General features: G+C 42.1%; 1 protein-coding gene across 2 annotated transcripts; it reads left to right on the top strand.

The window, feature by feature from the left end:
* The first annotated feature begins 35,857 nt into the window (after positions 1-35,857).
* On the top strand, positions 35,858-87,079 carry LOC147901978 (cytochrome b-c1 complex subunit 6-1, mitochondrial-like). Of its 2 annotated transcripts, none has more exons than XM_087375201.1 (4): positions 35,858-35,990; positions 62,413-62,503; positions 86,456-86,545; positions 86,644-87,079. In XM_087375201.1, coding segments are annotated over exons 1-4 (216 nt in total). In that variant the 5' UTR covers positions 35,858-35,988; the 3' UTR covers positions 86,677-87,079. The 2 variants fall into 2 exon arrangements, with proteins under 2 accessions (XP_087231327.1, XP_087231326.1); XM_087375200.1 differs by lacking the exon at positions 35,858-35,990 and adding an exon at positions 36,177-36,244.
* The last annotated feature ends 57,100 nt before the right edge of the window (positions 87,080-144,179 follow it).

Raw genomic sequence — 144,179 nt, 5'->3', positions numbered from 1 at the left:
CCACAATGATTACTGTAATAGAAGACAAATTTGTGTGTGGTCTTGCTAGGCTTGGGCTAAAGAAAGAGTAGGCCTTCACATATGGTTTACAACATGTACATTACATAGTACATTATGGCTATATTATGCAGAGCTAGACTTGATGTTTCTCTCTAGATGTTATTTAATCAAATAGAATATCATTATGGGATTCCTCCTCATCACCTTTAATGTGGGTTCTATATTTCTATTCTTACTTTTTAAAATAATGAAGCTATTTAGAAGATGTTAATGATTCTTAAATATGTATCACATGCACCTACAGAGAAGAGGAAGTGGAAGAGTAGAAATGATTCAGTGTAGTGACATTTGAGATATGCAAAACATCTACTTGTATGCAAAAAATAAACTAAAGATTAAGCAGGATTTGGGACTTCTATATGCTAGATATCCTCTTTAAAAAAGGTGAAGGATTCAAGAAAAGGAAAATGTACGTACCTTTTGTAAGCTTTGCTATAATGAAATTCCATTATCTTCCCTTTCCAAATTAGTGTGGAAAAGCTGGTGTGAATTTTTCAATGCCTATTTCTCAAACTTTCTAAGGGAATTTTGAAATTTCAAAACTATGTAATCATTTTTTTTTAAACAAAAGTACATTAAAGCCCCCAATTTTAATATATATATCTACCTTGGGCATGTATAGAATGCCTAATATAGTTAAGGGATAAATCCCATAGATTACAAATGCACTTATTGGTAAGTGTAAAAAGAGTCACACATAATAGGAGTGAACATCAAACCATGAATGGTCCTATGGAATTCTTCATTTAGTGTACATCATTGTTCTTTCCTCTACTCGATCCAACCATGTCAATATAGGTGATTTTCGCACAACTATTTGCATCTAATTTTAATAGTCAGAGCTTGTCATACCATCCAATCCCCCTCCATCTGTTGGGCCCTTTAGATCTACCTTGCTCTAGAAAGTGCTTAATCATTTTCACCCAAGGTGATTGCCTAACAAAAGATGTGCCAACCATTTACCACTAGGGCCATATTCCTCAATTTGATATCTAGTAGGTTGACCCCTCCTTTCAATTTGGAAGCTTTTAGAGGCTCCCATGGAATATGGTGCATACTTCTTCTCCTTGATTCTTCAGCCCACAAAAAACCACAAATCATGGCTTCTCTTTCCTGCCAATGTGTTTCTTGAAATGCCAGATGTACGCTAAGTAAGTTACTAAAGTAGAGAGCAGTAGTACTAGATCATTAGGCAGTGTGCATTCTATCCTAAATAAATTCCATGCCACACTCTTGATTTTTCCTTAATCCTAGTCTTGAACCACTCGAAGTGTTGGTGGGTCATGACCTCCAGCCCCAATGGTGCCCCAAGGTATCTAATTATTTCCCCTCTCCGTATGATTTCTACTCCTATATCCTAGACCCAAACTGGAGGTGTTTCAGCATGCAACCTTAGCATGTATGACTTCATCTAGCTACATTTGGAGCCAGAGACATTACAAAAGCTATCGACTACTTCAAGTAGGTGTTTTATGCTATTCTCATCCTCCTATATGGTGGCCATGGTGTCATTCACGAATAGGTGGCAATAGAATTGGTTTTTGAATGGGAGAGATATCCCTTTGATCTCGCCTATTGCCCCTTTGTCCTTAAGTAAAGCAAATAGTAGGGGGGCCAATGGGCAACCCTGCTTGACTGACTTGCGTAGGACAAATCTTCCCATGGCTCCTCCATTGAGGCACAACACCACCCCTACATTCCCAAATAGAGTATCTACCTTTTGGATGAACTCCATCCCAAAGAGCAACCGATCTAATATTGTGATTAGCTAATCCCATTGGACACTGTCATAGGCCTCGTTAAGATCTACTCCCAGATAAGAATCCTTTGCTCAGTCATACTAGCATGATCTAGAGCCAAGGAACATTCAAGATAATCTCAAATATATCCATGTCCTTCACAAAGACATTTTGTTATTCATCTACTACATTGCTGCAACACAAGTCTCTAATGTATTGAGCGGGGGCTTTTGCATGGTTATTAGCCTCCAGTCCCTAACCCTCAGCCTATTTTGCCTCTTTAAAAAAAGTTTCATGAGGCCAGAGTTAACATCTTCAAACAACGTGCCCTTCATAACTACATCATTGTCCATATCCACCAAAAATTGGCCCATCACATCCCAAGAGGCACAGTAGAACTCCGTTGTCAGGCCATCAGGTCTGGGGTTCATATATACGAGTGCATTAAATGCAAATTCTAGATCGTCTTTATTGAATAGCCTTGCCAGTTGGTCCCTCTAGTATTGGGACACTCTTTATGAATTCTCATGAGTACTTTCTTCATATTGGTGGCCACTTAGTGTCCCAATCCGCCTGTTCTCCCACAACTACACTTAACACCTTCTAGAAGACCATTATAATGTGCCAAAACTCAGTTTGACATATCCCCATGAATGTCTTACACACGATCAATTAAGTCCCTCTTCTAGTTCCTCTTCCACTGGTCCCAGGAAAGCCTTCTTGGCGAAATCTCCCACGACTAGCCATTACTGGAAACTCTTAATATTGCCCAATTTTGCCTCTACAAGTTCACAATCCTATACCACCAAATCTGTCTCGACCAATAGAGATGCAAGGAATGAATTCTCAGGCATATCCACTATGGTTGCATGCAAGGATTCTCTCACCACCACCACTGTCCCTTGGCACACTCTTAACTCAAAGCACCAACTCTTATCAGCTTCCTTAACAATATGGAGCACTCTTTGCACCATAGCATCCCATCTTTGACTTGAGTCATTAACCTATGACCCAGCTTCCCTCCATCCTTTCCTGATTACCCTACACAACTCCTTACTGCCAAATAATCTCTTGTCAAATTTGTAAGGGACATCCCTCAACCACTCAGTCTTTTGTGGCACACTGAACTTCCACATAATGGGAACATGATCCGATAGGGCCGTCGATGCAACAATCCCTCTCTGGAATGTGGGTCCCTCATCCACGAGCCTCCTTCCATGTTGTAGAAATGATCTAACCTTCCAACCCAAAATTTATGGCCCCACCTGTGATAATTCTAGGTGAACTCTGAGAAGCCATAAGGGTCCAGCTCGCCTAAATTGCATTAATTCTCCTATTTTTTTAAATTTAAAAAAAATGCTCAAATTTTTGTTTTTTGCAATTTAAAATGCATAAACCAATTTTTCCCATTTTATTCGTATGAATAACATAGTATTTGTGTGAATAACTTTATTTGTACAAATAACTACAGTGTATTCGTACAAATAAACGGAGTATAAAAATAGGACCCACTCCCATTTTTTGTATTTGTATGAATAATGCCACCTGCCTTCCTTGCCACCTCAGCTACCTACTTGCTAACCTTACCTACCTCCTACTTGCTTACATTACCTGCCAAATTACCTTACCCACCAACTCACCCACCCTTCATAGTTAACTTCTTCTCTTTTGTCTGAGACTGGCACTCATCTCTCTTGTAAGATTTTTGTGTTGCAGTCTTTTTTTATTAATTAATGTTTGTTTTGTTTTGCGTTTTACATGGCACTCATCTCTCTATTATTTTGTGTTTTAGGCATTGGCACTCATCTCTCTTGCGAGAGTTGTGTGTTGCAGTCTTTTTTTATTTATTAATGTTTGCTTTGTTTTGTGTTTGAGACTGACACTCATCTCTCCTGCGAGAGTTGTGTGTTGCAATTTTAGTTTCTATATAAAGATTTGTTTTTTATATGAGGCTGGCACTCATCTCTCTAGAGAGAGTTGTGTGTTTTTGTATCAATTTGGATGTTATCTCTTAGTCTGGCACTCATCTCTTTTATGAGAGATGTGTGATGCACTCTAAGCTTAGCGACGTTTTCATAGATTCTTATTCTCGCACTCATCTCTCTCTTGAGAGTTGTGTGTTGTAGTCTAAGTTTAGAGATGTTTTCATAGACACTTATTCTAGCACTCATCTCTCTCTTGAGAGTTGTGTGATGCAATCTAAGTTTGATATCATGTGATGTGCTCACAAACACTTAGTCTAGCACTTAACTAACCCTTGATAGTTGTGTGTTGTACTTGAAGCCTAGTGTTAGATGTGAAGAAATGGTTAGTTAGAGCTACACACTCAGTGTCACACAATAACTAGATTTTTTGTGATTTAATTTACTGTAGTCTGGTACATGAGTTGAGTTTAAGTTGAGAGGTTATACCTAGGTCATTTTTGGAATTTCTTGCATTGTTAATTTTCATTTCTTGCTCAGGTTTTTATCATACCTAGTACTGAATTCTTTTTCGAATTTTATGTTACAGCTTGTTGCATACTAGATGGCTCATGTGGGTGAGAAGACAAAGTCTCAACATCTTGATCTCAGTTGAGCTCAGAAGAAGGTGCTAAAAACTAATAATGTGCACTTCTTAATGAATGTCAATCAGGAATGTGCACAAGTGGCAGCACCCATGCGATCCACACTGCTTCAATGACATGACATTCGATTCACACCCAATGCAGTTGTGGACATAGATGCACGTGGAACTATCAACATGTGCAATATTCTCATCTCACCATTTGATCCCCGTACAATTTATGCCTGAAAGGTGCTGAAGCACTCTGTGTCTACCAATGAGTTAAAGGCAAAAGCCTTGGAGGAAGCCACATGCCTAGGTGACATCATACATCCGAGCTATAGGTCTAGTACATGATAATAATCCATGATAATATTTCCATTTTGGAATGGAAATCATTTGGAAAGATGGCTGACCTACCTCGAACATGATGAAAATCGACCATCTCCTATGGGACATAGAGATGATGTGGAAATGCCTGCTAGAGCTCCATGGGTCCATCAGCATGTTTTTTATATTTTAAGTGCACTTGTATGCACTATTCATTACACGCACCAACACAATGTCCTACATAATGATTTGCATGCACAAAACATTATGCTACATTTCTCTCAGTCATCCAAGGAAGTGTATCTGGGCATTTGTGATTGGGAAATGATGACATCGATAAGAACTAGCAACAAGCATTATCCACAACATTACTCAGTAACAATCCCACCATTGTGCGGGCTTCCTATCAAAGATTTTGTCATGTTGCTTTGGAGTGCTTGTACACCAACCCCCCACCTTTTGAAGTTGCACAAGATGTGTATGCAATGTCCCACCACATTTTGAAGATCATGGACATTTGTGGACCATCTACTAGTTTTGGACCCACAAAAGCTTTAATCGGGTGGCTACAATGACTTGCAGTTCAAGGAAAGTCTGCATAACCAAACAGTCGCCCAAGCACTACTGAATTTTGTGGTGTTTTTGATATTGCTGTCAGATGCGACATACAACAACTCAGTCCCCACCAAGGACTTAAACCAACAAATGACTGGGTCTCTCCTGAACAATTTGTAATAGTTATTTTGGAACATTATTACTTGTAACATTACTATTTCTGTATATCATTGAGTCTTCAGCCCATGATTCAATGCGTATAATTCAATTATTGTTTGTATATTTGAAATTCAAGTTGGTAATATTTAAGGTGATAAGTGTCATGTTGGTACGATTTAATGAGATATTGTTTAAATATTGTTTGTATAAGAATTGATGCGATAAGTGTCATGTTGAATTTAATTATTTAATTTGGTATACATGATATAAAACAATTCTATCTACATCTTATTTTTTAGGTTAAATATGAGTAGGGCGGGAGAGAACATTCTCCCCACAGGATCCTCCCCAACCACAAGTACATCTAGAGGCTCCTCCAATTCATGAGGATCCAGAAGCACATTTGTGCCTCAAGAGGCCCATTTAGTGGACCAACTAAATCACATTGAGGCTCAAGCTATCTTTTGGGGACTTGGATGCCACTAAGGATATTGGCACATTTGATTTTGAGGACCTCACCAATCTAGATTCTCAGGCTGCAGAACCAAGCACTCTAGTAACGGCAGATGTGGAACCTAGTACATTTGGCCCTACTGAGGACTTTATGCACCAATTGTAATACAAACCGATTGTACTTCATACATAACTCTGTAAAGTTCATCTTAAAATACATTGATCCATATTAAGTGCATAATGTGGATTAAGAGGATTATGTGGATTAAGATGGATTAAGTGGATTGTGTGGACTAAGTGGATTATGTGGATTATGTGGATCAAGTGGATACTAAGTGCATAATGTGGATTAAGCGGATTAAGTGGATTAAGTGGCTTAATTGGATTAAGTGGTTTAAGTGGATCAAATGGATTAAGTGGATTAAGATGGATTAAGTGGATTAAGTGGACTACATGGATTATGTGGATTATGTGGATTATGTGGATTAAGTAGATTATGTGGATTATGTGGCCTTTGTAAAGTTAATGTTGAAATGTTGAAATATATTAAAGTGGATAAGTGCACATGATAACTAGATCAACCCTTGTGACTTGAAAATATTTGTGCATGTATGACTATTCTCCAATTTTTCTCGATGTTGCCTTTGATGTTGCCTTGTAACTGAAAAATGGTTAGAACTGCCTCCAAGAACACTCCCTTCGACTTTTGTCTCTAGAATGATTCTTGCAGCTGACTATTATTGGACTACAGCCTTACTGATGTACTAGTCTATTTTGGCTCAAGCAGGTCTCAGTTGTTGTTCATAGTAATAGCAAGAAGAGAGAGTTTTGTGTTCAACTCTCCTATACATTTCGATGTCTTGAATTATATTTGCAGTCCCTCTTTTAGTGATCCAGTCTGTTTTCGACTATGTGTTGATCCCCGAGATTTCATTGCTTCCACTTAATGTTATTCAAGTGTTCTGCATTGTGAATGAACTTGGAACACATTTGGCGATCCTACTCCATGTTTAAACTCAAAAAAAAAAAGAAGACTGGTGCTAGAAGGTGGCGGACAACATTTTGATTCACCAAGAGTAAGGCGACAAGAAGACCACTTTGCCACAAAACAAGAAACAAGAACGACAACTACAGACTGCAAGTGAAGAGAAGTAGCAAAAGAACAAGACAACTGGTACTACAACAACAACAACTCAAGTCCAAGAAAGAGCAAAAAAGAAATACAACTTCATTTCACCTCAAATAGTCACAAAGATGCCAAAGAGCTACACAATGTGAGAAGAGGATGAGGAGGTAATCAACAAGCCAAAAAGAATAAAAAAGAGCAATCCGACTACTCTGACAAGCAATCCGATAGTAGTCTACACTAATAGAAGATGAGCAAAAACTCTAAGCCACTAGAAGAAGCAAGAATGAAGTGGAAGAATTTTGCTACAACATATCCAAAGCATGATGGACAAGCTAAAATAGCTATGAAGTTGTTATGAAATGTATTGAGCAACTAGCTCAAGCAACAAGCTACAACAAGGCGGAACAAAGTCTGACTACACAATAGTCACTATAACGACATAGCACAAGCTCTAAACAAGAACCAAAACATGAATTCAGCAAGATTGGTGAACAATAGATCTCTTCCACCATGTTGTTGAAATCATTTAGCAATAGCAGGAAGAGATCAGTTGGGAGGAGCAAATGAATTCAATAACATGGTGGAAGCAGCTCAAAGAGCAGAGAGAAGACTTGGTTGTAAAACAAAATTAAAGAAAGGAAAGAAGAAAAGAGCATTTGATTCTAACACAGATTTAGACACAGAAGATGATTCCAATGCAGAGGAGGATGGTAGTGAGATGAATCAAACTCCGACAGCTCGGAGGAGGAATCTAATGTTGAGAGTTCACACTCAACATCATGTGATCATGTGTGCATAGCACCATCACGTGATCATATGTGCATAGCACTAACCCAATAGAGTGCTATAAAGGAAAGGGTTAGATCCCCTAACCCTAATCCAAAATGGGTTTGTATATATTCTATTTTTTTAACTAAATCTAGTGTACAGTTAGTCATTTGTGGTGTGCTCTCTAGCTATTCCAAATCTCCTCATCTCCACTCTTCTCCTCCGAGTCCCGTCTTCATATTTTGTCATAGTATCAGAGCATGGTTCTACCCTCCATTGAGGCAGCATGGTTCTACCCTCCATTGAGGCACCATCCTTCTTGTGAGAACAAGAGAGTGATTGAGAGATTAAGAGTTTGTGTTCATTCTTTCACTTCCGTTGAGTGATAGAATTTCTATCCATTTGAGCAAATTTTCCTCATCACTTTCTTGAGTGTTTGTGAGGGATTTCCATTCATCTTCTTGAGATATCTTGAAGAATTTTCATTTGTATTTCTTGAAAGGTTCATGAGTGATTCCTTTGTGAAAGAAAGTGAGTTGTTCTTCTCTTTCGAAGAGAGAGATAGATAGAGGTCTTGTTCCTTAGAGAGAGTTTGAGAGAAGTTCTTTGTAAGGTTTATTCTAAGGTTCATTTCGAGTGAATGAGAGAGATACATTCTCTTTGATTAATAGAAAGAGAGGGAGAGAGAGAGTTTTAAGAGACTCTATAGGCCGACTTCATCCTTCATCCTTCAAAGCTCCTTCAACATAACCTCTGCAACAGTGAGCCCATCTACTCGACAAGACGACCTCTTCTTTAGTGCGTCAAAGACCTCTAGCTCAAGGCTCCCATCGCAACGGTTGAAGAAGCCCCAACTACTTGCATCACAGATCGCAGGTCCTCCAATGAGCTCCTAACCTCCTCCACTTCCCGCATTGTGGATCAAAAGATTGCCAATCCGACTGCCCGCTCACAACCATGCACACCCATTGAAGGCACCCAGTGGTTGTTGAAGCTCCTTCACGGCGACCTGTAGCAGCACACTAAAGGACCTCCAAGACGGCTCCTTGTCACCAAAAGCTCTTGCAGCAATGCTCATAGAGGCTGCATTACCTTCATCTACTGGACTGCTCACCAGCCAGCAAACCTCTCGACGAATCACACCTATATGAGCTCTTCCATCTCTTGTCAACACAGTTGACTACCAAAGCAGCTAGCCTCAGCCATCTTCAGCCAAAACGTCAATGGGACCTCTCCAAAATGGTCGCTTCATCAATGCCTCCCAACTCGCTGCATCTCCAAAGCCAACTACAATGCTCAGGCAATGCTCCTCAATGAGTGGATCTGCTTCAAAGACCTCACCATAGTCACTCACAACGGGTAACACCAGCTATCATAACCTGACGACAATGAGCCAGCGCTCAGCCTCTCCTCCACAAGCACTAAACAATGCCATCTACAACAGTGCACCCTACGACTCACTCTACAACAATCCAATAGTGCTACAATGCTAGCCGCCTCCATCGATGCCACACAATCAATGAAGGCTAAGTGACAGAATCCTGAAGATTCCGTCCGGCACATAGATTTCGTCATAGATTCCGACAGCCCACATCTAGCCACGTGTCTTCCTATGGCACCTTAGCCACAACTGCCATGTCATCTGCAGTAAAGTGACATGTGGCCCATGTGCCATGTCATCTTATCTACCACGTGGCAGATAAGACTCTCAAATCTTGACACATGGCACGATTCCCACATCAGCTCACCACCAACTACCACATCATCTAATCTACCATGTCATCAGGATTGACCACTCAATTGCCACATCATTTTTCAACAGTCCATGTCATTTGGCCACGTCATCTTGCCAGCTCATCAGCCAAATCATCACTACCACATCAGCATAGCCATGTCATCAGTGCCACATCACCAATGCCACATCATCAATGCCATGTCATCATTGCCACATCACCTTTGCTGAAATCATTAACTACCACATCATATGTGCCACGTGGCACACTGAACCTTCACAAGCACACACAGTGCTCCACAGTCACTGCATGTGACCACTCCTGCCACCTCAGCACAGGGCTCCATTGGCACACCTCTTGCTAGGCACAGTGCCACATCATCCCACTGCATGTGACCCACAGTGACACATCATCATTAAGCACCATTTGCACTCCTTTTGCCCCTCCACCTAGATCAAGTCGTATCTCTTGATTTAGGAAGAATTTGAGGGCCCTCCAAAAAGGAAAATCACTCGTTTTTTCTTGCTCTATGTGCTCATCACATTACGCACACATTTAGGCACAAGTTACACTCACATTTGAGCCTCGCCGCCACAATAAAACCACTTCCTTCACACACATTCGCATCTACATCGACACATCTGACCTAGCACTTAAAAAGAACAAAAGAAAAGGAATTATTTGGTTGTTCTTTCATCGACCGATGATTGGTATAGATCTACATTAGAGTAGACTAGATCACCATAGAGGGGATGCTTTAAATTTCCCCAAGTTGCCAATCTAAGCCATGCCCGAAATTCTCGACTAGTACCTATTCGGAGTCAGCAGTCCATATGCTCACATACAGTTTCACATCATTACATTACGTAAAACCTTACGTTCATCAGTTCAGTGAGCAGACTTCATAGTTCAGAGGCATTATAGATTGTTCAGTGGGCAAATATCACTTGATTTCACACACACATGCCACCATTATAAAGCCTATACAGCTATCTCACGGCATTGTGCACATCATTTCAACCTTGTAAAGCCTCTTGGCTATTCCCAGCATCATTTGCCACAAGCCTTGTAATACAAATTAGACTTTATATATTGCAGTTCTATCTTTACTGACAGTTCAGAGAATTCACTTGGCATAGTCAATGTATTTGCAGTTGATTCATATAGAGATTTTCACGACACTGTTGAGTACATTTCTTGCACCATGTCTACGACTAGCAACCTCAATCTAGAGGCATCTACTAATTTAGACAACTCCAATTATGGTACATGGAAATACCAAATGGAGACCATTCTTGTACTTCAAGACAAATGGGAGTATGTCGATGGGTTTACACCTAGACCATTGGACAATCCAGCCACCAGTAGCTCTACTCCATCTATTGTCACAACACTAGCAACGAGATCTACAGCTACACAAATAGTTTCCACACCAGTAGTAGATCCTGCCATTTCCCGAGCTCAGGCATAATGGGATAAAAAAGACAAGTACGCCTGACATCTGATCAAGTATAATGTGCAAGATGTCATGTGAGGACAGCTCAACAAAGTCAAGACATCGAAAGAAGCATGGGATATGTTTGCAGCTCTCTACGAGTCCAAGAGCACATCCAGGATTCTCACCCTGAGAAACTAGATCAACCAGAGTTTCCGCAATAGCAGCGAAACCGGTCATGCTTATGTATTCCAGATAAAAGACTACAACAATCAACTCGCAGTAGCAGGAGAGACTATGAACCCCGTAGAAATGGTTCAAGTCATTCTAAATGGACTAGGAGAGGGATACGATAATCTAGTCCAGAGTATTGCCATCCAATGACAAATTTCGACACTAGAAGAAGTTCAGTCAGTTCTACTTGGTGAAGAACTCAGGACTCAGGCAATTCAAGCACGAAAAGGTTGTTCTAATGATCAAGCATTCACAGCTTCAGACAGATGCAAAGGCAGAGGCAGAGGCAAAGGTAGATCATACTAGAAAAGTGGTCATCATCAACAAAGCTAGAATCAGAATCAACATGCGCATCAGCATCAGCATCATCCTCAACAACATCAGAATCAGCAAAGAGGAATCATTCCAACCGAGGAAGATTTCAAGGACGAGGGAATGCATCCACCAATGTGTCAAACGTCCAATGCAACTACAATCACAAGTTTGGATACTATGAAAGAGATTGCCGCAAGAAGCAATACGACCAAGGCGATCAATCCAATAGCAATCGAGGGAATTTCCACGACAGAGGAAATCATCATGGTGGACATTCTAGTCACACTCATTTTGCAAATAAACATGGTAATATGTTTCTTGCAAGCGAGGAAATGCATCAAATTGATATAGTGTACCCAGACACTGATTACAATCTCAAAGAGAATTTTAGCTATCAAGTCGACTAAGTGGAACAGGATCCTTGGTACATCAACATCGGTGCATCATCTCACATGACAAATCATCAGGAATGGTTCACAGAAATGAAGCCATTAGAAGGTCAGAAAAATGTCATCTACACAGTAGACAATACACCGAATCTAGTTCAAGGGACAAGTGTTATCCCTATGAACAATTTCACTGGTATGAAAGGATTGGTGAAAGATGTGCTCTATGTTCCGAAGCTCAGCAAGAACCTTTTGTCAGTAGGTCAAATGATAGAACACAATTACCGAGTTATCTTCAATGGTGATGAATGCACTATCAAAGACAAATCCAAAAGATGTCAGCTACTAGTAGCAAAAGGTGTCAAGGAAGGACGCTTTACAGAATGTTAGCTACAGTACCAAATAAGCATGTCATGTCAGCTCAACTACAACAGATGCCACTATCTACAAAATAGCACAAGAGATATGGTCATGTCAACTTCAAGTACTTGTTAGATCTCAGGAATCAGAATATGGCAATTGGGATTCTGAAGCTACAGTTTCTTGAAAAATTTGTGAAGCATGCTACTTCGGCAAACAAAAGCGAACCAACTTTGGCAGAAGTACCTCTTGTGCACGAGGTATTCTTGATTTAATTCATACATATGTATGGGATTATGCCCAGACCCGTAGCATCAATGGTTCACTTTACTACTTGACTTTCATCAATGACTACAGCAGATATTGTTGGGTCTACTTTCTGAAAGAGAAATCGAAAGTGTTTTCCAGATTTCAAGAATTCAAAGCCATGGTAGAAAACTAGACAAGCAGACAGATCAAGGTCATGAGATCAGATAGAGGAGGTGAATACATGTCTTTAGTATTCGTGAACTTTTGCAGAAGTCACAGCATACGAAGACAATTCACATGTGCAGATACTCCTCAGCAGAATGCAAGAGCTGAAAGGAAGAATGGGACTTTAGCAGACAGTGCTAGAGCAATGCTTAGTGAAAAACATCTTTCAAATCAGTATTGGGTAGAAGCAATAGCTACAGCAAACTACTTGCTTAATCGGCTTCCTACCGAACCGATACAGGGTATGACTCCTTATGAAGCATTCACTGGACATAAGCCACACATTGGGCATCTCCGCATATTTGGTTGCATAGCATATGCCCACATACATGATGATCATCGCAAGAAATTAGATGCAAAGTCATGCAAATGCATCATGGTTGGCTATAGTGAAGAAAGCAAAGCATACAAGTTGTATGATCCCATCAACCACAAAGTCATTATCTCCAGAGATGTAATCTTTGATGAGGAATCACAATTGGAAACCTCACCTACATAGGAAATAGAAGCATTGACTTCACAGTCATCTATAGAATAGGTTGATGAAGAAGAGCAAGAATTGCTAGCGACACCCCAAGCAGAGCCATAGCAGCTCAGACGGTCTACTAGGGAAAGCAGACCACTAGCTAGATTGACATATGCTCAGAAAGGCAAAGCAATTCATGTGGAAACCACCAACTATGCTCTTATGACTACCATCATGGCTACAGAAGAGCCAGTGTACTTCGAAGATGCAATAGACAAGCCAAAATGGCAAACTTCTATGAATAAAGAAATGGATGCTTTGTATAACAATAATACTTGGGAATTATGTGACCTTCCACCAAGAAAGAAGGCCATAGCAAACAAATGGGTATACAAAAGTACAATGCAGATGGCAATATGCAAAGATACAAAACCAGACTAGTTGCAAAAGGATTTGCACAACAATATGGTCAGGACTATGATGAGACTTATGCTTCAGTAGCAAAGATGGATTTCATATGGTTCTTGAGATCACTAGCAACACTCGGTAGATGGAATGTGTACCAGCTCGATGTCAAGAATGCATTTCTCAATGGTTATCTAGACGAGGAAGTCTACATGCAACAACCAATAGGTTAGGAAAGGAGAATAAGGTTTGACATCTCAAGAAAAGTCTCTACGGCTTAAAGCAAGCACCTAGAAGTTGGTACAATAGAATTGACAAGTATTTTGCTAATCTAGGATACATGAAGTTCAATGCAAATCATACTCTCTACTACAAAGTTCAAGGGGAAGACATTACTATTGCACTTTTGTACGTAGATGATCTGATTGTGACAGGAAGCAAGGATAGCTTCATCAAAAGATTGAAACAAGACTTATTTGCAGAGTTCAACATGAAAGATCTTGGACTTATGCACTATTGTCTTGGAATTGAGTTTTGAAGAGATTTAGATAGCACATTCATGAGTCAACTCAAGTATGTTAAAAGTCTCTTCAAGAAGTTTCATATGGCAGATTGCAAGATTGCAGCCACTCCATAGGCCCAAGCATTGGTCAAGAATCCAGTATATCACTCCAAGACAAAGCGCATTGATGTTAGAGAGCACTTCATTAGAGAAAGAGTGTTACTTAGTGACATCACATTGTAGCATTGTGATAGCAAAGAGAATGTTGCAAACATCTTTACCAAACCATCGGTAAAGAGGCAATCAATAGAGCGAGCGAGAAAAAGTGAACGAGCCCAAAAAAGCGAGCGACAATTAGTTGAAGTGGTTGGAAAATCAAGCAAGCAAAGAAAGAATCTAAGTTTTTTATAAAATAATTGCTTGAAGTACAAAGTATTCAAAAAGGTGGTAATGTGTCACAAAATTTATATTCTGATGCACACAAGGCTTTTAGATGGTGCAAAAAGGCATGATATTCATCTAAACCATGCCGTGTCATTTGATTTGATATGTAACACTATGCCATTTATATTTGATAATCAAAAGATGCAAGGATGTTAAAAACTCATCTATTGGGCCAAAACAATCAAATGTTGACATCTTGCCAAAATATAAGGATGTGAAAATGTCCTCTTTTGGGCCAAAATAGGGAGCGCGTTAACTCTTTTGGGCTTTTGGCCCAAAAGAGGACATTTTCACATCCTTGTATCTTTTGATTTACAAGTCCAAACGGGGTCATGTTACATATCAAATCAAATGGCAAGGCGTACTTTAGATGATTATCATGTCTTTGTGCACCATCTAGTAAAATTTAATGCACCAAAAAATGAATTTGTGGCAAATTTGCTGCATTGGTAAGATTAGTGGGAGGTAAGAATAAATCATTAGGGAAGGATATTTTTATAGTAACAAAGAAACATGGGTTTTGTTCCAAGAGTGAACAGAGTTTAAAAACCTAAGCATTTACATATGCATGGAATCTAGACTAATCCATGCAAGGAGTCCTTGGAAAGATGATCTCAATTAATCTAGTGGAAAGAGAGAACTTGATTGCAGTAGGGTTTGTCTTTGATACAAACAATGACTTGGAAGTTAAACATACAAACTGTCTCATGGATGATGTGAAATTAGTGTTAATGGCTTTAAAGTTATATGCATGTTTAACCTTCTGGCATTGAGGGAACATATGCACTTTTGAATAAGTTATTATTTTTTGCTACTAAAATGGGGGATTTATAGATCTTTTATTGTTTTTTATCGCTCGCTTTTTTTGGCTTGCTCACTTTTTGGTAATCCTCCTCGGTAAAGAGCTATTCGAGAAACACCGACTAGCTCTTAGTTTGATGCAGAGGAAGGACATTCCCATTAAAGGGGTGTGATGTAATGTAATGCTCAGTCCTTCTTCGATTCCCCGAAATCATCATCTTGAGGGAAGGCCTACTTCATGATGTTGATCTTGAGGGAAGGGTTTGAGAGTTCATGCTCAACATCATGTGATCATGTGTGTGCATAGCACCATCACGTGATGACATGTGCATAGCACTAACCCAATAGAGTGCTATAAAGAAAAGGGTTAGATCCCCTAACCCTAATCCTACAACATGAATCAAGCATGCAATTACTATGGTGAGGATGGCCATAGACAAGGTCCACAATGTGAGCTATGATGTAAACACAAAGAGGAAAGAGGTATGCCAATTGTCTTATACAATGGAAGAGGAAACCCAAATCCTCCACAATAACCACCAGCAAGTATGAACATGGTGAGTCTACAAACAATCATTGAAGAGTCCAGTGAGAGTCTACATTAGCAAATTGTTCAAACTAAGAAAACAGTCCATGTTGACAAAATCTTGGGTCTACACTCTTCATGTCTATATAGTGCCATGCAAACACATCTTTGCATTCTACCAGAAATTTCTTGAGTTGTTTTTCGAATGAATTGTTGAGGCCATTGCTTATGAGCACTGTTTTTGGATTATCATAGTCTCTAAGATTCATTTCTTCTAGATCATCTTCTTTCACTTTTGCACTCCTTTTCATATGCTCTTCAAACTATGTTTCTACTTCAATGATGGCCTGCATACTTGTTTTGTTGTTGTCCTCTGATGTACCTTTCTCATTATCTAATTCTTTTGCTCTATTGTCATTTTTATTGTCTGATTGTGCATCTGACTTCTGTCCGAATCTGTTTTCCTATGTTGTTTTTACAGTTGGATCAGTAACTTTTTGTTTCCTATCTTTAGTGATGTATTGTTTGACTATTTTTGTGACTTCTACCTCAAATATAGGTATTACAGATGGATTTCTTCTCAGGAAGCTTTCCTCCTTATCCTCTTCAAGTTTAGCTACCATGTTTACACCTTCTACCTCCAATGTGGCTGCATATGTCGAGGGAAACTTCTTTTAGATGTTAGGAAAAACTTTTTCTTACCTTTCGTGTCCAATCATTGACCAAACCTCATTAACCAAGTTGGTCTTCTTAACCTAACCTGAGTGGGATGATATCTTGCCGCATGTCAAGATAAGAAACAACCATAATGAGAAGTGATGGAATTCTCCATGGTCTCCATGAAGCAAGCTTTAGGGTATTATATTAAGCATTCATGCTCCTATTAAGGATATCTCATCTACAACTATTGCTTGTACTTTGGAGTATGCTTTTATGAGTGTGTCTAGTCATTCATTTGGTATTTGTGTCTTTTCTTTTTGGTTTATAGGGATACATAGAGTAGAGTGCATTGTCATCCCGCCTATATAAAATGTAGCTCTATCAGTGTATGCTAGTTTCATGACTTTTAGTTTTAAGGGATCGGCATGTTTATTAGAACTCAATTTTCTTGTTAAGAGCTCAACAAGCACCCTCAAGATAGTTGTTTTGCCAGTACCAGCTCCTCCTATAATGAATGCACATATTTGTTGTTCTTCTTGATACATTAACTTGAATGCAATGTCATCAAAAATTTGACATTGTTCTAGATTTAGCTATCATATTTGTCTGTAGTATTTGTATGAGGATAAGGCGACTCCTTTTGGTGTTTGTAAGTGGTATGATTGAGTGTTTTGTTTACAATTTTTGTTATTTTCTTCATAAGTCAAGTTGTATCTTTCAACATTTGTAGTGTCGGTTATCTGGATGCTATCTTCATGGAGTCTCCTTGTTGTTGTGCTTATAAATTCGTCGCTATCTTTTGATAATTTCTCAGCAGTTTCTTCGAAGTTAGCCCAGTTAGGTTTGTTGTTGTTGTAATAAGCATATAAGTATTTTTTTCCTGTGTTAATTATATCATCAATGTGGAGATTGCATGCCTCTTCCCATGTTTCGCATGAAGTTTTTAAGTTTTCTTCATTTTCTTGAAAATGTATGTGTAGTAAGAGCATCTCTCTACAATGGTTTTCAGGGTCACGGTGTTTATTGTATTTTATTGATCTTATAATTCTATGTTCCTTCCTTTTTCAAAAGTTTTCATTGTAGTTGTAAGATGGTGCAATCTCGGATAGGCTATAATCTTCGAGTGCAGAAGGATGCATTTTGTATTTTTCTATTATGGATGTACACATTATATCTATGGATTCATAGTATGAAAGCTCGGCCTTGTGGGGGCGGTGTTGATAAACTAAAATGTTCTAGAAGCATGATGCAATGGTAATGAAAATATTAAGAAAATTGCTTATTGTGCAAACATTTGTTGCATGTTTAGTAATGCTGATCCAAGTTATTTGATACATGAACCGGCATCACTGTGCTTGCGCTTACATTTTTCTATAATATTTTTGAATGTTTTTGTTATTGTATTATCACATTTTGTGAGGTATAATGTACAATATGATACAACTGCATATGGCTCTAAAATATATTGAGTGTCCATGTTTGATTTGCACCGGTTTATAAGTTGCGATGTGAAAGGATTAGTGCGTATATTTTCCAAACTATGTTTTGAAAACACTCTTGGATGTTTTAATGTTGTGAAAATTGATTTTTTTATGTATCTTCATCCAAGTGTAAAGCGGCTAAAAAATCTTCAAAGGTCTTGATTTTACTGTCTGCAACGTATAGTTTTAGTAGGAATTGATGTATTTCTTATGCTTTCTCAATATGTTTCGGATCTATATTTTCATTGGGTACTAGAATTATGGTTTCTTTCATTGGTGGTTGAGGAAAACCGAATCTACATTTTTTTTCCCCCTACATGTATGTGTATGATAGTGGGTTTGTATGTTCCTTATTTCCTCATCATCAATAAGTTCTTTATCACATGAGATGTACTTATCTACAAACTTAATGATTTCATCATTGTTTGTTTGGTTGTATGTAGATGCATTGTTTATCCATAGCAAACCATGTTCATCTCCCATGTGATTGGAATTATGTCATGAAGAAGAAATGTTTGACTTTGCCATATATGTGCATTGAGTGTTTCAAGGGACCTCTAACTGCAGCAGTACTATGTGAGTAATAACGTGCACATGTAACAATTATCTTCTCTGATCAATTGTTGCAAATTAGCATTGCTAGTATCTTGAGTGCCATTGTCTTCTGCTAGTATCTGTAAAGCTTGTTTTAGCAGTTCCCAATGGCATTCTCTACTAGAAAAAATTTCCACAGTTGTTCAAGGTAATCTGGTGATGTATGCAAGCTTTGCAAGTCATGGTAACCTATGTCTAAACGTAATATTTGATTGAGGTTTGCTTTAGTTTTAACGTCACATGCACGAAGGGTTCTATTTCCAAGTTTTCCTTTTCAAAGCTGTACCCAAGATGATGATGTAATTTTTTGGATCGTGACTTTGACTACTTTGAAAAATATGTTGGTAATGTGTGTAGCAAATCGTCGGTCTTTGTTTGTTAAATCCCACTATGCTATTTTTCGGTAGCTAAGTTTTTCTTTTGATATAGTTGCTCTTTCATTGCCAAAGAATAGTTTAGGAAAGTTTAATTCTTCACAGTCTTTATCTTTAAAAAATCCAAGTGGACAGCGTCCTTGTGAAGGTACTATTGTTATAACGTTGGTTGCAGCACATCAAAAATTTTGCTAGAGTGTGTGAAAGTATTTACAAGTGTATCTGTATAAGTATCAACAGCTTCTTCAAGAAAGCTTTCAATAGTATCGTTTTCTTGTTGGGGGTCGCATTCTTGAGTTGCTTGGTCCTTCTCATTGTGTAGGCAAAATTATGACATCCATATACTGGAAACTTTGACTGCGTACTTTTTATATAGTGGTGTTTGTGCAAGTATATGTAAAGCTTTTATTACATTATATGGTTGAATATATCCACTCGTATAAATTGATTTGTATTCTAGTTTACACTTTATTGCTATAACTATTGTCATCTTATCATCTAGTATCCGTGGAAGTACGGTTTGTATGGTATTGGTATTTGCAGGTACATTGATAATACTTCCTTTAATAAGTATTGTCCATAGTTTAAAATTTGATGTATTTGGGCAAATGTATTTTGAGGAGAAACTAGTCATTCTTCTAGCTCGGTTAACATTGAAGTTTCTGGCACTTTGAATGAAATGTGGTGATGTAAATTTTGGTATATTTTTATTTTTTATATGCTTGTAGCATTCATTGCAAACTCTTGCATTCTGTTTTTCATTACAAGTTAATTCCATTTCTAATTCTTGCTCAAGGAAGCTTATTTCTTTTGAACAATGCACTTTTAATTGGAAAGTGAAGAACAATAGTTTACAACAAAAGCAAGTGTGTATAGGAGTGTCTGCAATTTTCTTTAGATAGATTACAATAGCGTGTCCATCAACATCACAACAAGCATCAAGAGAAGGCTCAATTTGCTCAAGAGACTATTGGGGCATGTTGCTTTGTTCTAGAGTTTGGGTTTTTGCTTTTCTAAGTATGTAGTGTAAGTGTTGAACTATAGAATAGGGTGATGTATTTAAGTGTAGGTGTTTATTTAAGAACAATGAGCATACTTGCAACTTATATAATTGTTGATTTTGTTCCATTGAAGAGGTTAATTCATTGTCAAGGTCATTGGTCCATGGTACAGATGTATGTTTATGCTTTGTTTGTTTTCCTCTATTGTTTGAAGCAGTAGAGGTAGCTTGCTTTTTTCCTCTAGAATTGCAAGATCGAGCAAAGAACAATATTTATATCAAGTGCTTGTGCAATCCAACATAATATTATAGAGTCACCCCCCATAGTCCACCTTCAGTTGCATTTTTAGCCATGCCAAACAAATATTGGTTAATAGTATCAATGTTGTGTACTATTCTCAAGTAATCATGTGTCAAGTACTTGCATAGTTTGTAATGCAAGGAGTGTTTTTTGAATGAGATCTTCCTTTAATCTTGAAGTAGCTTTGTTTTTTATTTCGAGGCTTGTGTACTAGAATTTGAACATGTAAGAGATGCTATCAAAACAATCTCCTATGTTGTACTTGTAATTTGGTACTCTAATTAATTTTGTTTCATATAATATGCTATCTAATTTTGAAATATTTGTATCTATATTCTGGAATGATGTTATATTGTCATAGTTTTGTGGAGCTTTGTTTTAAGATTGCGGTTTTTACTCTTTCCAAGGTCTAAACTATCTATTGCTCTCCTTATTGGTTCATAGTATCTATTATTGTATTGTATGTCATAGTAAGCTAAATGCATTTTCTCCAAGTCATTTCCTATATTGGTTTCAAGAAATGGTTGGCTTTCTTACGTGACCAAAGTATTATGTTTTTTTAAACCCAAATAGCTATCCAATGTAATATAAGAAATCAGCTTTCAAAACACCATCTGCATTGCTTTTATGTATTAACACAGTATTCTTCTATGGTATTGATGTTATGTAGCTTAAAGATAAGTTCTTTTTCAAAAAAGGATTGTGTGATTTGTAACATTGTTGCATGCAAAGATTGGCTCGCATGTTGTAGCTTTTCTACGACTTTGAGATGTACTTCTTGAGAAGTAATATGTTCTCCTAGCAAATAAGAAATACTATTAGAAAGATAATCTCCGTGTGTGTAATCACGGCCTTGCATTCTTTGTAGATTGTGTTTGGTTAATTCTATGTCTAGTTGTGTTGTGCCTTGATGTTCAATTGTTGCTTGTATAGGATATTGCAAGCTTGTTAGTAATGGTTCAAAATGCCCTACATGTCTTGGTTGGTCATCATATAAAATATGGAAAGAAGGTGTATGGGATTTGTCAACATATGTGATGTATGGTATTATACAAGTTAAAGACCAAAGTGTAATTGAACAATTAAAGCATCTTGCTGACCAATAAATGCAGAAATGGTCACCCCATAGCCCATTTGTTGAAGTTGGTAATCGCATACGATGGAAATATTCTTGTCTTGTATATATTCCATGTAAAGTTGGGAGTATCTCCGGTGCTAAAAAAATGCGGTTGCAATTTTCTACATCATGGTTTTTTTTTTTAAGGCACTCAAAAAACTATCAATTATGATCTCGCGGATATTTATTGAGAGTACTTAAACTCCATGAGAAGCTTAAACTGTTGAATAAACAATCACCAGGAACATATTTGAAGTGGGGGGATCGTTGAGAACCATGCACTTTTATGGATTTGTCTATTATATCCATGGCTTGTATGTGTACTTTCACTTAGAACTTGTAAACAATGCAAAAGCAACAAAAAGTACAAAGCCATTAAAATCCCTTTCATGCATGTTTTTTTTGCTTCTAAATATAAAATAACAAGTAAATGTAGCCACTTTTGTTAAAATTACATGGCATGGATGATTAGCAAAGAGTACTTAAAACCAAGTCACAATTATCTTAAATGTAAGATGCTACATTAAGTGTAATTAAGCAATGTGTTCAAACAGGAAAAAACACTTGAAATATTGGATGCTCTTACAGACTCAATTCTAGTTAAATTTGTAGGGCACTAGAGGTGCCTTAAAGGAATAAAAGTTTCTCATATATAGTTCAAATAAAAAAGTTACTCGACATCTCTAAATTGATTGTTCTTCTCAAAGTTGGCTTTAGTCACTCTTTGCTTTTAATTCTTTGCGTTCTATATCATCTCCAGTATTTATCTTCTTTTTTTTTACTTTGCATGCCGTTGTAGTCAACAACTAAGTTTGAGCTAGTCAACTTGAATTGTCCATGTATTCTTTTTGCATTAACTTGCTTGTGAAACCTCGCTCACTCTCATTGTAGAAGGATTCAATTTCCTTTTCTATCCCTAAAAAATATGGGAGGCATTCATTTCCAATGGCAACATTAATTTTGTTTGTATTTGTAGTAATGGTGCCTGTCATCAATGGTATTACTTTTGCCTCGACATCCTTTTGGCATTTTGAGCAGTGTAAAGCATCATTCTCCAAGCTTTGGCTCTTTTGAACTTTTGAGCCACATTCTAAACAAACATTGTAGAAAGGCTTGCTCGTAGGATTGAACTTGAATTCTCCTTCGACCTACATAAAAAAAAGAAGGACTTTAATAAAATTTATCTTTTATATTTAAATATAATTATGTATGTAACATGGAGAAAAACGTACTTCGTTGTAAGAAGACTTTTGTTTTTTCTAGTATCTTGCTACCTCCACATCAATTCTTCTCGCAGTTTAGCACATTTACTAGAGCAAGGATATTGGATGTTCCAAACTGATGGTCCTTTTTGTACTATATGTACTTACATATACATTTTTAAGAATGCACATAGGGAACTCCTTTGAATGCAACTAATCAACCATCCAATTTTTCTCAGCTTCTATTTCAGAGAAGAAGGTAATCTAGTATTTAAATAAATAAAATAAAATAAAACAAGAGTTAGTATAATGTAGATACTAGTTATAGAGCTAATTTATGTATATTTGGAATGAGCGAGTAGTTACCAATTCATTATCTGCATTGTCCATGCCATCTGCAACTTGTAAATAGTACATGGTGGTCTTTTCAATATCACAGCAATGGTGCCTTCAGTTTCTTTGATGAAGACTCCTATTAATTCTTTGAAAGAAGTTGATTCTCGAATTCTTTAGGCTATATGTTGGATATTTTTGAATGGTATGTAAGTCGGAGGGTTACCTCCATATCCCCTTTGTCATATGTTGTTTTCTTATTTGAGATAATAAAATTTTTTATCCTTATATAATGATTCTTATGTATATGTTGTTCAAATTTTTTGATTAGCTCTTTGTCAAGTTGCAGGGTGACTGTTACTAGTCCTCTTCATCTACCAAATATGTGAATACATTTAAGTACGAACTATTTTTATTGAAGTCAAATGTGCCATAGCGATTTAGCACCAATCCTTCAAAAGCAACTTCTTGCATTCATTCTACAAGGTCTCCAACTTTGACCACTTTGAGCCTGCTGTTATAAAGTTGATCAGTTGCCATCCTACAAAAATAATTAGATGTAAATTAATAAAAACTAATATCACATTGTTATAAGTAACTTATTTATGGTTAGGTTCAAAGGGAAAACTATTAAAAAATATTAATAAAAAGTGAGATGATAAGGATTAATATTCAAGTATGCAAAACATGTTAGGAATAGTATGAACATTCTATCACTTTGATTCGTATGTACCTTTTACTAGTTCTCAAACCACAATTATAAAGGAGTACTAGTGAGATCATTACTATCTAACACTATTATAAATATTCACTTCATGCATTATATAAGCTCCTTTATTAGTGTGAGCTTATTTTATTATCTCAATTTCAAACCTTGTGAAGATTCTAAGTGATATTAATATATAAATGTTTATGAAAATATTAATGAGAGTTAATGTATATTTTAAATGAAGTAGTCTAACAAAAAGTAGGGGTATTAGTTAAATGTATATCTACGTGATAATATAGTTTGCAAATCGAAGACAAGATTTTTAGATATATTAAAACTTTGTTCTATACCATTATCTTCACAAAGGATAAGGTTGAGCATATACTTAGCAGTAGGCTTTTCTAATTGCAATTTGCTCAATGCTAATTATACAAACTATTTAAAGAGCTTATGAATTAGTAATGGTACGGCATTATGCTCTGGTCTTTGGAATTTGTTGCAAATAAAGCATTTCTTGTCATGTAATCATCTGATGTTTTGTTGTGGATTTACAATTAAACTTTGGAAGTATGGAAGCATAGTACAACAGATTAGTCCTATACAAGATACCCGCATGTGTTTTAATATCCTTTTTACTTATATGTTTAGTGCATTTTCTCTAATTGTATCATTATACCTTCATATTAAAGAAGTTGCTTAAATTGTTGTAGTCTTTTAATCTAAGAATATTCAATCCATCTATGTATTCTACTGCGATGCTTATCAAGAAAACCATGTGCTTGTAGGGAGTAAGAAGGGAGCATAGGTAGCTACCAATATTATGTAATTATAGAAATAGTATTCAATATTATTTGAAATACACTGAGGTATCTTAACATTGAGTTAACATTAAGGAACAAAATGTACATACTAAACATATCAGCTCTTGGACTATAGAATAAACTTTAGATCACTCGCATAGCATTACATTCTAGAATAGAAGGAACACACTCAGGTGTAACTAGAATGTATATTATCAACGCTTGGAATGCACAATAAAATTTAGATAATTCATGTAGTATTCCATTTTAGAAAGAATGAACACAGTAAAGCATATCATGCATACCACGCAAAACAAAACAATAATGATCATACTACAATAGCATGTCCACATTATATATCATATTGATTAAAAAATTAGTTCAAAGATCATGTCATGCAAAATGAATCAATAACAAAATGTAAATTTTGTAAAATATATTTTAAAAATACATAGTTTGCACATAGATATAATTCTCTTTCTCTCTCCCTCCCTCCCTCTTTCTCTCTCTCTCCCTCCCTCCCTCTTTCTCTCTCTCTCCCTCCTCTCTCCTCCCCTGGCATAAAGTTAAAGTACTTTTTCCATCTATACTTTTGTAAGAGTACTCTAGGTAATGCGTTATAAATTTCAAGCAAAAAAGTTAATAATGGGGTTCTTTCTTCAGTGAGTTCAAATAGATAAATAAAGTTAATTGCATTCTAAATCTCTAGCAAAAAATTCAATAATGAGGTCTTTTCTTCAGTGAGTCTAAAGAGAAAAATTAAGTTAAATGCTTTTTAGAAAGAAATAGGAAAATATACCATTTAAAATAAAATAAATCTCAAGGAACAAGTACAATAATGGGGCTTTTTCTTAGGTAAGGGCAAAATCATAAAGTAGAGTTTAAATACTTTTTAATTTAAAAATGGTAAAGTATGCTTCACAAAATAAAATAATTGTAAACTTAATACTTCATGTTCTTTGTGTTCAAAGAGACTTAATTTGCAAATAGCATAGGAACATATATGCACTCTTCCAAAAACAAAAAGTAGCAAATGCAAAATAAATGGAATAGAGAAATTATTTAGATACCTAGTAAGAGAAGCGAGCTTAAAGGGGTAAAACGGTCTCACTAAAAGTACTCAAGCTCAGATTACACCTAATTCAAACATGTTCATGTAATTCCATTATGAGAATAAACCTAATTCAAACATGTCCATGTAATTGCATCATGAGAATTGGAGTTAGAAAAACCCTCTCTCATGCAAACCATATTAATATTCATTAAGTCCATAGCATATCTAGGGTGGAGACTTGTCTATCTATAAAATAGTTAAAAGGCAATTAACTTTTAAATTCATCAAAATCAAGTGATCTGCCCTGCAAGTTAATAATCATAAGAGCTAGAGAGTAATTTCAATACATGCAACACTAGCTAGAGATCAGCTGATTCATGAGAACCAAGGAGTACTCCTCATCACTTCTCAATAGAGGAGTACGTCACTTGTTCAAGTAGCTGCGACTTGGGAAGCTGCAGGAGCTGTTTGAATAATTTTCCTACAATAATGGAGGATGAACATCAGCAGCTACTTGCATATATCCGTCTCTGATTCAAACAAGTGAATTACATTCATAAGGCTTGCAAAGAAGAGAACAATTTTTTGAATTTGTTTAATCTATGGTAGTGTAAATTAGTGAGTGATCTGACCAATAAATGAAGTTTGTTGCAAAGATATAATCGTTATTGTAATTGTTTGTCCATATGTGGTCTATAGTTATTCCATCAATAGTAGTTGGTCGATTTATCAATTGAGTGAAGTTTCTTTGTTTCATGAAATGGAAGAGTTGATTTATTGGCATAGAACAAGCTGCTCTAAAACTCTCCTCAACCTAGATTTTAAAGGCAATCCTAAACCCTATTGAAGATTTGGCTCAACTTCTCCTTAGGAATGTCAGCTCCCTAAGACCCCTCAGAGTCCTCAAGTGGAAGAACTACCCCATGATGTCAGCTATTTGTAACCCAGAACCTTGCAAACCTAAAGGCAGCCAGCTTTGGGTCTCTCTTTGGATAGCTTTTGAAGGGATTAAAAGCCAAATTGTCTTTTCAGGTAGAGGAGCTTTTATAACCTTGGACTCAATTTGGATTTCTGTTATTTTCAAAGAAGCTGTGCTTTCTGATAAAGAGATAGTTAAGGCAGCTCTTCTCTTTAAAAAGGGTTTGCAAAGCTGGGGGCAGCTGTGGAACAGAGATGAACTAAGGTGGAAAACTTGGGTAGAGATTAGGACAAAGTTTACTCTAAACAATGAAAGCTAGTCACTTGTTCAAAGTAGAATACAACTTTGGAGTGGGAGCCAATAGTGGAAGGGGGGATCTTTCCTTGTTTATAGTAGAGAGTTCAGCTGGGTGGAGAGTACCTCTTTCTTCCCTATACCCACACCAAGCAAGGACATGGTTGATCTCTGCAGGGTTCTTAATGACAGGTGGAAACTTCATGACTCCAAAGAGAAATGAAAATTCAGGTTCTGTGCCATTTGGTCTCCTTCAATTCGAGACAAAATATCTGCCCTGAGGTAGCTCATATTGCATAAAGCTGTGTGGACCGATGTCAAAGGACTCAGGATTGGGAAGGGTAATGGTAAATGTATGAATTGCCCCTCTGCCAATGAAGATATCTTCCGTCTCTTTGTGGCTTGTCCTGTGGCTAGACATGTATGGAAAATAGTCCCCAACTGGAGACAGGGAGCCAGTGGTTTAGAAGGCCATCTTACTTGGAGACTCTGCAAGGACAAAATAGGACACCTGGTCACCCCTGAGAGCACATGCACTTTGGTTTATATGGGTAACTAGGAATAATCTTCATTTTAATCAAGTTATTTTGCAAGTTGACTTACTGTTTGTGAACTGGTTGAGCAGGACTAGAAGAAAATCATAGAATTGATTCACAGTTTCAAAGCAAAGGCTGCCCTCTTCAATGCTGACTTACAAGAACACACTCAAAGCTGCTTTGGGATTGATAATTCCACACCCTTTGAAGTCCCTACTGAGATCACTGAGTTTCTTAATCAGGTACCCTCCACAAAGGTTAAAAAGGAACCAGACTCACCTTGTGAAGCCCAGGCAGATGAGACTGATAGCTTTGGAGACTCAGAGAGTTTCAATTACTCTGATTACTTCAATGATGACAATACAGATGATACTGAGGAATCCTATGTCCCTCTCTTTTGATTCTATTGCTAGTGTTTTTGTTTTACTTCAAAAATGTTTTGATGAAACTCTCCCCATGGGGGCTGGTTGTTCTTTACCAAAGAACATGTAAATATTTATGATGATGATGATGATATTCTAAAAATATGTCTGTGTATGCTGCAAGAGAGGGAAACTTAAAAATATGTGTCCCTTTTCTGTCAAAAAGATGGTTGACCACCACAACTGAGACGAAACATCAAAAATCCGTGTCAAAGAGGATTCACGGCAGCCAAGAGGATTCACAACAGCATGCTCTTTGATGCAGGGTCCCCGCACAACCCATAAACCACCTCCAGAGTAGAAATTGAAGCTCTCTAGAGTACAAAATGGATGCAACAAAATGGAAGAGAACAATAATAAAATCAGCTTATGAAGCAATGAAGCTTATGGGATCATCAACCAAGAGCAAAAAGACTATTAGCTCATGACATCTAAGGAGAAAATGAATTATGGTGCATAATGGATTGTGCTAGCTACTCTTGTGAAGACTTTCTTTTCTGCAGATAGTACTTTGTTGATCCATAGGCCAATGGACACCGACGCTCACCCAAAAACCTGCTGGTATTCCACCAATCTAGTGTCAACTAAACTATACCCCTGTAGTCCGGCATTGAGATGAATATGACCAGACACATAGTACTTGTATTCCGGGCACACAAAGAGAATGGCATCTACTTTGTGTGAAACTCAAGGGGAAGTTGAGCGATCTCCATGACCACGCCTATCTGAGATTGCTGCTGCAAGGTTTTTCCCCAGCCTCCAACCTTCCTCACTTTTTTCTTAAAAGTAAGAGAATTCAGATTTCAGAACAATAATATCAACAATGACTAGAAGCCAAAGCTCGCCTGAAATTTCTAATAATTCTACGCTTCATGAATATATTGAAGGGTCAACGTTTGCTTGGGTGTAGCCAATTGCATAACTATTTTTGAGGCCATTTTGGGGCCGCAATGCGATGCGCTTCTGGGTGAATATTTGAATTTTGCACAAACCCGCGCTCTCGCTAGAAATTTTCTCGATTGCATGAAGATGCACTGGTGTAATAATGAGACACAATCTATTAGTTCAGATAACCACATAGCTCGACATGCAGCATCTCTACACTGCTTCGTGCAACATAGTCTCTAGCCTACGCCGCCTAATCACTTATCATCGCACAACCTTTTGTTGTAGCTTTGCCACCTATCACTGGGCACGCACCCATGCAGTTCATTAAAATTAAAGGTTGGCTTGGAGAGACCACTGCATTGGTTCTTAGCGTAATAAGTAGACACAATCTATCATTTTGAACATTGCCACATTGTAGTCTCTAGCTTGACCACCTGTCATCGTGCAACCTTTTGCCGCATCTTTGCCCATAGCCCATGCAGATCATAGGTTGGCTTGGAGAGACCACCGCGCTAGTTTTTGGCATAATAATGAGACGCAATCTATCATTTTGAGCATCGCCTCAATGCAGTCTTTGGCCTGACAACCTGTCATCACCCAGAATTCAAGGTTGTCTTGGAGAGGCCACTGCACTGGTTCTTGGAATTATAGCTTCGTTACCTATTTTTACGTATTACAGGAGGAGGTCTATGACGACCAGCATGCTAGCAAACAAAAGGAGATCTATGAAAGCCACCGCACTGGTTCTTTGAGTTATATATTTGTGTACCAAGGAAAATGTATTCCGTTGTGCAACGTTTAATTGTATTTTTCTAGATGTATCTCCATGCAACCACAATGATGGGGTTGCTGGAGTTATTTATCACGCTTTCATTGATGGTAATCTTCTAACCTTGACAGACTAGTTGCCCCTCCTTCACGTTCACCTCCTGTACCAATGTGGTGAAGTTTTGGAGAGCATCCAAATTGGGCTTTTGAAGAGCAAGAGAGGAGCTCCCATATGTCATGATTTCAAGATCAGGGGAGGAGGGGCTCTCACACTGTGCTGCAGAGGGGAAGGCAAGATTGTGTGAGTGGGTCCATTACAAGAGGGGATAGAAGTTGCAGGAAGAGTGCAAGGGAGATAGAAATGGTCGAGAGGGATATAAGATAAAACAATGAAGGAAATGGAATAGTGGAGGCTTGACTTTGCAATCCAATTGTAAGGGAGAAAGAAATGGTCGAGAGGGATAGAAGATGAAGCAGTGAAGGAAATGGAAGATGAAGCAGTGAAGGAAATGGAATAGTGGAGGCTTGAGATTGCAAGGGAGAATGAAATGGTCGAGAGGGATAGAAGACAAAATGGTTAAGGGAATGAAATAGCGGTTTGTAGCCCAACTACACTGTCAAGGTGAGAGCCACCGTGGTAGTTGTAGCCCGACTATTGTCAAGGTGAGAGCCACCATGGTGGTTGGCTTTGAATAATTCAAGGCGGCAGTACTGACTTGCATGGTAATGAATGATAAGAGGTGGTGGCATCTAAGATTCCCAGCCATGTCTGTGGTGGTGGCTAAGACCCACCGGGCTGGCAGTTAATTACCAGCCACCACAATGGCCCACAATTGCTCAGCATCCAGTTACCACCACCGGGCTTGCATGCTTGATTACTACAAGTGCAGTAAATTATTAGTCACCGAGCTTGCATGCTCAAGAGAGTACTATAGTGCATGGTAATGAGGGATTAGAGGTGATTAGGCTTCATGATTTATTTTTGTGGGAATTACTGCCTAATGGTGGTGGCTGTCATCAGCCACGTGTGTCATGGCTATTCAACCGTGCCACCGCTCACCCACCACTGCACTTAAGCATGCATGATCACTATGAGTGCAATAAAAATTACCAGTCACCAGGCTCGCATGCTCAGTAGAGAACTAGAGTGCATAGTAATGAGTGATTAGAGCTTCATGATTTACCTTTGTGGGAATTACTGCCCGGTGGTGGTGGCTCTCATCAGCCACGTCTGTCGTGGCTAAGATTCCACCGGGCTAGCAGTTAATTACTAGCCATCGGAGTGTCACCACATGGCATCTTCTTCATGATTAGCAGCTCGTCTGGGGTGGCGCCTAAGATTCCACCGCGGTGGCCTGCAATCAAAGCTTGCTAGGGGGGCCGTAATCTAAGTCCTGGCAATGTGCATGGTCTTCAGCCTCTCCATCGTATCCTCCTTTGGCTCCCTAAAATTTTTTAATGCAACAAGCTAGACTCGCGAAAAACTGAGTTGTACAAATTCCCTCTTGCTCAGACGAGGTTCTCGCTGGATGTAATCTTTTGGGCTCTCAACGATCTTTTGGCTCCCTGGATGTAATGTTTTGGTCTCTCAGGCATTTATGTGATCTCTTTTTGTTCAATTTGAGGCTCTCAGTATGCACAATTGGTAGCTTTTACATTTGAATGGTTATGGCCACTACCTGTATCGTTTGGTCTTTAACGCTCTCAACAATTGCCAAGTTTTTATAAATGTAAGATCCTCTATTTAAATTTTGCTTGATATAAGTTGATAATTTTTATATAACCTATTATTGGACGTAGATGTACATTGTAATCTCTTTTGCTCGATTTTCACTCGATAAATTGTACATTTTTCCTCATTTATATTTACTACAACAAGCAGGCACAAGAGCAAGATGAGGCCACTACAAAATTGGTCGACATGGAAAGGCATAGAAGAGAAGAAATAGAGAAGCACATGAAGGAGCTCCGAGATAGGCTCGAAGAAGTGACAAATGATGGGGACATGGTGGATAAGGAGCTAGAAAAGATGTGAAAGGATCTTGAAGATCAGAGAGCCAAAAAGGAGGGTCTTTACAAAACGGCTCTACAACATACAAAATGCATTGAATATTGAAAAATACCAAATGATGGAGAAGCTAAAAAGGGAGAATGCAAAAACCGAAAAGGTGATGCAGGAACTGCGAGAGCTTCAAGGCCAAGAAGGATGGGGCAGAGATCAGTTCGGCATGCAAAAGCCAATGAGATAGTACCCTAGGCCAAGAAGGATGCAGAGAGCAGCCACGGTGGAGGGCGTATAAGTCGGAAGAGTCAAGCAAGCAGTGTGTAATCCGAATGCGTGAAGAGGTCTGCAATTATGCAGCAGACTAGCCTCAAGAGCTAGGAGATGCTTGCCATAGAGAGGTTGATATAATAGTTGGGAGTATGGAATTTCCTTGAAAAAGCAAAATGTCGTTGTGTTTTGAAATAATAAAAATCTTGTAGACATTTCTTGAACTTGTGGCTATTCTCATGGTGCTCATAATATGTGATTTTGTATTGACCTGATTCCATGTTAGTACTTAAGTGTTTTAAGTAGTCCGGTGGTTAACAATAACCAGTCTAAAGGGCACTGGTACTATGCAACAAATTTTAGGGTAGCACGACAGTAGTGTAGGGATAGCACGGTAGTAGTGCAGGATAAGTTATCGCTAAAGCGGTGGTTGGTTGCACTAGGATACGAACAGCCACTAGCGTGGTGGTTTGCTTCTATTATTACAAGATGAATGGATTTGTAGGATGTGTGGATTCGTTATGGGAAACCAGCGTGGTGGTTGTTGGGATAAACTAAAAGCAAGCATGGGATGAAATCTGATGGCTAACAAAATGATAAACAATCTAAAGGGCACTGTTTTAGTATGGCACTGTGCAACAAATTTTAGGATAGCACGATAGTAGTGTAAGGATAGCACAGTAGTAGTGCAAGATTAGTGCAGGATAAGTTATCGCCAGCATGGTGGTTGGTTTGCACTAGGATATTAACAGCCACCAGCGCAGTGGTTTGCTTCTATTATTACAAGATGGATGGATTTGTAGGATGTGTGGATTCATTAGGGGAAACCAGCGTGGTGGTTGTTGGGATATACAAAAAACAAGCATGGGATTTATTGTTTGGGATTTACAAAAACAATTTAATAAAACCAGCACAGTGGTTGTTTGGGATATACTAAAAAGAAGCAGTCTCAAATACAAATTCCATTTTGTAGGACAAGTGGACATATTGTTTCCCTGTAATGAGACTACATACATTTTCTTAGTACTATCTCAATCGTCCTCGTCCACCACTCCAAGACACCCCAAGATGTGCTCATGTGTGTCTAAATCCAATTTGAAGAGACTCTTGCCCTTCTTTTGTTGTGGCACAGGTTGCATCTGGAACTTAATAGCTCTTACTAAATGAGAGTACACGTTTGTGGACTCTTATGTAGCAATTCGTAATTGCGGCCTCTCTTGGATGTTTTTTTGTACCAAAAAGCTCCGACTACTAGATCCCACTTCTCATAGGTTGTTTCCCAATTATCCTTAAATGTTTCCTTAACCTTGTACTTAGGTTTTGTGCACTGCAACAGAAAGTATGGGTCATCTTCCTCGTTCTCCCCAAAATCTGTGACAACTACAAAGTTATCCCTCTTCCAAACAGTCAATGAGGCCATTGAAACTCTCCCCAAACTGTGGCGAGTTGTTTGTCTCTCCATTGTTTGTCACTCCATCTGAACGTAGAGGGAAAACTTAAACTTGCTCCCATGTCTTCACAGTTGCAATGTTCTCATAATCATCATGATCCCCTATGATGCACGCACTGCAAAAACAAGAAAGTTTTCTCGTTTTAATCAGTTGGTTGTTGGAAAAGCCCCATATGCTATGCAGACCATGAACTCCTTTAATTTTCTCGCAATCGTGTCGGCTTCTCCTTTGCACTTCATCCACTTTCACTTCATGGAACACTCTGCGTACTATAGTATTCTCTCAGTATTCTTAAAGCTTTGTTTACTGTATGTTGACTGCGCGCTTGTGGAGAGGTTGGCTATAAGCCATGTTACAGCATCATGGGCATCATTGACTTTTTCTTGAGGGCATGCTAATTGGTGTTTAAACAGAGCTAATTGGCATCCATCATGTTCACCCTTGCCATGGCTAGACCGGTTAGGGATTTGAACCTGAGACGAAGTAGAATCCACGTGTTGATTTAAATTGAGAGGCAACACCATCTGACCATACCCAATGTTGTTTTATATTTTCTGCATGGGGATTTTTTTTTTCAGCCATTCCCAATGCAGTAGAAAAGCATGCTGCACAAATAGGGTGTCATGTTCCCTATCATCTGAAATGTAGAAATGGTAAATGCGTTGCACTGACCTAGACTCCTGTGAGTCAGCAAGTAGATTGGCATCAGGCGTAGAAGAATCAAGCAAATGACTGTATGTGATATGCACAAGAATTGTTATGTACCAGTGAGCACCTTGTATCTCATCTTGTTCTTGACGAGAATAATTTTCTGCAAAATCTATGATAGATACAATATGAGATATCCATGCTACTTGCTGATTTGGTGCTCATCTCATAGGTGAAATATCTCAAACACAGAGAATCTAAACCTTCAAAAACTCGCATGGATGGTTGCAAGCTGATAGCTTGTAAAGCTTACCCTTACTGAATGCTACCCCATATAGGCAACTTGTGGCCAGCCTAATTTAATTGACCAATGCAAGGCTTTCCATAGCATATGCAATGCACAAAGTGAGTCAAATTACGGATCAACCACAGGGATCACGTTGGAGAGCAGCCAAGATCATCTTGTGGTATTAAGGTACCTTGCAGTATGGGTTGGTTTCTGGACATGTATTCATGTGTTCTCACTTGGATCAAGTGCAATCACTTGGGAGTAGTAAATAGACAAACATTTGCATTGTTTTCCATTGAAGTAAAATAAAGCAGCTAGCATGTTAGTATGTGTTTTTGTGATAACAAAAGCTATATATTTGGCAAAGAATCATGTGTACCATGCAAGGACCGAGAACATTCAAGTGCAATTTCACTTCATCACGGCAAAGGTTGCATCTCAGGAAGTTGATTTGTATTTTTCTTTACAAATCAGCAACAAATAGCATGGATATCTTCAACAAGCCAAGAATTTTGAGTGTGCAAGGCTGTGCAAGGACTGCATGATAAAAAATGGATCAAATTTAAGGCATTCAAATAACTACTTGTGAGCCACTCAAAAAGATAGCATTCATTTCATGGTATGATAGAAGACAGAGCCTTTTGGCAATACTCATGTGCCAATTCGAGAGTTACTTTAAGTGGTGTACGCAGAATTATTTGTTAGCTACAACTTGGTGGGTCAAGTAGCAAAATATTCATCCAGTTTTATCTTCAAGTGCTTAAGTAGAGGTTCCCCTCAAATGGGTATGCATCACTTTAGCACAACATTGGAGGCTCGTTAACCCATGCATAATGATCTCATTTAGGTGTGTCCTTGGGTTGAGGAGAAGCTCACGTAGTGTACTTTAGAATGATTACTTGGTTGCATGTATGTATAGAACAAAAATTTGATGTTTTTGAATAAATTGCAATATCCTATAGTCTTCAGGATGCATGCTTCACATGCAACATAGCAATTGTAATGCTTTAACGATCTCGTTCCAAATACTTATTCCATAATTTTTTGCTCTCATGTTCAAGTTTGGAATGTCTACTACAACTTGAAGACAAAGTTTGTCGAATTCCTTTGAGCAATGCATATTTTATGGGTCATGCAAGATACCTATATACAGAAAAGTCCCTGAACCTCACAAAAAATGGCTACACCCAAGCAAACAATGACCCTGAATGAATCGGTTACATATTCTATGAAACACGACTCGCAATTGCTTCAACCTTGAAATTTCAATCACTTGTTTTTCAAAACAATATAGATGCAGAGAATAACGATAGCTAAGTCCTAGATTTGGATAAAACACGAAGCCATCAGAAAGATTTCATCTCAGAAAATTTTTAAGTTGGCGCGTTCTGTTACGAAATTCAACACACGTGACAATCCTAGGACAACCATCTTGAGAAACTATCCCTTAAGCTAGAGAGTGCCTTTCAGAGAGGGCTGGTGGTTGCAGAAATGGAACACAGAGGCTATCAGTTCGATCTGGCTGTGTATCATTGTTTTTTTCACTGCAGCCAAAGAATACACGCTGTCATAAAGTCTGTGAGTGAGCAGTTGGCGAGCTATTGTCGGACGTGAGAGTCAAAGAAGAAGAGAAGGAAGTGGATGGGATTCCTGAGAGGCAGAAGCTTTGCAGAGGTGATCGCAAGGCGTACTGGAGAAGACAAAAGCAGGCAAAAGCAAAAGGGAACCTTGTAAGCTGTGGAAGGATAAAAGCGTTCTCCATGAAACGACTCCGCATGCACATCTCTCACATGGGTACCAACTAACTTCAAGACTAAGTAGACTAAAAGAACGCATCGCTGCCACGTGGCTAGCAAACCGAATTCAAAGGGCCATTGTAGGCCGTCCTTAAAGGGGCAGGCCATAGCATTGATTAATGAAGCGGACGTGAAAGTGAGATTTGAAGAAGGGAGTTAATTTTTTTCAAATCCGTTCTGGAGTTTTTCTCGATCCTTCTTCTTCACCATTGTTGATCGTAAACGTGTCCAGCCATTCCTTTTCTCAGCGTCGTCTGCCACAATGTAAGTGATCCAACAGCTCCCTTTCTTGCCATCTACATAATCTTCGAGTTCGAATTGCATGCCTTTATCTTTCAATTGGTTCTTTTCTCTCTTTCTCGTGCTCTTTTGTGGTTTCCCCCGCATGGATTTCTGTATTACATGGAAGATATTTGTAATTCCAATAGGTAATTGAACACCTTGCCAGCTTCTTAGCGCTGACGGCCTGCTTACGTACGAACTTTTAAGGAGAGTAATTGCTGCGCATACATGCTTTGGTGTGCTCCTCTTCTCAAAGCTTGCGCCAGTCAAGCTAATTGCTGATTGCAAGGTTTTTAATTTAACTAATAAAGCTGATTTGTCCACGTGGAGTAACCGGTTTATATAAGCATCGAGTTACTTTCCTTGTTTATTGCATTATGCAGTTTACGGACAGCTATGTGCTCTTGCTCAATGCATTTGGCAATTTTAATAGGAACATTTGCACAGAAGTAATCAGGAGCGCACAAGGGAAAAAATCGTTGGAAGTTTTCTTTTCTCCATTGTTTTTAAAATCAACCGGAATGCTGTGCCATACATATCCCCTCCTCACCCCCGCCCCCGCCTTCTTTGTCTCCTTGCGTGGTGTGAACTAGCTCTTTCCTGAGTTTCGCTAGGTCCTTTGGGCCTCTGTTCATTATCTTAGAATATTGTGCAAAATCAATGGCTTTATCTTACGATTTGGGCTGGTAACTCCTTATATACCTAGATGTCAACGCCTCAAAGCTTGCGAGAAGTGCGTAAGCTTGCTCTTCTTCAAGTGTTGCAATAAAATGGCAATGTCGATGAGTTAATTTACATAGTGTCCAACCATCTTTGTGTTGCCTTGAGATATTGATCCTTTGATTACCTAAGATAGTGGTGTGGGAGGAACCTCTACTTAAGCTCTTGGCAATGTTTCAAAGATAAAACTGGATGAATATTTTGCTATTTGACCCACCAAGTTGAGCTAACAAATATTTCTGTGTACACCGCTTAAAGTAACTCTCGAATTGGCACATGAGTATTGCCAAAAGGCTCTGTCTTCTATCATACCATGAAATGAATGCTATCTTTTTGAGTGGCTCACAAGTAGTTATTTGAATGCCTTAAATTTGATCCACTTTTTATCATGCAGTCCTTGCACAGCCTTGCACACTCGAAATTCTTGGCTTGTTGAAGATATCCATGCTACTTGCTGATTTGTAGAGAAAAATACAGATCAACTTCCTGAGATGCAACCTTTGCCGTGATGAAGTGAAATCGCACTTGAATGTTCTTGGTCCTTGCATGGTACACATGATTCTTTGCCAAATATACAGCTTTTGTTATCACCAAAACACAGTAATGCATTTGTGGCCTATCAATTTCTCTAAGAAGAAGCCTCAACCTTGCTGCTTCACATACTAACATGCTAGCTGCTTTATTTTACTTCAATGGAAAACAATGCAAATGTTTGTCTATTTACTACTCCCAAGTGATTGCACTTGATCCAAGTGAGAACACATGAATACATGTCCAGAAACCAACCCATACTGCAAGGTACCTTAATACCACAAGATGATCTTGGCTGCTCTCCAACGTGATCCCCGTGGTTGATCCGTAATTTGACTCACTTTGTGCATTGCATATGCTATGGAAAGCCTTGCACTGGTCAATTAAATTAGGCTGGCCACAAGCTGCCTATACGGGGTGGCATTCAGTAAGGGTAAGCTTTATAAGCTGTCAGCTTGCAACCATCCATGCGAGTTTTCGAAGCTTTAGATTCTCTGTGTTTGAGATATTTCACCTATGAGAGGATCTTTCTGCCTTGAAGCTGCCAGATTTATATACCCAAACAATAGTCCCAAAGCTGTCATTTCAAAAGATTTGGATAAATCGGCCATTGTAGCTGTCACTAGTGCATTATTGTTTCTAGTTATGAGTATATCAGCAACATAAAAAAACACAAGCACCAAATCTGTTTTTAGATATGCAAAACTGTTTCTTAACCTTTTCAGAAGCAAGTGCTGGTCTGTTCTTGCATGCCATGTTCTTGGTGCCTATTTCAACCTATATAGAGCTTTCTCTAGTCTGCATGTAAGCTATTCTTGTACTCTTTCTACAATATAAACCTCTTTCTCCAAAAAGCCATTCAAAAAATGCGGATTTAACATCCATCTGGAAGATTGGTGAACTCTTCTCCTATAATACAACACAATGTCCTAATAGTGTTCAGTTTGCCACAGGAGCAAAGGTTTTAGGGAAGTCAATGCCCTCAACTTGGCTATATCCTTTTGCCACCACTGTTGCCTTGAATTTCTAAATATTGCCTTCAAAATCCTTCTTGACCCTATGGATCTAGGTAGTGGCAAGGACATTCTCTCTCTCTAGTGACTTACACAATTTCCTAGTGTTGTTGTTAATCATAGAATTATGCTTAGACCCATGGTAACCTGCCCTTCTTTGCTTTTGATAGGTTTTAAGAATGATCAAGATTCTTGCCTGTCATCCTGCATCTCAATGACAAAATGCTGCCTTTGATAAAGGGAATACTTCTCATTCAGCTTTTTCACCTTTTGTGATCTCTCGTGTCCTTTTCTGTTTATTTAAGGGAGTTGTATAATGTTAGAATTCTTCATGTGACCCAGATCCCATATAGCGAGTTCCTTCGCAGGAGGAAAGGGGGGGATTCTCTTCAACCAATTTCTGTTTTCCTTTTCAACCTGTTTGTCTTTATTATCCACATGTCTGGGTTATTCAAGCTTTGCTTTCGGCTGTCCATCCTCGTCTTCAAGAGAGAGAGTGGCATCTGTTTTTCCTATTTTCCAGCCTGAAAGTCATCAGCTTGATAAGACATTTCTGCTGAATAGCAGTTTCCTTTTTGCATACCATACAGCCTTTATGGCTTTCGTTCCTTTACATGACACACACAGATATATTTAGTAGAGTTTGCATCTAAAATTTTCCTCGTCTAATCTGGTCCATGCACATATGTTTTATAATTGGATTGATACATGTGGAAGCCTCAAGTGTTATGCCATCGATAGCCTTGGTAGATGCTTTGTTTAGGAAATACATAGTTGAAGTAATAGCTTCATCCCAAAACTTTTTTGGCACATTCTTCTCTCTCAACATTGTGTTGGTGCATTTTAGAGTAGGCTTGCTCTGTCTCTCAGGTACCCATTTTAGTGGAGGGTATATGTTGCTGTATATTCTCTTACTCCCACATTTTTGTGAAAATCAATGAAGGCTTGGAATTTGCAGTGTTGCACTCTCCACCATTATTAACTTGAGAGCTTCGATTCTCTATTTTGTTTGATTCTTTACCTGTGCCTTGAAGATTTGAAAATAGAGCACTTGTTCCATCATGTACACTCAAGTTTTTACGGAGTAATCATCATTGAATGTGACGAAGTAGATAGCTCCACCCAAAGACCTAGTGTCAAAGGGTCCCACGAAATCTGAATGCATCATTGCCAAGCTATCCTATGCTTTGTGTGCCTATCCTTTTGGAAAAGGATCTCTATCTTGTTTTTCAAACTGGGTGGTAGCTCATAGTTTGTTGTCCATGCAACTTGCCAAACTTTTGAAATCAAAGGCCATAAAATGTCTTCTTATCCTTGGCAGATGTCAATTTCTTGTTGGAATATTAGTGTACAAGCTGCAAAGATTCGTTACTTTTCCCTTTAGTTGTCACTTTATTGTCTTTGAGCATCAAGTGCAATGGTGAGGCGTGCCTTGGATTGGGAACGCAACACAGTCGAAGGCGAGCCACGAGCAAGCCTAGAACGGGTCGGCAAGTCCTAGAACAAAGACTAGAAGCAAGACCTACATGAGCAAGGGAGGTGGTGTAGGAGCCAAGCCATGAGCACACACAGAATGGCAACCATCATGTTGCTCATGTGACCATCTCTCAGATCCTAGGTCCAACCCCCCCGTGCTCTCCTCATATGGGGGCTTACAGACGGGGAGGTGACCTTTCCAACAACTGTTTGTTGCCGACGATCGGAGACATCCTGGACCCAGACGGAAGTAAAAACGCTTTTGTTGGAGCAACTGTCATAGCATTCTTCAAAGAAAACGTTGTGGTCACTTACTGCATAAGTCATGAGTAAAGCTTCGGCGACGGGAGCATTCCAAGAGTCTGCCCATGGCAACCCTCGAAGCATTGGAGTCCATTGCGCTTTATCATGGGTGGGGTTAACAGCGTCATCTTGATTGGGTGAGGAGCGAGACTGAGTGGCTAACTACTTCCGTACAAGACTACTCAACACTCTGGATCAATCTCCCGTATTTCAACATTGCGCTTGAGTAGCTTAATGTGCTCCAACCACAACTTGCATTTCGTCTTAGTATGACCATCCTCTTCACACAAAAAGCATCTGAACCTAGGTGGCCCTCAATCTTGGCACTGACCTTCTCACCGTTTCCTCTTCCTTTTCCTTAGTCTTGCTTGAGCCTTGGAGGGCGCTCGTCTTTTGTTTGGTTTCCTGAGCCACCTGGTTGACACCCGCAATGCATTTCTTGGCATACCAACACTAATCATGTCCACACTTGGAAGACGCGTCATAATGCTTGGTTTTGCACTCATCCTCAGTGAGCCCATGTAGAAAGCACTTGTTACATGATTTCTCGCATACCTAGCTCTTGCAACGCCTTTGGACTTGAAGTTGTCTCTTTTTGTTGATGTCAATATGTCTTGGTCCTCACTTTCCTCGCCTTTCTTTTTCAGCTTGGCCTTGGTTGTACCACTCTTTTCCAAGGCAATGGCTCAATTCAAGAACTCGTCATGTCTTGATTTGATTCACAATCTTGGGTGAACGCAAATCCATGCGCAAACCATTAAGCATCCAGGTACACAAGGATTAATCATCTAGTGGTATACTCAGTTGATTGATGAGGGCCCACATTGCAGCACAAATATTCTATGGGTTCGCCTTTTCTTTGTTTCAAGTCATTCAGCTTGGTCTGGATATTTTTTCATTGATTCTCTACCTGAACCTCCTGACAAAAGCTTCGGAGGACATGGTGGATAGACATGGGAATATACTCATGGTAGTAGATGGAGAGGAGCTCGAAGCTTGGGAAGACAGAGTTGCCCATGCCCTGTCTTTGATCATAGGGACTACGGCAGACTCTGTGCTTCCTCACATCCAGATGGCCGAGACGTCAGTAGAGGCATGGGTCATTTTGAAGGATCCGTACGTGACAGACAACACATCTCGAATCTTGCTTCTTCAGCATCAACTCTACAACCTTGATATGGATGAGGGAGATTTGGTGCTTAATGAAGGTCAAGGTGGTGAGGGATCAACTGGCATGAGTTGGTTAAAAGTGGACTCGTGCCATTTGGCCTTGATGGTACTGAGGAGGCTACCTCGGAGTTTCAAAAGCTTTGTTACGACTTTGACAGCAGGACGGAGTTTCAAACCTCTGACTTTTGAGGAGTTGGGTCTATTACTGCTACAGGAAGAAGCTAGGGGGAAGCGCTACAATAACGATAAAGACGACAAGGTGTTGCTGGCGAAGGATTATGCTGGCAAAGGGAAGGGCAATCCTAACGGTGGCAAGTCCAAGAAAGACGACTCTGATGACGAGGACACTTCCAAGAGGAAGCAGAAGAAGTGCTTCTATTGCGACATGCCATGACATTTTGTGAAGGACTGCAAAAAGAAGAAAAAACAAAAGGAAGGAGTCCGACTCAGATTCAGAGGGTGACACAAAAGCCAAAGCAAATGTGGTAATCGAAGAGTTGTTCTTGGTGACATCTCCGTGTGTTACTGAGGTCAAATATGCCGACCTAGAAACCACACTGATGATGTCTGACATTGAGATGTGGGTTGAGGAGTCGTCAGATACCTTTGTGAAGGTGAAGGCAGCACGGAGTGCTTGGTATCTTCCAGGTGCGTGGTTGCTGATACCCACACGAGGGTGGATTCCATGGAGTACCCTAGGGTTTCATGTTCATATAAATGCTGTACTTCAGAAGGGGACAATACATGATTACATAGGCTATTGGTATGTGCCTCGATGAGGTTTATGGTTTGCTTTCAGAGCAAGCACACAGGCAGTACAACGATCTGGTATGTACTTGATGTTCTAAATTTGAGCCTTTATAGCATGCTGTGGAGAGAGACTACTCTTCATTTGTCTCAGGTAATGTGAGATTGGAAGGAATTAGCATTCTTCGAAGGCAGAAGGGGAAGTGTGGGTGCTTCCTCAAATATCGGACGCAGAGTGTACTGAAGCTAGAAGAGTACCTACTTGAGAGCTCAGTGAGAGTTCGTGGTCCAGGTTATCTAGAGATATTCATTTGTTGCAGACCTTGCCAAAGGAAGGACGGGTTGAAACAGATCCTTAGAGCATGGTGCTTGGAAGACTCTAGGTTGTTCACTCATTATGAGGGGACAACTGGAAGATCGTGACGGCTGGATTGCTCGAGTTTGAAGGCAGGAATGTGACGGAAGGTGGTGCTAGGAGGTGCTACCAAAGATGGACTTGTGTACCAGGATGGTGTGCGGAAGTGGAACCAGACCTGGTGGACCAAGAGCCACTGGATGAAAAGCCAGGAAAAGATTCGACATCGAAGTGTTCCAGAGAACTACGACTCGGGAGTCAGTAGAGCATCGTCATCGACGTGCTGGCATTGGGCCAAGATGTGTCGGTGAGAGGGGGTGTTGGAGAGGACACCTCCTCATTTGTAAGCCCCCATATGAGGAGAGCATGGGGGGTTGGACCTAGGATCTATGAGATGGTCACATGGGCAACATGATGGTTGCCATGAGGGCAGGGATTAGACAACAAAAGAGAGAGGGAGGGGGCTGCCTCATGGGCAGCACAACAGCCTGGCAGAGGCGCAGCAAGTGTGCATGTACGGGCTGGAACAGGCCCCTAAAAAGAGGCGCACAGGTGGCGGGACAAAGGGCCTGCACAAGGTGCATTAATGGCGAGGGGAACCAGCATATCAGGTCGGCCTGGTGGAGCAGCAAAGGAGGCTGCTAGTAGGCAAGGACCTGCCTTTATATAGGGCTGGGCCCTTGCCTTGATTGAAGGGCAAAGGGCCCTAGAAGTATGGGCCAAAGGCCCTGGAAAAGAGAGCCCCAAAAAGGGGCATTTATGGCAGACTTGGTTGGCCAGATTAGGTCTGCCTGGTCAGTTTTTGCCAGCCCCTTGGGGGCCTATAAAAGGAGGGCCTCCAGGCCCTCATTCAGATCATCTAGAGCAGCCAGTCCACCAGCAGAAGGAGCAGCAGCAGGGCTACCTTTGGGCCTAGAGTCAGGAAGAGAAAGAAGTACCTTGTGCTGTAGACCTAGCTTGCAGGAGGCTGCCCACCTAGGCTGGTTTCCAGACAGCAAGGTGGAGAGGATCATTCTGGACGGAAAGTCTACAGACGCTCGAGGTGGAGCACGTGGGCTCGAGTCTAGAGATATCACTAGCCCCATCAACCATGGCTCCACAGTACTTCTCCCTCGTATCCCCTCTACCTCTCACTCAGCCACCCTTCATCGCCTCGTTCGGCCTTGCTACTCCTACACACGACTCCCCTACCCAGATCACATTGTCCCCACCCTCAGTACAACCTCAGCAGCCCACCTTCATTCCAACCCTCTCGAGATCCAATTCCCACCCGGACCAGGATATCTTAGGCCCCCACTAGATGCTTGGGACTCCCTATTGGCTGAGATACACAGCATCCGGGCCCGTCAGGGAGATCTGACACATTACACTTAGGAGCAGGCCCGCTACACCCAGGAGCAGGCCCGCTATACAAGACTCCAATCATATTCTTTCCCAAAGTCGAGCAAAAAAAATCCCAGGGGCTGGTGGATTTCCTTCGCCCATGCCAAATGAGAAGATATTATGAAGATGCTCTTGCCCTGTACGAAGCCAGCTTGATGGTCATGTATGAGATTGGGTAGGTGTGGCTGAAGTCTATGGTTTACAACCTGTGCCAAGATTTTATAGGCAATGCCAAGGAGGGTATCAGGCCCATTGAGAGCTGAGGGACCTATCCCTCCCTTTATGGACGAGATGGATGAGCCTCTGTGAGACAAAGGGAGGCATGATACCGTTCTCCATATACTTTGTTTGATGGCAAGGTGCAAATTGCAATCGCGAACTTCCATGTAGCAAAATGGGCATCTAAGTAGGCCCTTATCTCTGCTGTCACCATGCTAGGCATATGCTCCTTGACTCTACATTGGGCTCTGTGTCTAGTTAGGGTGTGGGTCTCGGCTAACCCTCAACATCCGGATACGAGGGATCACACGAGACAGCACCAGCACCACGACGACGCCCATGGAGCAGGCGATCGCCTTTGTGACCACCACCATGGGGGTCCCCGACCACGGCATAGAGGGAGCATGGCGTGTTGGGAGAGACCCCAACCGAGAGCAGCCCCTAGTCGTTCGCTTTAGAGATTCACATGCTCGACTAGCGATACTTCGACGTCGAGCCACTCTACAAGAGCATCCCACCTTGTCCATGGATGAGGATTTGACACCACTACAGATTGAGGAGCGATGAGTTCTTCTCTAGCAGTGGGATGTTGCCCGCAAGGAGGGGAAATGGGCCGTGGTCCGAGATGGTAGGTTGTTGACCGGCACCTGTCGGGCTCCCACCCGTGCCTCCTAGAGGGACATGGCCTATGAGACTCAGGTTTTCGAGACCCTAGCCTGCACCATTTGGAACTGTAATGGTTACCTTATGGTCAGACCCAAGGAACTTCTCGGAATCTTACACAGGACGAGACATAGTCTTTTACACAGAGACACACCAGAGCCCAGAGCGTCCACTACTGATAGTCAGTGGCTACACATGGGAGTCAGCCTTCAGGGATGAGACGAGGGATACAAGAGGAGTTCGAGGATCAGGCGAGGTCGCAGTATTGTACAGATCTTCCCTCGCTGGAGCCATCTCCGTTGAGAGGAAGGACGCACACTCTCGATTCATGTGGATCCGAATCCGACGCACGGCCACTCGTGACCTTTTCATAGCAATATGCTACTTCCCGCCAGACACATCCCACTTCGCCAGAGTTGTGCGAGAGGAGGGTGAGACATTGCCATATGCACCCTTACATCCGGATATCCTAGACCTTTCAGCTTGCGGGGAAGTTCTCCTTGTTGGGGACTTCAACGCTAGGACGAGTGCGCGCCAGGCACCCTTACATCCAGATATCCTAGACCTTTCAGCTTGCGGGGAAGTTCTCCTTGTTGGGGACTTCAACGCTAGGACGAGCGCGCGCCAGGCACCACTCCTGGACTTCCGAGACGACTCTATCATGCTACCAGACATGGATCTAGATGGAGTAGGTATGACCAAGATCTCATTGGATAGACACGGGCCTGTTACACCATATGGACATGCACTCCTTGACCTGGGTAGGATGCATGATCTCATCATCTACAACAGGCTTGACCTATGGCCCTCAGGTGGTTTTACTTGCTTCCCACATGGAGGGGGCACTAGTGTAGTAGATTACATCATGGGATCCCCTACCTTCACCTCACGTATCACCGACTTCACCGTAGCACCACTACTCCCTCCAGGAGCTGATCACACATACCTATTCTTCACTATCGCCACCTCACGCTTAGCCACACCACACACACCACATATGACGCACGACATCTACCACGACATACACTTTGATCACAACCTCTTCCCTGCCTACTCTGGATGCCTAAATAGACTCCTAACCTACATCGATCACATACCAGTCATAGAGGACCGTGCTGCCTTGATTAGTTGCACACTCCACGAGGCTGCCCTCCAAGTCTTTCCCCACACCACACGGTCCACTAGACCACCACCTCTTGGTTCCACACCAGCCTCTACTCCGGATCTCATACACACACCTCGCCCCACCACTTGCAGGTTGTTCACCAGAGGGGGAGTCAAGGAGGTGACGTTGAAACTGCACAATGGCCAAGCTAAGGACCACAAGGGGCTATGCATTGAGTTTATCGCATATGGGATCGACACGTTAGCCCCGATCTTAGCAAAGCTATTCGATGATGTTGTTTGCCTTGGCTTCCCCCACACTTGGACACTCAACACCATCACTCCCATCCACAAGGCAAGGGATCCCATGGACCCGAGTAACTACAGGACTATCATGATTGGACATGTGATGTCCAAGATCTATGCAATAGTATTGGATGCGTCGGTCAGCCTCCTGTCCGCAGAGATGACAGGGCTCAGAACAGAGGGTTAGGTCGGTTTCAGGCGAGACCATGAGACTGCGGATCACATACTCACAATCAGTAGTGTCATAGAGGAGGCCAGATCACGGAAGGAGAGGATATATTGCTGCTTTGTGGATTTCCGCAAAGCCTTTGACAGAGTACCTCGAGCTCGACTCATCACACGCCTACAGGCACTGGGATTTGACCAAGAGATTATTTGGGCAGTCATGGCACTTTATGAGAGTCTCAAGCCGAGTTCGGACAAGTGCAGGTTGGACAGATGAGATCTTGAGCACCATAGGGGTCAAACAGGGTTGTCCCTTATCACCAACCCTGTTTGGCCTCTACATCGACGAGCTTGAGACTTTCATGGGGGCTTTCGAAGGGACCGATTGCTCACTTGCCGAGATCATCATCAGGATTCTTCTCTATGCAGATGACGTGGCACTCTTGTCGTCCACATCGGAGGGGCTTCAGCGACACCTTGATGCACTGCAGGCTTTTTGTTTATCCCATGATTTGGAGGACCAAGGTCATGATCTTTAACACGTCTCGAGCAAACATGCACCGGAAGCAGCTCACTTTCGATGGGTCACCAGTTGAGATCATATCCTCATACACTTACATGGGGGTCATCTTCTCCGGCCCGATCTTCACGATGAGACCGGTGATGCAGGCCAGACTGAGCAGGGGATGTGCCTCACTGGCTCGGCTAGAGAGACGGTGCTTCCACTCCCACTTCCAGGACCCTCAGACCAAGGCTGTTCTCTTCGACTCCTTGGTCTGACTAGTCGGTATGTATGGCAGCCCTTGTTGGGGATCTGACATGTCAGATATAGAGTGGACACAGGTGGAGCATCTGCAGATCCTTATGCTCTCACGGATGATCCGGGGGAAACCATTTGTACCATATCATATCATTTAGGCCGAGTTTGGTGCTTCTCCACTCTAGCTAGATGCAGCCTTTCAAACCATCACATATCTACATTGGGTTAGATCATATGGGAACTGCACATGAGGGAGACAGAGGTTGCCATGGTTGGCTCTCGATTCCTCCATGAGTTTGGCAGCAGAGGGAGACGAGTGACGCTGGTATGCACGGACTCACAGATGGTTTCTGAGACTGGGGTTTCACATCGATAGGATACCTCCTTTTCAGTACAGTTTGGATGCCCTTTGGTACTCCCACCCACTATCCCGATCGGGCCACACACCAACCAGGTCATTCAAGAGGATCTCCTGCAGCTACACACCTTTAGGACCTGGTTGGAGCCGAGGGAGCTTCCAGTGAAGCTGAGCTTTTACAGAGATCATTGTCTTCGTATTTCGGAGGAGGAATTCATCACACCATCGGGGTATACTGAGCTACCCATGCCTCACTCACTACGGATCTCCATCGGATAGTTTCGGGTATCATTACACCGCCTCTGCATAGAGAGCGGCAGAGCAGCATCGCATATGCACATTGTGCGACTGTGAGGAGGTTGAGTCAGAGGAGCATTTTATTTTCAAGTGCCCAGTGTACTATGAGATTTGAGGTCGCTACCACTGTCTCTTCAGAGACGGCTTCGGGCCCCTTTCCAGAGTCCTCGCCTACCCGGATCAGAGATGCCTCGCGGCCTTCATTCACGAGGGGGTCCGACACAGAGAGTACTTACTTAGGCGACGACGCTTGGTCACACCACCAGACACCTCTTAGAGCAGAATCACAAAGTTCTTCCCATCGAGTGATATTGATCGTCCAGTCTCTAGCCGCAGACGTGACAGAGACCCCGACCCGACGATTGTAGCACGACACACGAGGCATCGAGGGGACACACAGATCACTCTGGTGGACCTCCCGTCATTGTTTAGACCTGGGACACGTCCCACGGGAGTCACGGTGGCTCTGGTCTTGCATTGAGCCTCCTCCAGGAGACCGCCAGGAATGGCAAAAGCAAGTGGACACCAACTTCATCGGTTAGAGAGGCCCTTTTTAAGACATTCACCAAAATGTTCACAGGGGCTAGGAATGAACTTCTATACACCACTCACGGATTGCTCTATGGTACACAATGAACTCCTCTGGGAGACCGCCAGGAATGGCAAAAGCAAGTGGACACCAACTTCATCGGTTAGAGAGGCCCTTTTTAAGACATTCACCAAAATGTTCACAGGGGCTAGGAATGAACTTCTATACACCACTCACGGATTGCTCTATGGTACACAATGAACTCAATGAAATCTACCAAACGAATGAGGCTTTGGCCCCGATCACGTAAGCGACCAGCTTTACCCAGTAATGGTCTTAGATAAAGATTTGCTGCTTACAGAAACAATGATCACACCTTGGAACCCTCACCCCTGTGACTTACAGCCAAACATTGGACGGAATCTTAGCAGAATGAATGGTTATTCATTTGGCTGTCTTTGGGCTGATGTACGACAGTGCTTTCTTTGTATTTGAATGCCTTCTGAATAAAAGATAAAGAAATACCGAAAGGGGCGCTAAGTTTAGGGCCAATTTGGTGTCTGGTGTAGGACGAGGGCGATCTAGCTCTTGGGTGTTGTTTTCTAAGTTGTTCTAGTTTGTTGTGGAAAGTTCTAAGTGGCTGGAAATAATGTATTTGCTGGTTATTGCCTGTTCACTGCCTTTTGGAGTTTTCGAAGGCCGGTTTCAGTGGTTCCATTGCTGGGACATTGCCATTTTCTTCAAGAGGGTGAGCCGGTGGTTCTGTTTGGGTCAGGACAGCAAATACTACTTGCTGTAATAAATTTGCAGCCTAGAGAAATTTTCAGCCATGGCACATAGCACTGATGGTGAGGAGAAATTGGGGTCTTTTGATTATACTGCATTGTGGGAGGAAGATGAGGAACATCCCGTTTAATAAGAGCATGCCACTAAGGGTTCTCAACATGAAGAGGAAGAAGTTGAGGAGCCAAATGCAGATGAACGGTTTAGGGCACAGTTGCAGGGAGCCGTTCAGACTTTTGTGAAGTTGATGCAAGATCCACGTTTTGCAGAGTTGGTGAATGCCCCTTTGAAGCCTGAGAACAACAAGAAGAAGAAGACTCAGCAGCCTGGCGCAATGCCTCCTACATCATGTATGGGTGGAAATCCCCAGAGCTTTCGATTTTTCGGTTCGAGACAACAAACTTTCCCTCCATCTTCTATGCCCACAGGTTATTTCGGAGGAGGTTCAGTATTTCAGGTGATGGTTTGACAACCTGAGCAAGGCATGGGGATGCCTAGAAATTTCCCTTTTGGATTTCCGCTTGGCATGCAAGGCTATCTGGGACATATGTTCGGAGATATGCTTGCTATGATGCCTAACATCATGTATGGTAACATTGGGATGCAGCTAGGGATGCAGACTGCTATGCCCAGCATGATGGGAAATTTTTCGGGAATGCCTGGAATGAATGTAATGGGACTAGGTATGGTCAATCCTGCTGTGAGTAGTGGGCAGAATGCCACTCATCTTGGTAATATTATGCAGCCCCCGTATTTACAGCCACTTGCCTATGATAATCTCACACCCAAGGGGAAGCAGAAGGACTATAAAGAGGGTGGATCAGCGGACTTTTAATGGGAGTCAAGACAGGTTGAAAGATCTTACTTTTATTCAGCAGTTTGATGCAGCCTACTCAGGTGGGAATTTTACGGAGTTGTCCAAAATTCGAAAAGCTGCCACTTTCTTGAAGGGAAATGCTTCGCAATGGTGGACAAATCTTCTCTTGCGAGGGAGAGCACCCACCACATGGGTAGAGTTTAAGCAGGTCTTTTCAGTTGCATGGTTGACCACTACAGTTGAAGTTGACATCATGACTACTTGTCATAAATTGGATGCAGAGAGTTGCCGCAATCCGGAAGAATATAACAAGAAATTTTGGAAGCCCTGTTGCTCGTCAGTTCCTATCGGCATGTTCCATTGTCTGAGCAGGTAGTGAAATATTTTTGTGGATTGCCAAAGGAAATTTGAGACTTTTGCACAAAGTCCAAGGTTTCTAACATGTCTTAGTTGATAGAAAATGCCAATACAGCTTATGCTTTGCTACAGGGCAAGACTAGTGGTCTTAAGGGCAACAAGAAAGAAGAGTTCAAAAGGAAGGAAGAGTTCAAACAGAAGGAGAAATTTGGTAGACCTTCAAGAGCTGCTTTGGTTGCAGGACAGCGGCGTATTCTCAGGTCATGGCCTACCAGATTGACGGAAGAGAAGAATCAAGTCCTTAGAGAGCAGAATAGATGTGTCTATTGCAGGGAAGAGCACCATCAGGTGCATGAATGCCTGTACAAGAAGAAAAGAAAGCTGCCTTTGGAGGATAAAGATGACCAGAAGGTGGTACCCAAAGTTGATGAAGCAAAAGCCATCTGTAGGCCTTGTGCTTGATATGATTACTAAAAAGAAACATGAAGATGACACGTTAGACACGCTTCAGACACGAGTGTCTAAAGTGTCTTAAAGATAAGACACGTAAGACACTCCATTGTGGTTATAATAATAAATATTTAATTAATATATGTATAAGTATACAAATGTACAACTTGCTAGCATAGCTAGCTGCTAGATTCTAGAAGTACAATAAGCTACACTTAAATAATGCAAGAAGAAACAATGCACTTGTACAATGTAGTTAAGAGTCAAGACTCATCACTCAAGACTTAAAAGTTAAAGTTAAGACTCACGACTAAAGAGCTCACAAGTTTTGAGTACTTAAAGGTTTAAATTGACAATTGAATCTTGTCACATGTGACATGAATGAAAACTGCATCTTGATACATATAATTGAAAGGAAGCTTTCGACTCTCAAGACTCAAATCTCTGAAGATTCATCCTAATCTAAATCTATGAGGTCACTGCCACTGCTAGATCCAAAGTCACCATCAATGATAGCATGGCTAAGTCAAACTCAATGTGTGTTGTTACTCCCCACCCACCCAAAAAAAAAAAAACGCAAGAGTGTCTAAAGGTGTCTTAAGGTAAGACACGTGTCTTAAGTGTCTTAAGTGTCTTATCATAAGACACGAGTGTCTTAACAACCATGATTGATTGGGGTAAAGTTCATGACCAGCAGTCTGCTCTATTTTTCTTTCACCCATGTGCTAAGGAAAATTTATTTCTCTTGAGTTAGTAGGTAAGCTGGGTATATGCCCATAAGAAATGGGTTCACTCATGCAAGCAGACATGGCTGCTACAGGGCCGAGTACATCCGTCACTCCGATCATTGGGAAGCTCTGTCTTCATATCCAGAGTTATGTTGATACCAAATAATTTTACATCATGCCTCTCAATGGTTGTGATGTGCTTTTGGGCATTCCATGGTGTTACCATCTTTGGGTTATTGTTAATACTTTCAATAAAACAGTTAACCTGACTCACAGGGGAAAGACTCATGTGCTTGATGTAAAACTCAAAGGAGAGTTCATTCTGGTTGCATCTGCTTCTACAATTACTTCAGTAATGAAAAAGCATATTTCTACGTATTTGATATTTGCCAAAGAAAAAGAGAGAGAAGATGAACAGCCGCCTCTTTCTGGTTTGGATAAAGAGCGGACAGATTTCTTGTTTCAGTTTCAAGATTGTTTTTCTGAGTCTTTAGCAGGGGAATTTTTGCTCGAGAGGCCCGAAGACCATGTTATAGATATTATGCCAGGTAGTAGCCCTTCGAATATACCACTGTACAGGGTTAGCGCAGCTCAACGGGAAGAAATATTGAACCAGGTAAATGAATTGCTGCGGAAGGGGCTAATTTGGCCCAGTTTCTCCCCGTACTGTTCTCCTGTTTTTTTGGTGCAAAAGGAGGATGGATCTTGGCGAATGTGCATCGACTACCGTGCACTTAACAAGATCACGGTGAAGAACGTTTTTCATTCCTCGAATTGATGATATTTTGGACGCACTTGAGGGTGTTCCATTTTCAGCTGCATTGATTTGAAGAACGGGTACCATTAGATCCGCATACGACCAGAAGATGTACACAAGACCGCTTTCAGGACCACTTGTGGGCTTTATGAGTATCTTGTCATGCCATTCGGGTTAACCAATGCTCCCGCCACATTCAATTGAATGATGGATATTATTTTTAGAGAACACAGGTCCTTTGTGGGCACATTCTTCGATGACATCATTTTTTAGTAAAAAAATGAAGTAGAGCATCGAAAGCATCTAGTGCGTGTTTGAAGAGTTGAGAAAGCAAAAGCTGGTCATTAATGCAAAGAAAAGTGAATTCTTCATGCAAGAAATTCACTTTCTTGGGCATATCATATCCGAAGACGGAGCTCGGATGGATTCGGCGAAGGTTGAACCAATCAAGAATTTGCCACCACTCAGGAACATCCATGAAGTACGGAGCTTTCTTGGGTTATGCTCGTACTATAGGAGGTTTATTTGTTACTTTGCTGAGATTGCTTTACCTCTGCATGCTTTTCAAAAGAAAGGGGTATCTTTTCGTTGGACTTCCAAAGAAATTGCAGCTTTTGAAGAGCTGAAAGAAAAGTTGTGTTCTGACCATGTCCTAACCCTGCCAGAGTTGAGAAAGCCCTTGGCTGTCCAGTGTGATGCATATGGCAACAGCACTGGAGGAGTTCTTGTGCAGGAATGGAAGGGTCGTTGCTTATGAGAATAGGGTGTTGCAGCCTACGGAAATGAATTTCTAGATTTATGAAATTCTGGCACACAAGGAACACAAGGTAAAAGGTAGAGTTATCCGTTGCTATCTAGTTAAATTCAGAAATTATCCAGCTATTGATGTGAAGTGGATGGAGGAGGGTGAATTGGCAGATTCACCTCAGTTGTTGCAGCTCTACCTAGAGGCATTTCAGCTTGAGCCGACTTCGGTTGGGGCTCATTCGGGGTCAACAGAGTGTCTCTGGAGCATTTCCTGATGCTCAAGAGGGGGGTAGTGTTAGGTGCGGGAAGCAATGGAATGAGAATGAAGTGCAAAGGGGGCAAACAATAGATTGAAGCAAGAACAAAGTACTGCTCAAAAGGATGAGAGGGAAATACAAAGGTATATGGCCCCCAAGTCAATCATATGGTTGATCAAAGAAGTCAACTCATAGGATTGACCAGACCTACAAGGCTCATACCAGGGCTAAGTGCTAACAAACCCCCCTCCATTGTATGGCTGAAGTGTCTGTATGTCACCACAATGTAAATATCCTAAGTCAAAGTACAGTTGACCATTTATTTGATCATAATTAAAGAGTTTTATATGTGTTAATTATGGTCAAAGAGTTATTTTAATGGTCAAAGGATTGACTACGGTCAAAGATACTTGACTTTAGTCAAGTAAACTTGACTGCGGTCAGAGAGTGTTGACTTCGGTCAACAAGACTTGGCATGCGCCAAGAGGGTTAACCCTGATTAACCAAGATGTGCCAACTTTGGTTAGAGAGACTTGGCTATAATTAAGGCGCCTTGACCTTTGGTCAAAGCTCTTTAATTATAATCAAGAGTGTTGACTCTGGTCAACCAGAGAATATATATATGTTTATTTGTATATATATTTGTTTAAATGTGCACATGTGTTCAGTGGGGACGCCCACCGTGACTAGGATTAGTCCACAGTGTGTTATTTGCATTGAAAGCGCTAACAATTAATGGGTACCATGGTGGTGCGCTTTAATTAATTGTTGCAGGTACTAGGGAAGATTGAAGTCATAGCTGTCTTTCACCGGTCAGTCTGGTTTTACTGTAAATATCTCAGGAATACCTGGAAACTACATCATGGTTGCACGTATTCGTCCCAAGGGGATATAGCAACCTATGATGCGTACAGAGTGATCCCTCATGTAACAAAAGGAGCCAAGTGTAAAGCATGTCAAAATACCTCAAACTTGGGCTGTGGTAAGCTTTTGTGAAAAGATTTGCCAAGTTGTCCTCGGTGGGGACATAGGACAATTGGATGTCTCCACCAGACACTCGCTCTCGAGCATAGTGATAGTGGACCTCAATATGCTTTGTGCGTCCATGAAACACTAGGTTTCTAGCAACCGCCAAAGCACTCTGGCTGTCGGTGTAGATCACAGTAGAGCCAGGCTGAATGATATCAAGATCTGCAAGTAACTTGCGAAGCCAAACACACTCTACTGTAAGTGTGAAAGCTACTCTGTACTCAGCCTTACAACTGGATGTGGCAACAGTAGGTTGCTTCTTGCTGAACCAAGAGATGCATGAAGCTCCAAGCAAAAAACAGTTGCTGCTGTGTGACACCTTAGTCTTGTAACATCTTGCCCAGTCGTCCGTGAATGCATGCAAAACAAGTGGGGCCTCTGAACCATATAGTAAACCCAAATGCTGCGTGGCCTTCAAGTATCGAAAGACCCGCTTCACTGCTTGCCAATCTGCATACTAGGCTTGTGCATGTACCTGCTGAGCTGGGAAATGGCATACTGATGCAATCCTCGAAGTCGAAGCGATCCAATATTCTTGGACTGACTCATCATTATAGCCCCTTCAACATATGCAAGTTGTATGCCCAAATAATAGTGCAACTGGCCCATATCTGTCATGGCAAAAGACTGCTGTAAATCAACCTTGAAATCTGCAATTTGTTCCATATTTGGCCTAGTGATAAGCATGTCATCCACATATAAAATCAGGATTAAAATTTCTGATGCATCTTTCGGACATAAGGAGTGGCCCCGGTTGGGCTGTTTTGAAAGCCACGGGCTGTCAAAAATGTATGTATCTTCGCATGCCATGGCCAGGTTGCCTGCTTCAAGCCATAGAGGGATTTTCCGAGCCGGCAAATCATATTTTCAAAACCTAATTGCTCAAAACCAGGTGGCTGAGTGACATAGACCTCTTCTTGAAGATCACCATAAAGGAAGGCAGTCTTGATTTTCTGCTGATGAACCTCTCAATGCCGATGAGATGCCATAGCAATAACACACGTGATAGTAGTAATGCGGGAGGTGGGAGCAAAGGTCTCCTCAAGGTCAATGCCGTGCTGCTGTGCATATCCCTTTGCAACCAAGCGGACTTTGAGGTGGTCAACACTGCCATCAGCTTTCCTTTCACCTTGTAGACCCACTTTGTACCTATTGCATGCTTGCCTGCTGGCAAGTCACACAACTCCCAGGTGTTGCTTGCATGAATGCATTCAAGCTCAAGCTTCATGGCATCCATCCATTCCTTGCTGTCAAAGGCATCCTTGTGACATAAAGGTTCCTCATTGCAAGCAGTAGCAGCATAAGCTACAGCCAAATAGTTGCCATGCTTTTGTTTATGCGCACCTCTAGTGCGGGCTGGCAAACGCTCAGCTTGTTTGTTGTCCCTGAGTGTGTCCAAAAGCATCTCGGGACTGATTTTTGCAGTTTAATGACAGCACTCTCCTGTGCAATTGCCTGCTCAACAGCATAATCATAAACTAAAGGCATATCAGGCTGAGCAGGAGCTATTGGTGGAGGATGTGCACTGGTAGAAGTGTATGGCACAACACTCTGCACTGGCTGCTCTGGATTTGTGGGCGACTGAAAGAGAGACAACAATGTATCAAAGACATCTGAGGAATCAACAGTAGGCTGTTTTTTGCATTCCAGCCAAGGTAAAGGCACATTTTCAGCGAAAACAACATCCCTACTGACAATGACCTTGTACCCACTAAGGCCTCATATTCAGCATCACAGGTGGTTTGGTAGTTAACTGATCATGTGTTTAAGCACCATGGTTTTCCCAAAGCAACGAGGATGCAAAATTTATGGGTCACTTTTGGCAAGAATTATTTATAGTAGTGGGTACTTTACTCACACCTCGCATTGCATACCATTTTGAGACTTATGGACAATCAGAAAGAACAAATGGGTGGAGGAATACTTGAGGCAATTTTTGTCATGTACATTGAGGTCATGGGATAAGTGGCTTGCACATGCTGAATTTTGCTACAACAATACCAAGTATCTCGCTATTGGCATGAGCCCGTTTGAGGCAATGTAAGTGGGATTGCCTTCCTCGATTGCCGACACTGTTGTGAAAAATCAGCAAGCATGAGATGACTTGGAAAGGATGGAGGCCCTTCTGCAATTGGCTAAAAAGAATATGAGGATGCCCAAGCCAAGTAGAAGAAATATGCGGATAACATAGGAGATATTTGGTCTTCAAAGAAGGAGATTATGTGCATTTATGTCTCCACAAGAATCGTTATGTTTCATTGAAGGGTAATACCAACGCAAAGCTTGCTCATCAATATTATGGCCCTTACAAGTTCATCCACAAGATTGGGGAGGTAGCATATCAGTTGGAGCTAACAAGCACCTCCAAGATTCACAATGTGTTTCATGTGTCTTTGCTGAAACACATGTAGGTTAGCATGTGCAGATACTTCTAGAGCTGCCACCTATGGATGAGGAGGGTCATATCGTTTATGTTCCCGTGCACGGTTTTGGAGATCGAGTACTCGGCAACTGGGTATATATTGAGTACCTCATAAGATGGAAAGGATGTCAAGAGGATGAACAGTCATGGCAGCCCAAGAGTATTGTTCAAGAGTACCCATATCTTTTACCAGGCTGATCAGAATGACTTTGCTGTCCCAACACCCTTGTGTAGCAGCCGGTACCTGTAATTTTGAGGTCCAAATTCTATGGGAAGGGATGGCTGTAATGAAGGGGGAAAAAGGGCTACTTTATTGGCCCTTTAGCTAGAGTTAGTGGGAAACGTGGAGGGACTACATAAGTCCCCATCCACCACTCATTGTACACTTTTGATGTGACATCTAATCCTATCTATTCTCCCTCGTCCTTTCTCCTACTTGCAGCCTACTCTCTCTCTCTCTCTCTCTCTCTCTCTCTCTCCTTCCCTCCTTCCCACCTCTTCCTCTCTCTCTTCTAGCCCTTCTTACTCTGATTCTCTCTCTCCTTTTTGCTCTTCTCTCTCCCTTTCTCTCATCTTCCCCCTACCGTTTTCCAGATATAATCTCCCAAAGTCAAGATCTAAGGGGCAATTTTGACTCTTCTAGATAGGTGGATGACCCCTCGACCTTGTATGCATCAGTGATCCTCTAATCACTTACAGAAATCATATTGTGATGAAAACTTGATCAAATTGCAACCAAAATGAGCACAAGACCTGCAATTCCGTTGCCACTTGACATGGGATAATCTCTTGCTAAGATTAAGTGCAATTCATTGCACAAACGCGAATGCCTCATTTTTTGATGACAAATTGCAACCAAAATTGAAGCGGATTTTGTAAAAGGAAGCTTGGAAGCTTGTAGACTATGTACGACTACTCTTGTTGATTGTGCTACTTAGGATTAGAAAAAAGTTGCAAATATGAGTTTTCTCCTCTGCTGCAATTCCAGATCTCACTTAAATGCTTGATATTATTTTGGGAGCATAAAGGAGTTAAAGAATGGGAAATCAACCGCCTTTTCTATCACAATTTGGAGAGGGGGAACATTACAAAATTTTCATTTTTCAATCTGTTCCTTTTTCTTCTTCTTGTTTTCACCACTAGAACAGTTCCCCTCCTTTGAAGATTTTTCTTCGTGGACTCAACCTGTCTACCCGCCTTTCTTTCACCCATAGCAACATAGGTTTTATCTCTACTGTCATCGTTGTACGTCTTCTCCCTTGCTGTTTCTTCCCTTACCATCGGCCCCAACTCCTTCAATGATAGTAGTCTAGATTGCTTTGCTGTTGTCACAGAAGTGACCAAGCCTCTGAATCTTTTGGGAATTGGATGTTACCTTGCTGAGAGCTCCTCAATGAACCCTTGTGATGGTGCCTTTGCGGCACCTTGTTGCTACCGATCTTCACCCTTGCTAAACATCGTCATGTTCCTTTTCTTTCCTCTCTCTCCAACTGTCTGCTTCTCCCCTTCAACTCTCCTCTCCTTGTTGGCAGCCGTCATGATGGGAGATCTTGTTGGGGGCCGGATCAGAATGGGCTTGAGTTGAGAGGCTTCAGGTTCTCATGCTATCACGGATGATCCACTCCCACGTCAAAGTTCGGAGCATCCCCACTACAGCTTGATGCAGTGTTCTCAGGTATCACGTATATCTACCGCATCAGGGAGTATGGCTCTTGCACTAGAGGGCGACCCAGGCTACTATGGTTGGCCTTGTCCTCATCCATGGCACTGGCAACTGAGGGTGACTAGAGATGCTAGTATGCACGTACATGCAGGTGTGTTGGAGAGCCTGAGGCTCCACATAGACAAATTGTCCTTTCGTCTCGCTAACATATCATGAGGTGAACCAGGTCATCTGAGAGGATCTCTTACAATTACACACATTTAGGCCCTTGTTGGAACCCCAAGAGCTCCCCGTGAAGCTCAGTTTTTACAGAGACCATCGCTTGCAAATTTCAGCAAAGGGTTTCATTGATCCACGAGGATACACACATATCCACCTTCCCCACTTCTCGGGATATCTATCGGGCAGTTTTGTGTCTCATCACACCGACTTCGCATCGAGAGTGGATGGGCGGAGGGCAAGCATGCCCATAGAGGGTCACATCTGCACCCTATGCGATCATCAGGAGATGTAGTCGGGATCAGAGGTCGCTATCAATGCCTCTTTAGGGATGGTTTTGGACACCGATCAAGTCTTCTATCGTCCTCCCTAGATCAAAGATGCGTGGTGTCTTTCATCCATGAGGTCGTCTGACACATGGAGCATTTGCTCAAGCCACATAGTGAGATCATGGTGTAGAGCTAGACTCCACATAGGGCATGATCATTGAGTGTTTCCAGCCAAATAGCACCGACCAGTAGGGCTTAGGGAGACGATCGATTCGAGGACCAGAGTGGGAGACACGTCAGACTCTCTAGTAGCGTGGCAACATAAACCCTGCGATGGAGCACTGAGGGCCATCGGTATGTGTGGTCCGCCGTGAGTCTTCTATGTATGCCCTGTGACGAACAAGTGTCACTATCACTCATGTCGGCCATGCCTCCAATCCAGTAAGCACGAACAGAAGGTCCCCTAATCTGCTATGTACCTCGACCCAGTAGCCTTGCGCATCGTGGACACTTTGTTAGGCCTAACATCCCCCCCAGCTTCCAGATGATCACCACAGCACTGCCAGCCCTCCATTCTCTCCATGAGCTTAGAGAGTGCTCTGTATGTATCGATATCGTTATGATTATGGGTTTTTGTATTTGTCATGGGTGTTGATGCTCACTTAGAGGTTCCAACCCTCAGCTCATTGTATCACGTTCTTTTAGTCTCATAGACCCTTTGGTGTTCTGAAGACTTTTAATAAACTCGCTCCATCTGTCCACCCCCACCTAGGACCATCCCTCGTAATAGTTGGTATGATGATGAGTGCATGGCTTTATGCCGTCAAGTTAGATTCGAAACCAAAAACCACCTACCGAACGAACAAGGACGCTACGTGAGTATCGTTGATTGGTGCTTAGGAAGAAGCTGGATTTCGTTCGCCGAAACAAGGAAGAACTACTAAATATTTTGTCTAGTAACAACTCTAAGGACTTTTGGCGGAGATTCTAGAGGGGTAGTCCCCTTCACCACTCACTGAGTCTCAAGTCTGTGGCATAATTATGCACGCACACTTTATGATATCCCATCTCAAATCAGCCAGCTCCTAATTTCTCACACATCTTGCACACTCTTCACTAGAGAGGGTGTGAAGGATGCCGTAATGGCCGAGCGAAAGATCATGAGGACCCATGCACTGAATTCATTGCATATGGGATTAATCTCCTAGCCTCGATCTTAGTAAAGCTCTGTAATGAAGCTGTTTGTTTTGGGTTTCCACTCACCTGGACTGTCAACACACTCTTACTCATCCACAAGGTAGGGGATCCTATGAGATTGGAGAACTACATGACCATTATGATTGGATATGTCATGTCTAAGATTTATGCATAAGTGCTTGATCCTGAGGTCAGTCGATTCGCAGAGTGCCGGGGACTTAGAGCATCTGAACTGGCAGGATTCCGACGCGATCATGTGACCATGGACCTCATTCTCACACTCCGGTGTATCATCGAGGAGGCGAGGGCACTAAAGCAGAGGGTAGATTGTTTCTTTGTGGATTTCCGCAAAGCCTTTGATACGGTTCTGAGAGCCTGTCTCGTCCGACCTCTACAAGATCTGGGGTATGACCAGGAGATCATTTGGGCTGTCATGGCACTTACGAGAGTCTTAGGCAGACTCCGGGTAGGGTCGGGGTGGACAGAGGAGATCGTGAGCATCATCCTACCTTGTTTGGCCTCTACATTGACGAGCTTGAGACAGTTATGCAGACATTGGGGGGGGATGGGTGCTCTCTAGCTGGCACGTTGATCCGGATATTGCTATATGCAGATGACGTGGCACTCTATCTTCATCAGCAGAGAGCCTCGAAAGACACCTTGATGCACTGCAGTCCTTTTGTGAGTCCCATGATTTGAAGGTTAACCTTGATAAAACCAAAGTCATGATCTTTAATACATCTCAAGCCGTTATGCACCGGGAGCAGTTCACGTTTGACGGGTCGCCTATTGAGATTGTTTCGTCATATACATACCTTGGGGTTATTTTCACTGGACCTATCTTCACTATGAGACCCATGATGGAGGCCCGCCTAAGCAAGGGATATGCTTCATTGGCAAGATTAGAGAGGCAGTGCTTCTGCTTACACTTTCAGGATCCACGGACCAAGGGATTGCTGTTTGGCTCCTTGGTCCGTCCAGCAGGGATGTACGGCAGCCCTTGTTGGAGGTTGGATCTGTCAAATATAGAGTGGGCCTGTGTGGAGCGGTTATGGGTTCTCATGCTATTACTTATGATCCGTGGTAAGCCGTCCGTCCCTCACCAGATTATTTAGGCTGAGTTTGGGTCATCCCCACTACAGTTGGATGCAGTATTTCGGGTTATCACCTATCTATACCGGGTCAGGGGGTACGTAGATTGCACTTTGGACGCAACAGATTACCTTGGCTAGCATTGTCCTCTTCTATGGCACTATCAGCATCAGGTGACCATAGATGTTGGTATGCACGCACAGAGAGATGGTTTGAGGAATTGGGGCTCCACATGGACAGACTTCCTCCCTTCCAGTACAGCATGGATCCGCCGTTCTCTCCTCTCTTGTCACACGAGGTCAACCAGATCATCCGCGAGGATCTTTTATGGCTACACATAGTCCGCCTGGTTGGGACCGAGCGAGCTTCCAGTGAAGCTCAACTTCTACAGGGATCATTGTTTACATATCACAGAGGAGGGTTTCATTGACCCACCAAGATACACACAGATCCACTTACACCCTCTCACTGAGGATCTCTATTAGGCAGTTTCGGGTCTCTTTGCATAGATTGCACATTGAGAGTGGTAAGGCAGAGGGTCTACCTCGGGAGAGGCGCATATGCACATTATGTAACACACAGGAGGTCGAGTCAGAGGAGCATTTCATTTTCAGGTGCCGAGTCTTCTATGAGATTCGAGTCTCCCATCTAGACCAGAGATGCTTGGCGGCTTTCATCCATGAGGCAGTTTGGCACAGCGAGCGTGTACTTCGATCTCGAAGATAAGAGCAGACCTCCTTCTTGGTAGACTCTTCTTAGAGCTCGGTCATGGAGTTTTTCCAGCCAGAGCATGTGGACTCCCATACTATGAGGCCTCGACACGATCAAGATCTAAAGCCAGCGACACGACAGCTGAGACAGAGGGTTGACGAACAAATTACACTTGGGCCTCTCTTTTTAGAGTCGGAGGTCGATCGACAGGGGTCACGATAGCCCTTGTTAGGCATAGAGCTATGACTAGCAGATGACACAAGACCATGCCCACGAGCAGCCAACAACACTCTATCACCGACTTCATGCTTCCGTTGTCTCATCCACCTGGATGAGCTGATGATGATGATGATGATGATGATACTGATGTGTAGTCGATCACTCTGACATGATTGTGTAGTATTTAGCAATAGCTTTTTGCATTCTGCATTGGTGTGGATGCTCGTTTAGTAGCTCCACCCTCATAGTTTGTTTGTATCAGGATTCTCACAGTCTCATAGACCCATCGGTCTTCCGAAGACTTTAATAATCTCTCTCTCTCTCCACTATGAACACTGCATCCCCTTTAGTCAACGGAGGTGGGCCTTCTACGCCCACCGTTTTGATCATATATCATGAATATTGGCTTCCTTGAACCTGCTTTAAATTTGCTGCTCTAATTTGACACGCTTATTTTAAGCTTTATCTACACACTTTAAGAGATATGATACGGTTTCTTAGGAGGTGTTGAGGTTTGCATGTAATTAAGGTTGTATCAATTCATTTTTATGTTAATGCATATGTGCTGGGCATGTGATCAACCTTTAGGTCTGATGAATCTGATGAGCTTGTGGATCCAAAGAAAGAACTTGAGGATTTATGCAAACCAAGATGTGTCAAGCAATTGTTAGTGTATCAGGCAAGTTTGTTGGTGATTTAGAATATAGATGCATATGTTTCTATTCAATTTGTAAATGCTAGGTGTTTTTAAATGGATGCTGCATGCTTTTGTTATGAAGTCATACGTTGAATATAAATACCTCAAGAACATCTTCCTTTTGTGAGTCAATGAAGCTATGAAAGGGACTATACTACATGTACAGGATCCCATTTGAGTATCTTCATTTCCATAGAAGGTATGAAATGGCCTAAAAACACAATTGCATTATATGTAACAGTGAGGGGAAATATAGAATATAGGCCAAAGCATAGCTGATGACTTGTTTGGGAAATAACAAAGCTTATTTTTTCTTTAGTTATGTGGAGAAGAGTAAGCACGTGTTGTGAGACAAGATAGGAGAATGTGAAGCGGATAACTATCTAAGCTTAAGATTATCAAAACTGAAATGCATTTGCAGCTTTGTGTTCTACTTTTTGTTTATAAAACTGTAAAGATTGATATTGTTGGAGTCAATGTTATAATCATTGAAAATGCACGGGTTTTTGGACATAAATTAGTGCTTGCACTTTGTGATGTCGATGTCATTGGGATTCACCTGCCTATGCTGAATGGGATAAGCTACAGCTTTTTGTTGAATTTCGAGTGGTCCCACGCGCTAATTGACTGGTTTTTGACAGTTTTGGAGGACTTTCCGGCGATGAAAGTTTTCCAAAACCTTCTCAATGCATTCCTCTCTGAAGCACGCTTCTTTTGAGCCCAAGAACTCCCATTTCTTCGCGACAGAAGTGCTTCTTTTCGCATTTTTCAGTGGAATTCTTGCTGGTCGGCTCTTGTAAATGCTCTTTCTTCATGCCTTTGCACTCCTCTTTGGCTGAGAATGCAATTGGGCATTGGCTACTATGTCCTCTTGGCGATTGAGGACTTGGTTTGAGTTTTTAGGGCTTGGTGAGTTGTGATTTTGCTGCTGCAATTTCTTTTTGCCATAAGCTATTGGTTGGCCTCGTATGCCACCTCTTTCTTGGCTCATAGGTATCCAGGCAGTGCTACATGAGTCATTCTTTGGTTGGGTACTTTGCTGATTTTATTTTGGAGCTTTGAAAAGCTTTGTGAATACCATCTGGAAACCAGTCAAAGAGAGTGCAGCTGGGGTGTAGTGAGATTGCATTTGGACAGCCAATGGAATTGCACTCGGAAAAGAGATTGTCTTTGGGTTGAGCCTATGGGTTAAGTGCACTTATGTGATGGTGTTCTATGCTTGAAAGCCTTGCGAAGGCTTAGTGAATTGGAGCTGCGTGCTCAGTTGTAAGGAAGGTCTCCCAGATGCAACTTGTAATCATTTCAGTGTGAAATATTAAGAAATACCGAAAGGGGCGCCACGGTGTTTGGGGCCAATCGGGTGCACTTGTCTATGTTTGTTGAGCAGGGGCATTCTAGCCTCCATCCCTTTTTTAGTGGTTTTGTTTGTGAACAAATGGGTAAATGCCAAATGGTGATTATGCAATGGTTAATGGTTGTGATATATGCTTTGTGAGCTGTAAATAAGTGCTGAAGTGATTAAAGGTTTAGTTCCACTGCCCTCTGAGTGATTAGAGGCCGGTTTCAAGTCCTGACCCCTTCATTAATCAAAGTGAAAGGCCCACAACGTTTAGAAAACCTGAAAACAAAATTTAAAGGGATACTTTTAGGCATTGCCACTTTGGAAAATGAAGGAAGAGTCAAGACCCTTGAGTACCTATCTGCAGACAAGTCAGCACATACATCAATGGCTTCCCCCAGTTTGTCCATAAACTCAGAGAGAAGCCCAATGGTGCTCCCGGCCATATCTGCCAAGCGGAGAACTCTGTACATGGGGTTCATTGTCCTCATCAGAGCTGCAGCCTCCTCCCTTCATGCATCTCTCACGGCCATGTGACTAAAAGCTATTGCATTGGGTTCATTCCTATCATCCCATTGCTACAAGTCACGGGAAACAACTGTGTGCAGCAAGTCATGTCACACTCGGACAACCCTCTCCAACATTATGAACCTCCAAGCAAACCGTGTCTTCAAGGGATTTAGAAGCTCGAGGTCATATTTTCCCTCAACATATTCAATACCTTGGGTCTTTTGGTCACAAAATTGACCATGCTCACAGCTGTGGAAAATATATGAGAAATGAAAGGCAGCTTTCCTCTATCCTCAATCGTGAGATCCAAACTGTGAGAAGCACATGGTGTCCAAACAATAGCAGGAAACTCGTCCTCAAGCATCCTCCCCATGGCCACACGATTGGAGCCATTATCTGTGATCACCTGTACCACATTTGCTGCACCTATTTCAAGGATTGCTGTGCGCAAATGAGACCATATATATATATATATATATGCACGTGTTACCACTGTCCTTGAAGCTGATGCATCTAAAGCACCAAAAAACATGGTTCCTTTGCAAGCGGCAACCAAAATGTTGTAGATATTTCTTTTTCTCACATTAGACCACCCATCACACATCATGGTACAAGCGTACTTCTCCCATATCTTTCATGAATGCTTCTTTCTCCCGACGCAGCCCTTGTGTACGCAATGTCTTATAGCTAGGACCCTCCCACTCACAGCCAATGCGCAAGATAGGCTCACATAGCTGACTTTCAACGAGGGGTTCAAATATTAAAGGACAATGCACATTGCACAAACAGCTTTGTTATTTCTCTTGTCGCCTCCTTCATAGCTACCTTTGCATATTTTCGTACACGTTTCATATAGGTATAAAACGTGTTTCTATGCAACCATGGCCTAAGAATACTCTCGCTAGGTGTGCCCATCGTATCCGTTGAGAACGGAAGCAAGGAATGCTAATTGGGGAGAGAGAGAGAGAGAGAGAGAGACAGAGATCTATTGACATCTTCGAGAGGCCTCGTTGCAGGCCTATGTAATAAGGTATAGTAAAAAAGGTAGTTTATACAAGGTACTATGGGCCGAAGCAAAGGGCTCACTAAGGCCCTTTCTGAGTGATATCCTAATAATCTCAAAAAAAAAAAAGCCAAGAAAACTCCTTTTGCTTAAAACAATATCCATGCGCCATGGTGGCTCTTCGATGAGTGGCGAAGATATCTCGTATTTGTGTCTGTCGAGTCTCACTGTGTGGTGGGGGCTGTGGTTTCCATGATCTCTATAATTGATGGGCCATACGACTCGGCTCGTCCGGTCCCCTCTGAGGAGGGCCATGATACGCGGAATATCCATAGTATGTGCCTCTGGTCAAGCGTGGTCTCTGCCCCTCTGGTTCCACAACTTCGCATCATCTCTTTCCATTGATCCACTGTGTTCTCATGTCGACTACCTCCTCCTCCTCGACCCTGTAATATCCTAGGGCTGACTCGAAAGCGTAGAAACTCGTGACATGTTGATGTGCTTTGTTTATCACAGTCTCCCGTGGTACTGTCACCTCCTACTACGTGATCTACCTTAGTAGGGTCTCTCTATGTCGTCGCATCTGCAGTAGGTAGAGACCAATGCAACCTAGTCATGGAAGTGGATTAGTTGACAGAGTGGTCCAAAGCGTAACCCCTCCTAAAAGAGGTAGTGGTCTCGTCCTCGATCTCATATGAAAATGGGGAGGTACATAGAAAGTGCTCCTCTTTCTCTACCTCCTCCATCATGCATAGTCTATAGATTTGGTGCTCTCTAGGTGTGTTTGCACCTCTCCCTGCCTCGATCCTTAATTGGTGGGACGAGACCCACATTTGTCCGATGGCAATCCTCACTACATGTGAAACTCCTTTGTCCTCAAGGTACTGGGGTTTCAGTCCATCCTCTGATACTCTTAAAAAGTGGTTGTGGTAGAGTTGGATCTTGGTGGGAACCTCTTGGTCCCCCCCTGCCTCCCCTCCCCCCCCCCCAACAAGTCTGTAGCATATAGAGTTGGAGTAGATCCAACCGTATGATACGGTTGATCTCATCCTGTTGGAATTGGGGGTCTGGTGCATCAAAGCTAAACTGAAAGAGGGGGAGTCGGTCCATCTGAATACCCTGTCTCTCGAACCATTTGTATACATGTGTGTACCATGCCGTGCTAATCCCATCGTCTACTAGTCTCTTGGATGACTCTAGTGCCAACCTCGTGCCCAGACTCTACGGAGAAATATCACAGTTTAGAAGATAGCATCAATTTGAAGGTATCTTCCAGAGAGAGAGAGAAAGAAAGAAAGAAAGAAAGAAAGAAAGAAAGAGAAAGAAAGAGTTTATTAAAGTATTTGGAAGACCGATGGGTCTATGAGACTATGAGAAACCTGATATAAGCCAGATATAAGCCAGCTGAAAGGGTGGAGCTATAAATGAGCATCCACACCCATACAAAAAGTAAAAAACTACATGCTACATAGTCATATCATGATATAGTCATCTACAACATCACTATCATCAACAACATCATTAGAGCGACTGCCATCATAATACAATGTGAAGTATGCTCCAAGGTCACTATGGTTCCCCCTCATCAAGAGTGAAGGAACGATAGCATGAAATCAGAGTTAGAGTGCTGCTGCCGATCACTTGTGGATGCAATCTTGCGTTGTCTCTTGATCATAATTTTATGTCTAACAAGGATGGCAGTCACCCCTGTCAGTCAAACCATCTCACTGTGTGTGCAAACCAACATCTCTGGTCACTTGCCGCTGATAATGCCATGGAAGAGGGCAATGCTAACCATGGTAATCTGTATGCCCTGACTCGATATAAGTAGGTGATGACTTGGAATGCTGCATCGAGCTGTAATGGTGAAGATATAAATTCAGCCTGGATGATCTGGTGAGGAATTGACGGCTTACCACGAATCATCTGTGATAGCATAAGAACTTATAGTCGATCCACATGAGCCCACTCAATATTGACAGGACCGGCCCCAAACAAGGGCTGCCATACAACCCTGTTGGTTGAACCAAGGAGTCAAGGAGTGCATTTGGTTTGAGGGTCCTGAAAATGTGAACAGAAGCAGTGCCTCTCCAACCTGACCAACGAGGCATATCCTCTGGTCTCGTAGTGAAAATAGGTCCGAAAAAGATAACCCCCAAGTAGATGTATGGTGAAACAATCTCGACTGGTGCCCCGTCAAAAGTAAACTGCTCTCTATGCATCGTGACCCGAGATGTATTGAAGATCATGACCTTGGTTTTACCAAGGTTGACCTTCAGATCATGCGACTCACAGAACGACTGTAGTGCATCTAAGTGCCTTTGGAGGCCCTTTACTGAGGACGATAGGAGTACCACATCGTTTGCATAAGCAATATCTGAATTAGAGCGAGAGAGCATCCAGCCCCCCCCTATGTCTGTATGATTGTCTCAAGCTCATTGATGTAGAGGCCAAACAAGGTGGGTGATAGAGGACACCCTTGTTTGATCATACTCAAATCTCATCTGTCCATCCAGATCCTGTCCGAACTCTACTTGAGACTCTCTCATAAAGTGCCATGACAGCCCATATAATCTCCTGATCATAACCCAAGTCTTGCAAACACATGATGAGGCGGGCTCTCGGAAGTGTGTCAAAGGCTATGTGGAAATCCACAAAGCAACAATAAACCCTCTGCATACGTGCCCTCGCCTCCTCAATAGTAAATCTAAGCGTGAGAATGTGATCCATGGTCCTCTTTTATGTAGCTCCAGCTTTTTTGCTGGCTGCTGCAGCAAATTTTAAAAGTTGTTTTTGCTGTCCTCATAACATTCCCTGATGTGTGGCTCTACACTTTAGGAGTACATGCTGCTCATTTTCTACCTCCCTTGGGTGGCAAATTTTGCACACCCTTTCTTCTCTAGGGATCGTGGGTCTGCCATCTTCCCCTCTCCGCCTCTAGATCATATGAACTAGTTGAATTTTGCAAATTAGGTGCCTTTAAAGATTGATATGTTTCCCCTGAGGTATTTCTGCATCCCATAGCTGTCCACTTCTCATTCCTTCCCTATGCCCGTATCGTCCTAGTGTCCATGTCCTCAACTTTGTTGAGGTAAGCCATGAATTGACACATTGCTTCCCCTTCTACAGGTATCATTGCTGTTTCAGCCAGTAGGATGGGGTAGGGCGCTTGTGCTTTAACCCCTAATTCCCTATTGGGAAATGTTTATGCACCATTTCTATCCTTTGGTAGTAGGTCCTAGAGAGTCCAGGTGCCCAGGCTGGGCCCCCATAGAGGATTACTGTTTGCACAAGCATAGTGTATTACAGCAATTTTCTCATTTCCCAAATCCACAGATATGATTTTCTGCATTTATGTTGGAAGCTATATAACACATTTAGAACTCCTAGTATTCTCCTATTAACACATGCAGTCCATTTGTAGTTGTCCATGAAATCCAGCCCGAGATATTTATGTGTGTTTGTTCTAGGTGCTCTCTTTTGAAGGTGACACGCACCTGTTCTTTACGTGACCCAATCACTATTATTTTAATCTTATCCATCTTGACATGCATTCCCGAGTGTCTGCAAAATTATCTCAATGTTTCTACGTTTGCTTGCAAGTTGTCCTTGCTCTTGCTGAGAGAGAGAGAGAGAGAGATTGCTTGGAAGGCATCACATCAGGCTTATGCTAAGTACCAGCGTCATTCCTTATATTGGGGCTGGCAATCACTAGTAATACCCCTTTGTATTACTGTTGGTCCCCTCATTGAAGAGGGCATGTATCCGAGTTCCACTGAAGGGCTAGGCTGAGCTATGGAGCTCTCCATGACTAAGACTATGGCTGCAAGCCTTTCCCCAACCCTTTTTGCATCCAGGGTATTTTGGTGGGGGTTCGAATTTCAAGCAATGGCTGGTCAAGCTAACGATGGTCAAGAAATGCTTGGAAATTACCCCGTTGGTTTTCAGCCTGGGATGCAAGGGACGCAAGGCAATGTATCTTGGGATATGCAGCCCACAATGCCTAATATGATGCATGGCAATACTGGCATGCAGCCAGGAATGGAGAGTGGAAAGTCAGGGATCTTTGGAGCTCCTACAGGTATGTTTGGTATGCATGGGGCTGGTTTGACAAACCCTTAAGTATGTTTGGTATGCATGGCACTGGTTTGACAAACCCTTTAGTGGGTAGTGGCAGTGCAGGACAGGCTGGAGGGAATGCACTGCAACCTCCATTTTTGCAGCGACCTGTGTATGACAATCTGACACCCAAAGTGCCCTGAAGTTGGATTAAGTAGGTGTTTTCAGCTACGTGGTTGACCACCACCTTTGAGGTAGATGTTATGACAGCATGGCACAAGTAATACAATAAAAAGTTTTGGGAAGCCCTCTTGCCGGTTAGCTCTTATCGGCATAAGCCCTTGTCAGAACAGATTGAAAAATATTGTTGTGGTGTCACCACAATGTAAATATCCTAAGTCAAAGTACAGTTGACCATTTATCTGATCATAATTAAAGAGTTTTCATATGTGTTAATTATGGTCAAAGAGTTCTTTTAATGGTCAAAGAATTGACTACGGTCAAAGATACTTGACTTTGGTCAAGTAAGCCTGACTTTGGTCAAGTAAGCCTGACTTTGGTCGAGGAGACTTGGTTTATTACCAAGAGGGTTGACAGTGGTTAACCAGAGAACCACAGAGCTGACTACGGTCAGAGAGTGTTGACTTCGGTCAATGAGACTTGGCATACGCCAAGAGGGTTAACTACGGTTAACCAAGATGTGCCAACTTCGGTTGGAGAGATTTGACTATAATTAAGGTGCCTCGACCCTTGGTCAAAGCCCCTTAATTATGATCAAGAGCATTGACTTCGGTCAACCAGAGAATAAATATATATTTTTATATTTGTTATGTGTGCACATGTGTTCAGTGGGGACACCCACCATGACTAGAATTAGTCCACAGTGTGTTATTTGCATGCAAAGCGCTAACAATTAATGGGTGCCATGGTGGTGCGCTTTAATTAATTATTGCAGGTACTAGGAAGAGTTATTTTCCTAAGCGTTACGGGAGCCTAACAAGCATCTAGGAGGCGGTTCGCGTGACCAAGTGCTTCGAAGACTCCAGAGTTGCCCTTAGTGGCATGTAATAGGACTTAGTCTAGATTTTAGACAAGTGGCATGTTGCCAATTTGAAATGAGCTTGAAGCTCTTGTAATATTGATCCAAGTTGGATTTTGTATCAAATACCTCCACATTGAACTTTGTAACAGTTTTCTCGCTTCATGAATAAAAACCTTCGGGGGGGTCCAGCCCGACGTTTTGTCCTGGGCCCTAGTGCATCCGTAGAGAGAGGGAGTGAGAGAGAGCATAAGAGAGAATATTTGCAGTAATTATATGGAGCGAGGTTTCATTGGTATCGGAGCATGGCTTGACAGCTCTTTGTAGCTGTGACGATCAAGTACGGGCTCCGTGCAAAAAGAAGCTTCACTGGAAATTGTGTAGCAATCGTTTATTTTGGGGGCGCAATTCTGAAGTTTGTGAACGCACGATTGGTCGGGTGATAACCGAGGAACACTTATTCCAAAGGCAGGCTGGACAGTAGATTGGAGCCTAGTGTTTCTGCGTCATATGGCCTTTTCAGACAGTTGTAAATTGTGGCGTATATTTGAGATCTCACAAAGTTCCAAGTAGAGGTCCCCTAATCGCACGTTACAAGAAGTGGCTTATGGCTATGCTTCTAAGTTCTCAGGTCTTGAAATAGAGGCGTGGGAGGCAGGAACCACTGCGTGGGGCTTAAGGAGTTTGAAGGACGGCAACGCCCAGAGTGAATGGACGGAGATACTGATGGAGACGCTCAACGGAAGATGACTGTTTGGTTAACGGAGCTAGCGATGTGGAGCGCTATCAGAAGGTTATGTGACGGATTCTCCAGAAGACGCGACGTGCGACGTCAGTGAGCCAGCCAAGGTTTGAACCTTAGGCTGACGTGGCAGCCAGCGTGGCGTGGCAAGCAAGGCACGAGCTGACGTGGTGCACACGTGGCAGAGGCATTCAACAGACACATGGCACATAGGTGACGTGGTGCCCACACGTGCGAGCTGACATGGCAGCCAGGTGGCATGCATGTGCATATGATGACATGGCACTGACATGTGGCAGACAGCTCAGTAGATGACGTGGCAAGACACGTGGCAGGCTGATGTGGCAGACCAGTGGTTAAGTTTAACTTTGGTTAGTTAACCCTGGTCAGAGGTCTAGCTAACTTGACCCAACCAGACTAGTTTGGTCAGTGTAACCAAACTGTGACTAGTCCAGTTAGTCCTGTTGCAGACTAACCATACCAGAACCAGTCAGTCTGGTTAGAGTAACCAGCCGGTTACTTCATCTAGTTATTGTCAAAAAAAAAAAATGACAGTTGCAGAGACAGTTCTGGCCATCAATTTTCATCTATCTGTCAGACTTTTACTGTCAGAAAAGCAGCAGAAAAGCAGAGAAATCAGATATTTGCAGAAAAGAGAAAATGTATGTCTTTGTGCACTGGAAAGATGAATCAAATGCATTCTGAGTGCTTTTTGCAGCAGCTAGAAAAGGGGCAATACAGTCGTTGATGCTTTGGCCACTTTGTGGGTATATGCTTTGAATTGACAGCCCATTACTAGCACAAGTTGTGAATGCAAGACACCTCTTGTTGAGGTACTTTCTCTCTGAAAACCAAAGGCTGAGTGCATCAGTTGCTTACACAGTGTGTGTGAGAGAGTTGCAAATCTCAGACAAGTTGCAGAGATGGCTTCACAACAACATGCCCAATCATCCCATGAGGGAATGGCAGAGTCTAACCAGGTATAGCAGACTGAAGCTTTACAGATAAACAAAGAGAATGCCTATAGAGAGTTGATTACTCAGTTGGGAGAGGCAACAAGCGATCCCTTGTTTCGCAGGATGGTACAACCTCTTTTTGAGGGAAAGCTAGAGAAGCCTCCCTATGGAGCAGATCAGGAAGAAGTGGTGGTGAGCAAAAAGAGGAAAAGTGTTAAGTCCTCTTCCCAAGAAGAAGAAGGTGAAGCATCATCACAGTTCATCTAGTTCGTCTTCATCTTCTAGCTCTACCTCTTCATCCTCGACATCATCTCCTTTTTCGGGATCTTCAAAGTCAAAGAAGAAAAAGAAGAAGAAGAAGAAGTCGAGTAGGAAGGTAGAGACTAAAGAATTCAAGGACGGTGGGAAGTCAGTAAGATTTGCCACTTACAATGGCCAGTATGGCCAAGCTGAAAAGGCTATGCAGTTCATAAGGCAGTTTGATGCTGCCTTTAGCCTAGAAAAGTTCAGTGAGCCCTCAAAGCCTCGTATGGTTGGTTTACACTTGACTGGTACAGCCAGTGCATGGTGGATAGCTAAAACAACCAACTATGTAGCCCCCAGGAAATGGAAGGACTTCAAGAAAGCTTTCTATAAACAGTTTATTCCCAAACAGTTTCGGGGTCATGTCCTTCTTGGTTGGGAGAGCATTCATATGGAAGCACAAGATACAGTCGAGGCTTACAACCAGAAATTTTGGGACGCATACTTGCAGGTTTCGCCTTTCAAGAATATTTCTGACAAGACTCAACTCAGGAAGTATAGGGCAGTACTCACTCCAAAAATACAGGCCTAAGTGAACACCAAAGATATTAAAGAAATATCAGATCTCATGCATTCAGCCAATGTGGCTAGTCTCATGTACATGCAGGATCCTACTGGTGTGCCTTCACTACAGGCAGGGTTACCGAGGGATAAAAAGCCAACGACCCCCAAGTTTGAAACAAGCAGCCTCAGAAGCGGGGATTTCAGCCTCAGAAGCCGAGGGGAAACCAGGTGCAAAAGCCCTTTAAGGGAAGAGCACAGTTTACCCTTGAACTTTCAGGAAAGAGGGTAAATGCTTCAGGTGCGGCAAAGAGGGGCATGTGGCTGCCCAGTGCCCAGAAAAGCCTTCAACTTCGAAGGGAAAAGAGGCAGAGAAGCCACGGGGACCGCAAAAGCCAATGGCAGCAGGAATTCTTGACATACTGGGTCATGTTTCAAAACTATTGGTGGAAACACCTCTCTCCTATGTAGAAAATCATTTGGACTAGTGGAGAGGAGGGAAATCCACAGGGGGAAGAAATTGCTGCTATCTTGGGGAAAAGTCAAAGACCAGCAAGCACTGATTTTATTTGATCCAGGGGCTACTGATAACTTTATATCAGAGGATCTAGCCCTGAGGCTGGGAATAAAGACGGAGGAGTTGGGCAGGGCTCTGGATGCCGACCAGATGTTCTGTGGGAATCCTATGCCAATCACTCCCTTGATAGGGAAGCTCCGTCTTCATGTACAGAGTTATGTGGATCAGGAAGACTTCTTCATTTCTCCACTGAAACATCATGATGTAGTCTTGGGTATGCCTTGGTTTCCGCAAGGCAGTGAAGTTGACTCTTCCCGAAAGAGTGCTGGAGTTTGTACATAGGGGCAAAGTACATCGTGTGGTTGCTAGGAATAGAGGGGAAACTATTTCCATTGTATCAAATAGTTTTGTTGGAAAAGAAATAAAGTCTGCAGTTTCAGCTTACATGATTTTTGTAAAAGAGAGAGATGTGGAAATGCATGCTGAAATAAGTGAGGCAGATCAGAATAAAATTCAGTTTCTTGAAAATTTTAAAGATTGCTTTTCTGACGCTTTGCCAGGGGAGCTACCCCCTGAGAGACCTGAGGATCATGGCATAGAACTCATTCCTGGCAGCGAGCCACCCAATAGGCCCCCATACAGAGTTAGTGCAACTCAGCGAGGAGAGATTATGACTCAGGTGTAGGACTTGTTGTCCAAGGGGATGATTCAGCCCAGTTTTTCTCCTTTTTGTTCCCCTGTACTGCTAGTACAGAAGAAAGATGGCTCATTTCGTATGTGCGTCGATTACCGTGCACTGAACAAAATGACCATCAAGAATAGATTTCCTATTCCGCGCATTGATGATGTGCTGGATCAGTTAAATGAAGCTTCAGTTTTCAGCAGGATAGACTTAAAGAGTGGCTATCACCAAGTGAGGATACAGCCTCAGGATGTGCACAAAACAGTGTTTCGCACTACTTTTGGGTTGTATGAATATTTGGTGATGCCTTTTGGATTGACAAATGCCCCAGCTACTTTCAATAGGATGATGGATCGTACCTTCCGACCTTACAGACAGTTCATTGGTACCTTCTTCGATGACATAATTGTCTTTTTTAAGTCCGAAGAAGAGCATAAGGAATATCTTGCTATAGTCTTTCAAGAGCTGAGAAATCATCGGCTCTATGCAAACAGCAAGAAAAGTGAATTCTTCCTGGAAGAAATCCATTACTTGGGGCATATAATATCCAAAGATGGAATACGGATGGATCCAACAAAGATCCGTGCCATTCAAGAACATGTTCCTTCCATAGTTCTTGCATCCTTTTTGGATTATAAAAGTTGGAACCTCATTATGTAAGAAGAATCAGTACCTCATTAGGTAAGAAGCATCAAGATGGCTTCCATGTAGTCATGGATTTCTTCTTATAATCCTTGCCTACAAAGTTGGATCCCCAAACTTTACATGTCTAAGAAGCAATTTGAGTGTTTTACTGAAACCATCATTGCATTGGTAATCATGACACTCATTTAGGTGGCTAACTCAATCAACAATAATGATTTTGTCTCTAGAGCTGAAAACTGTACATGAAGTTCAAAGTTTCCTAGGCCCGTGTTCTTACTATAGAAGATTTATCAGGCATTTTGCGGATATAGCTGCTCCATTTCACGATCTTACTAAGAAAAATGCAGCTTTCAGATGGGGAATTCCTCAAAAGACAGCCTTCACCACACTCAAAGAGAGGCTGACCACAGAGCCTATCTTAATAGTTCCAGATTTGTATCAGCCATTTGATGTGGATTGTGATGCTTGTGGGGAATGTGTTGGGGCTGCGTTGCATTAGAATGGTCATGTAGTGGCCTATGAGAGCAGGAGACTCCGGGATGCAAAGAGATATCTGGGAATCTATGAGAAAGAGTTATTGGCTGTAATCCATGCCATCCATACATGGAAGCATTATCTTTTGGGTGCAGATTTTACAGTTAAAACAGATCACCAAAGTCTGGGATACTTTTTGACTTAGACAAAGCTTTCCGAGAAGCATATGAAATGGGCAAACATGCTGTCAATGTATCATTTTCAGATTGTCCATACTCCAAGAGTTCGGAACAGAGTGGTAGATGCCTTGTCCTGAAGAACCTAGGTCAACAATGTAACTATTGCTTATCATCAGGACCTGGAAGATATGAGGGAGCAATCTCCTAATGATGCAGATTTTGGTGAGATTCTACAGCAAATGCAAGAGGGACAATCCACGAGTCACTATTCCTTGAAAGATGGGTATTTACTGAAAGATGACTGCCTATGCATCACCCAAGAGATGAGAAAAAAGATTTTGGAGGAATGCCATGCACCTCCCGGTGCTGGACATAGAGGAATTACAGCAACAACTCAAGCACTAGAGAGGCATTTCTTTTGGCCAGGGATGCGGAAAGATATACATCAGTTTGTTATTGAATGCCTTACGTGTCAGAAAGTGAAGTATGATAGACGAAAGGCACCTGGCCTACTTATGCCTCTTCCCGTGCCTCAGGCACTGTGGGAAAGTATTTCAATGGACTTTATTTTTTATTTGCCAAGATCAAAGTCAAGGAATGATGGGATTTGGACTATCATTGATAGATTCAGCAAGCAAGCTCATTTCATTCCGGTTCGCAAAACCATAAAGGAAGATCATATGGCTAAGCTTTTCATGGCACAGATCTTTAAGCACCATGGTATGCCTAAGTCCATTGTTTGTGATTGAGATCCCAGAATGACTAGCCTATTCTGGAGAGCTTTATTTGATAATATGGAGACGATCTGAATTTTTCTTCTTCTTTTCATCCCCAGACAGATGGTCAAAGTGAAGTTGCAAATTCTACAGCATTGGATATGCTGAAATGCTACATTGGTAACCAAGGTTTAGACAGGAAAAAGTACCTACCATTGGTAGAGTTTGCTTACAATAATATAATACACAGCTCTACAAGGAAAGCCCCCTTTGAGCTATATGTGAAGGTGATTCTGCCACCTATCCTGAGGAGCAAGGATGGAATATTTGCAGCTGATCAGTTTGTGAGAGACCTCCAGACAGCTTATAGCCAAGTGCGGACAGCAATGGAAAGGTCTCAAGAGCTGCAGATAAGCATAAGAGACAATTAAATCTCAAGGAAGGGGATTGGGTACTTTTAAAGTTCGAGAAAGCTAGGCTCCGCAAGTTTAAAGGCAAATCGAAAGTGTATGCAAAGTTATCTTCCAGGTACTATGGCCCTTTCAAGGTTACAAAAAGAATGAATGAGGTCGCATACAGGTTGGCATTACCAGAGCATTGGAGGATTCACAATGCATTCTATGTGAGTCTTTTAAAGAAATTCCAGGGGCCAGAGCCTACAGAGCCAATATCAGAGGATTTACCAGAAGTGGATGAGCTGGAGGAGGTCCTTCAGCCAGAACAGATTGTGTACCATACTGTACGCAAAGGCTCTCAAGGCAAGGAGTTTTACAGGTATCTTGTAAAATTCAAGAATTATACGGCATTGGATGCCAAGTGGATGGATGAAGACATGTTGTCTGATCATCCACAGCTTTTGGATGTTTACAAGGAAGCTTTTTAGGTGAGGTCAACTGAATAGAAGCCGAGGGGATGTCACCACAATGTAAATATCCTAAGTGAAAGTACAGTTGATAATTTATTTGATCATAATTAAAGAGTTTTCATGTGTTAATTATGGTCAAAGAGTTCTTTTAATGGTCAAAGAATTGACTATAGTTAAAGATACTTGACTCTGATCACGTAAGCCTAACTTTGGTCAGGGAGACTTGGTTTATTACCAAGAGGGTTAACTGCGGTTAACCAGAGAACCACAGAGCTGACTACGGTCAACGAGACTTGGCATGCGCCAAGAGGGTTAACTACGGTTAACCAAGATGTGCCAACTTCGGTTGAAGAGACTTGACTATAATTAAGGTGCCTCGACCCTTGGTCAAAGCCCCTTAATTATGATCAAGAGCGTTGACTTCGGTCAACTAGAGAATAAACATATTTTTTTATATTTGTTATGTGTGCACATGTGTTCAGTGGGGACGCCCACCGTGACTAGAATTAGTCCACAGTGTGTTATTTGCATGCAAAGCGCTAACCATTAATGGGTGCCATGGTGGTGCGCTTTAATTAATTGTTGGAGGTACTAGGAAGAGTTATTTTTATAAGCGCTACGGGAGCCTAACAAGCATCTAGGAGGTGGTTCGCGTGACCAAGTGCTTCGAAGACTCCAGAGTTGCCCTTAGTGGCATGTAATAGGACTTCGTCTAGATTTTAGACAAGTGGCTTGCTGCCAATTTGAAATGAGCTTGAAGCTCTTGTAATATTGATTCACGTTGGATTTTGTATCAGACACCTGTACGCTGAACTTTTGTAACAGTTTTCTCTCTTCATGAATAAAAACCTTCGGGGGGGTCCAGCCCGATGTTTTGTCCTGGGCCCTAGTGCATCTGTAGAGAGAGGGAGTGAGAGAGAGCATAAGAGAGAATATTTGCAGTAATTATCTGGAGCGAGGTTTCATGTGGGCTGCCAAAGGAAATTAGGGACTACTGCACGAAAACAAGGGTCACCAATATGTCTTAGCTTATTGAGAATGCTACTACAGCTGATCCATTGCTGTTGGGAAAAACCAGCGGGTATAAAAGCAATTAGTCTGAGAGTTTCAAGAAAGCAAGGAAGCTAGGGAATGCTCCTAAGCCTCCTTTTAACACATGGAAGAAGCGTGATAGGCCAAGCTCCAATTGGCTGTCACATGAGGAAAGGAAAGCCTTGATGGAGGCTAATAAATGCTTTCACTCCAAAGAAGAGAGCCATGTGGCACGGGATTTCCCAAAACGCAAGCTTAAAGGGAAAGTGGATGATAGGAAAGAGCAAAAAGGCAAGAAGCCTAAACCATCTGCAGGGTCAATGCATGATGTTATTAGTGATGGCGATGCTACGGAGCTTTGTAGGGCATGGGGAAAAGTGAGTGATCAGATGACATTAATCTTCTTTGACCCAGGGGCTCGTGCAAATTCTCTCTCTGCAGAGTTGGTAGGCAAACTTAGAATCCGTGCAGAGGAGATGGGGCCTATGAGTGAGGTGGGCTTGGCTTGTCCTGGGCTTAGCACGCCGGTTGGAAAGCTCCGCTTGCACATACAAAGCTTTGTGGACATCGATGAATTTTATATAATGCCTCTTGAGGGCTTTGATGTTTTGCTGGGTATGTCTTGGTGTCATAGAGTTCATGCTTTGGCGGATACTTACAATTGGAAGATCTCCCTGGAGCATAGAGGGAAGAAGCATTTAATGGATGTCAAACTTAAGGGAGAGTCAATCTCTGATGTATCTGCTTCAGCTATTTTTGCTCAGTAATGAACATCATATTTTTGCGTATTTAGTTTTTGCAAAGGATAACTAAGTTTGACGATCCACAATTTGTAATCTTTAAGCTAGATAAAGAGCATTATAGATTTCCTTAATCAGTTTGGAGAGTGTTTTTCTGACTCATTGCCAGGCGAACTTCCACCTGAGGGGCATGAGGATCATGCAATTGATATAGTGCTAGGCAGTATTCCACCAAACAGGGCACCTTATAGGGTGAGTGCGGCTGAGCAAGAAGAAATCATGGGCCAAAAAATCTTTTAGAGAAGGGGCTGATTCAGCCCAATTCTTCCCCTTACTGTTCGACGGTTTTGTTAGTGCAAAAGAGTGATGGTCCTTGGAGAATGTGTCGCAGGGGCAAGGCAAAGGCCTTAAAAGAGGGGTCTAAAAGTTGGGCCCAAGGATAACCAACGTTGTCCTTGGTATGGGCGTTAGGACTTTAATGAAGGGGCAAATGGCAAGGAGGAGGTGCCATTCGTCATGCATGTGTATGCATGCCCTACCCCACCTTCCATCTCTCTCCCGTCACTCTCCCAAAGGTGCTAGACGTTTTCAGTTGTTCTTGTGCAGTTTTTGAGTTGTTTGAGCTGTTTCAAGCCTGTTTTCAGCCGTTTTAAGCCTGTTTTGGCTGTTTCGAGGCTAGTACGCACTTCTAGGATACTTTCTTGATACTTTTGGCATGTGCTCTTAGGAGGACTCAGGCACAGATCCCGAGGCAATCATTTCGGGACAGATCTGTGGACCATCTTTTCTCTACAGCTCTTTCTTGTTCACCCTCCGCTCTCTACCTTCATTTCTCTCTTCTCTTGATTGCTGGAAGACACCTGCACCGTGCAGGGAGCCTAGACAGAGGATAGGTGCGAGGAAGGAGCTGGCCCCTTTGCCACAAACAACGAGAGTTGGTTCTAGGTTCTGTTTTTCCTTATTCTTTCTTGCTTTGCAGCTTTTGTAGTGCATGCATGTTGTTTGCAGTCCTTTCAGGACTCCTACAGGTTCTAGCAAGCACCCAGAGGCAAGGGTGATTTTGTGGAAGGCCTAGGGACAGTGTGGATGCATGTGATAGCCTTGAGGCTACCTTGAGCTCAGTTTGTCAGAGGTATGGATGCCTGAGTATGCCTTGCCAGTGGGAATTCTAGTGGTGCACTTGGATTAGATGCCTTGAAGACAAGTAGAGGATTTGCAGAGAGGAACGGTGCAGGGTTGAACCCCTGTTGTAAAGCATTTCCATTCAGAAGCATTAAATAAATACCGTAAGGTGTGCCAAGGCATTTGGGGCCAATGGGTGCACTGTGTACTATTTTCATCGAACAGGAGCATGCTAGCCTCACCTTTGTTGTTGTTGACGTTTGTTTCTAAGTGTGCTAAGTGATTGAAGTGACTGAAGCTTGCATTATGGTCATTTATGAAGTTTATGACTTAGTAGAAGAAGATCACTGCCCTTTTGTTTATTGAAGGCCGGTTTCAATCAGCAATTTTCAGCCGCATAGATCTCAAGAGTGAGTATCATGAGATACGCATTCGTCCAGAGGATGTATCCAAGGCAACCTTCCAGACGAGCTTTGGGTTGTATGAGTTCTTGGTCATGCCATTTGGGCTTACGAATGCTCCTGCCACTTACAATCAGATGATGGACAGAATCTTCCGTGAGCATAGGTCTTTTATGGGCACTTTCTTCGATGATATGATAGTGTACTCAAAAGATGAGGTAGAGCATAGGAAGCATCTGGCAATAGTATTTGCAGAATTCAGCAAGCATAGGCTGATTGTAAATGCAAAGAAGAGTAAATTCTTTATGCCCAAGATTCACTTTCTGGGACAAATTGTCTCTAAGGATGGCATGCGCATGGATCTCGCTAAGATTGAAGCAATTCGCAATTGGCCACAGAATTTGCATGAAGTACAAAGCTTTTTGGTCTTATGCTAGTACTACAGGCGATTCATACACCATTTCACTAAAATTGCTTCCCTTCTCTATGCTATGTAGAAGAAGGGAGCATCCTTCGTATGGGCTGAGAATCAGATTGCAGCATTTTAGATGCTAAAAGAAAAGCTTACCACAGATCTAGTGTTGATTTTACCAGATCTTTGAAAAGCTTTTCATGTCCAAGCTGAAGCATGTGGAAATAATGGCCTTGGAGCGGTCATTATGCAGGAAGGACGGGTAGTGGCTTATGAGAGTAGAATTTTGCAAGATGATGAGAGACATCTGGGCATTTATGAAAAGGAATTTGTAGTTCATGCCCTTGCTACGTGGAAGCACTATTTACTTGGGGCTGATTTCACAGTGAAGGCTAATCATCAGTCTCTGAGATATTTCCTCACTCAGACGAAATTATCTGAGAAGCATATGCGTTGGGCCAATTTCTTGTCTGTATTTCACTTCCAGGTAGTACATGCGGAAGGTCAGAAGAATGTAGTGGCCAATGCATTGTCAAGGAAGCCTCATGTTTCCGAAGCAACCGTTGCTTACCACAGTGAGTTGATGCAATGAAGGACCAGTATGCTCAGGATGATGATTTGTCTAGGATTTATGACCAGCTGTCTAATAATCAGCGGCGGCATGACCATTATACTCTCAGAGATGGCTTTATTATGATGCATGGATGCCTTTGTGTCACAAAGCAATTAAGATCAAAGGTTATGATAGAAAGTCATGCTCCACCGTATGTAGGGCATAGAGACATTGAAGAAGTTGAGCACTTTTTCTATTGGCCAGCTTTGAGACGGGATGTGGATGCCTTTGTCAGAACATGCATCATCTACTAGAAGGTCAAGTTTGAGAGACAGAAGACACATGGATTGTTGCAGCCATTGCCAATCCCAGATAGACCATGGGAGAGCAGTGCCATGGAGTTCATATTTGATCTTCCTAGGACACCTATGGGGAATGATGGCCTCTGGACTATTATATACCGATTCAGTAAGCAGGCACAGTTCATTCTGGTAAGGAAGATAATTACAACGAATCACATGGCAAGGTTGTTCGTGCATGACATTTTCAAATACCATGGGATGCCTCAGTCTATTGACAGAGATCAGCGTATGACAAGTCTCTTTTGGAAAATTCCACCGCTCTTGATTTTCTGAAATGTTATGTGTCTGAGCATAAGGCACAATGGGAACAATATTTGCCCTTAGTGGAATTTGCTTACAACAATCCTGTGCATACTTCCACTAGGAAAGCTCCTTTGAAAAAGTGAAAGAGGGCAGAAAAGATCCGCCTATCTTGCATACTAAAAATAAGATTTTTGAGGCTGATAAGTATGTTGAAAGCATGGATGTGGCTTATAAGAAGGTGAAACTGGCTTCCAAAAGACTCGAGCAAAGCAAAAGAAGGCAGCTCGTCACTTTCGTGAATTAATATTTAATGAAGGTGATTGGGTTGACTAGGATGCTCCAAGTTTGGAAATAAAAAATGAAAGAATGCTCTTGGGGAGGACTCAGAAACGTGTATGGTGATGTGTCTTTAGGCAAGTCTGTTTGGCTCTCAGATTGGGCCTTCAATCACGGCCCTGCGATAATCAAAAGCCATCTAGAGTGGTAGTGCACCTCTTTAAGAAAGGCCTCAAACAAAAATGCGACCTGGGTGGATGCAATTGGATGCTGCCTGAGTAGGTAGCTAGAAATTTTGGGTTGAATGCCGTAGAAACACAGCTGACAAGAGATTTGATGGATAGAGTAAAAGTGGATTGGGCGACTAGCCATCTATTTAGAGATGCCATAGATTTTAGAGGGCTTGTCTGGTCGTCAGGAAAGCCTTTTGCCAAGCTTAATCTCCACGACTTCTGAGATAGCTCGGGATGCTCTGTTGCAATATTGGCTAGAAGGCAGTGGAAATTTCATGCCCCGCTTGACAGGCTAACAATCTGGAATCTGAGATTGAGGAGGGTCTGGGCAGCAAGCCCCTCCTTGAAACTGAATTTTATGCTTTGGAGGGTTGTGGTGGGTAAACTGCCGGTAAGGGCGAGAATTGCAAAGTGGAACCCTAGTGTTAGAAATTACCCAATAGAGGGTACGCACAGCGGAAGACTGATAGTATTGCCCAGGCATGGTTGCCCTCGTTCAACGTATGGAACGTTCTGTACGTTCCGTTCTGTTCCGTATGGTACTGTACGATCCGTACGTTTTTTTGTTGTTGTTGGGGGGTGGTGGTTGTTGTTCCTTCTCTTTGGGTTTGTTTGTTTTGCTTTCGTTTGTTTTGGATGATTGGTTTTGTTATTGGTGGTGGTTCTGCCAAACTGATTTTGGGCCTCCCAAATGGTAAGGTTCCATATAAACCCCCTCTCTCCTCACTATGATCTCACACTAAGCATCTACCTCCGACTCTGAGTCTTGACTCTCCCTTCTCCATCTCCAACAAGTGACGAGGCTCAAGTTGCATCAAGCATCTAAATCTCTCTGCCTCTTTATCTCCAGCAAGCACCTATATTACATGTTTGTACAAGTTTCAAAGCTTGTACAAGTAACTCCTCCAAAACTCTAAAATCTGTGTCTTTTTTTTTTGGGTATTGAACATACCATCGGACGTACACCTAAGATTTTTTAGTTCATTTAGTACCGCACTAATATCGAACGGTATGCATTGAACGTGATCGTACGTGTTAACCATGTGCCCAGGAGCTCACACAGTGTGCGTGTGGGGTGTGGAATCACAAACTTCTTTACTTAATGTGCAAGCCAGTAAATAGACAATGCTGAGAGACAAATATAGAAGCAACACTTTATATTTCCGTCCGTCCACAAAGTAGGACAGGATACAATACCAAGAGGTTCTCCTACTAGATTCAAGCACTTCTGATCTTTGAGCCTGGGTGCTCCACCTCGAGCAAATGTAGACTCTCTGTCTAGAGTGTTCTTCTCCACCTTACTGTCTGTGAATCAGCCTAGGTGGGCAGCACCTTGCTAGTTCAGTCTGCATCTCTTTGTAGGTCTTCTTCACCTCCTGGGAGTAGGTCCAAGAATCCCCTAACTGCTGCTCCTGTCTGCTGCAGGTTTGCTGCTCCTGAAGATGAATGAATGGGGGCCTAAGTGCCCCCTTTTATAGGCCCAAAGGGCCCTGCAAATCAGCCGACCAAGCAGGCCGACTTTCTGGTCTGTAGCGTTTGCTGGCTCCAACCAGCCCAACCAGGCCCCTTAAAAGGGCAAGGGGTCTGGCCCCTTCAGCCCTTTTACCTGCCTCTTCAACCTCCCTTGATGCTGCACCAGATCTGCTTCCTGCCAGGCCCTATCCAGCCCCGTACATCTTGTACCCTGCTCCGTACACTTGCTGATGCCAGTGCCACCTGTCCCAGGTCTGCATCTCTACGCAGTCTTCCTCCAGCCAATCTCCGCTGGCCACGTGGCATACCGGCAGTCCTTCTACCCTCCATGGAGGCTGATAACTGCCTGGTACTGTCCTTGGCAGCCCTCTCTCTTTCTGAATAGCACCCACATGGCTGCCAGGATGCGGCCCATGTGGTACTCCCTCAAACCCTAGGTTCACCTCCCCCATGATCTCCTTATATGGGGGCTTACAGATGGGGAGGTGACCTTTCCAACACACCCGTATGTCCATTATGGAACCGTTTCAAAGAAACCCACATGCATCTTCTGTGGGAATGCCCAATCTCAAGGGAACTGTGGACGGGGGTTGAAAGAAAGCTGAGTAGTCTTCATATAGCAATGAAGATAAAATGGAAGATGGCTTTATTGGGAGACAAAGGAGATCAAAACGACCTGACTCACCAGATGCTTCAACCTCTAAGAGCCCTAGTTCTAATGCAACTTTGGAAGTTCAGGAATGGGGTAGCATTTCAAAGGACCCCACCGGGGAGGATGCCAGTCGAAAACTGCTGAGAGGAAATTCGCAAATTGATAAGAAATGAAAGAGAAGATGTTGCAAATGTGGTGGAGTGTCTCGACACATTGTGTCTTGCATCAGGATAATTCCAAAACAGCCTATTGTCCTCTACTCTCTGAGGAACAACCCTTTCTTGATGTTATGGGATACTATTTAGATTTGAGAAAGGAACAGTCTTCAGGCTTTTGGGCATTCCTATGGGTTACGAAACAAAGATTTGGCTGGTTCTTAGACAGATTCCAAGGTGAATAGGGTCTGCACCAGTGTAGCAAAACTGGGATTTTGGCATAGTAGGTGAAGATCCAAGCCTCTCAGTAGTAAAATTCACAATCTTTAGGGAGGTGAATTGGAGTAGGCCAACTGGAAAAGAACGACTGCAAAAACCCAGAGAGCAAATCTTGGCATTGGTATGAGAGAGTTATGAGCACATTTCACAAGATCAAGCTATTCTGGACGTGCACCAACCTAGCTTTTGCTGGTTCCTGTTTATTTGTTGTTGTTCTACTAGACATATATGGAACAAATACCACATGCAGCAGCTCGATTTATGTAACATCATCATATGATGATGCATCATCACCACGGAAAGGTGATGTCACCACAAAAAGGTCATACCAGTTACCACAGAAAGGTAACTCATTATCCTGTCGGTTGATAATGTATATGCATACATGTAACTTCCTCAACCTGTAGCCACTGAAGACATGCAAGTCCAGTCACAAAAGTTTACACACACGTGAATCAGTATGTATGTAAAGAGAATAGAGATTGAATTGGAATAATGTTCCTGAAAAGTCAGATAGAAATCACCAGGATCTTACAGCCTGTCAAGCATTGTTGTCATGAGTTAGCCAAGGGAAGTAATTTGGTCAAGAAAGTTCTCTGTCAGGGGAACTTGGGTGTTTGAATAAAAAAACCCAGGTATGCTATGCCTGGATGGTGAGAATCTCTGCCAGTATCAACAAGAAAAAGGAGGCAGAGGTGGAGGCAAACATACCTCCCTCAAGAGCCATTGAGGCGACGAGAGAAAAGTGATAGCATAAGGCAGTGATGAGCTGGTTGGAAACTTGGGGGATAGATGGTATGCTTTGCTAGAATAACTGGAAAGCAATTGTGGGGACCAAAAGAGGGAGGGGATTTCTATGCCAGGTTGATGAACTGCACTGTTGGATGAAAGAGTGCACCAGGGTAGGGGCACTGATATGCCCATATCAGGAGAGCCCTCAACGTGCATGAGATCATGTTGTGGAATCGTTCAGCAAATTTGAAACCTGATCCATCTTTCCTAAGGACACAATGGGGTTCAGGAGGCAAAGCCTGCTAGATCCAGAGGTTCTGCAGTCTCGAATTGATCAGATGTATTCCTTAATGATTATCTTTTCTTTTTATTGACTATATGTGGAAGACATAATGAAAGTCTTATGATGCATTGTGACAGCTACGTAGAGCTGTTCGGAAATTTTGCATCTGGTGAACATAGATCTTGTATGGTCTCAAGCATTCCATGTCATGTCTATTTGAAAATTTCTGTATTCTTTTTCAGTACCCAGGTTGCGGTCCACCTCCACTTGTTTCTCCTTTTTCATGGTAAGGTGGAGACGGGTTTGTTGATTGACAGAAGGCACCATTCCCTTTTACCCAATTATAATTGTAACTTCAAAAATATATTGCAGATCTTGACACACGCTAAATTGTGCAAAGCTTTGTGCTCTTCTTTTTAGACATACTAACCTAGTTTTTTGGCATCTCACTGTCAGGCTTGTGTGAAACGTGTGGAGGAAGACAAAACTGGCCATAAGCATTGCACTGGCCAATATTTTGACTATTGGGCTTGCATTGACAAATGCGTAAGCATGGGTTTAGTGTCTGCAGTTCTGACTCTCTCCTTTTGGCATGGGTGTGGCTTTCTCCTAATCAATGACCTTTTTGTATGACAAATGTGCAGGTGGCACGAAAACTTTTTGAGAAACTGAAATAAACACGTCATTTTTTAACTCTCAAGGTGGATGGTCCATTGCATTCCGCATTGAAATGAGTCCAATTTTTCCTGTCTCTCATCTAAATCGCTAGTACCTGTGTCATTGATTACAATTCTTTCATGGATTTGGGGTTCATGAACCCATACTATATTTTGGTACCTTGAGCAAGAGTTTCAGCATTGATGCTTACACACGAGGGAAAGACCTTTCTCACGCAATAAGCTAGACCACTAGAATGAAGAATGAAGGAGCATTGTTTAGAGGTCTCAGGATGGTGAAATCTGAGGCAAGTTTAGAACTCCAACGTTGGTGAGGCTTGATCCATTTGGTCATAACTTACATCTGATTGTCTACGCTGGTAAGGCTTGATGCATTTGGTTATAACTTATATCTAATTATCTAGTCCTTGTCTGTTGCTGGGATTGTGCGTGTGTAAAAAATAGAAAATAAAATCATCACCAAAAAAGAGTGGTTTTTTTTCCTTGTTTTTTTTGGAGGTTTTGTTTGTTTATTTGTTTTTTTTTTTTGGGGGGGGGGGGGTATTTTGGTGCATACATATTGATTTAGCTTCTGATCAGTAAAGGCATATTTGTGCTTAAAGTAGAACAGTATGTAGATCCTTCAAATCTCAGGAAAGACAATACTTACAATATTCTTCGTGTATATTGATTTACTCCAAAAAATGGACAAGAAGGCAGACTCTGCCTGTCCAAGATCTCAAGAGGGGACTTGTTCTCATATAAAAAAGCAAGGCACAAGAGAAGTAAATTTCAAGCAATCGATCTCTTGAGGTGTTCATTGAGGTGGATTTTATTATTATTATGATTATTATTTGTCAAGCAAGGTGGAATGCTAGTCATGAGGAGGGCCCCCTCGCCACCAACTAGTTTTCAGATCCATTTTAATCACGCTCTTGACCTGGTGTACGTGAGCCACCTGACCTCCAAGCTTCCAGTCTTACTTGGAGATGATATTGACCTCACCCATGCCTCGGATACCCTTGTCTAAGTGATACAAGATGTTGTCGCGAGATCCTTTCCTATGACTCGACACGTGCCCCAGATGGGAAGATGCCCCAAAACCCCTAGTTTGACAACGAGTGCAGAGAGATGAGAGACCACCTCACACGTGAGTGAGCAGTGAGACATTTGACTTTACCAGAGGCACAATGGATCTCACGCCAAGTGACACGGCGTAAGAAGCGGGCTTTCCTCATACACAGGATGGATGAGGTGATCGGATCCTTTCGCGAAGGTTCTTGTTGGAGGGGAAGCCGCCCAACCCCATCATAGATCCAGTAGTTTGTCATACATATGCATGCTCCCTCTATGTTGTCTCGGGATAGACACTACTTCATATGTCCTCTATGCTAAGACCCACCTCGTGTTACTTGTTTACTCTACAAAATGTACGGGCTACCCTTCTCCGGCTTCATAATCGGAGGTCATTCCATGCCGTATGCCATGGCTTCCCGCCTACCTGGAGCACTACCACCATAGTACCGATACACAAGGCATGTGATCCTACACTTGGAACTACCAGACTCTTATGATTGGCCATACTTAGGCTAAGATATATGGTTCGGTTCTAGGGAGGGAGATTAACAGTCACACAGAGGGTCACGGGCAGTGGGCTCTTGGACAAGTAGGTTTTCAGAGACAACATTCCACCTTGGACCATATCTTTACCTGAGGGTCGAGGCACCAGAAAGTCTACACTTGCTTTGTAGACTTTTGTAAGGCATTTGATAATGTCCCACATTCTCGCCTGATCAGGAGGCTATAGGAGTTGCAGCTCTCAGAGATCATGATCTGGGGGTTATGAGTTTATATGAGTCTGTTAGAGAGAGGGTACGTGCCCCAGGAGGTCTATCATATTGGGTTGAGAGCACTATCGGAGTGAAGAAAGGCTACTCCCTCTCATTGACCCTCTTCGAGCTCTATATCGATGAGATTACATCTTTTATAGATCGCCTAGGCGGAGAGGGTTCACTTTTGGTTAACCTAATGGTGCAAATACTAATGTATGCAGATGACATAGTCCTCATACAACAGAGGGATTGTAGAAACATCTAGAGGCTTTGGAGATGTTCTGCAAAGAGAGAGACTTGACAGTTAACCTTGGAAAAACCAAGGTGATGATCTTCGACACCTCACAAGCATTGTCTCATCATGCCATAGCTTCTCGTACTGAGATGAGCCAGTGGAGATAGAACAGTTTCACACATATTTGGGGGTAGTGTTCACCGAACCGAGTTTCACGATAGCGCATGCAAGTGTAGCACGACTCACATGAGAATACTCTGCCTAGGGACGCGGTGCTTTTAGGCACACTTTCGAGACCCTTTGACGAAGGGTTGGCTTTTTGACTTGGTGAAATCGGACTGCCATGTATATATCACCTTTTTGGGGGAGTGACATTTTAGCGAGACACAGTGGAAGAGATTTGAGAGGCTACATGTGACTATGGAATCCATGATGATTTGAAGTACATCCTCCGTTCCTCATCAGATTATAGAGCCAAAGTTTGCCATGACCTCTCTCCAGGTTGATGCCATCTTTCAGAGAGTGACATCCCTCCACACTCTGGGCCTTTTCCTAGTGGAGATTACCGAGGCTAGCATTGGAGTCTTTTAGGGTGACTGGCAGAGAGCGGTGTTGATACAGCATGGTACGCACGGATATCCACATGATTTGGTAGTCATGACGTTCAGATGGGCAGACTTCTCTCCTTTCAGTACAGCATGGATGCACCACCTGAGATGATCCCATGAGATGATGTCAATCGTATCATACGGTTGGACCTCCTCCAGCTCCATTTGTCTAGGGCTTGGGGGGGGGGGGGGGGGATTTCCCTTCAAGATCTAGTTCTACCATGATTACTTCGTAGGGGCTCGGAGCATGGTCTCGTCATCAAACCTTAGTACCTCGAGGACAAGAGTCTCTCACATGTATTGAGGATCGCCATCGGGCAGTTGTGAGTCTCGTCACATCATCTGAGGATTGAGGTAGGGAGAGCTGTAGGCATACCCAAAGAGAGGATTTGCAGGCCATGCCAGATGGAGGAGGTTGAAGCACTTTCTATGTGTTTGTCTAGAGTCTACTATGAGATCCGAAGGCGATATCACTGCCTCTTTCAAGAGGGAGGTGGCTTTGGTCCGCTTACATGGTTGATTCATTCTTTTGATCAAGTTTGTGTTGGGCTCTATCTGAATGAAGTGCGATGACACAGAGATATAATAATGAGACAGACCAAAGAGCAGTAGGGGGTGATGCCACAGGTTCCCGAGATTGACAGAGCAAAGACAGATGTTACAGACTTCTATGCATCTGAGTCAGCTACTAGGAGGTTGAGGAAGTGGAGCTTGATGAAATGAGAGTATCATAGATTAGCAGTGAGAGTCTCCGCTATGATGCCGCCAGACAAGAGACACACTCCATACGCTACACAGAGAGCGACCAGAGCACGCATGACACCAACCAAGTCATTCGATGGTCCAACATGAACATATCTAATCTAGTTTCCCTTATTTGCCAAGTGGTCATAAATGTTTTGTTCTCTTAATTAATTAATTTAGACTCATAGATGTATGAAAAACAAAATGATGAATTTGGCCTATGCCATGTAGCATTTTTGTCACTTCATCTCCAATGGCAAAAATTGCCATCAATTAAATGACATAGTAGGTAATCCAGAACACCATGTGTACACAAAAGATTCCAATGGAAAAGATATAATCATCAATTTTACTAACACACACGATATGTACACAAACACCTCAAAAGTCTTTATACTATGGAAAGGTACAAAGCCCATACAAATCTCTCTCTTTACAATTGTAAAAAGGGCAAAAGCCCAATATAACAAAATAAAGGATGTTAGTGTGAGAAGAGACCTTCTTCATTCATACTTTTCATACTATTGAAAGGTGCAAAGTCCATACAAATCTATCTATTTACAATTGTCAAAAGGCTACAACTAAGGTAACAAAATAAAGGAAGCTTAATTCCTTATTCGTTCTACAAAGGCATGGCATAGGGATTCTAAGGCCACTTTCTTAGGGGCAACAAAAAGCTACCATATATCTACTCACCCTTCATCCACATTAGCAAGAGATCCATACAAGATGACAAATCTTTTTTGCAAGTGTCCGATTCATATATATGCAAAGCATACACGACGTATGGGAAAGCCCTTGCTATTGTGGGCCAAACCCCTTACTATTGTAGGTGGTATAGGATGATAGATATACACAAGTTATGGTAATGCAAAGCCATTGCCTTGTGGGTAACTATGCACATTATAAGGATTAGTCAGGTCTTAATCTAAAGAATAGTAAGAAGAGACATGGGTGCACATAATAGGATCAGGTGGGTCTTGCTCTAAGGAATGGGGAGGATAGACATGGGCTTCAAACAATAGAATGCAAAGTAAGGAATTGAGCCTGTAGCATACATATTAGTGCAAGGGATTAGACTTTACTTATAGTGTCACAACCATGAGAACTTCGAAGAGCACATCCATATCTTAGATGGGGGTGAGTAGAAGATGAGGGTGGAAGAGCTTGAAGATGTGGGTGGATCTTGAAGACAAGGGTGGAACTTGGAAATAAGGGTGGAGACAATGGAGCTTGAAGACAATGGTGGCAAAAAAAGTATTTGAATCACATGGAGAGTCCCAGTGCCTGCTGCACTTATAATCATAAACCATTGGGACATCTCATATAAATTTTTAGATTGCATTAAATTATAATCCACGAGGGACTCTTTGTAGACCGCACGGCCTGTTCTTCAGCCTATCATATACATTATCAGGTTGAATGCACTACATGAAATCCATACAAAATTCTTGTTGGTATCATTATATATCCTCTACGATGGTTCCCTAATCGTAATAAAAAACTCCTAATGGAGGGGAAAACGTCCACATCACACTACATAATCTAACATATCCCACTTCCACCTATACCCCTCTTCCTCCTCCACCTCCACCTCCACCTCCACCTCCTCATATGCCCAGTTCTATGCTGCCATTATGATGGCCATCAATACCACCTTTTGCTAACATGACCACCACCATTTCCACAATCACCAACATGGCCCCCACCACCACCACATTCCCCTCCATCTCCTCCACTACCTCTAAATTTTCCAACATTACCACCATCTTCTCCAATGTCTTTGCTATCACCACTAACACTCCCACCTCCTCACCAACAAGGCTACGAGATCACAATCTACAAAGTTGATTGTGGCCAAATTCAAATTTGGTGGAATGTTCCTCATCCTTCTCTTGGCTTGTTTGTATCAATTGGACTAGCATCCCCACTATGTTGGAGGAGGTAGGGATACATGATGATTGAGTGGTCTTGGTTCTATTTTGGTACCTGGTATAACCCTTTCCTACAAGTATCACTTTGATGACCCCGCTTTTACGATCCTACTTGCCATAGTAGTCACAAAATTTATTTGAACATTGATTTACATAATGGCTTATTTATTTACTATCATACAAGTTTTACATTTTTTATTTTTGGCCTCCAAATACTAGCCCAATTATGCACCTTCCTTAGCACATTAACATCCACAATGAGGGATCTGAACCTTTATGCACTATGTGATGTGATTTATCGATCATGTTTGTCTCCAATGAATTTTCAAATGAAACCACTAGGTATGATAGCCAAAGAAGTGGCATGATGAGGTAATAGTGCCATTGTTCCCAAACAGCATAAGTAATGGCTGATTCTAGCATACTTGAAATCTCTTGATGAAAAAAAAATTGGATTTGATGTTGTGATTTGAAAATGAAGGGCCTAACTATGGTAAGGACTTTGAGTGTCATTCTACCCTTGCTTTGATCCACTAGCTTTGTCACTTTGTATGAGTAGTCTACAATTGTCTCAATTGGGTTCTACTCCAATGAGTGCCATTGTGAACATAGGTGCTAGATTGTCACATTAGTCCCTATATTCAGTGATGAATTGGTTTTGGAAGTTAATCCCAATTAGATATGAAGCCAAGTCCTTGAAATGCAAAGCCAGCTTTGTCCTTGAACCTTCATGCTTGATATGCTATTTTGTGCACGTCTTCCACTCTAGCTGAGATTGTGAAAAAGTATTCGAATTCCTTGAGGTGGAGCTCAAGTTCGAGTTTCTCTCTATAGACTCCACAAAATTGTAGGAATGGGAAGGTCAAGTCCTTGGAAGTATAGGCATTATTGCTAGTAATATGATTGAGATAGCCAAATCTACCAACTATCGGAGATTGGGGTGCTTTCAAGATGTGAGAGGACATAGGTGCTGATGAAGTTGGTAGAGTGACAGTATTGATAAAGGCACTCTCTTCTTACTTTTTCCCTTAATATGTTGAGGATTAGCTCTTGATGAAGGTCCTTTGCTCATGCTAGATTGCCTGATCATGATCATGGAGACCAATGTATTAAACACAACTTGGGCTATGTGGGTCCACTAGAAGTTATCTATCTTGAGTAGATTCAGGGAAGGGTAATGATGGCTTGCACTCTTTGACAAAGAAGCTTGTAAAAGGTTCATGCATATTAGAAGATGCTAGTCCCAATATGTTACTAGTAGAAACAAGTGCAAAAGTATGTGAAGAACTTGCCCAAAGTTCTTCACTGAAAATTATGAGACCCCGTTGCTTGCGAAAATGACTGTAAAAATGTATTAAATAGCAAACATATGCTCATAAAGGTAGACACAGGTGGTATAGTATTTGAGAAGATTGTTGTTGAGTCTAAGGAGCTGAAGGACACACAGGACACTAAAGAGACTGTGCATACAACTTGTTATGGCCTTGTGCTTCATGAGCATGATAAAGTAGCACGCCATCGAAGCTCCTCACACAGGAGCACATGGCTGGGAGGCAGCGCCATCTATTGTATCAGTTCTACAGTAATCAAATTTTTGATTCTCCATACTATCTGCTTTTCTCTCTTGCATACGAGATCTTGTTATCTGTTGAGCACAGACGTATTATTTTCTTACAGAATATACTTCAACTTCGCTAACACTTTCATTCCCTTCTGGCTCATATGGCCCAAATGGCTATGCCACAATGAAAGGGATGGCTGCTTAGCCACATGTATCATATGGTCCTTCACACTATGCACATGCAGTGATTATAAAGTCCCACTTTGGACACCTTTTACAATCACAAGTGAACCTTTCTTAATCTTCCATGTGTTATGCCAAAAATCACATGAAACCCAACATCATCTAGCTGTCTTGTACTTATTAGACTCTTCTTGAGCATAGGCACATGTCTCACTTATCTCAAGACAAAGGTAGATCCATTAGGAAGCAACAAACTGATATCTTCCACTCTAACAATATCACATGCATAATCATTGCCCAACTTAATGCATCCTCTCCTACTAGAATCATATGAGCTAAACCACTCCCTGTGTGGAGTGACATGAAAAAATGCTCTTGAATCAATGATCCAATCCTGATTAAAGCCATCATCTTAGGAAACAAGAAATGCATCAGAAAAAGGAAGCATATAGTACATCACCATCATCATGGTCACTGCAAGTAGCATTTACTTCATCTATCATAATTCCCTTTCCCTTGACATCTTTCTTATCATCGATGTCCTTATCCTTATCCTTGTTCTTCTTATCCTTCTTCCATTTGAAGCAATCCTTTTTAATGTGACCTTTCTTGCCAACAGTAATAGCACTCAATATCCTTTCTAGTGTGAGATTTGCTTCTTGACCTACCTCTTTCATGAGAGTTCCCCCTTGATTAGAATCTCCCTCTTACTGTCAAAGCATTTGAGCTCTTATTTGCATCAACCATTTTCTTGTTGACCTCTTTTGTGAGCAAACTGCTCTCAACATCTACACTGATCAAGCCATCCCATAGGTGCTGAATTGCTAATGGCAATACGAAAAGTATCCCAACTTTTTGGCAATGTAACAAGCAAAAACATAGCCTTCACAAAATCATTGAACACAATTTTATGTGCAATAAACTGACTGAAAATGGTATTAAACTCATTGAGATGATTGGACATAGAAGTCCCTTCCTTCATCTGCAAATCAATGAGTTTCTTTAGCCACCAGTATACTTGGCTAGCAGCACTCTGGTCATCATACAAATCACATAACTTTTGCTACATGCCATATGCCCTACTTGCAATATCTTTCACATTAAAATATACTGACTTGGAAAGAGTAAGCATGAAAGTGGAGCAGGAAAGCTCATCCAAGTCCTCCCACTCATCATCATCATCCAAGTGCTCTAGCTTAACCCCTTTGCATTTGATAGTCTTAACTTGTTTCTTCTGCACTAAGACATTGTAAATTTGCTCCTTCCAATATGAGAAATTACTACCATCCAGTTTCTCAATGTTAAAGAGGGCATTCTTTGATGAGCTAGACATCTCAATGGCTTTAGATGCAAGCCAATATGCAACTCAAAATGCCAACGGTAGTGGCCAACCAAGGTGTAGAAATTCTGTTGTTTGCACCAACTTTTCTCTGTTTTGTACAGAAAATATCTTTTGACCCTTAACTTGGATGCAAAAACTGTAAACAACAAAGTTGTAGATAATTGACAGATCTAAAACTGTCCAATTTAGTACAAATCCCAAATCCTTACAGATTTTCTTCTATTTACCTTTGAAAAACAACTTTTTCCCTGTTTTGTATGCATCATAACTTTTTCTGCAAATTTTTGATTGAAAAGATTCCAACAGCAAAGTTGTAGCTTATTCACTAATCTCCAACTTCTCAGTTGGCCACTGGTCCAAAATCCTTACAGATTTTCTAATGTTGGATAACAGATAACACATTATGTGGTGGGTGCTAACTCACACTGATCAGTTTGAAGATCTTATTAGAAAGAATAAGATATATGTATATAAGGGTATGAACATAGGCAAGAAGCCATGCAGTACCTTAGACTAGGATAAGAGCATTTGATTTATAAGGCAAGGTATTGTTGCATGCTATTGGGAGTGCGCATCCTCCTTGCTCACTGCCTCCTCACTCACACTATGCATGCAGGAGTATGTATTAATTAGAGAACCGCTCCTCTTGGTTATAATAAGAGGGACCTATTGATTGGTTATAAAAAGAGGGGCCTATTACTTAATGCGACACACATTCTTGTATAGCCACCATGATTTAATATATGGCCATATTTCCATTGCTCTTTCTTTTTGAACTCTACACCATGCTCCCTCCTCTTGCACCTTTGTCCTCCATGGTCATTCTCCATTGATTTTTATACCATTCCCTCTACGTCCTCTCTCTCCTTCCCATTTACCCTTTACCCAAGTCGCCACTCTCTTAGCCCCTTTCCTCTCTCTCCTAAGGTTGTGGAGAATGAAGGTGCATTGCGCTCATCATCTTTGGTTTCACTACAACACACACACACACACACACACACACACACACACACACACACACACACACACACACACACACACACACACACACACACACACACACACACATGCACGCATGCAGGCGTGCGTGCGTGCGTACACACACATATACACACATTTTCTACTCTCTCTCTCTCTCTCTCTCTCTCTCTCTCCGTCTTGCAATTTCTCTGACACACTAGCACGTATGTGCTACAATAAATTTTCACGCACCTTACAAAATTTTCAAATTCCCGTAGCACTTTCATCCCCACCCCCAATCTCCACCAAAACACACGCACACACACTTTAACTATTAGTGAGAATTCCTTATGTGAATGGGATTTATATTTGTTAAAATCCACACTTAGGGGGTGTGTTTATATTAAAAAATATTTTCCATTACTTAATTCATAATCCCCCCCCACCACATTTTAACAATTGGTGCCCTTATGGACTAACTCTTATATGCTAACCCCTTATGGACTAACTCGTATGTTCTAAATCCCCCATCCCCCCATCTTTTTCTCCTTCTTAATTGACTTTATATGTAATGCTAAGTCCCATTCATGGATTTCCTATTCCAAAAGGAACTCTATTTTTGGTCCTCTTTGCTACCTTATTATGGCATGATAATTGACATTGTATAATTGGAATTGTGAACCACCTATGCTAGTTGGGTTTTTTGATTCCCTTATGTTTGTTGGCACTATCCCTTATATTTACAAGCCTTATGAATCCCTTTATTGTATCCACCATTTTTCTAGTATGGTATGAAGGAGTTAAACCCCACACGCCCCCCACTTATACTTTATAATTAACTACCCTTGCTAAAAACACCCCCTGTCCCCCCATCACAGACATGATCTCCTTTTTTACATGCCACCTTTCTTGGCTACCACCGCCCATGTTCTTTTGTAACTCCTCTCCTTATTTATGCCTCTATGTTCTTGTAAAACCTTGTGCCTCCTCCAATCTCTACATTGCCTCATCGCCAAGCCTCTGTTATGTTTCTTCATTCGGGTCTTCTTGTCATACTACTCATCATGTCACTCCACTCTTCCTATTTTTCCCTTGCAAGCTCTCAACTTACTAACCTCTCAAGCTTACACCTCTTGCTAGCCCTTTTCATTGACATCCTTGATGCAGGGCATTGAGCCATTTTGTGTTTATTTTAGAGGAAAACAACATCACTAGTGCTACCTCTTTGTAGTAGTTGATCTAAGAATACACCTATTTGACATTGCTCGGGTCATCTTTCAAGTTAGAGATTATAGTCTCTTAAGTATCAACTCTCAGGGCACTGGTAGAGTTGTTGCTTCCTTTGGCGTAGACTCAAGCTTGTGAGGACACAAGTCTAGTGGTCATTTGAATGACGTGATGTCGCTACCTAGAGTGCTTCCACCACTTTTGGGACATGACTTGTGTTCATGTTCTTCGCTCGAAAGCAATGCTCAAATGCCTACATCTTTTGTCTTCAAGGCCTGTTGCTATATGAAGAGGCATTTTTCTTGGCATGATTTTTCCCTTTGTAAACATTGCAAATATGTCTTACATTGCCACTTGGATATGTACCATTTGCTTTCTCCCTCTTCAAGCTCCTTATACCTTGATTGATTTTTTGAACTTTCCTATCTTATAGCCTCTGTCTAGATCTCTTACAAGCCATGTTAGGTAACACCTACACTTGCAAGACAATATCCAAGAACAAGATCCCTAGAAGAAAGACCAGCTATAAAAGCTCCACCATCACCATCTACCTGAAGCACATAATCTAATGGACAAGACCAATAACCTCACCATTGAAGCATCTCCTAAAGCCTTAGACTCTCACTCATAGAGCGAGCCTCCAACTGAAACTTGAGATCTCAACACACCCAAAAAAGAGGGCACCTTGATATTCATCACATAAACAAGACAACACAACAAACCAAGCAACCCACATGAGAGACTCAACAAAGCCCCCAAATAAAAACTTTAAGACCAAAAATAAAGAGATCATCGAACCCATCACTTACTGCCAAAAACTTTTTGTATGTGCACCCTCCTGCTCTATGAACCTAGCAAAATCGGCTCAGAACATGTACACACACAACTAAGACGAAACTTCACCCTAAGCAACCCACACAAACTCTACACTTGGCACATGAAACAAACACATGTCCACCCACAAGCAAACACATGTCCACTCACAAGAAAATGGACCAATCACAAACTAATAGACACAAATCAAAATACATCACCCTTCCCAAAAGTAAAAACAACAAAAAAATGAAACGAAAAAAATTCCATATACTTGATAAGAGTGCCATGCATCCACCTAACCCACATGGTAGTGACCAATAACTTGCATTTCCTTGACATGTTAGGAGTCTGCTCTAGTGTATGGAAATTGGTTGAAAACCAAGACGACCGATTCTTGACCTAACAACTAGCCAACCACTATTCCTAGTGGATGGTTGAAAACTGAGACAACTGACTCTCGACTTGAGCATCACTTGAAGGAGATCTGGTGAGGGGCTACAACTGTGCTAGATGGCCAATCAGTCAAAAACTTGAGACAATTGACTCTTGATGTAACAATCGATCACCACTTGTTTGAGTTTCCTACTAAACCATCACTTGAACAAGATTGTGATCCAGTGAGGGGCTACAACTATGGTAAGGCTAGTTTCAAACGCATCTGGATGAGTGCAATGAGTATTCCTTATTTTGACAAGGAAATTTCACACCTAGGCGGATGATTTACCATATTTCAAAGCCATTTGTCCCACAGAATTGATTAGTGGGACAATGTCATGTAGCAACAACAACAAGTGGCCCTTACTGTTGGGCAAGATTTCCCTATGCAGATGGATGCTCACTTTTATGGTGATTGTATCGGATCTAGATGAGTGAGGGTGGTTACCCCCTAATCCCTTGCCCGCCCAAGCCATAATAATTGCCTAATGGTGAGAAAGGATGAATGCACACTACCATAGTGGCAGCAAGGTTATTGCCTATGTGTCGAGAAGCTCTGGGTTCGAGTCCCACTTGCCACATTGACATTAAATTTTCATTGTGAAGGAATTGCCACTACATGAGGAGGGGGTCTTGCTTGCACATACTTGTTCAGGAGGTGTGATTATTGCCGAGGTAAATTACCGCTTGGCATGCTCGTGTACTTTTGGTTTAGTGGGTGAGGATCCCTGTGGTATGTAAGGCTGGGTTCAAATGAGGGTGACACCCAAACCTTCTTTGGGAGGATGGCTGTCACTTGTGCCATATTTCGATGAGGTGACTAGAGGATCATCATTTGTCTGATACAGCTTCACACCCACAAATTTTGATTGGGCGGCTACTTGGGTAGTAGGGTGATGCCAGACAAGCTTCTATACAGATAGACATCTTGTGTGTTGAATGAAATTGCTACAAATCAATCCATGCCCCTTTTGCAAAACGATGGCCACCGCCCCTATCTAAACCCCCTTAAGTAGATGCCTCCAAGACACTTTTCTAGAGGCATAACCTCCTTGAGCAAGATGCACTCATTTGAAACCCACAAACTTCCAAGAGTATGGAGTTGAACTTGGTTGGGTGTAGTGCCTCTCAACCAACCAATATCAGTTGTGTCTACCCCATTAGAATATTAGACCTAGACGAACATTCTTTGGAGTCTTAAAACAAATTCTTTAAGGCAGGCCAGTGTTTGGTGTGAACCTAGCCTAAAGTTCCAAGAGTTTTCGCATCTCATAGGTAGGGGGGTTCAAGTAAGTTATGGGTACATGGACCAACAGATTCAAGCTATCTAATAGCACCTTGCACAAGAGGGCATGCATCCTTGCAATGGGGGATATGGGGGCGTAGCCTCTAACCTCCTTGAGCAAGATTCCTTGCAAGACACACTTGTCTGAAACTTGCATAAGGTTCCAAGTGTGAAGTTCAACTTGGTTAGGCAACGTCTCTTGTTATGTGCTAATGTGTGTGTGTGTGTGTCCATCATTGTGTCTCCATGGATCGTGTGTGTGTGTATCCACCATCGTGTCTCATGCCACCACCACTTGCTCACCATATTCTAAGCACCTTTCAACTTGAAATCTCTATCTTGGTGGACCATTTCCCATTACGTAACTTCCCTAAGCAAGATTCCCCACTCGTGTGAAACCCTAAGAGTTTGGAGTTCCACCTAATGAGGGCTCTTATTATGTTCTAACAATTTGTGTGTGTGTGTGTGCACATGTGCTTGTGCATGTGCGTGTGCACGTGTGTGTGTGTGCGTGTGTTCATTTTCACCACTTAAAGAAAGTATGTGTGCGTGTCCTATGTTTGTGTGTGTGTGGGGGGGGGTGTCATATTAACTACTTTACTACACCAATTCTCAATGTACTAGTAAACTAAAAACAACCATATAACATTTCCCTTGACATCGCATAAGTGAGAGTAATCCATTACTATATATCCCTTATGACAAATTGTCAAAGTGGGAGTCAACTTACATACATTCATGTCAGTAAATTGCAAAAAGTACAACAATACTCTTAGCTTGTCTCCAATAGAAAGTCCAAGCTTATTTATCATTAGTTTGAGATAATCCACCTTAGAGTACTCCTCAAATTTCCCAATACTATATCTTTCATGCCTTATATTATTCAATGCAATCCCGATGGAGAGGTGTGCTGACTCACCTGGCACCATCACAACCAAATGAAAGTTAGAACAATCCATTTCAGTTGTGGAAGCCAGGCTTCAATGTCGGCGCATAGTTGTTATCCTTGTCACTCTATCTAGATTAGCATCAATCTCAGCATTCTTATAGAACGTAGGTTGGAATTTAATAAAATAATGTCAAAAAATCTAGCAAATTACAGTAAGTAGATTTAGTGAAAAAATCTTTAAGCAATACTTTCAAAATAAAATCTTCTCCCAACCATATGATGTAGAAGTTAGTTATTAATAGTCCAAGTCTAGGTGGATGGCATAAAGCAAAGAATCATGGGGGATGAGAAGACATTGCCAATATTGATGCAATGAATCTTTTGCAAGTCCTTGAAGCTTCCCTACATTCCATAGTCCACCTCAAGTAGAGAGAAAGAAAAGACAATGCTCCTTGTCTAACCAAGGGCCCATCACATTTATAGATCAAGTACTTAAATACTCTACATAATAAAGGGATTCATGGAATGAATTATATAAGTGGACCATTTTCAGAGAAGCTTACTGAAAGCAAGTTCAGTAACAAAGGGACTCTCTTAGTAGTAGAACTTCTAATATGAGACTCCCTTGGAATATATTTTCCAAAAAGGCTCTCTTAATTCACGTCAGTCACCATGCAGAGTGATGCACAATAATTTCTTTTGGATCACACCATTTTTAGAGTAGATACATCCTTAAAATCTTTGGGTGTGAGCTATAGCGAAGATAGCATACTCCATTTTAGCGCAGTGGTTGTGTGAATTTCTCATCGTGATAACTAATGCAACCATTGTTCAGTGCCACAAGGTATATAAAGGTAGAGAACAATTGGGTATGTAGCCCAAGCAAGAGACTTTGCACAGTGTGCGCATTGCGTATACACAACACTATAAAGTTGTCATAGGAGCCACGCCATAAAGGAGATGGAAAGTAAGTAGTAGGCTTCATGCAAAGAAAGAAATCGCGTTGACTCACCAGACTCATGACATAAGCTCACAAGAGTTCTGTATTTAATTAGCACGCCCAACAAGTAAAAAAGCCATCCCAAGAGTATGGCGATCGATATGGTTGCATTATAACAAATTGGTTTTATAAAGCTACCTGCCATTGATGCTAAGGGTATTATAGCTGGACTTTCAATAGCAGAAGCTATGGTGATACCTTAGATTAAACAATTGATCAAGCAACTCAAACAACAAAAGCACGAAAATGCGCTGGTCACAAGAACCTGATGCGCTAGTCTCTTAAGCATATTAGCAGACCAACGTAACTCATTGTAACCTTAAGTGTAAGGGAAGATGTAGTGTGTCCCAAGGAAGATAAGCGAGAAGATCTAGTGCATCCCAAGGAAGATCATATGAGTCGAGTGACCCTACTTGGCATAGTTGAGTTGCTCCTATGCATTGTTGTTGCCCCAGTAGCCACCCCTATTAAATTACACAGTGCAATGGAACGGAAACTGAACAAAGAATAGAGAATACATAGAAAACTGGAGATGAACAAATTTTTTTTCAATACTGATGTAGTATAGATGATGGCTCTGTCCACCCATGCACTCCCACAGTGGAGCTTAGATGGCGATCTAGACAGATAGTAGGTGAAGAGCTACTAGTTGGAAGTTCTGATCTGATCTGAACTGATCTGATACAATGGACTAGGGACATCGCCTCTTTATAGCTATGAGGGCGGTAGTCGGATCAACGTAGTCGGTGGAGTTGACCAGTCAACGTAGTTGGTGGAGCCGACCAGTCAACCTAGTCGATGGAACTGACTAGTCGTCCATGGAATATTTATGGAATATTCCCTGTACCATCGCCTCGGGGGCTCTTGCCCTCGAACCCCAGCAAGAATAAGGGGCTCCCACACAATCACCTTTCTACCATCAATAGTCTCATTGATAGACCTCATCTGACATGCAAGTTAGGATCCATCTAGTGTCTTGGGCACACACATGGCTTCTCCTCATATGGGGGCCTTACAACTTGAGCACCTTGGACCACTGGTGGTTAGCAAGAGGGTGGGGCATTGAGCATATCGAACACCCCCCTCAATGTTCACCCATAGGTGAACTACCTTCTCGACCCAATGCCAAGTCTCTCAAGATGACCCTAAAGCTGATCCTTCTCGAGTGCCTTGGTGAAGATATCTGCTCCATTTTGCTCTGTTGGATAGTAGACCAATTCCACTATCCCATCCTCAAATCATGCACATAGTGATATTGAATCTCTATATGTTTTGTGCGCGCATGAAACACTAGATTTTTAGCAATGGCCATGCAACTTTGATTGTCGCACCTTAGCACAGTTGCCTCATCCTCTTGCACTCCCATGTGCCATAAGATCCTCCTCAGCCACACTGCTTCACATACAGCAAAACATGCTGCCTTGTACTCAGCCTCGGTAGAAGACAATGCCACTGTTGGTTGTTTCTTACTGATCCAAGAGAAGATACCTGAACCTAAAGAGAAACAATATCCAGAAACTGATATCCTGTAATCAACATCTCCAGCCCAATTTGAGTAGGAAGTGCCCGTACCATAGGTGATGCCATAATCAAGAGTGCCCTTCACATACCTGAGCACCCGCATCCCTGCATTCCAATGATTCTCCTGGGGCTTATTGGAGAACCTGCTCAAAACGCCAACAACAAAACTGATGTCCAGTCTAGTGTTGCACAGATAGATGAGACTACCGACCAACTTCTTGTACCCACTATCCAACACCCATGAATCAATGATTGACGCTTCTTGAACTGAGGAACACTCTTCCTCAATGGCTAGAAATAGATCCAACTCTCCTTCCGTTGTGTTAGCTGTCTCTTTCCCCTTATCTATCTTCTTCAGGGTACTATTCTTTTCATTTGCTTGCTTGACCTGGCAATCTGTAATCACATGGCCCTTCTTCTTGCAGTAGAAGCATTCTCCCTGAAACTTCTTCTTGCCGCCCTTCTTCTTTTTGTCACCACTAGTAGAGGACTCACCTTTGGTGGAGGAACCATCTTTTCCTTTCGCAGAGGCAGAGAATGCAACATCCCCATTGCCGCCTCCATCTCGAGCTTTAAGCCTCAATTCCTCCTCCATAGGTAAAGCACAGAACTCCTCAAATGACAATGGTTGGGGTCTCACCTGAGTGTTAAGCGCTGTTACCAATCCATCAAACCTTGGTGGACATATCCGGAGACACCGCCGAGCTAGCTCTTTGCTAGTCTTTTGTATCCCGCCCTCCTCCCCTTGTAGTGATGATGGAAAGCTTCTTTATCGGTGGACATCTTGTGTGTCAAATGAGCTTGCTACAAATCATTCCATATGCTTTTACAAAACTATGGCCACCACCCCGTCACAACCTCCCTGAGCAAGATCTCCTACTAGACACACTCGTTCGCTGAGAAATTCTCATTAGGTAAGCAAAACCTGTCTTAGGTTCCAACTTCCCAGAGGTTGGAGTTTGATCTGGTTAACTGACTCTTCTCTTTTTTTCTTCTCTCTTTTCTCCATATTGTCTCCATGGATCTACATAGCCCTCTTACCCCTTGCCTTGAACTTTGCTTGCTCACAGTGGGGGCATGCCCACTAGTTGATGAGGCTAGGCTACATCGATTGCAAAGATGGGTTGGCAAGGAATTGGAGGTTGAGGTACGAGGATTAGTGTTGAAGGTTGTGTTGCGATATCCGAGTCTAGGGGGACAATCTCTTGGAAAGCCATGGTGATGGGGGGTTGGCGATCCAATCTGCACAAAGGGAAATCACAACAAACGTAGGGCCATGAAAATAGTTGCACTCTCCCAGTAGTACTAGGAGACGTGTCTCTAACTGTCAAGGTCATGGCTTGTCGGAAGGGGATACATGGGAGATGATGATGCCTACGTGTGGAGAAGCTCCGAGTTTAAGCCCCACAAACTGCATCGACATTAAAATATTATCATAAATTTCTGGACAAAGGTCTTTCTTGCCCATACTTGTTCAGGTGACAAGATTGGTAGTGCTTGGCACGTGGCACCTTGCCTAAGTACTATTGGTTTTGGCGGTGTAACCTCCTTATGCACTTGTTTGAACATATAAAGGTCCTCGATGGACAAATCTTAAATCTTTTCTGTCCAATTGGGCCACTTCCTTAGATGGAAAGTTGTCCCCCAATTTACTAGTTACTTTAAATCCAAATAACTATGCTGCTGAAATCATGCCATGTGTTGTCGACATGCTTTGCTTAGTTTACTACTCTGTTGCGGTGCTACGTGGCATGGCATTGAGTCAATGCCAAAGCCTTGTTGCTCGTAGCATGCACCACCATAGTGGCCCACACACGTCATGTACCAACCATTTTGGGCTGAAAGGCGCTTTGAAATTCTACGAGTGATTGAAGGTCATGAGTTGAATTCCAGGCCATTTCCATGCTAGAATCCCTGACCTTGCCATGTCATAGACTCATTTGCCTCGTGTTGTTGGTCCTCCATGTGGGGGAACAATCTGGAGTCAGGGATTCTAGCATAGAAATGGCATGGAATTCAACTCGTGACCTTCAATCACTCGCAAAATTTCAAAGCACCTTTCAGCCTAAAATCCCCTCCCTAGTGGACCATTTCCCATTACGTAACCTCCCTAAGCAAGACGTCATGCAAGACACTTGTGTGAAACCCTAATAGTATGGAGTTCCACCTGGTGAGGCCTCTTGTTATGTGCTAACATCTTTGTGTGTGTGTGTGTCCATCATCGTACTCCATGAATCCCCCTCCCCTTGCAGTGATACCAGACAAGCTTCTTTATTATCAATGGTGGACATCTTGTGTGTCAAATGAGCTTGCTACAAATCACTCCACACACTTTTGCAAAACTATGGCCACCTGCTCATACAAACCTCCTTGAGTAAGATGTTTTGCTAGACACACTTGTCCCTGAGCAAATCTCTATAGGCAAGTGAAAAACCTCCCAGAGGTTGGAGTTCAACTTGGTCAACTATCTCTTCTCTCTGTCATTGTCTCCATGGACCCCCATGGCCCTCTTGCCCCTTGCCCTGACCTTCACTTGCTCGCAGTGGGGTCATGCCCACTAGTCGATGAGGCGAGGCTGCATCAGTTTGCAATGGATTGGCAAGGAAATTGGAGGTTGAGGCAAGAGGATTAGTGTTAAAGCTTGTGTTTGACAGGGTAATACAGCATTGGATTTTCGAGTTGAGGGGGGCAAATCTGAAAACCATAGAGATGGGTTGGCGGTCCAGCGCCAGGGCAGGCTGTGCATAAGGCAGTCGTCGACAATAGATGTAGAGCCATGAAAATAGGTATGCTCTCACAACAGTAGTGGGCGAGGGTGTTGCGGTTGGAGGCAAAACCGAGAGGAATGGCTTTTCTGCAATGGATGGGACCCCCTCACGACCAAGTGGTGACAAGAGAGTTTATGTTGATCAACGGTGGAGGGGAGGAGCTAGGAATCAAACGGTCTGCGGTGCTTGCGAGTATTTGGACAGAGTTTTTATATGAAGAAACTCTGCCTGACAGCATTTTTTTAATGAAAAATCTCTGGATGACATGGGGCTAATGGGTCAGGGTGGGGAGCATGTGCTTTAATTTTGTGTGCCCAATTTTTTGCTCCCCCTTTGCTTGCTACAGCGTCTTCATCTTGTAAGCTTTCCTCCTCCTCCTCACAAGCTTCCTCCTCCTCCTCACAAGCTTTCCACCAGCTTAGCCTCTCTCAACCTGCCAGTACAAGAATGGCCTGTGCAGCTTTCATGTTTCTCTTCCTCGCCGTTCATTACAGTAGTGGTGTCCTTTTCCCTAATAGAGCTTGAAGAGTGCAATTGGTTTTTGTACCTCCATCGTTCTCTTTTCTCTTGCTTGCTGCTAGATGAAAGGCGTTCAAATTTTCATCACAAATTTCATCCTCCTTTGTGGCATTGCATTGATGGGAGCCAATTCACGCCCTTCAAATCCTCACAATCATATAAGGCTCCACCAACGATGTGCCTAGCCTCACCAAACTCTTTTCTACATTAACTCTAGGTATGTGCTTGGTCCTCTATATTGCCTTTGTTGCATCTTATTTGATTAATTATGCAAAGTTTCTAGCTTTGTTCGTGTGCTTTGGTGAAGCTTTGTCTATGGTTTCATCTCAATTTTAAGTAAGATGCGAAACTAGAAGGCACATACCAACTGATATCGTGGTGGGTGCCTAGGCTTGAATGGAGAAGAAACCATTCCATACAAGATTAGCCTCCATGTGGAAATAACCCACCATAATGGCTCCACATCCCTCTCCATTGGTAGTTTGGTCCACACCAACCATTTGTACTAACTTGTTATCCTTCACCTTGTTTTGTGAGCCACACCTAGATATCCAAAGAATGCCTCTAATAGTGCTTCATATCGAGAATTGAATTCCTCAAGGGTGGGAACATACATCATTCTGCACATGGCTACATATAGTTCATCCTTAATTTCATTAGGCACTTTGGGTAGTAAGTGCTCCACCCATGCCTTCTTCACATGAAACCAACATAGTAAAATATGGCAATGGGATTGCCTTGTATGGTTTGTATCCCAACAAAAGGGATCATTCTTGACAACCTTATATATTGCATTGAACTCCACCTTAGACTTATCTACAAGTATGGCTTGTGGGTGGCCTGATAGATCCAAGTCTAGAAAACAATATGGTGAATGTTGTTTCCAAGGCAATATTTTCATGTTGTTGTTCGGGATCTTTTCTACATAACATGAAACATATGGGAATACCATTACCTTTTTGATTTGGTACCACATTCACGTATAATGGCAACCCATACTTATTGGTTCTAAAGGTGATATCCACAGCCCAAGCTTGATCAGTAGAGAATCTTCGTGATACCTCAAGCAAAAAGTCATCTTGCAATACCAAAATAAATGGTCTTTGCCTTGAATCTTGAGCAATGGGATTGTAGGGATGGTGGAAAATCACCTAAAACCACATTATGGAAAAAAGTCAAATTTATTGTTATACTCATAACATGCATTGCTTTGGATAACGATAAGTAGTCTCTTTCATACTACCTTGCTTTGTTGAAGTAATTTCTTTGCTTCTAATGTCATAGCATCCCAATCAAGACATGTTCATGGTTGTTGTCCATGAAAATAAAGAATAAACAAAATATTACAATCAATATATGATCTAACATTATTGTAATAACACCTAAAAACAATCATGAAATATATTAAATGAAATGAATTTACCTCCAACTCGTAGATTGTAAGAGAGCCTTCTAATCTCCTTATGTATCATGAAAAATCTGAAAGTTATTGCTTCAAAATAGGACACGTGATCTTTAAGTAGACTCTCCTTTGAGATTGACATTTGACTAACATGTCATGCACTTCCAACATCGTATCAGTTTGCTGTGCAACATGCAATGACCGATGAATGAACTGGAAGATGATATAAAATTGATTGACTACCCAGCACATGTCCTTTATGGTGGTTGGAGACCTTAATGTCACACGTATTTCCCTTTGTAGAATATACTCGAACAAGGAATGGACATCCACACTTTCTACTTGATTGAGATAAGAGAAGGAGAGATGTAAGGGGAGGAGAAGGAACGGCGGTGGCACGCAATATTCAAGGCGTGAGACGTGAATGTCACCTTGCCAGTCCATCCTGCCATCCCCAGCCATCGTTTTTTTAATAGGAAAACCCTGTCCAAATTCACGTGGGTGCCCCAGCCAGCGTTTATTAATAGAAAAACTCCCCGTTTTTCTCTCCACTGTCGATCGTCATAAACTCCCTTGTCACCACTTGGTCGTGAGGCGATGGGCCCCCCTCGAGCCTCCCTCGCCACCGCTGCAACCCTAGACGTCTGGGAAAACTACCAGAGGTCGATGGAGTTTGACATGCTCCCCGTTTTTCTCTTCACTATTGATCAACATAAACTCCCTTGTCACCACTTGGTTGCGAGGGATGGGACCTCGAGCCTCGCTCGCGGCAGCAACCCTAGACGTCTGGGAAAACTAGCGAAGGTCGATGGAGCAAAGCAAAGACACGCTCGTCGGCAACAACCGGAGTTCAAACGTGGTGAGCACTGACCGCGGAGATGTTTAGCACATCACACCTCACCAAGAGTGAGTGTTGATGATCATGAGTGTTCATGATCATGATCATGATCATGATCATCTTCTCTCAGTGTGTGTTCTTCATCCTCATCATCTTCATCAGCATCTTCTTCTTCTCTCTCACTCTGTGAGTTCATCTTCTTCTACTCCATGGATCGCCATAGCCCTCCTCCCCCATCTCGCCCTGACCTTCGTTTCCTCATCCCCTCCATCTCTGCTGCTGCTCACTGCGCTCAATCCTGCCTCCGCCTCTGGACCTCCCTCCTCGACGATGCTACCTCCGTCTCCGCCTACGACCTCCCCCCCAACCCCGACGATCGCTCCGACGACGATGACGACCTTCTCCCCCCTCACCAGCTCCAGCTCCAGCAGCAGCAGCAGCAGCTCCAGAACGACGAGGACGACCTCCTTGTCCTCTCCGTCTCCCGTCGCACCCCCGAAGAATGGTCTGCCCTCCTCGATGCCCCCCTCTTCCGCCCCGAATCCTACATGCGCCCCCGTAGCTTGCACTGGTGGAACCACTACGTTGCCTTTGCCAAGGAAGATGACCCCCGCTATGCCGACGTTTTCCGCCTCCCCGTAGGGTTCTTCTCCACTGTCTGCTCTCTTGTCAGGGAAGACATGCAGCAGGGCGATATTCCCATGTCTTTGCGCAACGTGGAGGGCAGAATGATGTCCGTAGAGAAGCAGGTTGCCATCGCCGTGATGAGGCTTACGACGGGTAACACCTTCTCGTCCGTTTCGAAGCTGTTAGGTTGTGGACGGTCTACTGTAGTCAAGATTGTCTATAAGTTTGTAGCATCCATTCGGCAGAAGGCCGCTTCTTTCCTTCAATGGCCTGCGAATGCAGAACAATTAGCCAGTGTAAAAGACGGTTTTGCCCGAAAGCATGGACTGGTGAATTGCTGTGGCGCCCTAGATGCTACCCATGTCGTCATGGAACTGCCAGCGGGAGAGTCCGCAGATGTGTGGCTTGATCGTAATCACAATTTCAGTATTGTTCTTCAGGCGATCGTAGATACGGATCTGAGATTCTTGGACGTCTGCGTCGGCTATCCGGGTTCCTTAAATGACTCAAGATGTTTGAGAGAATCAGCATTTTACAGGAGATGTTGCAACGGCGAAAGGCTGAACGGGGAGCCGATGCAAATAGGTGCAATGCAGCTTCGGGAGTACATTGTAGGGGATCAGGATTACCCCTTGCTACAGTGGTTGATGAAACCGTACAGACAGAGCGAGCTGACGCCTCAGAAAGCCGTATACAATGGGAAATTGTCTTCCACCCGAGTCATAGTGGCGCGAGCATTCGGAAGACTGAAAGGCACATGGAGAATCTTGCATGGTACAGTTCTACAACCAAATATTGAGCGCCTGCCAAAGGTGATCCATGCATGCTGCATTCTGCACAATATGTGCATAGATGCAGGTGGAGTGGAGGGTGTGCATTTTCCCGAACCGGAGGGGGTAATGGATAATAACATGGAAGGTTTTGGCGGCCTCGATGACGATGAGAGTGAGGAGGCAAGGCAAGCAAGAGAGAACATTTGCACGTACATGAACAGTCTTGAATAACATGAAAGCAGGTAGTTTGGCCCTCTTATGCCCGAAAATGGGGTCTCTCTTTGAGCACAACATACTGCAGCAAGTCCGCTTTGAGGTGTGAGCCTCCCGAGCATCCCTTTCAGAACAATCACACACTCGTCTGAAACTCCTTACGTTCGGTATTAATGCAAACACGATAGCCTTGCTTAGCTTGTTGCTTGCGAAATCAAAAAAGATGTGGATGGAGATGGAGACTGCGGAGACCAAATTGCGTATGGTACCTTACAATCATTCACGACTCAGCCAAAGCTCTTCTAAATTTACTCTTGATGGAGTTGGTGCTTTTGATGCAAGCTTATCAAAGGTGGACTGTTGACGGAGTTATCCATGGAAGACAAGATGGATCTTAAAGGATTTAACTAGGATTTCTGTCATTTTATAGGCATATTGTCATCCTCAAGAAATTCCCCTCTTTAAGAACTTCATAGTTAAACTTATTGTGCATGTCACAACTTTCATCTTTCTGACGTGAAAGATCTTTTTGAGTAGTATGAGAGGGCAGAATCGCACTTGGAGCCCCTTTGTAAGGGCTTGAAAGAGGGTTTGTATACTAGTTTTCAGTAGTTGTGAAAGTGAGTGAGACTCAGGTCTACCAGCCTCTATGTCTCTGCTGAAAATTGGCCCAAGTGTAGTCAGTGGTGCCAGATTGTGAATTATACATCTGCTTTTCAAATGCTTTGCAACTGGATCAAACTGGAACTGCGATCCATCCGAATCATTGCTTGATGGTCCTACACGGTGGGGTTTAACAGGTCAGTCCATCTAAAGTGTGTCTCTATTCTGTTTGGCAGCCCCCCAACAGCCCTGTTGTCTAATAATACAAATGAACATCGTGCTGAGTGACCATGTCTGCTCAGAAATATCAATATTGTCTTATTGAAATGGTGATTAAATGTTTGTTTTAAAACTTTTAAGTAGTGTTTCTAGTAGCAGGGCTGGAATAAATATGCATGTGGAATCATTGCGACTGCTTGACTGATGGCTGGTACCAGATTGTCTCAACCAATTAGGCTGAGTTGCACCTTGAAGCTGTATGGTTGCATTTAAAGCGTAGTCAGTACATCTCATCATCAAACTTTAGTTTCCAATGGGAGGCATTGAGCTTGTAATGTGATGCAATGGAGTTCTTCATTAGTCATTAACATGTCTCAGAGAGTTGGAACATTTTTGCCACAACAAGGGAGTGTCGGTCTTTTCCATTATGAAGCTGACCTCCAAATCATTCTTTGTGGATGTTGAGAAACATGCCGACTGAGTTCTGGCCTCTCCTAAGTTTCAATTGTTGTCTACCAGACTCTCTCTGGGCTTCTTTCTTGTGCCAAGCTTGAAGTGGGATGTCAGAGCATTTTCCTTGCACCTTCATCAGAGAACGTTCAGTATGTTAGAAGGAAGCTTCAAAAGGGCTGTGTTGTGTATCAATTAGCTGCTGGCTCTAAATGATGGTTCATGCTTTGTGCTGCACCAAGTGGTACAGCTGGCAAACCATAAGTCCAAGCAGTAGGCTTGACGAGATTTAGATAGATGGAGCATAATGGCTGTAAAAAACTCTAGACTCAATGGTTTTGTGTTGTGTATCAATTAGCTGCTGGCACTAAATGATGGTTCATGCTTTGTGCTGCACCAAGTGGTACAGCTGGCAAACCAAAAGTCGAAGCAGTAGGCTTAACGAGATTTAGAGAGAGAGAGCATAATGGCTGTCAAAAACTCTAGACTCAATGGTTTTGGACTGCTTTGGTTAGGACTGCCAGTGAGGGACAGGTTGCCGGCAGCTTGCTTTTATAGAACCTACTAGTTTTGCTTCAGATACATCCAGGGCTGCTGCATTAAGAGTGGATTGCTGGCCGGTAGCAGGACACCTGAGCTTAAGTAGCACTGAGCTGTCTTGAAAGATACTAACCAGCCAGTGCAACTACATGACTGGCTACAGGAGCTAAGAGCAGGCTTGGCCGAGACATCATGACAGATCATATAACAGAAACATTGCACTCTAGCAGGTTGCCTTTGTAGACTATGCCCCTAGTGAACCTGGTAGACCCATGTTAAGCAAGTGACAATCGCCATGCCATTCTTCAAGAGCAAGAGTTTTTTAAACTGCAAGCCCTTCCAGCATTTGTGCTGAGCATCCTGTAGGGTGTTCCATACCAGCAGCCCTGCATTATGGACGCTCCCCAATCAAGTAAGGCTGATCCTCTCATTTTGACCACCATCCATGTGTGCTTCCCTCCTCAATTCCGCCTGCCACATTACTGTTCTCTCCAAACATGCATGCACACAAAGTCCGTCGGTGTTTGATGTGATGTGCGATCTCTCCAAGTTATCCAGTGTTGGAATTGGCTATAAAATGCAACTCTCTTTTGACATGGAGTTGAGTTGTCAATGGATGATAGCCATGATCTTTGAGTCAAGCTTGCAAGTCAGACCTAGGAGATCTATAATCGAGACCACCTCCAATCTAAAGGGTGGCGTCCTTGAGGAGCTCCCACAATTAGGTTCTATTTGGCTTGTAGTGAGTTCAAGGAAGGTTAAAAGACTTTTGATGATGTACACCTGGCCATGGCATGTAGCTCAATCATTCCACATTTTGATGAGGGTAAAAAGCTGGACAGAATCATAAAAGTTTGGGAGGTGACAAACTGAAAAAAGTTGAAAGCCGTCAACATGGTGGATGTTGCATGGAAGGTGACAGTCTTGATAGAACCAAATGGTGTGAAGAATTGAAGGCTAAAGGATGCCATTGCACTCTCCATGATAGTCACAGTCTTGACAAAACCAAATGGTGTGAAGAAGTGAAGGCTAAAGGATGGAGCTGCACTCTCCTTGATACTGAGACTACGGTTGTAATGATACTCCATATACAGTGGGCAAAAAATGCACAAGACTCATGGGAGACTTGTGAAATAAAAAGCATAGGGAGAATCATCACACTTATAATTAGTTGTTTACCATGATGTTGGGGAAGGAGAGTTAGCCCATGACTTGCTTGGATTCTCAGGGATAAAATGGGGTCCAACAACAGTTGGTCACAAGGTGACAACATCTTGTTGGCAATGCTGTTGGCTCAGTAAGCTTCTGAAGAGCTTCTGAGGGTTGGTGACAACTTTTGTAATTGGAGAATGGTCAAAGCCCATTATGTTCAAGGAAATGGGCCCATTTTTTGCTGGTTAATAAGCTTCCAAAGAGCTTCCAGGTGTTGGTGACAACTCTCACCATGGTCAAAACCCATCACATTCAAGAAACTGGGCCCACCATTGTTCCATGAGGAGCCATAAATGAAGCTTGTGAAAGGTATGATGCCGATGGTAAGGCAAAGGTATGCCTAGGAAAGAGAAGGATGCCAAGGATTTAAATAATGAAGAAGACTATTATGAAGGGGGCATCTGAAAGAAGAGCAAGAACAAGAATTGCTACTATTAAGAAAAGCGTAGACATTTTGCTAAGGATTGCAAGAAGAAGTCTAGCCAAGTGAATAAGGAGAACCAATCATGATCGTGAAATCTAACATTACACTTGCCAATGTGGTGCAAGTCTCATTGAGATAAAGTTTGTAGACTCAGGATTGATGATGTTCATGGCAAGCATTGAGGAGTGGTGCACAAATCTTAACTTTGTGGTGGAGGATGTATGTAGGAGCATGTTATGCATCATGTTATTGTGCTAATTTTGGATGTTGGGTTGGAAAGGCAAGGGGAATTATAGGACCAAGGCTATCCTTAGTTTCTAAGGGGTATAATTGGATGATCATTTATCACATGGATGATGGCCTTGACATTGAGGGTACCTGGATTAAGTGAAGCTTCTTACATGTTCCTGATAAGGAATTATGCTACCATAGGTGTTTTGTACTACTTGGAAAGAACATGTGTTCACGGATGGTTTGCTTGTATGAAGCCGAATCTAGAAGACCAAAAGTTGCAAAGTCATGGATTAGAGTTCCTTGACTTGTTTTTAAGAGCTTGGAGCATTTGCATTGACTGGAGCCAATGAGTCCAAGAATCACCATATCCAAGGCCAAGCACACATATTCTTCAAACTCTTGGTCCTTGTTGCCAACACTTTGTAGGATCAAGTGGAAAGGTTGATGACAGTCCATGCATTATAGGACTCGGTGGAATACCACTCTAACCCTACAAGGAAGCTGCTTTGAATCCATTATGGAATACCACTCTAGCTCTAGATGCTCTAACCCTACAAGGAAGCTGCTTTGAATCCATTGTGAATGAAGAACTAGATTGAGGTGTTTCACTATTAGAAAACCCTACATAATTTAAGAGGTAAGAATAAGCCCCTACTTACATACATGTACTACACTCCTTTCCCTTATAGATTAAAAAAACTTTTATATGTGAACTAAAAAATCCTCTCTATATATATATTTTTATGAATTATGTAGACTAACAGCCCCTACTTTTGAACTCATATCCTAGGGTTACATACTTTTGATGAGTCCACCCTTGGGAGAACTAGAAACATATAGTTTTTAGTCATAAGCCTCGATGGGATCCGTGAATGGTGCCAATAGTTTGGACAAACAAAAAGGCACACTTTGATTTCTTGATCTCTACCACATATTTTCAAGTTATTCATGGTTATTGATAGAGTTATATTGGGACCATTGGTAATAACCAAATTGACACCTCCTTCCAATTGCAAGGGTGCTTACATTTTCATTGGGCATGAAAGAAGTTGTAGAAGGTTCATCACTAACTATGCAATTCTTGTAAAGCCTTTATACATCCTCCTCAAAATATTTCTTTGCAGTGAGGAGTGATAGAGATCATTCACCCAACTAAAATCATCTCTCATTAGGCAGTAATTCTAAATTGGAGTTCCATGTCCACATCAATGCTTCCATCTTTTCCGTAGGATGTGTACTGGCTCAACCATAGGAGCTCAATATGGATAATCTTGTTTTCTTTGCCAATAGGCAACTAAATGATGCTAGATATATTACACCGCAACCATGAGTTAAGGTCTATCCACCATATATGATGTAAAGAAATATAGACATTATCCACTTTTCTAACCATTTCTACCCCAATGGTGACCGCCAAGCTTTTATTTATTTAATAAGCAAGACATGCAACCCTAAGAAATATCAAAATGGCTATAGATCCCAATGGATTTGGCTTCATTGTGGTGCTTCAAAAAGGGCAATAGCACAACATCTTGATAACTCACCTACTTGGTGCAGTGATATCCCAAACTTCTTGATACAAGAATGGCTAGATCTGATGTTTCCAAATTAGAGGGAAAGTAAGTACAACAAGGTAGCTCCATGTCAAATCATTGATGGAATTCTATATATCATAGACAAGGCTAACTTTATTTGGAAACTCAACCCAAGCCCTTGGAGGTCTCAAGTGAGCCTAGGACGTCTCTTTCCATGTCCCTCGTCTCACTGGTATCTTGTTCGAATGTTTTAAGTAATTGAAATAAATGTCATGGAATAAAAAGTGCAAAAAATACCCCAGAGGCACTACCAAAGCAAAGGGAGGGAGCTTGCCTATGTGTTGAGGCCTTTCATCATAAAGCAACTTTCTATAGATGAAGGTACAAGCATGAAGGTGGACCAACATAACCAACCTTGTTCAAATATAGGTCCAAGCATGGAGTTCGATCAACAATGTATAGTGTATGGTGGTGATTGCACGTGTTAAGGGGATCTTGGAGGAATGCTGAGAGAACTCCTCACCTCCTCCTACTCCTTATGGTAGCAATGCAAGCCCATGTAGTCCAAGGTGTCACTTCAATGGTTGCAACAATGTGAATCCTCAAGAAGGGAAAGGGGAGAAAGAGAGGGGAAGGAGAGAAAGGGGAGGGGAAAAGAGAGAGAGAAGGGGAGGGAATGCATGAAGCAAGGAGGAAGGCCGTGAGAGGCATTCACAAAGGAAAGGATGTAAGAAACATTGACAACAGCTCTTGGAAAGAAGGAAATATTCTATTTCTCAAACTTGCATCCATACAGCTACAGATCCCAAATGTCAAACTTTCTAGGTTTTATACATAACACCTTTTGAAGGGAGGGCCAACCCTACTCCTGACAACTCTCCCTATTTCTCATATTACAAGCACTTGGCCATGCCCAAGGCAGAATTCCATTCTTGTCCTAGCCTTTCCTCCCCTCTATCTCTTGGGGTTTAACATCCCCCTTCCTGAAGTTGATCCATCCTTGGATCAAGTGATGCAAAGAAGGCCGGTTGTCAGCATGGGCTGCACGAGGGAGTGGTAGCCAAAATACCATTGGGAGATTCTGCAAAAGGGAAATAAGGGCTCCCAAAAATGCATGTCATGCATTTCCTTGAATGTTCGTGTATGATGTGCATGAAGATTGCAGACTTGGAGGTACATGTGTATGACCTGCTTGAAATTGGGCTCTTTGTCCACGTTGAAAACAATCTTGTGGTAGATATTAAGATTTTTCTCTTCAACTGTTGGGTGGTGCTCTCTAGAATGTCCTGTAACAAAATGATCAAGAGGTGGAAAAAGTGGATTGAGGCGACCACCGCTGGATTAGGGACTACTTCATACTTGTCGATGTAGTCTTTGATTTGTGTGACAAGGCCGTAAATGGTGCCAACCGAAGGAAAGTTGAAGTGGGGAAAATTAATGAATGACGTTGGGGTCATTCTCTCACATTTCTAAAAAAAGGGACCACTTCTAGCGGTAGTGAGGCACTGGCATATAAGTTGGATGAATGCGGTGGGAGAGTTGGCATTACAATAGCTATCCCAAAAATCTTGCTTCCTTAAAAATGGAATTGTCAATATGGGTTGTGCTCCCACAGTTGCATCGAGTAGGCATTGTGTTGAGGTCGAGGTATAGGTAGACCCTCTTTTTTTTGGGCTTATGGGTGGCCTCCCATGTGTGGAATTTCTACTCATAAAAAGATATGAGCACATGGACTTCCATAATATCGATGGTCTCGGGGTCAAAACTTTGCAACTTGCCCTTCCACAAGCTAAGGTTCATCATGTCCTCAAAAGGTCGACATTTGTGGAGGATGTAGTACCACTTAGGATCATTTGGAGGTATATCTTAATTATGATCCTCTCCATCCATTAGGAATTGGTTTGGCTCTGTGGAAGGCTGTGGTTGGGGGAGATCCTTTGGAGACAGATGCATCCATCGACCCTAGGTGTGTGGTGGTGGATGGCTGTGAAGAAGATGGCTAGCTAGAAAGGGTGGAACTGGTGGTGTAGAAGGGGTGGAACTAGTGGGGTTAGTGAAGTTAAGTATTCAAAGGGGAAGCGACGGGGTGGTGGGGATTATTTTGTGGGTGGGGAAGCTGGGAAGTGTTGGGGTGGGCTATGGAGTTAAAGAATACTATGGTCATATTTATATCTTTCTCGAAGTGTGTACGGGGATAAGCGACATGCTCTATTTCAAAATGGTTAAAGCCTTCATCGAGCATGCATTGCATAGCTTTTAGGACTTTATTATAGAGTTGGATAATACTAGTGAGAGGATATTGCACCAATTTATGGGCCGAAAGATAGTTCCAAAACTTTTGGGCTTCCTCTTGACCGTGTTCGCATAGCCACTTGAGACCTTTGGCCACCATGAAATGTGGGGTGCACACCTAGGTAGGGAGGTGGCTTGGCTTGTCCAATATCCTTCAACAATAAGTTGAGAGTATGAGCACCACATGGCATCCATGTCAGAGTGGGATACTTTGCCATGACCATCTCTCCCACGGTCTTGTAATTCAATGCATTATTTGTTACTAATATAGTAACATTTTCACTAGCACCAACTTTACGAATTGCTCTTTCATATACTTTTACAATATATGCTAAAGTTTTTTCTTTTAGAGACATATCAATACTCTCCAAAACCATCGTTCCCTTGGGAGTAATACACATTACATTTATCAAGGGTCTGGCTAGCTTGCTAGTCCATCCATCATAAGCAAGAATGCACCCCTATGTAGGAATAAAATCCAATATCTTTTTTTTCAAGCAATCTACCACCACAGTTTGTTTAACTCTATCAAGATGATCCATACGCATTTTATTACAATCCAAGAAAAGAAATCCTGGTCTAGCACATGACTTCACGGCATTATGAAATGTCTTATCTCTCATGACATTGAATGGTATACCATTTTTTACAAATGCTTATGTCCATCTTAAGTGCTCTTCATGCACTTGTTGTCAAAGAAATCCATCCTCCATAAATGATTGTTCTCTCTTTTTTCTCTTCTTTACCTGCCAGACATTAGTTACATCAAAACTCACCTGCGACCTGCTTGGTAGCAAATCTATATCACCTTCATGTATTGATACACCCCTCGCATTTATTGGTGCTTCTCCTTCAACCATCTCATCAACCTTAGTGCTCACATCTTGTTGACTTGGATGATTCCTTATCAAGGTCAGATTAACCACTTTCTTAACTTTCTCTAAATATGATTTTCATAACAAAAGAACATTAGATGAGCACGCTTCAAAATCATTGTGCCAATTTTGAGAAAATGTTGCTTGATGTGAGTAGAACCGCACGTGAACTTGTGTCCACAATATTTATACTACATGAAAGATACCGAGGCATGCACTTTTTGTATCTCCATCACATATGACCAAATCTTGCCATGCACAATGCTTTTGAAGTTGCAAAAATAAATCCAAAAATATTAATTTGCGTATGCAAACTGCAATATACATTTTGTTGAAAGCAACACATATACTTTAAAAAACACTTTCAAGAATGCAATATATTAATTGTCATTCATTCACCATCTATTGAAAGAATATTAAATATTGATTCAGAAGAAAGTGTAAGAACGACTAATGAAAATTAAGAGACATGGATTTATTTCTATTAAAAGAATACACTCAAACTGTAAATCATTCATTCACATTCTATTGAAAGAATCTTAAACATTCATTCAAAAGAAAGTGTAAGGACGAGTGATGAAAATTAAGAGACATAGATTCATTTCTATTGAAATAATATTAAATATTCATTCAATAGAAAGTGTAAGAACAAGTAATGAAAATTAAGAGACATGGATTTATTTCTATTGAAAGAATACACTCAAACTGTAAATCATTCATTCACATTCTATTGAAAGAATATTAAATATTCATTCAAAAGAAAGTTTAAGAATGAGTAATGAAAATCAAGAGACATGGATTCATTTCTATTGAAAGAATACACTCAAACTATAAATCATTCATTCACATTCTATTGAAAGAATATTATATATTCATTTAGAAGAAAGTGTAAGAATGAGTAATGGAAATTGGGAGACATGGATTCATTTTTATTCAAAGAATATACTCAAATTGAAAATCATTCATTCACATTCTATTGAAAGAATATTAAATATTCATTCAAAAGAAAGTGTAAGAATGAGACCTTTAAATTCATACACCTTTAAAACTCTTTGTATTCTTTCACATTCTATTGAATAATATTTAATATTCATTCAAAGAAAGTGTGAGAATACAAACACAAAATAAAATCATATTTCTCACAAGAGATCCAAGGAACTCAATAAGGAGATCCTAGAACTCCCACAAACAAATTTCATAGACACAAAAATGCCAAAAGTACATTTCTCACAAGAGATCTAAGGAACTCAACAAGGAGATCCTAGAACTCCCACAAATAGATTTCATAGACACAAAAACACCAAAAGAACATTTCTCACAAGAGATCTATGGAACTCAACCAGAAGATCCTAGAACTCTCACAAACAAATTTTATCGACACAAAAACACCAAAAGCACTGTTCTCACAAGAGATCAAAGGAACTCAACCAAGAGGACGTAGAACTCCATAAACAAAGACACAAAGACCAAAACCACAAATCTCACAAGAGAACCTAAAGCTCCAACAAACAAAATCCATCTTATTTCAGACCTTCTAGATTGCTTTCACAACCTTGAAGGACCTTTCTTCTTTCTTTTCCTTGTTTGATCTCTTATGCTCAGCTACATAACCAAGCGTGAGATAAGAGAAACTAGCAAATAGTGACGTTATATACAAGAACATAGCCACATATTCATCCTAATATAGGTGTATTCATATGAATAAGTTATTCATATGAATACCTATTCATACGAGTATAAATGGATGGTGTCGATTTATGTAAAAAACATGGCATGTCACTTCATTTTTACCATTTGAGCTATTTTCCTGCATTTTTCGAATCACGAATTCAAATTTTTCTACTAAGCTCATCACATCAACTGAGGATTAAGGTAAGGAGAGCTACAAGCACACTAAGAGAGTAGAGTGTCTACAGACTATGCTAGATGGGGGAGGGTGAGATAGAGGAGCACTTTCTATGTGTCTGCCCACTCTACTATGACATCCAAGGGTGCTATCATTGTCTTTTTTAGGAGGGACATGGCTTTGGTCTACATACACAATTGATCCATTTTCTCGATCAGGTTTGCGTTGGGATGAATCTGATCGATGATAGAGAGATATATTGATGTGACAGACCAGAGAGCAATAGCTGGGCAATGCCACAGGTCCTCGAGATCACACAAACAAGTGTTATAGACTTCTATGCATCTGAGTCACCTACCAAGGAGGTTCAGGGAGAGGAGCTTGATGAAATGAGAGCATCATGGATTAGTAGTTAGATTCTCCACCATAATGCTGCCAGACAAGAGGCACACACTCCACATGCTACACGGAGACTGACCGGAGCATGCACGATCAAGATCTGGTCTATTTCAACCCAGAGGAGACGACCAGAGATAAGGCATCACCCTTCAGGTATCCCATGATACAAATATCGAGGAGACCACACCCTACACCGCATCGAGAGACAGCTCGATAAATGCAAATACAAGTGCTCCTCACATCCCATCAGAGAGCCACTAGGGTACCTAGATATATGGAGCTTGGGCATGCACTAGGAGTGTTAGCTCTGAGCACCTAATACTCTTATGCTATTTTGCTACTCTACTATTTTGCTTACTAGTTTAGCACTTTCTCTTTCATCCAATGGTCCAACATGAATATATCTAATCTAGTTTCCCTTATTCGCCGAGTGGTTCTAAATGTTTTATTCTCTTAATTAATTAACTTAGATTGATAGGTGTATGAAAAACAAAGTGATGAACATGGCGCCATGTAGCATTATTGTCACTTCATCTCCAATGGTAAAAATATTGTCATCAATTGAATAACATAATAGGTAATCCACAACACCATGTGTACACAAAAGATTCCAATGGAAAAGATATAATCATCAATTTTAGTGATACACACAATACGTACACAAACACTTCAAAACCCTTTATACTATGGAAAGGTGCAAAGACCATACAAATCTATCTCCTTACAGCTTTAAAAATGGCAAAAGCCAAATATAACAAAATAAATGATGCTAGTGTGAGAAGACACCTTTTTCATTCATACTCTTTATACTATTGAAAGTTGCAAAGCCCATACAAATCTATCTATTTACAACTTTCGAAAGAGCACAAGCCCAATGTAACAAAATAAAGGAAGCTTGTGTGATAAGAGACCTTATTCATTCTACAAAGGCATGGCATAGGTATTCAAGGGCCATTTTCTTAGGGGCAACAAGAAGCATACGATTCATATATATCCAAAGCATTCACGACATAAAAAAACCCTTACTATTGTGGGAAAAACCCCTTACTATTGTAGGTGGTATAGGATGATAGATATACACAAGTTATGGCAATGCAAAGTCATTGCCTTGTGGGTAACTATGCACATTATAGGGATTAGTCGGGTCTTAATCTAAAGAACGGTGAGAAGATACATGGGTACCTTTGCATAATAGGATCGAGTGGGTCTTTCTTTAAGGAATGGGGGAGAATAGACATGTTCTTGAAACAATAGAATGCAAAGTAAGGAATTGAGCCTATAGCCTATATATTAGTTCAAGGGATTAGACTTTACTTACAGTGTCACAACCATGAGATCTTGGAATAGCACGGCTAGATCTTAGAAGATGGGGGTGAGTAGAAGATGACGGTGGAAGAGCTTGAAGATGTGGTTGGATCTTGAAGGGTGGAACTTGAAATTAAGGGTGGAGACAATGGACCTTGAAGACAAGGGTGGCAAAAAAAGTATTTGAATCACATGCAGAGTCCCAATTAAGGATCAAATGGGCTAGTGCCTACTGCACTTGTAATCATAAACCATTGGAGCCTCTCATATAAATTTTTAGATAGCATTAAATTATAATCCACGAGGGACTCTTTGTAAACCACACGGCCTGTTCTTCAGCCTATCATATATATTATCAGGTTGCATGCATTACATGAAAGCCATACAAAATACTTGTTGGTATCACTATATAACCTTTACGATGGTGACCTAACCATAATAAAAAAATCCTAATGGAGGGGAAAATGTCCACATCACACTACATAATCTAACATAGCCCTTAACATCCACCTTTACCCCTCTTCCTCCTCCACCTCTCCACCTCCACCTCTCCATGTTTGCCTCCACCTCCACCTCCATCTTCTCTTATGTCTATGTTCTATGCCTATCCTATGATGCCATTATGAGCACCATCAATACCACCTTTCACTAACATGACCATCACCATTTCCACTATCACCACATGACCACCACCACCATCACATTCCCCTCCACCTCCTCCACTACCTCTAAATTTTCCAACATCACCACCATCCTCTCCAATGTCTTTGCTATGACCACTAATACTCCCACCTCACCAACACCTCCTCTTCCTCCAATGCCTCTTCCTCGTCCTTTTTCTTTGCCTTTTCTTTATATCACCATCATGATCACCTCCTCCTCCTACTCCTACTCCTCGATTTTCTTTGCCTTTTCTTCATATTCCCCTCTCCTCCTCTAGCATGACCACACTCTCCTTGATGCTATTACTACAATGCTAATCTCTATACATATGGGCAAATGCATGGTAAGGTGGCTAGCATTTTAAATGTATAGAATGAGATGATAACATTATGCAATAGCACACAAAAGAAAGAATTTTTATATGTAAAAATCTATTCATTGCATGATGAGTAGGCATGCTACCACTTTGAGTATGAAAGTTTGATGTGCTATTTCTATAACCCTTTGAGTATGAAAATCTGATGACGAGTAAGCATGCCAACACTTTGAGTATTAAAGTCCAATGTGTTGGTTCAGCAATAGTTGGCAAATTTTCATCTTGTTACTCCACTCCTTTTACTCCATGCTACACATAGGAAGAATTTATGCATCCTTGACTCTACTAGCTCCTTTTGCTCCAAGGCTATCGTGCATTTTAGACTCTATCATCCATTGTGGCTCCATCTAATTACCGCATCTCACACTTTATCAACTCCTTTAGTCTAAAAAGTATTGGGATGTTTCATCACAATGGCACCTACTATAGCTCACAAGGCCACAAGAAAGTTCTTCCTTATGGATGTTCCCACCCAAAATACGTTTCTACACTTTACTAGTCAAATCCTCAGCCTTTAAATCATCCCATCAAATGCATTAACTACCCTCAGACCCCTTACCCATCTTATGCAAGCTCTAAAAGAAGTAAATATAGGATAAGAAAGTTTGTATCAATGAAAGCATGATTGATAAGGTTTGTGCCATCCTTGGAGGTAGATCATAGGCTAGTTAATTCATTTACCTTGCTTTTGTATTCTTTGACTCTTTTTGAGGAGGAGGGATGAGATTTGGGTGTGAATTCTCCTCGATTATAGTCATAGATTATCTTTAATTACAAAACACTCATATAGATGGGCTAGGCTCCAAGAATGGGTCTTTCCATTGATTGATTTGATGGAATCATTTATGATTATCTAGTGAGGGCCTTGATTGGGATCGAATTGATGATTTGCCTAATTATCCACTTAGTCTTAGAGCTTAGACCTTGCATATTTGGTGATAATTGAAGAGTGACCATGCCCTCTGGCAGTGAAGATGACCCACTAGTATCTCCAAAGGCAAATTGTCAATATCTTTAATCAAGCAACTGGATCTTATAATTAAAGGATGACCATGAGGATTTGGCTTCTGAGTCCTAGTCCAACCCTAAACTTGATCTAAATTTGGCCACTAAGTATGTGAATTTTGGACCTTCATGGATGGAGCTCAAGATTGCTAGAGGCTCTTGAAGAATGATCTAAGTTAAGTCATTATAAATGTGATTAGGGCCTCTTCAAATCTTGGATGGTAAGTGGTACTTGGAGGCCAAATCCGGATCACCAAAGATAGGGTACCAAGTTGGCCATTGAACTTGGCCATCAAAGCCACCCTCCAAGTTTGGCTGATAGCCTCAAATATAGCCTTCATTGGTTTAATTCTATTATGAACTTCAAAGTATATCTTTGCTTGATTTTGCTAGTTGGAGCAAGGCATTTTGCATATGATTCAGCTCAACGATAGATTGTTCTTCAAGGTAGGCCATGCATTGTGTGATAGTGAGTCTTCCAAAATTATATAATACCACTATTTGAACAGCTTTACAAATGGGGCTAAGGTACAGGTGTGAACCAACCATGCTTGACTGCTACATATGGAACTTGACAATGAACTTTGATGTCCAGAGGTGGTAATATCTTGAAATCTGGTCTAGTGCCTAATATTTATTTTAGACTCGTTGTGGTGCAAGTTTCTCCTTGATTCCTCTCTTTTTCCCATAGACCTAGAAATTTTGGAATTATCTATCATGGATAAATATAGAAAGAATAAAAGAAGATGTGGAGCCATTTGTGACAGTGTTAAGGATGGTCGATGCTGATGCCTTTGTTATGGGTAAATTGTATTGGAAGATATCAGAAGCAATACGACAAGTTAAAGAATTCGTGCGCTTTGCACCTAGGGAAAAGCAACAAGTGGTATATTTGGCCGATAAGAGATGGAAGTAAATGCACACTCCTTTGCATGGAGTTGCATTTGCAATACATTCACAATATCAAATGCATGCTCAATAATAGAGTCCAAAATTCATAAGTAACTTTTATGAGGTTTGTAAGAACTTGCTTCTATGAGATGAAGGCAAATTGGCCTGCCAACAACGAGTGAGGTATACGAATCGAGAAGGCTCTTTTGGAGATCCTTGGAATCTTGATGCTATTAAGACGATGATTGTACCTACTTGGTGGAAGGAATATGGTGGAGAGACATTGGAGTTGCAACATATTGCAACTTGTGTGCTCTCTATTGCTGCATCATTGGGTGCATGTGAGCAAAATTGGAGTGCATACAATTTTATTCATTCTAAGAGACACAATTGTTTAAAGCCATCAAGAGCTACAGATTTAGTATTTTGCTTTGGGAATCTATGATTGTTGAAAGGTTTTAATGTTGCAGCTAGGGCAGCAAAGCAAAGCCACTGTAATGAGAATTGCCAGACAATGATTGACTATAGAATTAGTTGGCGATGGTGCATTTAGTGAAGAAGAAGATGAGCTTGAGCTACTCATGACAACAGTGAAGTCAAAGAGATAGATGATATTGTACCTATGTTAAATGCAATATGTTAACTGCAATATAGAGTGTTGTATGTTACACATGAGGGGATGGATAGGAGAATATGATAGGTGATGGAAGAGTCATATGCCCATATCCATCTCATCCCATTTGTACTTGGAACCAATGGATTAAGCTCTAAATATGTAGGATGGTATGTTGTATGTGAGGGGATGGATGGGAGAATATGTCAAGCGATGGAAGAGTGAATATGCTTGTATCCATCTCGTCTCATTTTACACTTGAAAGCTAGAACCTAATGGGCTACAAGTTATTTTATTGTGTTGTACATGAAAGCGGTGGATGAAGCTCTAAATATGTAGGATGGTATGTTGTATGTGAGGGGATGGATGGGTAATATGTCAAGCGATGGAATAGTGCATATGCTCGTATCCATTTCGTCTCATTTTGTACTTGAAATCTAGAACCTTGTGGGCTGTAAGTTATGTTGTTGTGTTGTAATTATTAAGATTGTGGATTATTTGGTATACATAATAGCTAGAGCCAACCTTGTGACTTGCAAATACTTTCAAGGCAACGTCGAGAAAAAGGGGGGAATAATCAAATATGCACAATCGAAGTTTATATTTTCAAGTCGCAAGGGTTGATCTAGCTATCATGTGTACTAATTCACGTCGATATATTTCAACATTTCTGCATTAACTTTACAAGTGCACCTAGTCCACTGAAACTAGTTAAGCCACTTATACCACTTAGTCCACTTAAACCACTTAAACCACGTAGTCCACTTGAACCACTTAAACCATGTGGCTCACTTAAACCACTATGTCCACCTAATCCACTTATATCACTTAACCACTTCCCTCACTTATATCACTTAAACCACTTCATTCACTTATACCACTTAAACCACTTCATTCACTATAGTAATCCACATTATGCACTTAGTCCATATTATGCTACATGAATCCATATTATGCACTTAAACCACGTAGCTCCACTTAGTCCACTTAATTCACATTAACTCACTTAAAATTACATTGGCTCCATTTAGTCCATTTAATTCACATTAACTCACTTAAAATCATATTAGCTCCACTTAGTCCAATCAACTCACATTAAATCACTTAACCTACTTAGTCAACTTAAACCACTTAATCAATTTGTACCACTTAATCCACATCAATCCACATTATGCACTTAATCCAAATCATTATATTCAAACAAGAGTATTACAAAGTTATGTATGAAGTTTACATAATTATGCACTAGGTCCCACATCTGCCGTTCCCTAAGTGCTTGGTCTTGCACCCAGTGAATTTATGTCTGTGAGGTCCTCAAAATCAAATGTGTCGCATCCAAGTCTCCAAAAGTATTTTTGTAGCATGCAAGCTTAGCCTCCAACATGTGTATGCGTGCTTGCAAGTCCTCGATCTCTTTGGCTTAAGATGCAAGACGAGCTTGTAACTCCTCAGTAGTAACACCCTATTGACGGAGAGGTATGGCACATGCTACCAAGTCAACAAGATTACTATGTGCCTGGGGAGTTAGCATGCGAGGCCTCATAGACATGGGCTCTCTGTTCTATGCTGGCTTGTGCTCTATAGGACGTCCCTTTCCTGTTCCTCACAAGTGCTGCTTGTCGTTCCAATCCACACATCGATGCAAGACATTGTGGACATACACTTGCTGAATGAAAAACATGGGTATTTGTTGGTTGTTGGGGATGATCCCTTTCACCTCTATGAATCACTAGAGAAGGATGTGGGCAAGGGTTTTGTGCTGCAAGTATGACAACTTGGGCTATGCATATTTATTTCTAGCATTTTTGGATCGAAGAAACAAGGTGTTTCTTACGAACTCCGATGGACAGAACCTTTGTTCTTGCCAAAGAGAGACTGGGTCGCCTTGCATGGTGTCATCATCCACTGGACCAGTGGCAGAAATCCCTAGCCCCTTTCTTCCTAGCATCTCTCTTTATGCTTGCAAGATAGCTTGAGCCTCGGAGTGATTTAGCTAGTCTTCTACATCAGCCTCTTGAGGCACAAAAGTGGCTTTTGGAACCTCTTGAAGTGGAGGTTCCTCTGGTTGGGGAGGGTCCTGTGGGAGAACGTTCTCTAGATTCTCTCCCTCCATGCTCATACTTAACCTAAAAAATGACAACAAGATTAGGTTAGCATCTTTCTAAATGATTTCCATTCTAGAATGGAAATAGTATCATTGGATTATCATCATGGACTAGACCTATAGCTTAGATGATGCCCGAATATATGACATTGCCCAAGCACATGACTTCTTCCAAGGCTCTAGCCTTCAATGCATCGGTGGGCATAGAAAGCTTCAGCACCTTACATGCATAAATCTTGTGCAGATCAAATGGAGCGACAAGCAGATTGCACATGTTGACTGTTCTGCATGTGCTTCTACCCATAGCCACACTAGATGTCTCGTCTCACTGAATCAATATGGGCTGCATGGGTCTTGCCAACTAGTACATGACCATGCAAGCCATGTGATACGAGTGGTGCGCTTGTGCAGGCGAGAATGAAGGAGATGGAAATCTATCTACTTGTGTAGATAGATTGTGTATTCTTGGTGCAAGCGAGTATGAAGGAGATGGAAATTGGTCTGTGTGTGTGGCAGGAGGCACAAACGAAGAAGAAAAAGAAGTGGCAAAATGTGGGCATGCATTTGGTAGGAGACATGGACTGGGTGGAGGAATTGCTTGTGGGTATAGAAGAACTTGGGGAAAAGGGATATGGGGGAAGACAAGATGTGGTCGATGTGTTGGTGCATATGCATGGCATGGCTGCAGTGGTGCTTGTGGCTATGGTGGGTGCAATGCAGCTTGCGACTGGGGGTATGGGTGCATTAGTGCCTGTGGCTATGGTTGTGCTTGGGGGCATGGGTGCATTGATGGAAGGGAGGATGAGGCAGCTCCTTTGCCTTTGAAACCTCACCACGCATTCTTGATGTACATGACCCTAGTTTCTATAGCAGGACCATCCCACTTCGTGTCACAAGAGGTGATGTCTCGATCTATTTGACTGAGGCATTGTCGACTCTGCAATGTGAAGTGGTGCATGAATAGGTCTATAGACTCTACCAGAAATACGTCTAGAAATCAGTCATGCAAGGTCCTCCATCCATGCTCTGCCATTATCCGTACCAAAATTTATACATTGCTTTCATCATTGTTGAAAGCAACAGTCTCAATGATGTCCTAATCGACATTCATTAAGAAGTGTACATTCTTATTTTTTAGCATCTTCCTTTGAGTCTTACTGAGATCAGGTTGCTGAAACTTCCTCTTCTCAGAGCCATCTAATATGCAATAAGCTACAACACAGAATTCAAAAAAGAATTCAATGCCAGGTGCGATAAGAAAATTATTAAGCCAAACCAATTAACAATGCAAGTAGTCTAAAAAATGACCTAGGTATAACCTCTCAACTCAAGCTCACATCATGTAATAGACTACAAAAAATCAAAACACAAAAAATAAGCATGTAACTTGCACAAAAAATGACCTAGGTATAACCCTAACCATGGACTTCACCATCTAACACTAGGCTTCAACTACAACACACAACTATCAAGGGACAGTTGAGTGCCATACTAAGTGTCTAAGAGCACATCACATGATATCTAACTTATACTGCAACACACAACTATAAAAGGACAATTGAGTGCCAAACTAAGTGTCTAAGAGTACATTGCATGATATCTAACTTAGACTGCAACACACAACTATCAAGGGACAGTTGAGTGCCAGACTAAGTGTACTTGAAAACATCTCTAAACTTAGACTGCATCACACAACTCTCAAGGGAGAGATGAGTGCCAGAATAAGCATCTATGAAAACCTCACTAAGCTTGGGCTGCAACACACAACTCTCTGAGTGCCAGCCTAAGAGTTCCTACAAACAAACATTTCTATGCAAACTGAGAGTGCAACACACAACTCTCTTAAGAGAGATGAGTGCCAGCCTCAAGTAAAAAATAATTATTTATATTAAAATTAAAACTACAACACACAACTCTCATATGAGAGATGAGTTCTAGTCTCAAATATAAAATGAAAACAAACATTAAAAAGACTACATTACAAACAAAACATTACTTAACAAAAACGGACTGCAGCCCACAACTCTCGCAAGAGAGATGAAAGCCAATCTGTCTACACACTAAAATACAATACAAAACAAATATTAAATAATTTAAAAAGACTGTAGCACACAACTGTCCTAAGAGAGATGAGTGCCAGTCCTAAACAAAACAAAACAAAATAAACATTAATTAATAACGGAAGACTGCAACAAATATCTTTCATAAGCCTAGATGAGTGTCAGTCGCAAACAAGGGTTTTGAAGGTACCTATAGAAGGTGGGTGAGTTGGTAGGTACCATAACCCAGGAGGTAGCAGGGTTGGCAAGTAAGTGGTTGAGGTGGCAAAGAAGACAGGTGGCTAATGAATACCAAAATGGCAATTGTTGCATGTTTATATTACGTTTATTTGGTATAAATAAACTATGCTATTCGTACAAATAGCCAGTTATTTGTACAAATAAAATAGCAAAAAATGTTTGAAACATTTTAAATCATAAAGAATGCATATTTGAGTGTTTTTTTTAATAAAAAAAATACGCTTGAATTAATGCAACTTAGGTGACGAGACTTGCAGTTGCCCGATGGTGATCCTCAGTGCATGTGAGACTCTCCTATCCTCGAGGTACTGAGGTCTAATGATGAGATCATGCTTCAAGACCCTTAGGAAGTGGTCATGGTAGAACTGGAACTTGGTAGGGAACTCCTCTCTCCCCCAAGTCCTAGACATATGGAGCTAGAGGAGGTCCAAACATATGATACAGTTGATCTCATCTCATGGGATCACATCTTGGGTGGTGCATCCATGTTGTACTAAAAGGGGGGAAGTATGAGAGAGGGGAGAGAGGCAAGAGAGAGAGGAGAGAGCAAGAATGAGAAACATATGGGGGTTAAACCTAGAGAGAGAGAGAGGGGGATGAGAGAGAGATTTTCTAAGATTGATGTGTATTTTTTGACACTCATGCATGACACATGGTGAGAAACAACAAAATATGCATGCCCAATCATGTTGATGATATCTGATGAATATGATACTTTGAGTAGGCCTTAAGTAGATAAGATTAAGGCCTATGCAAAGTATTATACCCATTATAGATGAGCACATAGGATAATAGCAATGTGATATGTATCTTTTTACACTCATGGATGATGCATGGAAAGAAAGAACAAAACATGCATGCCCAACCATGCAAGTGATATCAATTGGATATGATAATTTTCATGGGTATTAAAGTGGATAAAATTAAGGGACCTATAAAGCATCATACTATGCAAAGATAAATAGATAGGATAGAAGCAGTGTCATGCATATGTTTTCACACTCATGCATGATGTGCAATGAAAAGCAAGAAAATGCATGCTCAACCATGCAAATGACATTGTATGGGTATGGCACTTCGCACGGAACTAGCATTAAGGTCTTTTAAAATTATCATACCCATCAGAGATAAATATCTAGGATATAATCACCTTGATGTATATATTTTAACACTCATGCATGACGCATAGCAAGAAATAATAAAATAGGGTTGCCTAACCAAGAAAATAATATCCAATGGGTATGATACTTGGCATGGGCCTTGAATTTATTGAGTCCCTTAAAAGTATCATATCAACCTGGTACATGCACCTAATATAGAAGTACCATGAGATGTAGCTTTTAAAATGATCCACACATGATTTGTATTGAGAAATAAGAAAATATGCATGTCCAACCATGAAAAAAATGTATGATGGGTATGACACTTATAAAAATCCTTATAATGGGTAGAATGGATTTTTTCATAAATTATAATACCCATCGGACATAAACATGTAGGATAGAAGCACCCTGATGCATATTGTTTTCACACTCATGCATGACCTATGGTGAGAAATAAGAAAATATGCATGCCCTTGATATCATGGGTATAATAATTTGCATGGGCATTAAATTGGATAAGTTTAAGGTCCCTAGAAATTATCATACCCATTGTAGATTAAAAGGAGCCTATAAGCACAATGATGCATTATTTCAAACACATGTACTCATGATACATGGTGAGAAATAAGGAAATATGCATGCCCAACTATGCAAATGATATCCAATGGGGTATGATAGCTTGCAAAAATATTAGATTAAGATTAAGGCCTATGAAAAGTATCATATCCATCAAAGACATGCACATATGATAGAAGCACCCCAATACACATGTTTTGACATTCATGCTTGATGCATGGTGAGAACAGGGAAATATGCATTCCCAACCATGCAAATGATACTTGATGGGTATAATACTTTAAATGGGAATGAAAAATGGATAATATTAATTCACTTGAAAAGTATCATACACATCATAGATAAACATGTAGAAGCACCACGATGTGTATTTTTTCAAACTCATACATGATGCTGGATGAGAAATAAGGAAAAATGCATGCCCAACCATGAAAATTATATTGAATGTGTATGATAATTTTAATGGGCCCTTCATTGGATAATATTAAGTCTATTTAAAAGTACCATATCAATTGGAGATAAACACATAGGATAGAAGCATTCCAATGTGTTGTTTTCCAAACTCATGCATGGTTTGTAGTGAGAAACAAGAAAAAATATATGCCCAACTATAGAAATGATATCCTATTGGTATGATACGTTTCATAAGCCTTAACGTGGGGAAGATTAAGACTTGTTCAAAGTTTGATACCCATCAAATATGTGCACATACAATAGAGGCACCCAATTCATATTGATTTGACACTCATGGATGATGCATGATGAGAAATAAAGAAATATGAATGCCCAACAATGCAAAAGATAATTTATTGTATGATCGTTTGCACCATCCTTAAATTGGGTAAGATTAAGACTAGTGCAAATTGTCATACCCATCGGAGACATGCACATATCATAGGAGCATCCCGATGCATATCTTTGACACTTAGGCATGATGTGTGGTGGTGGGGAAAAAGGAAGTGTGCATGCCCAAACATGAAAAACATATCCGATGGGTATGATAATTTGCATAATCCTTAAGTCTCATTCATAGTTTCATACCCATTGGAGACATGCACATGCAATAGAAGCATATCAATGCATAGTCTTTGACACTCATGATGATGCACGTTGGGAAATAAGGAAATATGCATGCCCAACCATGAAAAGGTTACACAAGTCTTAAAGTAGATAAGGTTAAAGGCCCTACAACGTATCATAGATATCAAAGATAAATACACAATCTACACATGCATGGTGGGTGGTGAGAAATAGGGAAATATGCATGCTAAACCATGAAAAACATATCCCATGGCTTTGATACTTTGCATGAGAATTAAAGTAGGGAATATAAAGGCACTTACAAAGCATCATACTACAATGAGAATCGCTCACAAAACTAGCAAATCATCAAACGCACAATAAAAACTATACATAAGAATATGCACAATCTTTATGAACTCATAAATGAAAAAGATAACAAGCACGTTGGGTGCAATCTCCCCCCATAGGAGTGGTTCTTGTCTTTCCCTTCCTATGTATTTTTGAGCAACAACTAATACAAGCTCATGTACATCTCCTCCATGCACAAATTGGAGATAAGCCACACACATACTTTCCAAAATAGCTAGCCTTTTCTAGAAATAGAGTTTGCTTTTCCCACTTTAGATAATATGCTTAGGATAAGCCTCTAATGTTCCAAAGATTAATATATGTACATGACCATTTGTAATTTCAACAACTAGGATTTTGGAAGTAATCCTTGTTTATTCCCCACATCACTGGTTGTGCCTTACATGCACAAAAATGCTTGCCACCAATAGCCATTGCCCGATTAGTTACTCTTTCTCTGAATTCACAACATTCATCAATAATGCAAAAATTTGAAGCATAAGAAACCTTGGAATCAATCACCAATATTATTCAATCTTTTAGTATCTAAGTGATGCAAAATCAACAAATCATAGATGGGTGGTGCACACATGCGACACATACCACCGCATTGGTGCACACACTGCGACACATGCATAAAATCATATGTACAATGCACACACTGCTACACATACCGTCATTGCGTAAGTGGTGTCACACTACTACACACTCATATGGCCATAGCCATATATCCATCCATGTGTACGGATGGTGCACACATTGCTACACATACCATCACTCATCATCGCGAAAGTGGTGCACACACTGCTACACACTCATACGAATAGTGAGCACACACTGCATTAGCTGTGTGACAAAATGCTAGAACTCACAACTAAATAGTAAATGATTCTAAAAAATAATGGGATAATCCCAATTCTCATAACACATAACTGGATAAAAGCATTGTGATGCATATTTTTTTCAAAATCATGCATGATACCTAGCGAGAAACAAAGAAAAATACATGCCCAACTTTGAAAATGATATCAGATGGATATAATAACCATATATCCAGCCATGCATATGGATGCTGCACACACTGCTACACATACCGTCACTCATCATGGAAGTGGTGCACACACTACTACACACTCATCGTGGTGCACACATCGTGGTGCACACATTGCTACATACTCATATGAACAGTGAGCACATACTGCATCAGCTGTGTGACAAAATGCTAGATCTAACAACTAAATACTCAAAGATTTAAAAAAATAATGGGATAATCCCAATTCTTCTATCAGGATAAAAGCATCGTGATGCATATCTTTTCAAACTCATGCATGATACCTAGAAGCGAGAAACAAGGAAAAATGCATACCCAACTTTGAAAATGATATCAGATGGATACAATAATTTTAATTCACCTTAAATTGTGTATTATTAAGGACCTTGCAAAGTATCATATCCACTAGAGATAAACAAGTATGATATAAGCACCTTGATGTGTATTTTTTTAAAACTTGTGCATGATGCATGGGAAGAAATGAGAAACAATGTATGCCCAATTGTGAAAATGATATACGATGGGTGTGATACTTTGTATAGGCCTTAAAGTGGGTAAATTAAGGCTTGTACAAAGCTTTATATTAAAGACATGCACATATGATATAACCATCCAAATGCATATTTTTTGACACCCATGCATGATGCATGGTGAGAAAGAAGGAAATATACATGACCAAAGGTGAAATTTATATCCAATGGGTATGATATTTTGCATGGAATTAAAGTGGATAATATTAAGATCAATTTAAAATATCATACCCATTGGAGACATGCACATATTATAGAAGCACCCCAATGCATATTTTTGACACTCATGCATGATGTGTGGTGAGAAATAAGGAAATATACATGCCAATATATAATGAAGTCTTAAGTAAATTGTCTTCTCATAGTTTTAGTAAACTAAACTTGAGTTTCAAGTAGTAAATTGTCTTTTAAGTAAAGCGTAAGTATCGTATGCTTTTTTCGTTTCTTACCTGGTGTTATGTTTGTGTTTGTTTTCTTGTTTGTATCTATGTTTTCTAATCCCCCCAAATTAGACATGGCATCACATCGCACATTCGGAGAGCACTTACCTCGTGATCATGGGACCCCTCATAGGAGGAGACGTCATGGGCTCTACTCTCCAGAGGACTTTGATTCCACTTAGCTAAATCCTCAGGGGACTACCTCTAGGTGGGGACTCCCCATGGGCCCACTCCTTAGGGGAATCCTCCTTGGGGAACCCCTTTGCTAGTAGCCCATGGCTTCATCGAGAGTCTCAATGAGTTTATCGTAGCCATGAGTGATGCGGAGGCAACGAGATACTTCTCTCTCCTGTCCTAGCGAATCTCCACTATTTCATCTCGTACACGCCTCAGGCATAGATCAAGGACATTGACGGCTTTCCCTACTTTATAGCCATCCCATGTAGCTCCCTCCAAGGGATCATCACTTGGGTGTATCCATCATAGGTCTAAAAGAGTAGTAAGGGTTGAGGCTGCTGCGGTGGCATGAGAGATGTAGACAAGTTTGGACACTCCTACCGCTCCAGGTCTCCTTTATATCATGAGACATAGTACCAGTCTAGTCTCTTGCCCTCTCCACTCACAGGGCACAGTACCCCAGAGACCACTCGCTCCCCTACTCCTCACTACTAAAGCACTCTCTCCACCCCTCACTCCACCACTCGCTCTAGCTCTACAACTCCATCCACCATGCACCCTTCGGACTTTGTTTTGCCCGAGTACCTATCCTTGTTGGCACACTAGTTGAGAATCCCCCTGCACTTCAAGCTGGATGATTCGATGTTCGTTTGCCTTACGCAAACCAAAGATGAGAGCTGAATACTCAGCTTGATTGCATGTGTCGGCGGAGGCCACCAGGCTACTATATCAGAATTATGTCTCATCTGAAGAAACTAAAGATACCATCTTCTATACCTCTTGACCATTTCTTTCTCCCTTGCAATCGGACTACAAACTCAAGCCTCCACTATTCCATTTCCTTTATTGTTTAATAATCTATCCCTCTTGACCATTTCTATCTCCCTTGCACTCTTCCTGCAACTTCTATCCCCTCTTATAATGGACCTTGCATAGTCAGGGAGCTCCTCACACAATCTTTCCTCCCCCTTTGCAGCACAATGCGAGAGCACCTCCTCCCTTGATCTTGAAATCGTGACATATGGGAGCTCCTCTCTCACTCTTCAAAAGCCCAAGTTGGATGCTCTCTAAAACTTCACCAAGTTGGTATAGGAGGTGAACATGAAGGAGGGGCAACTAGTCTGTCAAGGTCAGAAGATTACCATCAATGAAAGCGTGATTGAAAATGCTCTAGGAATTTCTGGAGGCAGTTTGCAAGCACACTTTTTCGAGAAGTAGTGGAAGAGACATGATACTCTAGACATATACCCCAACGCTCAGATTAGTAAAGATGGTAGAGTTAAGATTTTGAGCTTGCCAACAGACCTCCAAGATGTGCTAAAGAAGACCATTCACTTCTTTCTTGATACGAGAGGAACCTGCAAGTTTTGGCAGGTTCAAGCAGTAGGAGACAACTGAAAGGATGTGATGTATCTTTCTCAAGGGTGATCTTCAAGAGCATGTTAACCAACATGAAGAATTGCATGGATGGCAAATCCCAATTGTCATGGAGTTGCAATGCACCTGATGGCATCTACCCTCAAAGGGATTTTTGAGCAATACGATAATCAAGTGTCTCAGAAGGTGACTTTTCTACAAGAGAAAGCCACCAATGCAACAAAGCAATGCAACTTGAGAAAAGTCCCAGGGAAGGTGCAGAAGTCAAGGTAGAGGAGGCACAAGCAAGGGCCTTGCATGCACAAGAGCAAGCTGAGGCTGCTACAAAATTGGTTTGTGCATACAAAATCTCTATGTAGAGAATTCCATTTGCCATTGCCCAAGTCATGGACAAATCAAATATGCCTGCTTGCTACAACTATCTACGATAAGAAAGTAGATGCTATAACTCAATTTGCCATTTGGGCAAAAGATCTTAAAGACAAGGAGCTCAAATTAAAGAAGGCTAAGACCAAGCCTAACTACGAGGAAAAGGAGCTTGAAGGGAGGAACCATCCCCCTTCAGAAAATGAGAAAGAAGGGCCGACTAGGAAGCTCAAATCAAGGAAAGAGGAAGTGGTGTTACAGCATCATGGGCATCATTGATTTTTCTTGAGGGCATATTAATTGGTGTTTAAATAGAGCTTGCTTAATAACAATAATGCATCCATCATGTTCTCACCCTTGCCATGGCTAGACCCAAAGAAATTCCACATCATATCTAGACTCGTCAGGGATTTGAACCTTGAGACGAAGTAGAATCCATGTGCTGATTTAAATTGACAGGTAGCACCATCTAGCCACACCCAATGTTGTTTTATATTTTCTACATGGGGATTTTTTTTTTCAGCCATTCCTAGTGTAGTAGAAAAGCATGCTACACAAATAGGGTGTCATGTTCCCTATCATCTAGAATGTAGAAATGGTAAGTGCATTGCACTGACCTGGACTCCTATGAGTCAACAAGTAGATTGGTATCAGGCATGAAAGAATCAAGCAAATGATTGTACATGATATGCACAAGAATTGTTATCTACTTGTTGTACATCTTGTTCTTGAAAAGAATAATTTTTTGCAAAATCTATGACATATACAATAGTGTCATAGGGAAAATTAGCAAGGCATGTCCTGAACTGCTTATCCTACCCGTTGGTCGTGAAATTGTGAAGCACATATTTTGGGATGGATTGAACCACGGACCTACATGCTCACAGTAGCCATCTCTTTTTATCGGATCCTTCAACATTGACATTTTCAAATCTCCTCCATTTTAAAGCAATGTGTTTGTCTTCCCTCATTTCATTTGTATAGACATTGAATGTATTCTTCTTTGGCTTCAAACTGCAATGCTTACATGTGCCACGAATGCATTCAATCCTGTGCCACTCACGATCTCCCTTTGGACAAACCACTTGCTCCCATAGATACCTCAAGCTACAAAACCTGCCCTCCCTTGCAACACATGATGAGGATTTAGGTGGCCTACAAACTGCACATTCATTGGGCAGGCATGGGCATCAATCCCCATGGAGTAATGCCAACATGACCAGATCTCAAGTCATTCATAGCTTGCCGGGCTAGGTCAAAGTCTGTGTGTTTTGCAACAACAAACATTCCTATATTTGAGTTTCCTGATGTACCAGGGCTTACAATGCTCAAAGCTATCAGAGCCCTAAGATCTGGTAAAGGTCACGAACTCTATTGTGAGTTAGTCTAAGGGCTAGAGTTTTGCATGCATGTCAAAACAATATGTCAAAAGATCTATACTTGTTTTTTCATAAAGAGTAAGATAAGAAGATTGAGAAGAAGTGCAATCAAATAAGAAGATCTTCCCTAGACGTATTGGCTGAGGCATGTTTTCAAGACCATCTGGTTATAGTTTCACGAGTCTATGGAGTTGGTGAAGAAGACGAATTATGAGGCTTTGATTGTCAAGTTCAATGGGAGAAACTTCACAAGCTAGCAACTCTCCACCAAGCTATGGTTTATGCAAAAGGGTTTATGGGATGTTATGTCTGGCACAAAGAAGGAGCCAACTTCTAGAGAAGTATAGAAACAAGCTTGGAGGAAACCGAGTGACAAAGCTTTTGGCATGGTGGGCTACACTCTGGGAGAGGGATATTTTCATCACCTTGAAATGTCAAAGTCTACTATAGCAAACTAGACAATTCTTGAGGCATTGTTTGGGGTTAAAATGTGCCATTCTGCCCCTCCCTCGCCTCCCCCCCCCTCCCTCCACTCCTTGGGGTCCTAGCGGCCGTGGCTACCAAAAACCCCCCCTCCCTCCCTCCCTCGACCCCACCCCTGCCCCTCCCTCCCCTGCCCCCCCTCCATCTTGGGGTCGTGGCGGCCGCGGCCGCCAGAACCCCCCCTCCCTCCCTCGACCCGGCTCCCCTCCCCCCCTCCTTGGGGTCCTGGCGGCCGTGGCCACTAGAACCCCCCCACCCCCTCCCTCCCCTCCCCACCCCTCCATCCCCTCCTTCCCCTTGGAGGGTCCTGGTGGCCGCGGCTGCCAGACCCCCCCTCCATCCCCCCCGCCCCTGCCTCCCGCCCCCCCCTCCATCCCCTCCTTCCCCTGGGAGGGTCTTGGCGATCGTGGCCGCCAGAACGCCCCCTCCCTCCCTGCGGCCGTGGCCACCATAACCCCCCTCCCTCCCTCGACCGGCGGGCTCCCCTCCCCCCCCCTTGGGGTCCTAGCGGCTGCGGCCGTTAGAACCCCCCCACCCCTCCCTCCCCCCCCCCTCGGGAGGGTCCTGGCGGCTGCGACTGCTAGAACCCCCCCTCCATCCCCCCTGCCCCTCCCTCCCACCCCCCCTCCATCCCCTCCTTCCCCTCCTTCCCTTGGGAGAGTCTTGGCAGCCGGGGCCGCCAGAACCCCCCCCCCTTCCATCCCCTCCATCCCCCCCCCCTCCATCCCCTCCTTGCCCTGGGAGGGTCCTGGCAGTCGTGGCCGCTAGAACCTCCCCCCCTCCCTCCCCTCCCCCCCCTCCATCCCCCTCCATCCCCCCCGCCCCTCCCTCCCCTCCCCCCCCCTCCATCCCCTCCTTCCCCTAGGAGGGTCTTGGCGGCCGCGGCCATGGCCGCTAGAACCCTCCCTCCCTCCCTTCACCCTGCCCCCGCCCCTCCCTCGCCTCGCCCCCTCCCTCCCCTCCTTGGGGTCCTAGCAGCTGCGGCCGCCAGAACCCCCCCTCCCTCCCTCCCTCGACCCTGCCCCCGCCCCTCCCTCCCCTCCCCCCCCTCCATCTTGGGGTCCTAGCGGACGCAGCCGCCAGAACCCCCCCTCCCTACCCGGCTCCCCTCCCCCCCCCCTCCACCCCCTCCTTGGGGTTCTGGCGGACGCGGCTGCCAAAACCCCCCCACCCCCTCCCTCCCCTCCCCCCTTGGGAGGGTCCTAGCGATCGCGGCCGCCAACCCCCCCCCCCATCCCCTCCATCCCCCCCGCCCCTCCCTCCCCTCGCCCCCTCCATCCCCTCCTTGCGGCTGCCACCGTGGTCGCCAGACATCCCCCCCGCCCCTCCCTCCCCTCCCCTCCCTCCATCCACTCCTTGCGGCTGCCACCGTGGCCGCCAGAACCCCCGCCCCCCCCTCCCCTCCCCTCGTTGGGGTCCTGGCAGCCACGGCCACCAAAACCCCCCTCCCCTCCCTCCCTCGACCCCGCCCCCTGCCCCTCCCTCCCCTCCCCCCTCTCCTTCCTCTCCCATCCTGGCCGCCAGGAACCTCTTTCTCTCTAGTTCCTCTCTCTCTCTCTTTCTCTCTCTTCAAATTTAAAAAAAAAATCTAGATAAAGAATTAATCAAAAAAATTTGCAAGTACCTGGAAAAAGTTTGTAAGTTTGCTCTTTCTTGCTTTCTTGCTCTTCCTTCCTTGCTTTCTTGCTCGTTCTTGCTTTCTTGCTTCAATGAATGAAATGAGGGGAGAATGAATGAAGAAGGAAGACTATATATAAGAAAAATTAGGTTTTCCTCCTCTCCTATTGGCTTTCCATTCCTCCCCTCTCTCCTATTGGCTTTTCATTTCTCCCCTCTCCCATTGGCTCCCATTACTCCCCCTCTCCCATTGGACCCCCATTCCTCATCCCAATCTTCCATTAGCCCTCCCCCCATCCATTTCTTCTTCCTCCCCCATTGCCACCACTCCCATCCCACATTTCCACCACGTCCCATACTCCTCCCATTTCCCAAAATCCCATATTTCCCCATCTCACCCTCCTCTTTTTCATCCCCTATTAACTCCCTTCACTCATTTCACTTCCTTATTATCCTACTCCCCTATTACCTTCCCCTCTCCCATTCCATTCTTCCCTCCCCACTCTCACTTCCACTTCCCATTACTCACTTGCCATTTGAAAACTATTAATATATTATTATACTATTTTTTATACTTATTATCATACACCCCTATTACTTCCCTCTCCCATTCCACTCCTCCCTCCTCACTTCCACTTCCACTTCCCATTACTCAGTTGCTATACACATTTGCAAACTATTAATATATTATTATATGATTTTTTATACTATTTGCAAACTTACATGTGGGCAAAATCACAGGTGTCAAAGCGATCCTATTGTGGTCATACAACAACTGTGCTTTTATTCAAGGGTGTATTTATCCTCATCAACAAACTTATTTACTCAAGGTATGAAGTGCATAATTTGTGCACTAGGTGTTTACTTTGTTGTATCAAAATTGTTTGCCACACACACACACATATACACATACCTAGAATTTTCTAATATTATCGCATCTACATTTCTCCTATGGGCACAAAACTTTGTACATGCCTCAACCTAGGTCGTATTGACTTGCATACAAAGTGGTGCACCCATCCCATAAGTACTTGTTCGGATAACACACCTCCAAACGTATTTTATGACAATTGTGCATAACACTAGGAACAAAATGATGTATAATGTGCAATCGACTATGCAAAGCATATTCAATGGACACAAGACTTTGCACGTTCCTCAACCTAGGCAGTATTGACTTGTGTGCAAAGTGGCACCCCCATCCGATAAGTACTTGTTTGAAAAATACACCTAGGATCATGATTTTTTGACGGTTGTACATGACACCAAGGCCAAAAACGGTATTTAATACTCAATCTACCATGTAAAGCATATCCGATGGGCACAATACTTTGCACGTGCCTCAAAAGCGGTGGTATGGTATTCCATGCAAAGTGGAACGCCCATTCAATAAGTACTTGGTATGATAATACACCTATTAAGAGCGTGTTCTTTGACGGATGTGCATAACACTAGGGGAAAAATGGTGTATAATGTGTGATCCCCCATGCAAAGCATAACCGATAGACACAATACTATGCACGCACATCAACCTAGTTGAAATTGACTTTCTTGCAAAGTGGCTCCCCCATCTGACAAGTACTTTTTAGAATATCACACCTAGGACCATGTTTTTTATTGGTTGTTGTCCATGACACTAAGGCAAAAACATTGTTTTATGCTTAATCGACAATGCAACGCATATCCGATCATCACAATACTTTGCACACATCTCAACCTAGGTATTATTGACTTACATGCAAAGTGGCATGCCCATCCCATAAGTACTTAGTCGAATAACACATCTAAGACTCCAGTTTGCACACAAGTCCGTTTCAACTAGGTTGAGATGCGTACAAAGTATTGTCACCATTGGATATGCTCTGCATGGTCAATTATGCATTATACAACATTTTTCCTGTAGTGATATGCACATCCGTAGAAAAACACGCCCTTAGGTATGTTATCTGACCAAGTACTTATCGGATGGGTGTGCCTCTTTGAGAACATTTCAATGCCACCTACGTTAAGGCGTAGGAAAAGCATTGTGCCCATCGGATATGCTTTGCATGGTCGATCGAGCATTAAATACCATTTTTGCCTTAGTGTCATGCACATCCATAAAAAAACATGCTGCTAGGTGTGTTATTTGATCAAGTACTTATGCGATGGGAATGCCACTTTGCATGTAAGTCAATTCCACCTAGTTGAAAGTGTGTGCAAGGTATTGTGCCCATCGGATATGCTTTGCATTGTCGATCAAGCATAAAACACCGTGTTTGCCTTAGCATCATGCACAACCATATAAAAACACGGCCATAGGTATGTTATTCAAACAAGTACTTATCGGATGGGGGATCCACTTTGCACGCAAGTTCGTTTCAACTACGTTGAGGTGCGTACAAAGTATTGTCACCATCGGATATGCTTTGCATGGTCGATCGAGCATTAAATACTATTTTTGCTCTAGTGTCATGCACATTCGTAAAAAAACACGCTGCTAGGTATGTTATCCGATCAAGCACTTATGGGATGGGAGTGCCACTTTGCATGTAAGTCAATTCCACCTAGTTGAAGGTGTGTGCAAAGTATTGTGCCCATCGAGAGATGGACGCAGGTAACTATAAAGTCGAAGGAATAAGCAAGAAGATAACTGGAGGTTCACTTTTCAAGTTTCAACTCTCTCTCAAGAGGCAACTTGTTGAAGCATCACAAAATAATAATAAGAGGATAGGAAATGATAGATCAGGATTCACACTACATAACACATGGGATGGCGAAGTCAACGGGGGCAGATCTTACTCAGAAAGAGTGTGTTGCATCAGTTAGTCTCTGAACTACCATAAACTCTCAACCGCCTACTAATGATAACACCCTACTGTGTGTGTGTTTTATTTTCAATTATTTATGCAGCTGCTGCACACAACAACTTGCAAACTGAAAAAGTTGATTGTAGTTTGCAGAATGATCCCCGTAGTATATAAGTAGATCTAGCAGGCTCTTCCCAATTTGTGGAGTCCTGTTGCCTGACTCTTGCAGTTGCAAGACTTCCGTTTCAATAACATTGAACATGGTTGTGCATGACACTAAGCCAAAAATGGTGTTTTATGCTTGATCGACAATGCAAAGCATATCCGATGGGCACAATACTTTGCACACACCTTCAACTAGGTGGAATTAACTTACATGCAAAGTGGCACACCCATCCCATAAGTGCTTGATCGGATAACATACCTAGCAGCGTGCTTTTTTTACGGATGTGCATGACACGAGCAAAAATAGTATTTAATGCTCGATCGACCATGCAAAGGATATCCGATGGGCACAATAATTTTCCTACACCACAACCTAGGTGGTATTGAAATGTTCTCAAAGAGGCACACCCATCCAATAAGTACTTGGTCAGATAACACACCTAAGGGCATGTTTTTTTGCGGATGTGCATATCACTAGGGAAAAAACGGTGTATAATCCGTG

The sequence above is a fragment of the Dipteris shenzhenensis genome, chromosome 5 (genome assembly GCF_047967505.1).
Source record: "Dipteris shenzhenensis isolate YYH24624 ecotype China chromosome 5, Dip_SZ_1.0, whole genome shotgun sequence".
NCBI classification, from domain to species: domain Eukaryota; kingdom Viridiplantae; phylum Streptophyta; class Polypodiopsida; order Gleicheniales; family Dipteridaceae; genus Dipteris; species Dipteris shenzhenensis.
Note: the sequence above shows the minus strand (reverse complement) of the source record. Positions and strands in the feature narration are given on the sequence as shown.

Excerpts from the sequence above, each read along its gene's own strand:
- LOC147901978 (XM_087375200.1), top strand. Across the intron at positions 62,504-86,455 it reads AGCAATTGTTAGTGTATCAG|GCTTGTGTGAAACGTGTGGA; the intron begins GCAAGTTTGTTG and ends TCTCACTGTCAG. Across the intron at positions 86,546-86,643 it reads GGGCTTGCATTGACAAATGC|GTGGCACGAAAACTTTTTGA; the intron begins GTAAGCATGGGT and ends ACAAATGTGCAG.